General features: G+C 44.6%; 2 protein-coding genes across 2 annotated transcripts in view; both read left to right on the forward strand.

The window, feature by feature from the left end:
• The window catches only part of EIF4E1B (eukaryotic translation initiation factor 4E family member 1B), a 20,668-nt gene extending 8,564 nt beyond the window's left edge, over nt 1-12,104 (forward strand). Inside the window, exons 3-7 of the mRNA XM_040344397.1 lie at nt 811-906; nt 6,535-6,598; nt 8,845-8,958; nt 10,110-10,249; nt 11,877-12,104. Coding sequence (XP_040200331.1) covers nt 811-906; nt 6,535-6,598; nt 8,845-8,958; nt 10,110-10,249; nt 11,877-11,991 — 529 coding nt within the window. The 3' untranslated portion in view covers nt 11,992-12,104. The remainder of the gene's footprint in view (nt 1-810; nt 907-6,534; nt 6,599-8,844; nt 8,959-10,109; nt 10,250-11,876) is intronic.
• A 7,955-nt stretch (nt 12,105-20,059) lies between these two features.
• Nucleotides 20,060-88,036, forward strand: TSPAN17 (tetraspanin 17). Its single transcript, XM_040344398.1, has 8 exons — nt 20,060-20,390; nt 54,892-54,942; nt 59,688-59,834; nt 69,603-69,773; nt 70,220-70,345; nt 81,643-81,690; nt 83,978-84,094; nt 86,919-88,036. Exons 1-8 carry the CDS (start codon nt 20,304-20,306, stop codon nt 86,982-86,984), a joined length of 813 nt encoding a protein of 270 aa, XP_040200332.1. The 5' UTR covers nt 20,060-20,303; the 3' UTR covers nt 86,985-88,036.
• Nucleotides 88,037-117,425: the final 29,389 nt, after the last annotated feature.

Here is a 117,425-nt window from a genome sequence, read left to right on the forward strand (position 1 = left end):
CATAACTGGAGCTTCTGTTGCTGCAGATCTTTACATTGCTCACTATCTCCATTATGTAGTATTAAATTGCATCCCTGCAGGTAACAATGAACACTGTAAGGTTCTGAACAGAGAAGTGGTGATGTGGAGGAACTGCCATCGCATTCTGTGCCTTGTTTTTTCCATCAGTTTCTTACGGAGGACAATTGTACTCTTAACGATCAGGTCCTCTAAACCTCAAACAGGGATGGTCTAATGAGCAAATAGGGATTTCCTCTTGTGCTTAGCAACTCTGCCCACTGATTTATAGCCAACCCTGTGGATTTGTATTCATGCAGGGAAATGTTTGTTCACTGTGTAGAAAGTGATCTGAAATAAAAGAATACGTCTGCTGGCATGCCCGTGCAACCTTATTTTAGGGAAGGTAAAGGGTTATGACAAATGGCTCTCCCCCAAACAGGATATTGTGCAAAACCTGTAGGTAAATAAGAGAACCAGAGCCTTTGCCAAGTAGAAGCGTGGGATTGATAACAAAGTTGACAGTGCCTCCACCCAGGAACTCCCTTCCTGGGAAAGTTTGGCAGTAATACAAACCAGCCTTTCTCAACCAGTTTGCCGCCAGAGGTCTTCAGGTGTGCCGCAGGATCATGGGAGAGGAGGGCTGTCAGATGAGCCCAATTAACTATGGAGGCAAAGTCTTGCCTTTAACAAAATGGCCCCCTTCACCTAGAGGAACCGTGTAGAACAAGGTATGGTTAGACAGGAAAAACTGCAGGGATCCACAAGTAATACTGGTGAATAGTCCAATTAACTATATTTCTCTTTTGTTAGGTGGGCTCTTTGGTTCTTTAAAAATGTCAGAAGCCAGCCATGGCAGTGTAATTTACGTCTCGTGACAACATTCAACACGGTGGAAGACTTCTGGGCGTATGTATTAAAGCTCTGTAATCCATTTATAGGTTAAAGCATCCACTATTTAATTCTTTCGGAATCCATGTCCTCGTCCTCTTTTGAAACCATAATCATTTACAAAATGTATTTAAAAAATCAATTCGTATGCATTCCTATGTAGGGGCAAGGTGGCAAAACATGAGAGAAAAAAATCTGGTGGTCTTTGTGGCTAGTATGTGGTGCCAGTCTACAAATTTAAAGTGGTAGTAAATGTTGTTTTACCACTTGGGCTTCATGTACACAGGACATTTTTGCAACCTCTCCTGAACAATTTTACAGAAAGTAACCCACATTTTAAAATGTCCGTTTAGAAGCGTTTAAAAAAACGCCTATAAACGAAAAGTGGCTAAACAAGCATTTGGCGCTTGAAATGCCTCTAAACTCAGCGTCTGAACAATTTATTTTTTATTTTTTGCTTTCCAAAAAAAGCCTCAACTCAGCTGCCTATACACGACCCTGTGTACATGTACACATAAGATAACATTGAATGAGTTCGGAGGCAGTTGAAAAAAAAAAACGTCCAACTGCCCCTGAATGTTCGTGCAGCAGTGTACATGGGGCCTTGTACAGTACCTACAGCTTGCATGTATGTACTGTGACACTCTCTCTCCTAAACTTGCACTGTTAGGAGATATTGGAGTGCATGCAGCTGGTAAGGTCACGAGCACATGATCTCCGAAGGTCCGCTCCCACGCTTGCCTTGCAGGGAAATCTTGGTTCTGTCTGGGATGTCTCCAGCCGGTGGTCGCAGGACGGGTAAGTAGCAATCCCCTTGCCTTGGCTTGGCATGGTGGTGCAGCTGGTGCATTCCTGGGGAGGTCTATCGAGGGTCCGCCCTGCTTTCCTCTCTACCTTCCTCTCCCTCCTTTTCCGCATTCAGGGTGGTCGGCTGTGAGGTCCGCCTGGGGGGCTCCGTCCTGTGGCTGTTGTCGGGTGTGCTGTGTGGGCTTAGAGAGAGAGAGAGAGACTTGTAAAGCGCAACACATGCAAACTGAATCGCCTCTGGGCTTATTGTTGCCATGTGTGCGGGGGGGCCTGCCCGGGGGTCCTGGGTGTTTTACTGTTTTTCTGCACAGTTTCACGGCCGCCATTTTGCGGGCGTCTTTATTGCCATTCGGTGGCCATTTTCTTGTAGCCTGCATGCTGTTTTTTGCATGTCTGCGGCCATTTTGGAAGGGGTTTTTGCCTCTAGTGGCCAGAATAACGGCGCAAACGGCTCCAGCACACTTCCTAAGGGACGGGACGGCACAGCACGGACAGCGCTCTGGGCAGTTGGCAGCATCAGTACAGCCTGGTCGGGTGGTGAGTCCTCTGGGGGGGGTCCCCTGTTCTCTGCTGCGGCCGGGAGGGTGACCTGTGGGTCTTGCCTTGCAGTCCGAGGGCGGCAATTGGGTGGGTCAGCATGGCATCCGAACCGGAGGCTTCCCCCCCCCCCCCCCTAGACATGGCGGAGTTAACCCTTAGTGCCCCTATTCCTGCGGCCTCTATGGATGCTATGACGGCATTCCTTGAGGCGTTTGTTGCCAGGAATCGAAGCGGCGAGTGGCCAGGGGGGGGGGGTAAAGCGCCCCCTCCCCCGCCTTCTTCTGGGGATGTCTCTGACACGGAATCGGGCCCTCCTTTTGCGTCTGGCCCTGGTTCCATAATGTCAGAGGATGCAGGCGCTTGTTGGAGCTCTTATCGGTGCGGGATACTCAAAAACTTGAGGATTCGGCGGAGTCATCAGTGATGCCAGTCCCTTTTGGGTTCCGCAAGCCGGCCCGCACCGCAAAGGTGTTTCCTTGTGTTCCTTATCTGGCCAAATTTTTGTACAAGGAATGTGATCGGCCGCAGAAAGTTTTTTTTTTTTTTTTTTTTTTTTTCTCTGTTCCAAAATGCTTTGTGGTCCGTTACCCTTTTGTGGAGGACTTCCTAAAAAAAAGTGGACCTTTCCTCCGTCAGTGGACCCCCCTGTGTCCAGGCTGAACAAGGCGACCACGTTGCCTGTGGAAGGGGCTCCTGCTTTTATGGACCCCGCAGATAGAGCTGAGGCTGTGGCCCGCTCCATGTTCACAGTGGTGGGGTCGGCGGTGAGACCGGTCTTGGCCGGGGCTCTAGTGTCAGACACTTACTGAACGTGCAAAGTTGTTGCTTCAGGAGTTGGAGGTGCATAATGCCTCTGAGGACTGTGTGGCGCTGGCCGACCAGTTGGTCCAGGGCCTAAAATTTGTCTGAGTCGGCCCTGGATACGCTTCCCTTGCTCTCCAGGGCCTTCGCGGTAGTGTTACGCTGCCTTGTGTGGCTGAAGTGTTGGTCTGCGGACCAGTCTTCTAAAAAGGCCTTGGTGGACTTACCCTTTAAGGGTGAATGGCTTTTTGGGGGCGTCTCTGGATGACATCATAAAAGATGCCACGGGAGGCAAGAGTACTCTGCTCCCGCAATCGGGTAAAGGTAAGGAGCCTCGCCGTAAGCAGGGGCCCTCCTTTACCGCCCCCAATCGTTCTTTTCGTTCCGCCCGGTGCGGCAGATAAACATTTCCAGGGCGCTAAGGCACCCGCTGAAGGGCAGAAGCGCCCCTGGTTCCGCAAGCCCAACAAGCCTGCGGATAAGCCTGCTTCCGCATGAAGGTCTGCCCCCGCCAATCACAAATTCGCGGCTCGGTGGAGGTCTCTTCTTTCCGACCGGTGGGTTTGCGAAGTAGTTTCCTTGGGGTACAAGATAGCGTTTCTCTCTTGTCCGCCAAACAGATTTTTTTCCTTCCAATCTCCAGCTTCCTCTGGATACGTCGGGAGGCCCTGTCTGGGGCTGTTTTAGGATCTGCTGGTCAGGGGAGTGATTGTGCCGGTTCCTTTACTCGAACGGTTTCAGGGGTTTTACTCCACTCTGTTTGTAGTCCCCAAGAAGGAAGGGGTCTATCCAATCCTGCATCTCAAGGTGCAAAAGTTCAGGATGGAGTCGGTTCGCTCTGTAGTGGCGGCACTCCATCAGGGGTATTTTCTAGCGTCCTTGGATATCAAGGACGTGTACCTGCATATCCCCATATGTGCAAAGCACCAGAGATTTCTGCGCTTTGCGGTCGGAGAGGACCACTTTCAGTTTGTGGCCCTCCCTTTCGGCCTGGCCTCGGCACCACGGGTTTTCAATAAGGTGCTGGCTCCGATTCTGGCCCTGCTGTGGCAGCGCGGGATCGCTATTGTGGGATACCTGGGTGACCTTCTCCTGAGAGCTTCTTTAAGCTCAGAGTTAGAGGTGGATGTGTATCACCTGTCAGACCCTCCGGGAATTCGGTTGGCTGCTGAATGACCAAAAGTCGGTGTTGGTACCGTCTCAGCGTCTGGAATACCTGGGGTTGGTCCTGGATTCCTCGGAGGCGAGAGTTTTCCTTCCAACTCTCTGGTGCGTACGTTTTGTGCAGGGGGTTCGACATGTGGCCCCTCCTGTTCGTCCTCCACTGCCTCCATGGGACTTGAATTTAGTTCTCTCGGTGCTTCAAGAGTCTCTGAGGACATTCGGAAAATCCCTTTGACTCTTTCCCAGAAGGTGGTTTTTCTGGTGGCAATTACTTCGGTCAGACGGGTTTCTGAACTAGCGGCCTTGTCTTGCAAGGCTCCTTACTTGGTCATCCGCAGGGAGAAGGTGGTGGTGCTGCAGCCGTCATTCCTTCCTAAGGTTGTTTCAGCCTTTCACATTAATGAGGACATTGTTCTTCCATCCTTATGTCCTCGGCCGACGAACCTGAAGGAGGCCATGTTGCATTCCTTGGACGTGGTTCGAGCCCTTCAGGTGTACCTGTCTGCTACGGCTGTTCGTGTCGGTGACTGGTCCTAAGAAGAATCTGGCGGTCTCGTCGGCCACCATTTCTAGGTGGATCAGACAAGTCGTGCTTCAGGCCGATGCCCTAAAGGGGCGGGCACCCCCCTTCCTGGTTACGGCGCATTCGACCAGGGCGATTGGTGCCTCTTGGGCTTTCTGCCATCAAGCGTCTGTTTTACAGGTGTATAAGGCAGCGACCTGGTCGTCAGTCCACACCTTCTCAAAGTTTTACATGGTGGATGTGAGTGCATCTTCCGATGCCTCCTTTGGCCGCAAGGTTTTGCAGGCGGCTGTTTAAGGTTGAAGTTCCTCTGCTGAGGAACTCTGGTTTGTTTTGGGGTGAAGTTGGTTTACTGTGTTTTCCCACCCCTCGATGTTTTGACACTGCTTGGGGACGTCCCTAAGGTCCATGAATGGAAGAGAAAATAGGATTTTTGTACTCACCGTAAAATCCATTTCTCGGAGTTTGTGGATGGACACAGCACCCACCCCTCCTTTGTACTGCTTGTTTACGAACTGAGGCTGCATGATGCAGAGAGGGATGTACCCGGGGGATCCGCCCCCTGGGAGGTACTGTACTGTGTGGAGTGTTTTAACACTTAACATGCTGTTTTTCTGCCTAGTCAATCTCCTAAAAGGGAGGATAATACCCTAAGGTCAATTGCTGCTGTGTCCTTCCATGAACTCAGAGAAATGGATTTTACGGTGAGTACAAAAAAAAAAAAAAAAAATATATATATATTTTTTTTTTATATACTCGAGCATAAGCCGAGGCACCTAATTTTACCACAAAAAAAATGGGAAAACGTATTGACTCACGTATAAGCCTAGGGTGTCCATCTGCATGCCTCACTGTGCCCATGCTTTAAAAAATTAGGCCCCCCAGACAACAAACTTTGCACACTTGTAGAGAAGAGGGGCTACACGTGTGCCAAGTTTTGGGTACAGGGGACCTACGACCAGCCGGTACTGGGTCCCCAAATTCATCGGAGAAATTACTGTTTAACATTAGAGTCTATGGAAGGGGTGCCCGGCTTTGAAAAATCCGTGCTTCCCGGCCATAGGTTACCCGGACACTTGTAGAGGTAGAATGGGGCAGAGTGTGCCAAGTTTGGGATCCAGAGGACCTATGGCCGGCCGGTACCAGGTTTCCAAAGTCTGGGAGATCGGGAGCAAAAAGGTGACTCGAGTTTTAGCCGAGGGGGGGCATTTTGAGCACAAAAAAATTTGCTGAAAAACTCAGCTTGTACCCGAGTGTATATACGGTATTTTGGAATTAAATGGCATTTCTAATAAGTTAATCACAATAGTCCCCCTTTACATCAGAGTCCAGAGTTTCCCTTTTACTTCTGAACTTGCAGAGTTCCCTTACACTGTAAGGGGGGGACTCTGCAGACTCTATAAGGGATGCTCTGAGAACCCTGATTTACCTTTTGTGTACTCGGAGGCAGGGGAGAGAGAAGGGGGTAGACTTCCATCACAAACCTGGATGGATGGTGAGCTTACTCACCCCTTGGCAGTTGGCACCTCTCATCCAGATGTAGCTGAGGCTGCTGGAGTGTGTGGGCAGACAGAGCGGTAGGGGTGGGATGAAGAGGAGCAGTTCAAGCCATTTATCCTCCCCAATCTGTGTGGGGAGGGTTAATTGTTGGTGCTGGCTTTGGGTAGGGGGGGGGGTTCTAGAGGTTCTGCGCTGCAAGAAAATGTGCTTCCAAAAGAACAAAATGTTTCTACGAATCTTAGTAATTTTTTATTTCTTTTTTTTATCTTATTTTTTTTTAATATATATAATATACTGATTATTTCCCTTAGACTCTACACACATGTCCAGCTAGCGAGCAAGCTGTCCTCTGGATGCGACTACTCAATATTTAAGGTGAGAGCGTAAAGCCAAGCATGCAGTGTATGAACATTTCATGAGAGAACTGGGCTCGGGGTTGACATTATTATATTTTTGACTGCAGTATTGCAGGGAGAATGATGGAATGACCGAGGGACATCTTCCGTTTCCAGTCTCACTGTCCATTCTTTTTCTCTCATGACATGTTGCATTAAAGTGGTTGTAAACCCTTGCATATACCCAGTGAAGTCACTGGTCTGGTGACTTTAGATGTTTCGAATTTTCTTGAGTTCCACATTTAGATGAAGCCGAGAACCAGGCTTCAAGGAGTAAGCCGTGAAATTATCAGCCATTACCTGTACACTGGATGCCAACAGACAAGCTGGACTTCAATGCACTGCTGACTTCCATCAGCAGAAGGGGGATTATTGTGGGCCTCCTGTTATTTAATGAACTACCGCTCCCAGAGGAGGCTGAGGCAGGGGAGGAAAGAGAAGCAGTATCTTCCTGGGCTGTTTGAAATGTGTGTGGTGGGTGGGAGGCTTGATAAAACACCCCAGAAATGTGACTGTGAGACCACAGGGGGGAGAGAGCATCAGAGAGCATGGGGATATGACCCTGTGCTGCTCCCATGCTAAAGAGTAATGTCAGGTGAACCAAGGTCTAGAGCCAAACTGAAGTGATGCATAGGATTCCCCTAAACAGTGAAACTTCTGAGCGGAGTCACCACTGGCTCTGGTGAGAGGGCCTTGTGGCCAGGACCTATTGCCTAGAGAGACTGAATTCCCCCCCCCCCCCCCAGGAACTGACTACACGGCTGCCCTGTAGCCCATTACTACCTGCAAGCCTTATCGTGACTGTTCTCATGTGCACTAACAGTACAACTGGGCCCCAGCATTAGCCGACTGATGGCTCAGGACTAAAGCCTGCCCATTTACAGTTGTGACACTGACCTTTTGCTAGTGCTTAGCTCGGGGGTACCCCCCAAGGGATGCCACATGGGACCTGGCTATTCTCTTTGCCACCCAAGCAGTTGCAAAATCCTTGTTCGTAACTACTGATCTTACTAATTTATGTGTTCATTTCAGTCTAGTGATACAGACCTCCCCTGGGCACAATGATTCTACTATATAGCGGTCTGTCAAAACCCAGTTTTGTTTATGCTCAAACCACTATTTACTCTAACCTATACTAATACATTGGGATCCTTTTAGGCTGGGTTCCCACCGCTGCATGGAGCGGCTCACAGCAGGGGTCCGGTGCATCTTTGTTCACTGCTTCAGGTTCGATTTCAGGCTGCATTTTTGGCTGAATTCGTACCTGAAATGGACCAGAAGACACACCGGACTCTTGTGCAATTCATAACAGAGCCACTCTGGAGATGTGTGAACTGGCTCCATAGAGAGCCAGTCACAATCTCCTGACATGGGAATTGGATGCAGAGAAACTCTCTTCCAATTTGCAATAGTGTGAACCCTGTCTGACTGCTAAAGGGCCTCCCTTTTTAATTTCCATTTCCTAGTATTGGTTTACCACAAGTTGAAAGTATCTATGCTTGTGACTGCAGTGATTTTCCATTCAACCAGGTGTCCAGACGGTGTTTGGAGTGCAGAACAAATAATTCAAGTTACCAAGCAGCTCCATTAGGTAGACTTTTATTAGATATAACTAAAAAAGGTGTGCAGGGGAGACTGTTGTGATTTGACTGGCATTAGGCTATGGAATTTTATGTGGCAACAGGCAGACTAAATTTCACACAACTTGAGTGGCTCGATGTCGCACTTGCAGTCAATTAGAATTCCTGTCTTGTTAACATCTCCCAGTAAGTATGTCGGCGACAACTGGAAAATGTGGGATTTGCCCGTACTTTGGAGAAATATCTTGTATTATCAGACAGGAAGTGGGTACAATTTAATGTAAACAAGGACACAAAAGACAAAAGAAAATGGATCTAAATGCCTACCTAAAAAATGTTGGGCGTTGGCTTACCAGCCCTCAGGAAAATGCCTGTTTGGGCAAGCCAAATAGATGTTCTGCGGGGATGTGCTTGCCCGGAGCAAGTATTGGGATTTGGGATCCATTCACATTTTGTGTGCTCCTTTTCGCATGTTTAGTGTGCCCTTCATTTTAATGGGGACCCCCAACTTGTGTCGCAAAACCACAAAATTTACAGAGTATGTGTGAAGTGGGAGTGTTAACTTTTATGTGCTAAACTAAAAACAGAATGTTAATAATTTGACTATTGTGACAGCCATTGCTGTTAAGTGTAATTTCATGTGCAGGATGGCATTGAACCCATGTGGGAAGACAGTAGGAACAAAAGAGGGGGGAGATGGCTCATCACTCTGTCCAAGCAGCAAAGACACAGTGACTTGGACACCCTTTGGCTGGAGACGGTAAGTGTGTGAATGTACTGTAAAGTTTCATGTCTTGTTTGTAGAGTCCAGTAGCCATTGAACGCAAATGAATGGATCCAATGTTGGCGCTTTTATAGTCTTCAGTATTAGAGGGGTGTGGTAACTGGATTTTTTTTGTGTAAGTCTTTTTTTGGGAAAGTCTAATGGGAGTGGTTTCATAATTGTCAACCAGCTGCAGCACCTGCATCCCTTTAGACCAGATTTTTCTATTGGATTATATATATATATATATATATATATATATATATATATTATTTTTTTTTGGGGATGCCTGAAATTTGACTTGGGCAGATTTCTGGGAAAATCAGTGAGCCAATCACACAAGCAGGACATGTTTCTGGGGGGCGTTCTGTCTACATCCGGTGTACAGAACACCTCCAGGTAGCCATATTGCATTGCACTTTTTTAGAAAATTTCAGAGCTGCAGATTGAAGGTTATTAAAAATTACCTTTTCAATTACAATATGACTTGTGCAATAATTGTATACGCTATTTTTTTTTTCTATGTTTGCCATCGCCCCCCCACAACAGTGGAGTTGCCCTTTAAGCCTAGTACACATCGTGTGTGTGTGTGTGTGTGTCAGCAGGGCTGAAAGAAAAAAAACCTGACCGCTATCTGATGTTGGTACAGCGATCTCACCTGCTGTGCCATTATGTTCGAATGAGGACAATGCCCCCCTGCTGCCTGAGCACTCCCGTCAGCGCTTTTAGCCATTAGTGGAGAACGCTGATCGGAAGCCGGTTGGCAGACCTTTTTCGTTCATGCCCCTTCAACAGTTGGTCATGTGCGTGTTCTTGCTATCTATATGTTTAGATGTTTTGGCATCCCCATAGTGCTAATAAAATGACTGTATTCTGGAAATCAAATCTGCTTTGTGCGTTGATATGATTTTTTTGCACTAAATGGAAGGCAAGACCAACTCTGTTGTGATTGTTCATAAACTGTTCAGTGCTTTTCTATAGGATTCAATGAACTTCATATGCATTTGAACTCTGATTTCTGTAAGAAGTTCTATACAAAACCTGCACAGCAGCTTTCCCATGTACACCAAATGTTCTTTATAGAAAGCTTTTCAGATTTATTGCTTGCTTGCTATCTAAAAAAAAAATTACCGTTTTTTTTTTCTCAGCTGCTGTGTCTAATTGGTGAAGCTTTTGATGAACACAGTGAGGAGGTCTGTGGAGCTGTAATTAACATTCGTGCAAAAGGTGACAAAATAGCGCTCTGGACCAGAGAGACTGAAAACAGAGAGGCTGTCACTCACATTGGGTAAGTCCTAGCTCCGTAATCATTATTTTAGATCAAATATTTAGAATTAAGCCTGGTTCACACTGATGCAGTGCAGAATCCTGTGTGGTTTCCACACTGCATCAAAATCGAACCTAGTTTTATATGAACCCGCTGCAGGTGTGTATTAGCAGTTCACAAAACACAGTGGTGTAGATTCACGAACGGGCGCGCAATGTTACGGCGGCACAGCGTATCGTATTTACGCTACGCCGCCGTAACTTACAGGAGCAAGTGCTGTATTCACAAAGCACTTGCTCCGTAAGTCGCGGTGGCGTAGGGTAAAAGGGGCCGGCGTAAGCGCGCGTAATTCAAATGTGGCAGGGGGGCGTGTTTTATTTAAATTAAGGATGACCTGACGGCATGCGCCATCCGTGTACATATCCCAGTGTGCATTGCTTCCAAGTACGGCGTAACAACGTATTGGTTTCGACGTGAACGTAAGTTACGTCCAGCCCTATTCGCGAACGACTTACGCAAACAAAGTAAATAATTCAAATTTCGAAGCGGGAACGACGTCCATACTTAACATTGGCTGCGCCTCCTAATAGCAGGAGCAGCCTTGCGCAGAAAAAACCTTTACGCAAACGACGTAAAAAACTACCACCGGGCGCACGTACGTTTGTGAATCGGCGTATCTAGGAAATTAGCATATTCTACGCCGACAACGGAAGCGCCCCTAGCGGCCAAAGTTATATTGCACACAATTCTACGCCGCCGCAATCAAGTTACGTCGGTGGAGGAAGCCTATTTTTTCAGCGTAACTGCCTTTGAGAATCGGCGTAACGATACGCGGGCGCGGATTTCAAATTACGGCGGCGTATGTGAATCTACCCCAGTGCAACTTGCAGATTTGGATGGCATGGTCGTGAATAGCTGTGGTGAAACTACAAATCCCTGGAGGAGACCCCCACACTTTTTTAGGCTTAAGGCCTCACAAAGGTGTGTGTGTGTGTGTGTGTGTGTGTGTGTGTGTGTGTGTGTGTGTGTGTGTGTTTCACATCTAACTTGACTGCAATATTCCAAAGCCTAAAACGTATTTTCTTTTCTTTTATGTATTACTTGCATTTAGGTAAAAATATATATTTGGGTAGGAGCATGGGGGGGCGCTCTAGTCACTAGATCCAGTGTTGCAGTCGTCTGTAGCGGCTATCGCCACACTTTCAGGCTTTGAGGTTTTCTGACTTTGCTACTCTCCTTGGGGCACTCAAAGGTGTCCCTGGTCGTTTTTTTTTTTTTTTTTTTTTTATAATCCTATAGTGTATACTATGAAAATAATTAAAATTGTCGCTAAAGTTTTCGGGTTTGAATTGAAGAAAAGGTGACCCTTGTCGGTCCCATTAACTACTAAATTGTAGCTGGTTGGTTACACCACTGTGAGAGGGTAGGGAGGCAAATAAAACTTCACTTCTGGATAAGGATACATGGGGCTCACCAGAGGGATCCTGCCGATGGCCAGTCTCCCACTGCTTCTTCTTTATCCTCTGGTCTAATTAAACAAATGTGCAGATTATGTATGACTGAGTTCATAGTGGGAAATGAGATCTGATCAAATGACCTAAAATGCTACAGTTTTTAATTACAGTAATGTGTGTTTTTTTTCCTTCAGCCGTGTTTATAAGGAGAGACTAGGCCTGTCTTCCAAGGCAGTCATTGGTTATCAAGCACATGCAGATACAGCCACAAAGAGCAGTTCCCTTACCAAGAACAAGTTTGTGGTGTGAAGACTCATCGTACAAATCTCAATTGTATGTTGTGCACAGATTTTCATTTTTGTTGTTGACAAAAAGAGCTTTAATTTATGTTCCTTGAGCAAATAAAAATGCAAAAAACAAAACCTCTGGGTACTTTTTTTTTTTTTTGTCTAGTTTTTGCAGTATGGTTAAAAAAAAGAAAACTTTGATAACCTAATTCTTGAGATCCTGCTTGCGCTTTGGACTACTAGTGACATGGAGCAGGTTGGCGTGCTCGGACTGCACCACTGCCTGCCCCCCACATGCAGAGGCTCCCTACAAAGCCATGAGTTTAGTTGTTCATTGTCAGCAGCAGCACCTGCATACTGTAGGTGTAATGTGCCTAGCAGCCTGGTCCAATCTCAGATACAATGGTCACCTGAAGCCCTCCTAAGCTCCACCTTGGCTCTGTTTCCCAACTATTGTCACAATAGCGGTGTTCTACCCACATATCGTCAATATTGCTAATGTTCTGCCACACTTTAGAACAGGGGTGTCAAACTCGATTTCATCATGGGCCGCATCAGCATTATGATTGTCCTTAAAAGGGTCGGTTGTATCTGTAAGATTAGATGTCGAGAGCCACCCCACCATCACAAGTTCAGTCCCCCACTCTCCCTTACATCAGTGTACCCCCTTTCCTTATGCTGCTGCTGGGGGGGGAAAAAGCTGTATGCATTGCCTGAAAGCAGAAAATCGGGGTCTGGAGTAGTACCAGAGGGCTCAAGCTCTCCTGCAGGGCCACATGAAATGGCCTGGAGAGCCAGATTTGGCCCGCGGGCCTTGTGTTTGACACCTGTGCTTTAGAACATTTGGACTGTCTGTTGCCTGTAAATTGTGTAGCGCCCTGCTCCTGTTGACCAGGCGCTATTATTCAAATTTAGTGGGATATCTGAAATGTAGATAATTCAGTTTTTTTTTTTTTTATGGCTAAATTGGACTTTGCTCCAGCTTTGACTGACTGTGTTGGGTGTATTTCCCATGGGTACCAGCAGGTGTCGTTGTCTCATCTGGTTCCATGTTGGAAGTAACAGCCAGTCAATGTATTGGGTGCTCTTTCCCAGAACTAACCTAGTGGGAGATTCTTTACCGCTGGGAGAGGGTACTTAAGGGGTGGACGGTCCACTATCTAGATTGGGGGGGGAATGGCTTTAATCGCAACATTTTAACAACTATGGTTCTAAATTTTACTCTTATTAGAGAACACAATTGGGAGAATGTCTGCAATATGGGAATAACCAGTTGGAAAACACTTCCACCCAAATGTGCTCTTCTTTAGGTCCATGTATTTTTCTATTCTTTCATGTGGATCGGAGTGTCCTGAAAGACACAACTGCTTTTTTATAAGACTGGTGGAAACTTGTCTGTGTGTGTGTGTATATATGTGTGTGTTTGTATGTGTGTGTGTGTGTGTGTGTGTGTGTGTGTATATATATATATATATATATATATATATATATATATATATATTATTCCACAGATTTGCCTTATTAATGACACCATGGGCCCCACCCCCCCTCAGGGCTCATGTGCACCGCACACATGGACACCACTGTGCATTCGCAAAGTGCACAGTCTCTTGGTCTTTAGTAAATCAACATCTATGTTTCCAAGTCTGTTGATCTGAGGGTTGAAATAGGGGTTATACACCATAATATAATAATAATTTTATGACCACTAACAGGTTAGGTAAATAACTGTTTTGTTACAATGGCATCTGAAAGCCAGTAAGTATATATTAGGCAGCAAGTAAACATGTTGTCCCTGAAGTTGAGGTGTTGAAAGCAGAAAAGATTGGCATTGCAGTTTGTGTATAAGCCTATATTGCTTCAGACTGGTCAGGGTGCCTGTGCTGTCCCATGTTCACTGCCATAAGCTCCTACAATGGGCATGTAAGCATCGGATCTGGACCACAGATCAATGGAAGAAATTTGCCTGGTCTGACGAATCGCTGTTTCTTTTAAATCTTGTGGATGACCATGTGAGTGTGCGTCACTTACCTGGGGAAGAGATGGCACCAGGATGCAATACAGGAAGAAGGCAAGCCAACCAGTATAGTGTGGTGCTTTGGGCAATGTTCTGCTAGGAAACCTTAAGTCCTGCTATTCATATAGATGTTACTTGACCTGTACCACTTACCTAAACATTGGTGGTGACCAAATGCACCCCTTCTTGGAAATAGTTTTCCCTTTTAGCAATTGCCTCCTTCAGCAGGATAATGCACCTGCCACACTGAGGAACACAACAATGAGTTTGAAGTCTAGTCGATGGAGGCCCTCCCCTCACAACGTACAGGACTAAACCGACTGGCTACTGATGGCCCGGTGCCAGATACCACAGCATACCTTCAGAGGTTTAGTGGTGTCCATGCCTAACAACAAGTCAGGTTTGTTTTGGTGACAAAAGTGGGACCTATTCAATATTGGGTGGATGGTCATGCATTTATGGTTGACTGGTGTAGACAGGGCTGCCATCAAGGGGGGGGGGGGGGTACAGGCAGTTTTTTTTCTTTTTTATTAAAAGGCCTAGAGGTCCCCATGGTACCGGATGTCAACCCCTTTTTTGTAATAATTTTTTTTAATAAAGGGCCCAGGGCCCCGGATGGCTACCCCCTCTCTTTTTTTTTTTTTTTTTTTTTGTAAAGGGGGGGGGGGGCGGCCCCCCCACTTCTCAGTTTTCTCAATTAGTGGCGGCACCACCCCGCTTCTCAATTTCAGGCGTCAGCACCCCCCCCCCCGGTTCTCTGCTCCAGGGGGCCTATGCCTGAAGCTGTGTAAGGGGCCCCATAATTCCTGATGGCGGCCCTGGGTGTAGATGACATGGGTAGAGAAGAGTGAGTGCAGCATTTTACGTTAAGGGTCAGTTCACACCAGACGCAGTTCCGTGTGCATTTTTTTTTTCTGCACTAAAAATGCATGCACAGTGTTTTCCATGTATTCCAATGACTCTAGTTCACACCATCTGGTCAGTTTCTGAACCGGAAACTGACTGCATGGTGTGAACTAGAGCCATTGGAATACATGGAAAACACTGCATGCATTTTAAGTGCAGAAAAAATTCACACGGAACTGCATCTGGTGTGAACTGGCCCTAAAACTGACTATACAGCCATGGTGCCCCATCAGGAGAAAAAAAAAAATCTGTGCAGCTTTTAAAAATATTGCTTAAAGTGTAGCTTAACCTGTTATGCTGAGTTTCCTTCTAAAAAAAAAAAAAAAAACATACTTGCTTGCCTAGCGGATCCGGCAATCTCTCTTGTGGTGATCTGCTGTTCGAGTGTTAGAGCCTCAATCTTGGTCCTATTTAGCTGGCAGCCTCTTCCAGGCAGCTCGGCTCCCTGACATTCTGTGAATGGGCTTCTGCGGCTTCCAGGGATATGTGACAAGGTTATCTGGGGAAGGGGGGGGGCTGCTGGAGCATGGCATGTCATTCGGGCCTGAGCAAAACACAGGAACTAGCCCCCCCCCCCAAAAAAAAACAAGCAGTGCAAATCACTTTGTGGAACATGGTAGTTACACTTCAGTGTAGTTTCTGAACCTGTGGCACCCTAAAGCCTTGCCAAAAAAACTCCCAAACTGTTTGTGACAGTTGGATATTCACACAGGATCATGGTTCAAAAGACACACACACTGTCTTTTCCCCTCTGTTGCAGCAATGCTGAGGATCCCAAGTCTCACGAGAAGGTGCTTTGGCACGATACCCTTTTACAGTGCAAAAGCCAGGAATAAGGGAAGTTTTTTTTTTTTTTTTTTTTGGGGGGGTAGGGGTGTCGGCATGTAATAAGCAAACTTTGAATTTTAGTCCAAGTTCTGCTTCAAGGCCCTGTTTATAATGGCATTGAAGTGATTCACCTTTTCACAGTCAATTCGGTTTAAAATTGAAACAAAGAGCAATACATTTGTGCATTGATATACTGTATAAAAAAAAAATCCCACCCTCTTCTGTTTAAAAAATAAATAGTGTGTGTGATCACATTCCCTCTGTTCTCAGGTGCATAAGAGCTGGGGGGAGGAGAAGCAGCAGTAGCAGCAGAATACTGAGCTTTATAGTCAAAGGTTGTGCATGGGGAGCGTGTTAGGACAAATCTGATCATTGGAGGAGAGCAGGTTGAGTTCAGCACAGCTAGAGAACTGACCACGTTGTGTTCTCATGCCTAGTGTGGTCTGTTTTTAATAGGGAAGCTGAGGGATTTCACACAAAGGAAGCAATACAAAGAGAACAGGATACTTTTCATACAAGTACATGGTACAGCAAACACATATCGGGAATATAAAATGTTGGGGTAACAAATCCTTTAAAAGTAGTAGTTTGGGGCATGTTTTAACTCTCCTCATACTCCTAGTAAAACAGTCTGCAATTGATAATATGGACAGCACATTAGGGTTGATCTACGAAAGGCAAATCCACTTTGCACTAAAAGTGCACTTGGAAGTGCAGTCGCTGTAGATCTGAGGGGAAGATCGTAAATGAGGGGAAGCTCTGCTGATTTTATTATACAATCATGTGCAAGCTAAAATAATGTTTTTTATTTTTTTGCATGTCCCCCTCAGATCTACAGCAAAGGCACTTCCAATTGTAAAGTGGATTTGCCTTTAGTAAATAACCCCATAGTGCTGTTCAAAATATCAAAAGCGTTTGCATCGTGTTGCTTTGCTGCGCTTCAAAAATGAAGCTTCATATGGAGTTTGGAAGGAGTTAAAGCATCTCAACTGTTGAAGTCAATGGTATGTGTTTGCAGGGAGTTTTCAATGTTTGTGGTGTGATTTCAGAGTTTGGCTTTGTTCACAGCAGCCAAAAAAACAACAACTAGGCATCTGGGGTGCATTTTGAATGCGTGTAAAACACACATAGGGCTTTGGGAGAGCTTTTTTAACTTTCCTTTTAACATTAAAATTGGCTCTATAGGTGTTTAGTATCAGAATTTTGAGCAGGTGTTAACAAGGCCTAAAAGAGAGAAAAATGCAAACATGGGGCCTTCAGCCTCTGGGCAAGTACAACTAACAAGCCCTTTCATGATTGCTTTGGATTCTGTGAGCTAAAGTAACCCTCATTGACTGGTGGGCATAGTGAAAGGTGGGTATTTCTCTCTGCCATACACAGCAACCACCAAACACACATAAGTAAGACCAAAAAGCTTTGGTCTTACTTCTCTTAGGGCTCTTTCACACGGAGCGGACCGTTTCTGGGTCCGCTCCGTGTGTCTCCGTCGGCTCAGCGGGGATCCCCACTCAGCTGTCGGCGGATAGGGCGGTCCCCGCACACAGTGCAGGGACCGCCCTGTCTCAGCTGCGCTCTGCCCTATGGGGAACCGGATGCAGACGGACCGTGTGTCCGTCTGCATCAGTTCCGTTCCGCCGGACGGAAGAAAAATAGGGTTTTCTTCCGTCCGAAAACCGGATCCCGACGGACGTGGACGCTAGCGGATGCTCCATCCGCTAACGGACACGTTCCCATAGGGATTCATTACAAGTCCGTTAACGGACTTGTAATGAACGGACAGGCGGAACGGACATGTGAAAGGGGCCTTAAAGTATAACTAAAGGCACAACCTTTTTGGGATAAAGTGGAGAGGGGTTCGAACTAGGGTTGCTACCTTTTCTTCAAGTCAAACCTGAACACTTTAGCGGCAATTTTTTTCCTCTTTTTTTTTATAGTATAAATATATTTTGCAATTTTAAATAAAATTTCTAAGCAGAGTAAATCACAAGACTCCCCCTTTACATCAGAGTTCTCCTTTTACATCTGAATGTGCAGAGTTCCCCTTTCACAGCTGAACTCGCAGAGTTTCCTTACACTGTAAGGGGGACTCTGCAGACTCTGATGTAAGGGAGAACGCTGGGTACTGTGACATAAATCAGGGTTCCCAGAGCATACCTTAAGGGGGAAAACTGAGAACTCTGATGTACAGGGAGGACTCTGATGTAAGGGGTGCTTTCAGGACCCTGATTTATCTTAGTGTACTCACTCAGAGGCAGGAGAGAGAAGGGTGAGACTTTAGTCACAGACTGGGATGGATGGCTCCCCTTGGCAGTCAGCACTTCTCATCCAGATGTATCAGAGGCTGCTGGACTTCCAATTTTCATTGCCCACTTTCCTTTTCTGACGCACGTCGCTGGGGATTGGCGTATGGGCAGACACAGAGCGGTAGGGGTAGGAGGAAGAGGAGTAGATCGAGCCTTCTCACCGCTCCCTTCTGTCGGGGGGATTGTTAGTGCTGACTTTAGGCAGTGTGAAAGCGAGTGTAACAGACATTCTTGGATTACACAACTGCAGGCAGTAAATCCTGCTGGAAAGCCATAGTCCAGTCGGAATAATGTGTCCCGGTTTCAGGTGGTGTGAAACCCGGACACGTGATTCCAAACCCGAACTGTCCGGGTGAATCCCAGACAGGTGGCAACCCTAGTTAGAACCCTTGTCAGGTCTTTATTGCTGTCTGTGATCCACAAAATAGAATCCCTATCTTCATCTGTCCTGTTTACAATTATCACTAAACGTGAATGAAAATCCCAGAATGTGGGTTGCCATCAAAGCAGGAGTAGAGCAGAAATCTTCCAATGGGGACAACCCTAAATTCCCTCACTTTTGAGGGATTTCCTGTTTTGCCTATAGAACAGAAAGTGAAGGAAGATCTCCTCCAATGGGATACAGATGGCAAACACATTTTTTTTGTGGCTCTGGCATATGTACAGCCCTGAGCAGCTGCATACCCCCTTTTAGCAGGGTGGCTAAACTACTGCTCAACTGCCTGCTTTTTAAATCAACTGGCTGTCCCTGTCCTCTTTTCAAAATGTTTTAGAAAAAAAAATTGCGTTTAGTTCTGCTATAACCACTTCAATACCCGCAATAAGTATATACACATTGCGGCTTGAAGTGGTTTACCCGGATTATGGCTGAAGGTATAAACCGCTGGAATGCTTTCTAAAGTGGTGGGGGGGATGCCCCCCCGCTGCTATCTTTGGCTTACCGTTTCCTCGAGAAATGATCCGGTGGTGCGACCGGCTGCTCTTATAGCCAATAAAAGAGTAGATCCTCTTTGATTGCCTCTATAGCCTTGGAGGAGTGGAATGAAGTCACTTCTAGTCCAGGCTGGAGTAAAAAAAAAAAAAATATATATATATATATATATATATATATATATATAATATTTTAAAGCAGAAAAATCTAAGATTTTTTTATGATCTTTTTCTTTTAAAGGTAAAGAAGTGATTTGGGGTCTTGATATCTCTCAATAAAGAGGACCTGTCATCCTTATTTATATTACAAGGGATGTTTCCATTCTTTGTAATAGGAATAAAAGTAATACAAAAAAATATGATACTATAAAAAAATTAAAGGGACAGTGTAAAAAAAAAAAGTAAAAATAAATAAATAAAGTGCCCCCATCGTGCGCAGAAGTGAACACATACGTAAGTCGTGCACGCATATGTAAACGGTATTCGCACCACACATGTGAGGTATCACCGCGAATGTTACAGTGAGAGCAATAATTCTAGCACTAGAACTCCTCTGTAACTCTAAACAGATAACATTTAAATGCATTTAAAGCATCACCTGTGGAGATTTTTAAGTACTGTAATTTGTCACCATTCCACGAGCATTCACAATTCTAAAGCGTGACATGTTAAGTACCTGTTTACTCGCTGAAACATCATCTTTCACATTTTACAAAAAAAAATTAGGGTATATATTGTGTTTTTTTTTTTAAATCATTATAATTATTTTTTTTCCCAAAAAATTGCATTTTCAGTGATATAAAAAATTGCAATGCTCACCGTTTTATTCCCTATGGTCTCTGTTTAAAAAAAAAAAAGGATAATGTTTGGGGGTTCTAGTAAGAAATACTGATTTAAACTTGTAAACAAAAAGTGCCAGAAAAGGCGTGGTCTTAACAGAGCTTGACTCTACAGAAATCTGGCCATGATTTTGAACAGAGCTGGAAACTCAGAGCACACTGACTTGGAAAACCTGATGTCATGTTAAGCGGGTGTTCTACTCATTTACGGCCACAAGATGTCGCTGGAGCGGCCAAGACGGGCCCACCCCCGGCAGGGAGGAGTTATACTGAGCACTGCATAAAGCAGGATAAGACTACACAACAGTCATGGATCTCCCGAGCCTGGGACCCCAGGAAGCGCTGCAACAATAACCCGGCCTGCGCACCCCTTCAGCGTCCCAATGCCAGGGTTAGCAGGTTGGCGGGTGTCGTCTTACCGTCCCCCCAGTCGTGCACGGTGCCCCCTGGCTGTCGGTGGTGCTCGTTGCTGTGTGTGATTACTGCCTTAGCTGGTGTGTGGAGCCAAGCCATGTCTGGCAAACACCAGCATTTCAATGGGCCTGAAGTCAGCTGCTGTGTCAAGTATTTCTTGTTTGCCTTCAACATCGTGTTCTGGGTGAGTGTGAAAGGGGGGGCAGGCTTTGTCTGTGTCTGGGGGGGAAATGGATGACAGAGGGGGGAGCTGGCCTTTCTCCTGGACACTTCCCATTGTTTCTTCCTGCTTGGGGTAATGATGTGAGAGGAAAGCCATTATCCCATTCTTCTAGGAGACCGTCATTGCTCATTGGTTCAACCAATTTCCACTTCCTATTCTAACCAATGATAGGAGGGCGCTGTAATTGGAAGTGGTTGAGATTGCTTTTTAATTGGCCAGTGTGTGCCCAGCACTGCACAGAATGTACATAGTATATTGTAGTGTAATAATGTGCCCATAGGACAGGCTTCCAATGGACGAGGCGTGTAAGCTCTGCGGACTGGGCAGGATGTGGTTAATTTGTACAGGATGTGTGTATATATATGTGTGTGGGTAGCAGTGTTTTCATCCCCCTCATAAATCCATACTATCTGTATACTGGGGATTTCTATCTGTGGCTCAGGATTGAGGAGCCAGGCGCACATCCTATTCTGACAGCCGCCAGGCTTCTGTGTTTGGATATTGGATACATTGTAAATGGTGGGAGGAGACTGGGGTCAGAGGTCACTATGGCATGGCACCTGGAAAGGAGGGGGATCCAGGATCATTATGGGGGCTGGGGGAGTTCCAAGATAGTTATGGGAGGTGGGATCTAGACTTGTTATAAAGGCTCGGGGGAGGCATCCAGGATTGATATGGGGGGATCCAGGATTGTTTTAGGGGATTGGTGGGATCTAGGTTCATTATGGAGTTGGGGTGATCAAGGATTGTTGTAGGTGCTTGGTGGGGATCTAGGATTATTTGGAGGATCCAGGCTAATTATGTGGGTTGGGGCGATCCAGGATTGTTATAGGAGTGGGATGGAGGATTATTTTGGTGGGGATCCAAGATCATTATGGGGGTTGGGAGGATCCAGGATCGTTATAGGGGCTTGGTGGGATCGAGGACTATTTTGGTGGGGATCCAGGATCATTATGGGGGTTGGGTGGGATCCAGGATCATTATGGGGGTTGGGCAATCCAGGATCGTTATAGGGGCTTGGTATGATCAAGGATTATTTTGGTGGGGATCCAGGATCATTATGGGGGTTTGGTGTGATCAAGGATTATTTTGGTGGGGATCCAGGATCATTATGGGGGTTGGGCAATCCAGGATCGTTATGGGGGCTTGGTGTGATCGAGGATTATTTTGGTGGGGATCCAGGATCATTATGGGGGTTTGGTGTGATCAAGGATTATTTTGGTGGGGATCCAGGATCATTATGGGGGTTGGGCAATCCAGGATCGTTATGGGGGCTTGGTGTGATCGAGGATTATTTTGGTGGGGATCCAGGATCATTATGGGGGTTTGGTGTGATCAAGGATTATTTTGGTGGGGATCCAGGATCATTATGGGGGTTGGGCAATCCAGGATCGTTATGGGGGCTTGGTGTGATCGAGGATTATTTTGGTGGGGATCCAGGATCATTATGGGGGTTTGGTGTGATCAAGGATTATTTTGGTGGGGATCCAGGATCATTATGGGGGTTGGGCAATCCAGGATCGTTATGGGGGCTTGGTGTGATCGAGGATTATTTTGGTGGGGATCCAGGATCGTTATGGGGGCTTTGTGTGATCGAGGATTATTTTGGTGGTGATCCAGGATCATTATGAGGCTTGGGGGGGATCGAGGATTATTTTGGTGGGAATCCAGGCTCATTACGTGGGTTGGGGCGATCCAGGGTTGTTATAGGGGCTTGGTGGGATTGAGGATTATTTTGGTGGGGATCCAGGATCATTATGGGGGTTGGGGGGGGCAATCCAGGATCATTATGGGGGCTTGGTGGGATCGAGGATTATTTTGGTGGGGATCCAGGATCATTATGGGGTTGGGGCAATCCAGGATCATTGTAGGTGTGGGGGATCCAAGATTTTTTTTTTTTTTTTTTGGGGGGGGGGGGGGGCATCCATGATTGGTGTGCCGATCAGAATAGTTGGGGTGATCCAGGATTGTTGGGGGCGCTCAGAGGGATCCAGTATTATGGAAGCTTTTGTGGCATCCAGGATTATGGGGATCCAGAATCATTATGGGGACTGGGGGATCCAGCATTAATATGGGGGCTGGTGGGCAACCTGGATTGTTGTGGGGGCTTTTGAGGAGGTTGATCAGATTAAGTACTGTGCATTGTTTAGAAGTACTAAACACATGTGCATTGTTTTCACATCCATAATTGGTTCTATTATGGGAACTCACCATAATCCTGTCCTGGGTTATTGTTTTCTGGCTCAGTAATGCTTTGAAGCTGGACCAATGAATGTGTGTTTGTATACATTACTGTGCAACAAAAATCCATTTGTGTCAGATCATTTGGATCAGAGGTGTAACCCATTGATGTGCAATTGGTTATGAGACCGCATCGTATCTTGGTTTCACAGCTTGTATTCACACAGGCGATCAGGGCAGATGGTTTTCTGCGCTGAGGTGGCTAAAAGCCTTCCCTGGATGCAGGAAGACTTCATTTTTTTTTTTATTTGGCTGCAGACTGGCCAGTTGGCTGTGGTCAAACACAGAAATGCTGACCCTGGCTGCATACTGTCTGCATTCAGGATCAGTCGGAGGACCTGTTCAGTCACTCAACCAATCGGATGCTAACAGCACCAGCCGCTGATTGGTACAGAGTAAAAATTTGACAGCTGCCACTGGTAAAAGTGTGAGCCTGTACAGCCAATTGTATCCTTTCACAAAACGGGCTGTCTGCATGCAGCTCAGCACTATTTATTGGTTCTAAAGTGTGTGTGTGTGTGTGTTTTTTTTCTTGCACTCTCTGTATAAAGGTAAAAAAAAACTCCCAAAACTAGCCCCCCCCCCCCCCCCCCCCCCCCCCCCCCCCCATAACACTTACCAGGGTCCTCTATCCAGTGCTGTGCCCAGCTGCAGAATTTCTTTCCCCTGCCACTGCTCACAGGCTTTGCTAAAAGCATCAGAAACCATTGGTTTCTCCTGCTATCAAATCCCGGGTAGAGAAGATGGGGCCGTGCTGTGTGTCTATGGATGCACACAGCCTGGCTTAGGAGTGAGCCTGCATGTGTGCCCCATAGCAGATGGCTTACTATGGGGTGCAGACACACAGAAGGGAAGTGGAGAGTTGTAACGAGGGACCCCAGAAGAGGAGGTAAGCGGCCACTATGTGCCATACCATAGCAGATAAGTATAAAGTCTTTATTGTGGGGGGGCAGAAAAATAAATAGAAAAATGGGCTTGGGTTTCTATCACACTGACGGCCCTGTCCGTTTTTTAGGCAGACCCAATCGGACCATCCATTAAGCGCTCTAAAGTGCTGGATGTAAACAGACATGTGTCTGTTTACACCCGCCGACATCTGCCCTATCCACTAAAAACAATGGGTGATCCATTCCCCATCCGTCTGGCAATTGGGTGTATACAGACACATGTTCATTTCCATCTGACTGCCCATAGAGAAGAGCAGGCTGAGTCTTTGTCCCCTCTGCATAACTGGTGTGGTCCTGTCATCCATCTGATCAGCGAAGAGATGAGCAGGTGAATCTGCTGGAGAGCCCTTATCATCCCTTTAAAAAAAAAACAATAATAATCTGTAAACAAACTGCTCTGCGTGGGGCTGATTTGCATGCTTCCTGGTTAGTGACTTGGAAAATATTAGTGTTAAAATCCGCTAGTATTTTCTGTCTTGCTTTAAGTTTGTCATGATCTACTGATTAAAAAGCCATTTTGAGTCTGTTTATTTGTGAGAAGGCAATTGTTTGGTTTTTATTACCTCTATGCTGCCAGTGTGATTTGGGCTTGTTTGTGCTAGAAAACGCATGCACCAAAGCCAGAAAACAAATGTTATGTATTACAGCTTACCAGTCTTTAGATGATGGAAGGAGCCATGGTTGTCACTCAGGTTGGACTAAGCAGACGTGTCTGTTTACCCCCCTTACATGGTACATGATGGGATTAGTAGTTTACACAAATAAGAGAGCATTGTCCTTTTTCAGTTTACAGGAAGTGGCAAGATCAACAGGTGTTTTCAGTATTTACTGAAATGAAAAACTGTTACAGCCACCACATCTAAGGACTGGTTAGCTGCTATATTTTTGGTTTTAGGGAGCCTTTTACCCACGTGCCGAAACGAAACCGAAATAAAAAAAATGGCAGACCGAAAATGACTTTTTTTTTTCTCCCTATTTCAATTTTTTTTTTTTAAATAATTGTATGTATTACATGAGACATTTCAATTAACTTCATTGATTTAAAATAACCAGAATTGAAAAGCTCCAAGTCAATATAATAAAATAACCAAACATTTATTTAAAAATTGGACACAAATACATAGTATATAAAACTTTTATTGTTGCAAAACAGGAACAACAAATCCAGTAATAAACTCAAACAGCAGCTCTAGACTAAAATTTGTTTCAGTGTAAATGGGCAAAATACCATTGTGTTTATTAGCAAACCTGCTATTGGCTACCGGTATTTCAAAATGCAATAGCCAATCGCAGGTTGGCTATTGTACCCGCCCACTGCCTGCTGTCGGTCTCCGATATATATGTGTGTGTGTGTGTGTGTGTGTGTGTGTATATATATATATATATATATATATATATATATATATATATATATATATATATATATATATATATATATTATTCCAAAGAAGGGGTTAAAAGCTTCCCTACCAACGCGCTTTGCAGGCGCTTCAGCAGTGTTGCTTATTGATTTCAGTGGCGGGGGGTGGTTTAGGAGCAGTAGTGCATACTCCGCTCCTGCACCAACCCACAGACTTTTATTTTATTTTTTTTTAATTTTTTTTTCTGCAAGTGCACCGCCCCACGGGCTTTCGCACTGGGGAGGCTTGAGAGGTGCTTTACAGGCGCTATTTTTAGTGCTAAAACGCCTGAAAAGCTCCTTTTTAATGTGAAAGGAGTCTAATAATAAGTGATTCCAACCATATTAAAGGAATTTACAATGTTTGGTTTGCATTTTTAACCATTTTTTATTTTTGCTGACCACCTCACATACATGTACTGCTGGTAACGTGCTGTGATTTGACACAGTGAGAGCTAATCGGAAGGCCAGGCGGACCTGCTGGTCATTCCCAGCAGAGGCAGAATGGCTGTCTGCCTATGTAAACAAGGCAGATTGTTAAGAGGGAAGACCAAGATCCTGTGTTTCTGCTAAGCAGGAACACAGATCTGTCTTCCCACAGTAAAGGCATGCCCTCCCAGGGAACAAACTTAACCCTGTGATTGCCCCTGATATTAACCCCCCTGCCAGTGTCATGATCTACTGATTAAAAAGCCATTTTGAGTCTGTTTATTTGTGAGAAGGCAATTGTTTGGTTTTTATTACCTCTATGCTGCCAGTGTGATTTGGGCTTGTTTGTGCTAGAAAACGCATGCACCAAAGCCAGAAAACAAATGTTATGTATTACAGCTTACCAGTCTTTAGATGATGGAAGGAGCCATGGTTGTCACTCAGGTTGGACTAAGCAGACGTGTCTGTTTACCTCCCTTACATGGTACATGATGGGATTAGTAGTTTACACAAATAAGAGAGCATTGTCCTTTTTCAGTTTACAGGAAGTGGCAAGATCAACAGGTGTTTTCAGTATTTACTGAAATGAAAAACTGTTACAGCCACCACATCTAAGGACTGGTTAGCTGCTATATTTTTGGTTTTAGGGAGCCTTTTACCCACGTGCCGAAACGAAACCGAAATAAAAAAAATGGCAGACCGAAAATGACTTTTTTTTTTTTTTTTTTTTTCCCTTCCCTATTTCAATATTTTTTTTTTAAATAATTGTATGTATTACATGAGACATTTTAATTAGCTTCATTGATTTAAAATAACCAGAATTGAAAAACTCTAAGTCAATATAATAAAATAACCAAACTTTTTTTATTTAAAAATTGGACACAAATACATAGTATATTAATATATAAAACTTATTATTGCAAAACGGGAAAAACAAATCCAGTAATAAACTCAAACAGCAGCTCTAGACTTACATTTGTTTCAGTGTAAATGGGCAAAATACCATTTGTGTTTATTAGCAAACCTGCTATTGGCTATTTCAAAATGCAATAGCCAATCTCAGGAGCGGAGATACCTCCGCAGTGCCTCAGACGTCCAGGCTGGAATCAAGTAAAAGACCGCTGCCGGCCGCAAGATAATGCAGCCGGGAGCCGATTGTAAGCACATCAAATAACTGCGGCTTAGAGGTGCGGGCCTGAAGGAATTTAGCTGTGCCGATTTGACTCCCACTCCCTCCCTCATTTTCAATGTGGCCACTGTACCGGAGAATTTTCGCCACTCGCACAGACGGTCAGTCTGAGTGGGGTCTGGGCAGAGTCACAGCAGGTGGCGGGGACTTCAGATTGGTGGGCAATGTTTAGGGTTTGTACTGTGGCAAATTTTTAGTTGTTTCGGCATCGGTCTCCGATATATCGTTGTGTGTGTGTGTGTGTGTGTGTGTGTGTATATATAATATATATTCTCTATGCTTTCACACTCAGACCACCCTAGTTTTAGCAGCGGTGTGCGGGCGGGAGCAGGGCACTTTTAACTCCAAAGAAGGGGTTAAAAGCTTCCCTACCAACGCGCTTTGCAGGCGCTTAAGCAGTGTTGCTTATTGATTTCAGTGGCAGGGGTGGTTTAGGAGCAGTAGTGTATACTCCGCTCCTGCACCCCCCCCCCCCAAAGACTTTTTTGTTTTTGTTTTTTTGTCCTGCAAGTGCACCGCCCCACTCGGGCTTTCACACTGGGGAGGCTTGAGAGTTGCTTTACAGGCGCTATTTTTAGTGCTAAAACGCCTGAAAAGCTCCTTCAATGTGAAAGGAGTCTAATAATTTGAAGTGATTCCAACCATATTAAGGAATTTACAATATTTGGTTTACATTTTTAACCACTTGCTGACCGCCTCACATACATGTACTGCTGGTAACGTGCTGTGATTTGACACAGTGAGAGCTAATCGGAAGGCCAAGCGGACCTGCCGGTCATTCCCAGCAGAGGCAGAATGTAAACAAGGCAGATTGTTAAGAGGGAAGACCAAGATCCTGTGTTTCTGCTAAGCAGGAACACAGATCTGTCTTCCCACAGTAAAGGCATGCCCTCCCAGGGAACAAACTTAACCCTGTGATTGCCCCTGATGTTAACCCCCTTCCCAGCCAGGGTCATTAGTACAGTGACCGTGCATGTTATTTTTATCACTATTGGTGTCACTGGTCCCTAAAAAAAGTATCAAGTGTCGCTTGGTGTCTGATGTGCCCGCTGCAGTGTCAGTCCTACTAAGTCGCTTATCACAGCCATTACTAGGTGTGTGTGTGTGTGTGTGTGTGTGTGTGTGTGTGTGTGTGTGTTTTTGTGTTTTTTTTTTTTATCTCTCTATCTTGTGCAAACCACTCAATGTACACTTATTGGGATTTTTTTTATTTTATTTCTCAAAGTATATGTAGCAGAATACATATTGGTCTATGTTGATGACATTTCGATATTTTTTGTGCTACACAAAAAGAAAAACAAATAACCGCAGAGGTGATCAAATGCCACCAAAAGAAAGCTCTATTTGTGGGGGAAAAGGGACTTGCATTTTATTTGGGTACACCACTGCACGCCTGCGCAATTCTCAGTTAAAATAATGCAGTGAAGTATCATTAAAAATGGCCTGGTCATGAAGGGGGTAAATCTTACGGAGGTTAAACGCACGCTGTGGGTTTTCTGATTTGCTTGACGGTTTTCCAGAACTCCATCCAACTGATGTGAATGGGGGGCGGCTATGCAGGACAGCATACCAAAAAGACAGTTTGCAGTACTTTAGCACAGCTTATTGCAATGCATTGGTGTGAGTTGGATGTGTCCAAATAAAAAAAAAAAAAAAAATGTGTATGTATTACACATACATAATTTGTATATTTTTTTTTTTTCTGATGCTGGGAAAGCATTTCTGCATTGATGTATGGAAGACTTAGTTCTGGTCATGCTTGTGGTGTCCACTTAAATAAAACATTTTTTTTTTTAGAACACTCACTTTTTTCCATTTTGAAGCAATAATTGTTGGTTGCATACTTGCAATGATTTTTGTGTATGCAATTGAAAACTCATGAAGACCACTACTTTTCTTCCACTATGCACCTTACTCGTCTTGCTGCCGTTTCAACATTGGTACATTACCATGGGCACAGGAAGAAAAGCAAATGCAAATATTTGCAATTGTGCAAGACCTTAGTTAATGTACATGCACTTGAAATTGCTACATGTTTAACTTGGCTGTTTATCTCTTGAAGAGATTATTAATTAACTTGAGAGAACAGAGTACATATGCAGAAAACTGTAGCAAACTGGAAGCTATTTAGTACTTGCTAAACTGATGTTATCGGTTAAAGTTGATCTCTTGGCATGGCATCTTGGTATACTAATCTAAAAGCCTTTTTCTTGACACAATGATGTACCCGGTCCTGAGTCTTCCCTATTCCTTGTGGGAGGGTCCTGCTTTGGGTGTGCCACTTTGCGGCTGGGTTACCTGGAAATGTTTATTGGCTGTACAGTAGCACGGTCCTTTTGACTCCTATAGAATGCAACCTCATATTGAGGGGATCCGCTGGCATATAATCTGCAGCATTGGATCACCAATTTCCACTACTAGAATGGATGCCACCACTGGCATCCAATCACGAGTCAAAGTTTTTATTATAAAATTGAGGGGATGTCTTTTCCCAGAGATGTATGTTTGTGCCTTTTGCACATGATTCATCTTGGCACTTCCTCTGTTGGGCAGGTCATACAATATTACATTTTATTGTCTTCAACCATTAGTTGAAGGAAAAAAATTAAAAAAACTAACCACATGGGATAGATGTACTCTACTTTTTATGGTATGGTCATTTTGAAATGGGAAATCGGGGGGACTGGCAGGATCGCACAGTATTTTTTTTCTTTAAAAATGGCATGCAGATGGCGAGTTTCACACTCCTGACTTTTTTCTGATGAGCCTACTTTTTGTGGATCAGTGACTGTCTATATCTACCCTTGGGTGGGATGGGGTAGAACAGAAAGCGGCAGTACCAGTTTTCTCATGTTCTAAAGAATTGTCGCATTTTAACGATAAATCAGCTGTGGGTACCGGCACAGCGTCTCGTATGCTGTCTCTTTGATTTATGTCTTGGTTGCTTGGAACTGCTAAATGCATACAACTCCTAATTGTTTCCAAATGCAGAATGTTACTTATGTTTTTGACAGTGGTAGTTTTATGGTTGGGATATGCAACTTGCAATATGCCATGTTTATTTATAGGGGGGGAGACGACACAACTGATTGTCCTACTTTTTGCTACAGTGAGTCTATTGAAAGATACAGTAGTTAGTCTGGTTTAAGCATATGTAAATCCCAAAATGTGTGTGTGTGTGTGTGTGTGTGTGTGTGTGTGTGTGTGTGTGTTTTTTTTTTTTTTTTTTTTTTTTTTTTTTTTTTTTTTTTTTTTTTTTTCTTCACTCGTTTTCCGTGTCACTACTGGTAGCACGAGGCAATACTTGGACCCTATAAAGGTTGCACAGGCAGTCCAACTACTCCAGGATGGCACATCAATATGTGCCATTGCCAGAAGGTTTGCTGTGTTTCCAAACAGTCTCAAGAGCATGGAGGAGATGGACAGTTATTCGAGGAGAGCTGCACAGGGCTGTGGAATGTCCTTAACCCATCAGCAGGACCGGTCACCCCCTTCGGATCGGAACACACTGTGATCCGCGTATTGCCGCAGCTCCGGAGCTAGGCTGAAGCCGCGGCCTTTCCTAATGTTATTCTTGTGGCTCCGGAGCTAGGCTGAAGCCGCGGCCTTTCCTAACGTTCTGGCCGCGGCTTCGGCCTACCTCAGGAGCCGCGGCCATAACGCTAGGAAAGGCCGCGGCTTCGGCCTAGCTCCGGAGCCACAAGAATAACATTAGGAAAGGCCGCGGCCATCTTGGTACACCCGGACGGCGGCCGCCCTCTGTTTGCACCCACAGAGGAGGAGCCCGCACTCGTGGTACACACGCTGGGAGTGTCTGTACTGCCGGGGGGGGGGGGTCTCTTGCCCTGAGAGGAGGGGGGGGTCTCTCTTGCCCTGAGAGGAGGGGGGGGGGGTCTCTGTACTGAGAGGAGGGGGGGTGTCTGCACCGAGGGGGTACTATAGTTGGTGGGGTGGGGTGGGGGGGGAGATTTGTATATTACGGAGGGGGGGGGGGGTTTATGTTTTTTTTTTTTTTTTTTTTTTTTTTTTTTTTTTTTTTTTTTTTTTTTTTTTTTTTTTTTTTTTTTTTTTTTTTGCCGATCCGAAAAATGATCCGATCCACGACTCCTGATCCGAGGAACGATCCGAACCGTGAGTTTTTTTTGATCCGATGCACCCCTACTAGTGAGTGCTGTGCGCACTGCCCAGCACCATAGAGCTTGATTGCCATTGAACATCAGAATTGGCAGGTCTACCACTGGTGCCCTGTGCTTTTCACAGATGAGAGCAGGTTCACCCTGAGCACATGTGAAAGAGTCTGGAGAAGCCGCAGAGATTATGTTGCCTGTAACATCGTTTAACGTGACCAGTTTGGTGTTGGGTCAGTGATGGTCTGGAGAGGCATATCCATGGAGGGGAAGCGCAGACCTCTACAAACTAGACAATGGTATATAGAAAAAATGGAAAGCGAATGAGGCTAATGGTGTACCATGTAGATCTATAAAGGTCAATTGTTGTTCAGCCCCAAACTGCTTACACAAAATATTTCAATCCAAAGCGATTGAAAAGAGGAAGGGGCTTGGAGAACCCCAAGACAGCGTATAATGTATCAAAAAAGTAAAAAATTTTTATTTAGATGTAAATGGTTGGTGGCTAAATGTTGGGAGACTAAAAAGGTATCAAATGAACTGAATAAAATACCAAACAGAACATGATTATTCACACAGAACAAGGACACACATGACAGACATGTAACAAATAACGCAGTCTGGACGCCAGGTGATTTGAGGGGGGGGTCCACTCTCGATGGAAAAATTCCATGGAGCACAGATGTGCTGTATAGAGTGCGAGACCCACACACACATCCCCCCTGGAGGAGGAAGAAATGGACCTGGGAAGCCTAATTATGAATGGCTATATTGGTGGGCAATAAGAGATCGGGGAGTTGCAGGGACCACAGTCCATCAATGAATCTCATTCAGCGATCCACTATGTCCGCTATATATTGAAATCGCCATCATAGGTATGCCCCTAGTAGCAGGTTATCTCAGTATTGATTAAGTTCATCAGACAGACATGCTGTCATCATTGGATTTCATCATTTAATACATTACCACTCTTGTGGGTGTCATAGGGCTCCAAAAGGGGGCTAGCTGTTTGTCTACTCATCAATAGTAAACAGAGAAATGTACACCGCAACTGTGTTGGTGTTGCACGAGGGCTTCAAACATTTGGTGTCTGTTTTAATAAACCGAGAAACGGTTCAGTTCTCGGCAGTTCTCAGAGGAAAATGATCTCCTCTGCAGCCGCTTTAATAAACTGAGAACTTAAGTTCTCAGAGGGAGAACAGAGGAGAAGTGTTTCCTCTGATAACGGCTGAGATCTGTGTAAAAGTGGGTGGGCTGCCTGTAATCTCGTGAGATATTGTGAGATTATAGAGCAGCCGAGTTCAAAAAGTGAAACTAAAGTTTTTAAAAGAACATGTAATTGCATGTTTTCAGACGTGTGATAACATATGTGTGTGTGTGTATATATGTGTATGTGTATGTGTATGTGTATATATATATATATATATATATATATATATATATATATATATATATATATAAATTGATAGACAGATCACCCATCCAATCACGAGTGACGTGTATCAAAGTTCCCCGGCCAGGGGGCGGGGCTGCATGTGGTGGCGGGAACACACGGCAGTTGAAATGAAAGCTGTGATGTTCCATCATCCACCCGGTAATTAACTTCCTCTCCTCTGTTCCCTGCATTAACCCTTTCATGCCTATGTATGACATTTGGTGTTTACAAGTTAAAATCCATATTTTTGGCTAGAAAATTACTTAGAACCCCCAAACATTATATATATATTTTTAGCAGAGAATCTAGAGAATAAAATGGCGATTGTTGCAATATTTTATGTCATACGGTATTTGTGCGGCGGTGTTTTAAACACAACTTTTTGGGAAAAATTTACTTTCATGAATTTTAAAAAAATGAAAAAGTAAAATTAGCCCAATTTTTTTGCATAATGTGAAAGATGATGTTATGCCGAGTAAATAGATACCAAGCATGACACGCTTTATAATTGCACGCACTCGTGGAATGGCGACAAACTACGGTAACTAAAAATCTCCATAGGCGACGCTTTAAACTTTTTTTACGGTTACAAGGTTAGAGTTACAGAGTAGGCCTAGTGCTATAATTATTGCTCTCGCTCTTACGATCGCGGCGATACCTCACATGTGTTATTTGAACACCGTTTTCATATGCGGGCGCGACTTCCGTATGCGCTTTCTTTGCTGCACAAGCTCGCGGGGAGGGGGGGCGCTTTAAAAATTTTTTTTTTTTGTTTTCTTATTTATTTATTTATTTTTTCTAATATTACATTTTTTTTTTTTTTTTTTTTTTTTACATTTTGATCACTTTTATTGCTGTCACAAGGAATGTAAACATCCCTTGTGACAGCAATAGGTCGTGACAGGTACTCTTTATGGAGGGATCGGGGTCTAAAAGACCTCCGAGCCCTCCTTTGCACTTCAAAGTATTCAGATCGCCGAAAACGGCGATTCTGAATACTGTGTACTTTTTTAAATCCGGCGCCATTGGCAGCCGAGAAACCCGGAAGTGACGTCATGACGCCGCTTCCGTGGTTTCAATGCGCACACTGAATCAAAGCCGTTTACGGCTTTGTTTCAGAGCGCGCCGAGACGCTGGAGGCGCCGGATCGTGGATCGGGTCTCCCGGTGGGACGGGAGGCCCGGTCAGAGCGGCGAGAGGCGGCGGGAGGGGGGGGGATGTCCCCTCCCGCTCCTCCGGCATAACAACCGAGCGGCTTTTAGCCGCATCGGTTGTTATGTTTGGAAAGCCGATCGCCCGCTCTAAACAACGGTACCGGGATGATGCCTGCGGCTGCAGGCATCATCCCGGTACAACCCCTGAAAGCCGAGGACGCATATATGCGTACGCTCGGCGTGAAAGGGTTAAGGACAAAGCACAGATTGGCAGCATTGGCGGGCATGGTCAGGATATATAGATATCCAGCATGAGATTTTTTCCCTATTGAGATCTGATGTGTTTTTAAAGTGTTCCTTTAGTTTAGTGTGTGTGTGATATATTCTTGTAATGGTGGTGATCAGCAACATATAGTGGGACTGATTCTGCGGTTGGCAATCCTGACACGGGCATCACCAGTGACCCATATAAAGTAATTGGTGAGAATTCTATTCTCTGACTTTATTTAAAACATTTTTTCCCCTTTCTGTTTAGTGTACAGAGCTGGTTAACACAGGGCTCTGTACTGTGATTTGGTAAGCTGATCAGCAGGCCCTGGTCATAAATGTCTGGGACCTGGTATTTGACTTGCGCTGTACCGAATGACAGCGGAGATGGGGTGGCGTGCGTACCTACATGTACGTGATCTGGTGCAAAGCGGCTGCACTGCAGTTTTTTGTTTTTTTTAACATAGGGGCGGTCTGAAAACGGTTCAAGTCTTAAGAGATAACTTCTATTTCCAGCAAAGATTATTTTAGTCCTCATTGCGCAAAAAAATGCTTGTTCTAGTTTGGTGAATGGAGGCAATTCTGCCGGATACCAAAGCGCGCTTCTTTCCGTTGTCCCTGCTGAATATGTAGATTTGTCATCTTTTTCCATTGCACCTCTTCTTCCTCTCCATTTCCTGCTATTGTTAGGAACGCACCCGATTTTCTGTGTGGGGCTTCCTGTATAAACCATCAAAGGTATGCAGTCTAACTCCTACGTATTGATACAAAACATTGACTTGGACATTTGGAATTTTTATCATCCTGGTTCCTTTTTGTTGTATAATAATATCAATCTTATTTGAAATAACAAGTGAGGGGAGACAAATAAGAGCTACACTGGCAATCTTAGTAGCTCAATCACACTGCCAAAATTGGTTTAAATTAAATAGATTTTTTTCATATCACAAACAAAAACAAAAAATGGTAGTATTTACCACTCTAGCATCGAATCGGACCTTTGCTTTGTTTATGCAGTACAGCTTTGCACAAAGTCTTCATGCATTCAACTCCAGTCAGATGCAGGCTCTAGTCTTATATTGACAGCTGGTAGGGCCGGCTGTCAAAATCCAAAGGCTGCAGTGGAAATTTGTCCATCCATGCTGTGTAGTGTGTATGAGAGTATCTGTTGGTTTAGAAAAAAAGCTAGCTAAGCAATCATTGCCATTCAACTAATTGCTTGACTGCTCCCCCCCCCCCCTTTAAAAAAAATAAAACGGATTTGTCAGTATGTTTAAAACGTACTCCTCCCTCATCCAAGCTTCATTCCTAGCATAGACCTCTGCTCTTCTGCTCTTTGCCCTGTTAACATATTGGATAGCACACTGTTGTTTTAAAATACCACCTACACATGGTTTTGATAATGAATTAATGATTTCTTGAACTACATATGACACATTTCCGCTCTACCTCTTTTATTATGGCCGATAAGCATCATATTGCCTTGTAAACAATATGGTTTCAAACTAGACCATGTACAGTAAATGGAAGGTTTAAGGCTCCATTCACACTAATGCATTTTTATTTTATTTTTTTGCATTTTGCAGAAATACAAGGACATTTTTTAACATGGTTTCCTTTGGAACATGTTCACATCAACGCTTTTTTTGTGCCTCTGCGTTTTTGGAAAGGGTCAGGGACTTTTTTTCCAGCAAAAAGCAGCGTTTTGCATGCAATAGAATTCAATGGTCCTGCATCCAAAACGCATTTTGCCACGTTTCGTGTTTTTTTTATTTTTTTTCAACCTGTTTATAGCTGGTTGTTAAAGGAAATGTAAAAAAATAAAAATTACTGGCTAAAAAAAAAAATTGCAAATGGCAGTAAAAACGCACGTCAAACGCAGCAAGCACTGCAAAAAGCATTGCAAAAATGCTCAAAAGCAACATGCATAGCTGTGAATCGAGCCTAAAGGTGTGTGTGTGTGTGTGTGTGTGTGTGTTTGTTATATATATATTTTTTTTTTTTTTTGTCACATGATATTGCTGCAAAGGTAAAATTCAAACACACTAATGTGAATTTTAGGGCAAACAAACGCAATAAATTGCCCACATTTTTGGAAACGTACAAGTAAATATACCTTAAATTTGTGTGCCTGTGAAATGGCGTCAAACTTCAATAACCTATGTTTTCTATGGGCCACGCTTCAAAAGCCCCTATAGATATGAGTTTAGTGTTCTGGAGGAGGTCTTGTGTTGGCATTATTGCTCTGACTCAGGCATGCATCGCAATCAACGTTTTCACGTGTAGGCACCCCGACACGTGTGTGTATTGGGGGGGGGGGGGGGTGTAATTAATGGGTTAAAGCCCAACTCCAGACATACCTTTTTTTTTTTTTGAGTGGGGCGGCGGGTGTAGAATTGGCTTTTTTATTTTAACCACTTCAGCCCTGGACCATTTGGCCGGGCCACTTTTTGCGATTCGGCACTGCGTCGCTTTAACTGACAATAGTGTGAAGTGGGTCACAACAAAAATTCCTTTTTTCTGCAGTTTTTATTTTTTGCGCTATAAACAAAAATGGTGACCATTTTGAAAAAAAGCTATATCTATATCTATTTTTTTTTTTTTTTTTGTTATATCCCCCAAAAATATATATTGGGGGGGGGGTATTTTCCTCAGTTTAGGCCGCTACGTATTCTTCGTAATACTTTTTTTTTTTTTTTTTCGTTATTGCGACATTATGACGAACATATCGGACACTTTTGATGCTATTTTGGGACCATTCACATTTCTACAACGATCAATGCTATAAAAATGCACTGATTACTGTATAAATGTGACTGGCAGTCAATGTGTTAACCACTAGGGGGCTAGAAGGGGTTAAAGCGGAGTTCCACCCAAAAATTAAACTTCTGCTTTTCAGAACCCTCCCCCCTCCGGTGTAACATTTAGCACCTTTCAGGGGGGTGGGGGTGCCATTTGCCCAGCTGTACCATTCTGCCGACGTATATAGTGGTGAGTTGGTCGTTAACCAGTTAAATGCAGTCTGTGCTTCTAATGGAGGAAGATCACATTGAAAGGGCTGGAGCATCGTGTGTGTGTGTGTATAAGGAATGTAAAATTCATGGTCTACAGGATTCAAAATTGCAAGTTTAGTGGTCCGTGAGGCTGGAATGGTTGGTGACCACTGATCTAGGGTCAGCATCTACTTCCTGGCCAGAGGTGATGATCATAAATCTGGTGCTTGTGCAGTTCTTGATACAAAGTAGAACTCTCTATCTATCCTATCTATCTATCTATCTATCTATCTATCTATCTCGCATACACCCTCAGCTATGACTACGCATTAGTTAATAGTGCGAAATGCGTTGGCTGTTCATCCCTGAATTTTTGCTGTGATTTGTAGTGCATTTATCCTTTTTAAATAAACAACATCAAAAGTTTTTTTGGAGTGCGGCTGTCCATACATTTTCTGTTCCACACACACGCGCCCTCCTTTAACCTCCCATTTACTGTACATGGTCTAGTTTTAAACCGTATTGTTTGATCCTTATCGGCCATAATAAAAAGTTAGAGCGGAAATGTGTCATATGTAGTTCAAGAAATCATTATCAAAACCATGTGCAGGTGGTATTTAAAAAAAACTGTGTGCTATCCAATATGCTAACAGGGCAAAGAGCAGAGGTCTCTGCTAGGAATGAAGCTCGGATGAGGGAGAGGTTTTAATCAAACATACTGACAAATCTGTTTTAAAAAAAAGGAGGAGAGGAGTCAAGTAATTAGCTGAATGTCTAGGTTTTTTTTCCCCCCTTCTAAACCAACAGATTCTTTCATACACACTACACAGCATGGACGGACAAATTTCCACTGCAGCCTTTGTGTTTTGACAGCCGGTGATCTGCCAAGCTTGTTCCAGCTATGGTATTTGTTCCACTTAACAGCTGATGATCAGCTGTTGCGTTCGGCTATTTCCGTAGCCTGCTACTGCGCATGCCCGGAGTCGGCGCAGTCGGTTGTGGAACTTCTCAGATGGTCGTCTTCTCCCCCCTCCCTCCCTGAGGCTGACTGGTGCCCTGGATGGGCTGCTCTTTAGTCAGTCAGCTCCTCCTGCTCTGTCAGCCCCATAGAGCCGCACACAGCCCCCCCCCCCCCTCTCCGGTGCTCTGGGATCTTGCATGCCGCGGACACAACAGACCCCTCTCCGGTGCTCCGGGATCCCGCATGCAAAATGAATGCAAACTAAATGAATGCAAAAAACGAATGAATGCAAACTAAAAAAAAAAAAAGTAAATAAAAGCGCCGTGTGCAAGCCTCTCAGCAGCTAGCTGACGATTCCGCCAGTGATCTGCCGCCCCCCCCCCCCTCTCCGATGCCCAGGGATCCCGCATGCCGCGGACACAAAAAGTGATCTGCCGAGCTGTGTTCCTCTTAACAGCTGATGATCAGCCGTTTCGTTCAGCTATTTCCGTAGCCTGCCCATAGCCTATTACTGCGCATGCCCGGAGTCTGCGCAGTTGGGTGTGGAACTTCCCATATGGTGGAACAAGGATGTTAAGTCACCGGCCCTACTGGCTGTCAATATAAGACTAGAGCCTGCACCTGACTGGATGCAAGTTTTCTTCAGCTTTTCAACTGAGTAATGCCAGGCAGGAGGGCGCTGACCAGGTTATCCCACAGGTTTCAGCTGGTGTCATCAGGAATTGGCTATGAGCATGGCCAGCCTTATCCTATGGCAAGCACTGTGGAAAGAGAACTTGCACGATTCCCCCCCATCAACACAAACCGTGTTGACAGGGAAATCTGCGATGGTTTTTTTTTTTTTTTTTTCTTTTCTCAGCTGGGGTTGGAGGGGGGAGCCATCCAAGCTGAGAGAATACAGTGATTGTTGGCAACTAAAGCAATAAATGCCAAGAGAAGGCAACATGCTGGCTGTACCGAAGTTGATCAACTTGGTACATTCAGAATGCCCATTAACGGTTCGAATCTTGGCCGATTCCTACTGAACCGGCCAAGATTCAAACAGTGTATGGCCGGCCTAACGCCACTGCATGAAAGTGATGAAGCTTCTGGTAAAGTCTTCAACATTTGATGCTTCTGAGTATATGGAATGTCTACAGCCCCCCCGTCATTCACTGCGGTAAGTAACATGGGTGCCAACATGAGAAACCACCTCCAACACTCGGGTGTGTTGAATGCATGACGACTTTGTGCAAAGCTGTACTGCATAAACAAATCGGAGGTCTGACTCGATGCTAGAGTGGTAAATACTCTTCACATCTGCTTGTTGCTTTTGAGTGTTTTTGCTGTAAAGCCACATGGTATTTTCCAATAAAAAAAATTGTTAGGCAGATTTAAAAATGCAAATCGCAGCAAAAACACACTACATGCTTTCCTGCGGTTTCTCCATTTGAAGTGTATTGAACCAAAAAAGCAGCGTTCATGTTGCATTAATGTTGTTTTTTTTTTTTTTTTTGGCACAGTAATGCTCAGACTCCTGGGACATGAGTGTCATTTCCCAGGAGGCAATGGGGTCTTAGGACAGGAAGTTGAACCACCTATGACCAGGAACTAGGCAGATTATGAAATTTGCTTAGTAACAGCATGATGGAAGTGAGTGTAAAAAAAAATAATTTATATATATATATATATTTATATTATTTTTTTTTTTTTTTTTTTTTTTCACTGAAGGCAAGCTGTTAATAGAAAGTTCATTTTTAGGGTGGAACACCACTTTAGGTAGCAAAGCAGCCTGATCAGCAATTTTAATTTTGTAAAATGGGCGGTGTGTTTTTTATTATATTGCGTTTCCAGAAACATATGTTTCTGCCTGTGGCCCCCCGAAACACTTGGGTGTGAATGTAGTCTTAGGGAGTACAAGTACATGATTCAAAGTGCAAGCTTGGCAATGGTGAAGAAGGGAGGTAACTCGTACACTAGCCCCTAATGAGCCTCCCTCTGATGGAAGCAAAGAGTGGATGGTCTGGAGCAGTGGTTCTCAACCTTCTAGTGCCGGCACCCCTTGATACAATTTCCCAAGTTGTGGGGACCCCTAACAGTAAAATTATTTTTGTAGCATGAGTTGTCAACACCCAAGCCATGACACGTAATTTTCGCCTAAACCACAGACATTTAGCGCTCCCTGAGTCCTTTTAATGGCAACTATAATCACACTCACTGTGTCTCCGGCTTCACTGTGTCTCTGACTTTGTGGTTTCTCGCAGCAGTGACACCTATGCCGAAATCAGGAGATGGGGTCTCCTCTAGCCCATCCCACTTCACATTCCTCACCAGTCAGCTGACCTCAAGTCTCTGCCCCAGCCATGAACTGAATGGGCACCTGTGAAGAGGCTGAGTGGGTGGCCGTGGGCTCCAGGTATAACCCAGCTGGGCAGCCACAGGCTCCAGGGACAGCCCTGCTGGGTGGCTGCAAAAAGTCTGGGAGAGTGGTGCGGGCTTCAGGAATAGCGCAGGATTCAGTGACCCCTGGCAAATTATCATTTGACCCCCGAGGGGGTCCCGACCCCCAGGTTGAGAACCACTGGTCTGGAGGAAAGAAAATGGATGGGACAATGCAGGAACATTCTTTGTGAATGCTAAGGACAGTGCTGTGTGGGTGGGGATGTAATCAATAGGGAGTTTACACTGCTTGTAAATGTTGGCGGGATCATGTGGAGGAGGGTGGCCACATTCACACATACATAGGAATATGCACTGAACTTGGTCAACCTCCGTACAGAAGTTTGAGCATTGCTGTGTGAATAGATATGTTGATGTGCTGGCTGATGCTGATATTACCAGGTAAAATTATCAGGTCACAGTAAAGCATGAGATGGGGATTTATTTATTTTAATTTGGTTTAGCGCCACTTTAAATCGCATTATTCATGTTTTATACTGCATCTGGATATGGTTATTTCTCGTGTTTGCATTTCTAGTTATTTGTTTCTTTTAAACTTCTGCCTTGAAGGATCCTTAGCAGAATGACACTTTTATACAAGAGACTGTATAATGTGCAGATGTTTGACGACGCACATCCCTTCAGGCTACGCAGTTACCCATCCAATAAAACCACCAACCAAGTAATAACTGCATTTAGCCCAAAGCCTTTGATTTTTCTCTAAACATTCCTTCAGATGAAGTTATGTATGTAGTTTCTATGGAAACCCCTTTCTCTAGTTCCATTGGTCAGAGAATTATCTTGCATTCCCACAGGAGTTGCATTTTATTTTGCTGCATCGGATATGGATGGCCTGACTTCAAGGGCCATTAATAAACTTAAAATGAAAGCTGCTGTAGACAAATTCTGTTTTAATGTACTTCAAAAATATTTAATATTTCTTATAAATTCAATCAATCCCCCCCCAAGTACAGAAATACCTGTGTACTGATCTGAAATCTCAAACATTTATCAAATTTCCAAGCTATCAACGCACCACCACCTCCTTATGTAAGGGAGGTGTTTATAGTCCAAATCGGTACAACAGCCTAGCGTGACTGTGGAACAGTGACGGTAATATTTACAATGGCAATTATTTGCTCTTTTTGTACTATAAATGGCTTTTTTTTTCTTTTTTTTTTTTTTTTTACCCCATTGTGTTACTGGGCAATTAATCGATTAGGAAAATGGTAATCGATTTTTGGTTTCAGCGTGTTAAAAGCGCCCATGTTTCGGCGCTTCTGAGGCACGGGCCTTTCATTTCAATGGGCAGGGCATTTTGGGATCGCTGTATACATCGCTCCCAAACCGCCCCGAAGATGCTGCTTGCAGGACTTTCAGAACGTACCCCAAGCGCACCGCCACAGTGTGAAGTCACACTGAAATGAATGGGAGGGGTTTTACAGGCGCTATTTCTATCGCTAAAACGCCTGAAAACTGCCTTGGTGTGCAAGGGGTCGTTTTGTTAAAAGCCAAGCATATGTTTTAAAAAAGTTCCACCCTAAAAATGAACTTTCTAATGAAAAGATTCCCTTTAATGTAAAAAAAATTAATGAATACATTTTACTCGCTTCTATCTGGCTGTTACTAGGCAGATTTCGTAATCTGCCTAGTTCCTAGTCCTCATGGTTCAACTTCCTGGCTTAAGACTCCATTGCCCACTGGGAAATTACACTCTTTGCCCAGCATGCACCTCTCCACGAAAACAGGGAACAGGAACTGGGATTTAGATGCCCACACATATGATGTAAACGGCCACAACATGAGCTGAAGCATATAAGGCAAGTGTTTGCAATGATTTCCTGATCGATTGGGGAGCTATTAATATGTTTAATGTAATTTTTAACTTGCAAAAATAAATTATACCCAGAACCCCCGCTTTAAGGAAATTTAGTTTTCCCTACCTGCCCTTGTAATGTGTTCACTATATGGTTGGTTGGACAGAGGCATGCAAGTTGTCTGCCAGGCAGTTGACATCCCTTACATCAGGTCCAGCTGTCTGGATTCAGGGCCGTTGATCCATCCCTGTAAACGTGAAACTGCTGATGTGCGCTTGCGTTGGTAAATCTATGGCGTCTCTCAACCTGTTTTGTACACGCTGCTGGCCATTGCTTTGTATGAACACTTGTGACTTCAGGTGCAGGAATGCATACAATGCTCAATTCTGGCACTGTAAAGTCCGCTGTGTCTGTGAACCTCAAGACACAATCTTGAAGCTTACACCAGGGTTTGACAAATTTGCTTGGAATCTAGGAGCCAGCTAAAAAAGTTAGGAGCCAGAAAACGGGCCCCATTTGAGGTATCGCCGCGATTGGTAGAGCGAGAGCAATAATTCTAGCCCTAGACCTCCTTTGTAATTCAAAACATGCAACTTGTAGAATTTTTTTTAAATGTCGCTCATGGAGATTTTAAAGGGAAAAAGTTTGTCGCCATTTCACAAGCGGACGCAATTTTGAAGCGTGACATGTTTGGTATCAATTTACTTGGCGTAACATTATCTTTCACAATATAAAAAAAAATTGTGCTAACTCTACTGTTGTCTAATTTTTTTATTAAAAAATGTAGATCCCACCCCCCCCCCACCCCCCAAAAAGTGCGCTTGTAAGACCGCTGCGCAAATACAGTGTGACAAAGTATTGCAACAACTGCCATTTTATTCTCTATTTTTGGCACCCAATTTGCTGCTAGTCACAAGTTTTCTTTAACAAGACACCTTAATATAGCTGCTACCTGAGAAACAACTGAGCCGTTTTCCTCTTATACCATGTTCTCTGACAGACTAATGGCATACTTATATTTATATACAAATTAAATAATTTTCCTCTAAAGCAGCTGACATTCTAATTCCATCAATCCTGCCCTTCTGTGGCCAAGAGTGAGGTTTTGAAATTAAAGGGTCACTAAAGGAATTTTTTTTTTTAGCTAAATAGCTTCCTTTACCTTGCTGCAGTCCTGGTTTCATGTCCTCATTGTTCGTTTTTGCTTTCATGTTGCTGTAAATCCTCTCTGTTCTGGACACTTCCTGGTTGCCTTTTTCCCGATAACCACAGTACTGGGAGATTTCTCACGGTGGTCACTAATCAAGGAGCTGTGTGTAAAACGAAACTGGATTGGTGCTGAGGAGTTTTAGACAAAGTATCACTGCTCTCTATTGGCTGACTGCCCTCTAGTGGCTCTCTGTACATCAGAGAACCAGCAAACAACAGCAAAAACGAAACTACACTGCAGGCACATTATATGATTGTTTTTTTATCTATTTTTAATCATTTTTAAAATGAATCAGTTAACTATTATGTCTCTATGCCCTGTAAACAGTCATTTCAGCTAAAAAAATTTTTTCCTTTAGTGACCCTTTAAGGATCTTGAAAACAATTTGTAGTTGTCATTGGCCCCCCCAAAAAATCTGATTTAAAAAAAAAAAAAAATAATAAAGATTTCACGGTTCGAATCAAGGTGTGTGTGTGTGTGTGTGTGTGTGTGTTTTTTTCTGATGTACACCGCGCCGGTTCCATAGGACCAGCACTCGACTAGGCCAAAGCCGCGGCCTCGCCTAAAACATCCTGCTCGTGGCCGGATGCCGCTCACGGCCTTTTCCCAGGACCGCGGCAAGCTGCAGGCAGGATGTTTTAGTCGAGGCCACGGCTTCAGCCTAGTCCACCGCGATCCTGGGAAAAGGCCGCTGACTAGGCCGAAGCCACGGCCTCGCCCAAAAAAATGGCCCTCTGCGAACTAGGACAAAGCCGCGGCCTCTCCTAAAACATCCCACTCGCCACAAACCTGGGAAAAGGCCGCAAAAGGCATCCGGCCGGATGCCGCTCGCAGCCTTTTCCCAGGATCGCGGCGAGCTGCAGTCAGGATGTTTTTAGGCGAGGCTTCGGCCTAGTTCGCAGAGCGCCGGTCCTAATGAAACAAATATTAAAGTGCTCTCTTACTGCTCCATTCCTGCTGACGCCGCTAATCGCATTCCAAAATGACAGTGACGGGCAGTACTGTGTCTGGAAGGCCTACGAGGCCCGGGCCATGTCCACCTTCCCAGCCAAGACCCCACTCGCCAGGATGCTATTTCTAGTCGCCATGGCGACCGGGATTTGTCGAGCCCTGGCTTACACGTGGTTGCTTTGCTTTTGCTGCTGGCAGGAGAGCGAAAGGAAGGAAAGTGTGTTGCTGCAGTGACTAGCTTTTAAAGGATACTATGTGCTGTACCTAGAATGGGCAAAGCACAGGTTCTCTTTAATGTGGTGATTGATGCCAGATTTGCAATGGATAGGTGCATGACTCATTGCTTGACGATTCCCCCACCAAGTCTCAGGTTGCATGCCAAAAGAAGCTGACAAAATAAGTACCGGTAGATCAGTTTAGAAGACCCGTCACAAAGGTAATATTCTACCTTATTTTTTTATTAAAAGCTTCAGGTGAATAATGCAAACCAATCCTTCTCATGGCAAGTACAGGTGTCTGAAGCGTAAAGACTGATCGTCTGAGTGATGATTGCTGTGAAAAATTGCCTGGAGCTGATGGTTTACTTTACAGTTATTTGAGGAAGCTATGTGGAGCAGTGTTCTTGGATCTTCAAGGTATTTTCTAGTTCTGTTGATAAAAGGCAATTGATCTCCTGTTAACCACTTCAGCCCCCAACGATTTGGCAGCCGGGCCACTTTTTGCAATTCGGCACTGCGTCGCTTAAATGACAATTACGCGGTCGTGTGACGTGGCTCCCAAACAAAATTGACATTGACACATGAGAGGAATCGGTGTCATTTCACTAGGCAGAACAGGGAGATGCCTTGTTTACAAAGGCACCCCCCCCCCCCCATTCCGTTACGTTATACGCTCGCAGGACACCAGTGGACATAGAGTCCACGAGCATGGAGCCCCGGGCGCGCGCCCGCTAGGCAGCAGATTCAAAGCAACGTGTGTGTACATACAAGCATACATGCTAGCTTTGCCTGCCCATGCCATTCTGCTGACTTAAAAGTGCGTGAGGCAAGCAGCTAAAATGTGCTTCCAGATTTTCAGCACCATCCTAATGGCTTTCCCAATCCATGACTAAAGTCTGTACAAGTCAAATGCGTTGTATAAGGAAGCCCACTTCTTTTTGTGTTCACTGCCAATACTCTAAATACACAGCTGAGTATTGCGGACTGATGCATCTATTTTATTTTTTATTTTTTCCCCGTTGGATCCAGCAACATGCACAAGAGCAGAGGCTCTCTCCCTACTTGGAGAGGAAATAAGGGTGCTCTGGTGGAGGTGGATAACTGGTGAGAGGGATGATGGTGATGCAATGGCACATCTGGCAGCACTTTGGTTAGCGGAGAAGCAACTATGAAGATAAAAAGAAAAGGGGCGCCTCTAAGTGCAGTATGCAAAATTTAATAAAGTGCAAAAAGGGTTAAAAGCACGTAGAATCGCGTTTCGGAACATGTGCAGCTCCTTGGTCAGACCACTGACGAAGGAGCCGTACAAGCTCCAAAACGCATTACCGCCCCCTTCTCCCCACTGACACATCATCCTCGTGTGTCCCGCAGTGAACCTGGAATACAGGCCTCCCTGCTGCATCCGCTCTCCAGCACGTACAAGAACTCTTTACAGCTGCTCTCTACCACCGTGCCGAGGTTGGGACACATGCCGCAGATGAGGACTCCTGATTTTAACACTCAACGATATTGTAAGTGCTTTGAGCCCTGGTTCACACTGGGTACGATTTGGAACGATTTGAGATGCGATTTGACATGTCAAATCGCATCTCAAATCGGCGGCAATTGTCGGCAATGGCACTGTCCTAATCAGTGCGACGCCGCATCTGCGATTTCAAAAAGTAGTTCCTGTACTACTTTTTGCGATTTCGGGCCGCGATTTACATTAAATTGCGGCCAAAATCGCGGTAAAATCGCGCATTTTACCGCGATTTTGAATTCGCAGCAGTGTGAACCTAGGCTTAACCCTTTGTGCACTTTATTAAATTTTGCATACTGCACTTGGAGGCTCTCGCCCTACTTATTGGCTCTTGCTGCTAATCCGTTAGTGGAGAGGGGACCGTGCCAAGCCACATTGTGTCAAAGGATACACAGAGCAGGGTGCGTGAGTGAGCATGCACAAGTGCACCCATAGCAAGTGGTGTGGGGAGACCAGAGAAGAGGAGGATCGGGGCTGCAGCTTTACCAGTCTAGATGTGGTAGATTTAGGCCCCATGCACACGAGACGCTATTACAAACGCCTCTAATCTCAGCTTTTCAAAGGCAAAAACCGGCATTTAAAACACCCGTTTTTGCCGCGAATTGCGCGGCGTTTTGCGGCGTTTTACCGCGTTTATCTCCAAAACACTGTAGACCCTCCCCAAGCTCAGAATCAAACTATTTGTGCCGCGTTTTGCTGCGTTTAGCGGCGTTTTGCCTCTGAACTCGAGTTTAGCAGCGTCTCGTGTGCATGGGGCCTAATACGTTTTTAGTCTCTCTCCTTTTTTAGCTCCATGCACACAACTGCCTGGGGCTATATGATATAAAATGTGTTTCACCAACCAGGAGCCTCGGGAGGGCTGCACACAACTACCCATAGATATGTGTGCGGTTATGTAAATACAGCAGTATACTCACGACTCTGGATGCAGATTATCTTTAAGTGGAAAATGGATTCTTGCAAAGCGATCATTGAAAATCTGGTGCATATCGGTGCTGCCTTATCAGTGCCCCTCTGTGCTGCCTCATCAGCACACATCAAAGAAAAATTGCCTGTTTTTCAAAATTTTATGACAAACTTTTTTTTTTTTTTAATGCCAGTGGACGAGAGATGGCACAGGAAAGGAACCCATGCCCAAAACGCATTGCCATCAGATGGGATAAGTTGAAGTTGTTTTTAGCCAGTCTGGAATTTTGAAACCATTTGGCCAGTATAGTGTTCGTGTGTGTGTGTGTGTGTGTGTGTGTGTGTGTGTGTGTGTGTGTGTGTTTTTTTTTTTTTTTACATCGGTGTGACATGTGCCACGTCGTGTGTGTGTGTGTGTGTGTGTGTGTGTGTGTGAGGGGGTGGTTGCGAATTTATTTGAAGCAAAAAAAAAAAAAAAACACATTTGAGAATGACCAGCATAACATTTTGTTATGAGGCTGTGTACAGTTCCTGCAGATCTTGTATCGGGGGACAGTGACCTTTCTAGACAGCATGGAGCTGGCCATCCATAGGTGCAACAGTAGATCTGTAGGCTACACCCACCTTATGTAAAGAGATTGTAGGGGATGTGGATACAGGCTAAACAGAATGAGGCTGGGTTCACACTACGGTTTTCCCATCCGTCAGCCGCATACGATTTCAGTATTGAAAACGTACGGGCACGGACGGGAAAACGTATAGATAGACAATGCATTGCAAATCGTATGCACTCAGATGCATCCGGGTGCGTACGATTTGCTGGCAAAACGTTTTTTAAACGTACGCAAAACCGTGTTCAACCACGGTTTTGCGGTCGTTTTTAAAACAGTATGGCAACCGCATACGTTTTCCTTTAACATTAATGTCAATGGAAAACGCACATATGTGCGGTTCCATACGTTCCCGTCCGTTTCAGCCGCATACGGTTTTCCATATAAATCGTATGCGGCTGACGGACGGGAAAACCGTAGTGTGAACCCAGCCTGAGCAGTTTGTTTCTATGGTTACTGACCGGAATCGCTGTGGGAAATCTCTCCCTTCAACCCCCAGCTCTGGCTTTCCCTGGTGTGAAGCAATCTTCATGCATAGCTCCTCAGTGTTCACCCCTCCTCCTACCAACACAGGCTAAGCATCACATGCTGCAAGTCTTCCTCCCTCACCATGCATCGCTGCTCTGCAAAAGCTGCTTTTAATAAGTCCTCCTCAGAGCTCAATGTTTTATGAGAAAAGAGGACTTTATTTTATAAAATGGGGGGGGGGGGGGCACACATATATTTCAAAGTCCTTTAAAAGCTCAGTGAACCTTGCAATAACCACACAAGGATTGCTAAATTCTAGCTACAAAACTATGCAGAAGAATGGAAGACCTTGGGTTTAAAGTCCAATGTAAAATATGTTTTTGTACGTTCCACCTATTCAGATAGGAAGCACATTTGTTGAATGCTTTGTAAAGTTGTACAAAGTATGAACAGCCCAAATTTGTGTTTTTTTTTTTTTTTTTTAGTCCTTGGACACGTTTCTGTATTGGCTGCGAAGTGCGTGTCGCTTCATATGAAAGGTATCGATACGTCAGTGCTTGAGGTTATACACCGCTGTCACATGACCTTCTGGCATGCTGAGTAATGTGGGTGTCTGCTGTAAGGAAGTTCACATTTGGCCTGGGTGTGGTACAAATACAATACTTGGTATCCTCCCCCAGGCAGAGAGTGCTTGTTGAGACACAATCCGTTGTGTAGTCTAAAGCCTAGTACACACGATCAGAAAGTCGTACAAAAAAATACCACTTTCAAAGCTATCATACGATAATCGTGATTGTTGGTACACAGCTATTCATCCAAAGTTATCCTAAGGGACAAACGCATAATTTCTCATGATTTTTTTAATCCAAAAATGCAATACCAATACGTTGCTTTCAAATTTTGTATTGTCATACAAATTTGTGTTTTTTTTTTTTTTTTTTGTAGTTTTAGTAACCTTTTTCGATATGGAGACTAGCATGCAAAAAAATGATCATTTTATCTGATAAACTCATTGTGTGTACGTGTAATTTATAACCTAGTGGCTTAGGCACCATCTTATGTGTATACCCGTGCAAGTATTTGGCTGAAAATGTACAACTAGATGGGTCAGCTTTACGCGGGTGAAGCTGGGAGCCCTGTCCCTTTTTGACTGTATTTGTATACTGTGCACTTGAAATTGTCTGTATCTAGCGAACATCTCTAGTGGAACATGGATACCTTCAGAGCAGGGGAGCCATTTAAAGGTGTGTGTGTGTGTGTGTGTGTGTGTGTTTTTTTTTTTGCAGTTGTATACCCCCCCCCCCCAAAAAAAAAAACTTGCAAGACAAAGGCATAATGAGCTAGTATGACTAGCATACTAGGTCATTATGAATTATTTACCTTAGATCAAAGCCGTCCTCGTCTCCCCCTCCGGCCGCAGACATCTCTCCGGGAAGGTTACATCTGGGTACCGCCGCTTTGAATGGCGAAGACGTCATTGCCGGTTTTGTGAATGGTTATTCTCGGTGCACCGGTGCATTCTTTGTGGCAAATATCTCCTAAACCATGTAGGTTTATTAGATATTGCAAACACCTACAGGTAAGCCTTAATCTAGGCTTACCTGTAGGTAAAACAGGTGAGAGAGGGTTTACTACCGCTTTAAGGGCAGGGGGTCTGGGCAGAGATCTTATAGTTTTGGCCCTTTTTAGGCCTCTATCTTGTGTCACCTTGGGGAGATCTCCCCTGGCACAGGAAGGAAGAAGTTGGAAATCTACCCAATAAGGGCACAACATTAAAAAGTTGGCATTGGCCTTAACACTTTCAAAACCATTTCCTTGGTTAGGGCTGAGGGTCTTGGAGCTTATCTGCTTACAGCTTCTAAACTTGAGTTTAGGGGTTGTAAAGGAATATATTTTTTTTTTTTTTCCCCCCTAAATAGCTTCCTTTACCTTTAGTGCAGTCCTCCTTCACTTACCTCATCCTTCGATTTTGCTTTTAAAAGGTCCTTATTTCTTCTGAGAACTCCTCACTTCCTGTTCTTCTTCTGTCACTACACACAGTAATGTGAGGCTTTCTCCCTGGTGTGGAGAAAGCCTCTTGAGGGGGCGAGCAGGAGTGTCAGGACGCCCACTATCACACAGCTCCTTTATCTGCAAAGTAGAGAGTGTCCTGACACTCCTGCTCGCCCCTTCCCCCCTCAAGAGGCTTTCTCCACACCAGGGAGAAAGTGTCGCATTACGGTGTGTAGTTAGAGACCGAAGAACAGGAAGTGAGGATTTCTCAGAAGAAATGAGGACATTTAAAAGGAAGGATGAGGTAAGTGAAGGAGGACTGCACCAAGGTAAAGGAAGCTATTTAGGAAAATGGTGGTTATTTATGAAAGGAAAATCCACTTTGCACTACAAGTGCAAAATGCACTTGAAATTGCACTGCAAGTGCACTTGGAAGTGCAGTCGCTGTAGATCCGAGGGGGACATGCAGGGAAAATAACAGCATTTTAGCTTGCATATGATTGGATAATAAAATCAGCAGAGCTTCCCCTCATTTCAGATCTTCCCCCTCAGATTTACGACTGTATTTCTAAGTGCACTTTGATGTCAAAAGAAAATATCCAGGCAGTCTGCCAAGTTCTTAACCGGAAAAATTGTAACTAATGCTTCCTACTTAGATCAAAAGGATAAACTTCTTTTGTGTAAAGAAATCTGGGCAGTCGGCCAAGTTTGTAATAACATGAAACATTGTAACTAACTTCCGTCTTAGAGCAAATCTGTGTGTAAATGCAGGAAGTTTAACCACTTAAAGTCCAAATCTTTTTCTGACACTTGGTTCTTAAAGCGGGAGTTAACCCGAAAATGTTTTTAACATTAGATTGGGCCTAATTACGGGAAGCAGAATCGGGTGTTTTGTTTAAAATCAATGCAGTGCTTACCGTTTTACAGATGTTCTCCGCCGCTTCCGGGTATGGTCTTCGGGACTGGGCGTTCCTATTTGATTGACAGCCTTCCGACGGTTGCATACAGCGCGTCAGCCTGCACACCGACGTTCGGCTACTTTCAAAAACTGATGATGCGCTGTATGCGACGGTCGGAAGGCTGTCAATCAAATAGGAACGCCCAGTCCCGAAGACCATACCCGGAAGCGGCGGAGAACATCTATCTGTAAAACGGTAAGTACTGCATTGATTTTAAACAAAACACCCGATTCTGCTTCCCGTAATTAGGCCCAATCTAATGTTAAAAATTTATTTTTTGGGGTGAACCTCCACTTTAAGTTAAAGGGGTTGTATAGGTACAAATTTTTTTTTTTTTTCCTAAATGGCTTACTTTACCTTTTGTGCAGTCCTCCTTCACTTGCCTCATCCCATTTTGCTTTTAAATGTCCTTTGTCTTTTGAGAAATCCTCATCTAAGGTAAAGAAATCCTCACCTAAGGTAAAGTAAGCGATTTAGGAAAAAAATTGTACCTTTACAACCCCTTTAAAGAGGGGTTTTAAATGTATTTTTATTTTTTTAGTCAGCAGCTACGAAGTACACTTGCCTGTCCAGGGTACCCGCGATGACTGCAGCCAAAGCTGAGCAATCGCTCAGGTCTCGTCTGCTCCACCGCCATCCTCGGAGAGGGGATCGGGAAGTGAAGCGTTGCGGCTTCACCGCCCGATTCCCTACTGCGCATGTGCGAGCCGCGCTACATGAATATGCCATGTCTTCTGGGACCTTGTGTGTCCCAGAAGACACCTCTCCCCCCCCCCCCCGCCCATTCCTCAGGAGGCAGCGTGAGGAGGAGAAAGAAGACGGACTGTGAATCAGAAAGTAGCAGATTGGGACGATCTGCCTAGCAACAGGCACTTCAGGTATGTATATTAAAAAAATTAAATAAAAAAATCTTTATTTTTTTGCAGCATTTTTGAATAAATTTTTTTCAGGGTGGAGCTCGGCTTTAAAATCAATATTTTTTTTTTTTTGCTAGAAAATTACTTGGAACCCCCAAACATATTTTTATTAAAATATATATATTTTATACAGGGACCCTAGGGAATAAAATGGAAATTGCTGCAATATTTTATGCCGCACTGTATTTGCTCAGTGGTCTTTCAATGCAATTTTTTTTTGGGGGGGGGGGGGGTACACGTCAATGAATATAAAAAAATAAATAAAAATAAACAGTAAAGTTGGCCCAATTTTTATTACTTATGTGAAAAATGTTATGCTGCGAGAATCGTGATCTATCTTCTAAGCCAAAAAAATTGATTCTCATTTTGGCCAGAATGGTGCAGCTCTACCTTTTTTATATGTCCATGTACACATAGGCTTTTACAAGACTTTAGAAGTTGCTGCGTTTTCAACCTCCCTCTCCTGAACACGGAAGAATCACCTTCAGGATAGTACCATTTTGACTGCCAGGCCGCAATGTCTTGTTTTTCCGTGGCCGGTGGTCAACCTAGTCTATGTACATGAAGCCTAAAATGTTTCACTGCTAGACCACACTCATTGCAGCTGATTGTTGGCCTGCCAAAAGGCACTGGCAGCATGCGAAATAATGGTGCACATGCAAGGTTTTTTTCACGTTTTTCAGCCTCTTATTATTATTATTATTATTATTATTATTATTATTATTATTATTATTATTATTATTATTATATATATATTTTTTTTTATCTTGCCTTCCAAGTACCTCTCCAACTATGGTCCCTTAAACTGAGCATGCACAATAGTTTCAAATGTTTGTAATGACAGTCTCCTTTTTTTTTGGAGTAAATTTTCTATCCTGCTCCTCTGAATTTGCTTGTCACTATGGCTGAATCTGAATGTCATTCTGAAGCTTCTCTCCAACCACTTTGCATATTTTATTCTGTACTTGCCTAATTTGCTGCAGAAATCTCCCTCCACTAAGACCATTTTAACTGTGGGCAGCTTATGCTGCTGCCATTTCTCTTCCTGGCTTTACAGAGGCACACCTGCAGCTCTGCAGCTTTCATTGGCCCTCTTATTACTCATCCCCCCCTCTCTGGCAAACTCTCACAAGATTGAGAGAGCTATGCATGATGTCCTAAGCCTAGGCTAATGACCAGACAAATAAAAAGTGGACTGTATAAGGTATTTACTGGCAAAAAGTTTTACTATCCAAAGTTAAAACAACAAGGACAGAAGATTTAGTAGATGGAAAGTTGTGGGGGGGGGGGGGGGACGAGGTGTGCTTTAAGTATATGTATGTATGTATGTATATATATATATATATATATATATATATATATATATATATATATATATATATATATATATATATAAACCCAGCAGGCTGAAGGGAAAAGACTGAAGCGCGAGGAGATTCTGTACTAAAGCCCCATACACATCGGGCAGGCCAAAAGAAACCAGCCGACGTTTGGCCCATGTGTACAGAACGCGCTCTGACTTTTGTCGCAGGGACGTGACTGAAAAAGGGCTGCCGATGGCTGAGAGCACCAACTGTGTGTGTGTGTGTGTGTGTGTGTGTGTGTGCGTGCGCGCGCGACGCCCGCCTCCCTGTCAGACCACAATAACTCGGTGGGGGAGATCACTGCACTAATATTGGATTGTTAGTACATGATCCCCTCCCAAGCTCTGTGTGTGTGTGTTTTGCTTTTTTTTTCTTTTTTTCCCCAAGCCATTGGGTTGAATGTAAAAAGCGATCTCTTCCCCCGAGCTATTGTGTTCTGACAGGACATTGGCTGAGAGTGCTGTTTGGATGCCGATCGGCAGACCTTTTTAGGCCATATGCCCTTTGACCGAAGCCAGACTGGCTGCTGCTGCACGCACAGGTTAAATGTCTGTTGGTTTCTATTGAACTGGCCGATACTGCCCCGTATTTGGCCTATGTACAGGGCTTTGGTCTGTGATAATGATGTGCAGAGTTCTAGCAGACTGCATGACTAATGGTATACTACTAAAAAAAAAAATCTTGTTTACCTTTTTTGGATTAACCGTTTCTGTACGGAACTGATAAAATGTCTACAATGTGTTCATTGTTTGGTTTTTTCTTTTTTTTTTTTTTCTTTGGGCAATTGTGTAGGACAAAAAGGGAAAGCAAGATCTTTAGAATGTGATAGTGTTGTGGGAGTAAATTCTTTGTGCTGTGCTGAATATTGCACTGTGAGAGAACTATGGCCTTTTGTTCTGTAAAGGTCGGGTTGTAACATGCTGTTCTTTATCATTTTATTCTTTATTCATTTAAAAAATGTTTTTGGTGTTGTGTTTTTTTAATTATATATATATATATATATATATATATATATATATATATATATATATATATATTTTGTGAGAGGGTTGACTACCTCCTGACAGTCTGGCCTCAATGCTTGTTGGCTAGAAATATGTAATGCAGCTTGTAAAGTTGAGAGGTTAAGTTTCAACTTTTTGATTCACAAACCATCCTGGAATAAGTATATAAAATCCAAGAACGTGTGTGTGTGTGTGTGTGTGTGTGTGTGTGTGTGTGTGTGTGTGTTTTTGTTTTTTTGTTTTTTTTTAATATATACAAAGGTATAACAAGGATAACATTTTTAAACCTTTTTGTTTTGAACTGCATTTTAGAAGTGTGCTTGGCTCGGTTTTAAGGCTGCATTCACACCTAGGCATTTTGTCGCCTGAAGCGCGACGCTCAAAGACGCTAGAGGGGAAAAATAACATTATTCTCTATGGAGATGGTTCACATATCCAAGCCGAACGCCTGTAGCTCAAACAAGTTCCGGACCCTTTTTTGTCGCGCGTATCGGGCGGTTTGGGCGTATTTGAGCGTTTCTGTTTCCCATAGAAAGTAATGGAAACGCTTGATTCAAGCGACTTGCGCGACAACGGGCGTTTTGTCGCTTTAATCAATAGAACTTTTCACCCAGGCAGAAGATTAAACAAATCTACCAACATAGCAACAAGTGATGAAAAGATGATCATTTTTTCCTATTGGCTAAAATAAAAAACGTCGAAGTACAAAAACGTCGGACAATGCTGTATGCAAACGCGCAAATAAGCATGAATACGAGTGACAAAACACCGGAAAAAAACGCAGAAAAAAACGACCGACGCTCAGGTGTGAATGCAGCCTAAGATCTTGTAATTTTTAAAATGTCTATTTTAGGTGTGTTGCAAGTATGTGTTTTTGTAACAAAGAATTGCATTTCACAGTAATTTTGTAGTTTCACAATGTTGTATATTCTAACCTGTTTATGCTTTTTTTTTCTTTTTCCTTAGTTACTAGGAGCTTCTTTCCTGGCTATTGGATTGTGGGCATGGGCAGAAAAGGCAAGTACCAGTCTATTATTTCATAAAGCTATAGAAAACATTTTCTGCGCAAGGTGAGCTTGTATACCGGGAACATCCCACAAAAGCTGCAGTTTGGAAGTTCCTCTGACCCAGTCTAGACATTACAATTTTGGCCCTTGTCAAAGTCACTCAAATCCTTAAGCTTGGCTACCTTCTATTGTAGTATTGGTGTCTTGTGAATGCCCATTCTAGTGTATGTATGGAAGATTTGCAGCCAATTAAGATTGTGTGTGTGTGTGTGTGTGTGTTTGTGTTTTTTTTTTTTTTTCTCCTTATTCACTACTGCGAGTGCAGTTGGCGATTTACTAAAACTGGAGTGTGCAAAATCTGGTGCAGCTGTGCATGATGGCCAATTGGTTTCTAACTTCAGCTTGTTCCAGTAAGCATTGACAAAGAAACCTGGAAGCTGATTGGTTTCTTTGTAGAGCTGCACCAGATTTTGTACTCTCAAGCTTTAGTAAATCCATCCTACTGTTTACATTGTAATGTACTTTATTTGTAGAAGTATTTTTGGACACTTGTATTTGCACAGATTTTGATCACCTGTGTTATATTTATGATTTTATATGTACTGCTTAGTTCACTAAAGGTCATTTTGGGTTTACTGTGGCATCCCAAGTGCTTACCTAGACAGGATCTGCATATCAGCCTATTGGTTTGTAAGCACCCTTCCTAGCACATCCTCTACAAATCACCCCCCAGAACAAATCCTCTCCCTTCCCCCAAATTTCTTATCCTAGAGCAAATCCCTCCCCCTCCTAGTACAAAGACTCATCCCCAGCACATATATATGCTGACAGTAGTAGTAATGCTGCCATCAATACTTCTGTCAGATTACAGAGACAGGAAGACTTCACATGGTGCCCCCCACCTCATATACCACTGTGCCCAGGGCAGCTACCCCTAGTCCCGTCACTGTTTGCAGATGAGGGTCTGCGATGCAATATTATACATGTTTCTGTGTTTGTTTGTTTTTTTTGTTTTGGTACTTTCAGTAGTTGGTCCAAACCTTGGCTACAATAGAAAGAGAGGGACCACTCAGAGGGCCCGCTAACATTTGGACATAGATGTCCATAATTACCTGGTACCGTTAAAGTATTAAATTAGTGTATCAAAATTTTGGGGGCCCCTCTGAAGCCCAATTGTGACCTCCCAGCTGTCATTCTTCAATGTAGCATGGTTTAAAAGGCACAGTGGGTGTAGTGCAACATGAACAAGTGGGCGCCAGACACCATTTGAATGCAAAGTGATTTATTGGGGGTTATTTACGAAAGGCAAATGCACGTTGCACTACAAGTGCAAAGTGCACTTGGAGGTGCAGTCGCTGTAAAGCCGAGGGGTAGATCTGAAATGAGGGGAAGCTGTGTTGATTTATTATCCAATCATGTGCAAGCTAAAATGCTGTTTTACTTTCCTTGCCTGTCCCCCTTTGATCTACAGCGACTGCACTTCCAAGTGCACTTTGCACTTGTAGTGCAAAGTGGATTTGCTTTTCGTAAATAACCCCCATTGTGTCTTAACCAGAACGGTGGGAGAGAAGGTTAGGGCCAGGACTCCCTTGGCTAGATGCAATGTTAGTTGGCAGACTCAGGCCTCTAGAGGTAGACAGCTATACAGGGGAAGGCCTCCAGACGGACACCAATTCTGTATAGGTAGGACCGCTGTCTCCTATGGCAACAATCTTGCAGCTGTTACAAACGGTAATGGTATTTAACTTTCTGCCACTCGAACAGTTCTCTTTACCCCACACTCACTCACTGTGGGTCTTCACTCAACAAGCTCCCAGTGTCTCTCTCACTAGACTTCAGATCCACTAGCCCCTGGATCCCCTGAGCTCTTTCACTGTAGCTCTCCGTATCTTCCTCAAGCGTCGCCCCCGCTTCCCTGCTGGGTCCCTGGCTTGGCACTCGGATACTCCTCAAGCATTACCCTTGCTGACACATTAGGTCCCTGGCTTGGCACTCTACAAGCGTCACCTCTGCTGTCCCATTGGGTCCCTGACTTGGCACTTGCTGATGCTTTTCCGCTGCACTTTTTTTTTTTTTTTTCCCCATACCTTGTCACAAATTTTCAGTTTGTTGGTGCTGGCAGATTTTTCGTTTATTTCACTATTTTGGGCAGCGCAGTACTATACCCCCTTTTTTCCATTTCCCACTTCACTATCCTCCAGTTAGCAAGAAGTCTGCTTTGATACTGGCCTCCAGCTTGCTCACAATGGTCTCCAGTAGCAAGGTGGATGGTCCCTTTGTAGGGACAGCTTCCCTTCTACCTCCGACCACGTTGGGGTCCCCCGGCCAGTGGAACCGTTACTTCTGGTTGGACTACAAGCCCGCAGTTCCAACCCTGCACTACTTTTGGATAGGCTCTGATAGACTAGCAGCCAGATGTCCCTGGGATAGGCCTTCGGTTTCTGGCCTAGCAGCTCAGGGCAATATGACACATGTCCACCCAGACAGCCTTCCAGGTGGCACAGAACCCTGATCACATGACTCCACCTAAATACGCTCTCCTAGCAGGCCAAGGGACCCTAGAAAACCCCTGCCCATTGGCTGAGACACCCCATTCATTCCTAATCTGTCTTTGCAATGCCCCTGTTGTATCTAATGTCACCAGATACCAGGCCATCTAGTGAGAGAAGTGCAGCAATTCCAGAATTGGTTGCCTTGGCCGATTGGGTCAACTTTCACCATATCACTTGGCAAATACATTTTAATAGCAACCGTGCCTAAACATCTGGGTGCTTCATGGGTCTACAGGGTCTTTTTTTTTTTGTGTAATCTTGGATACAATAAAGCTGCACGGTTCAAAGGCCTCCCCCCTCCAGTGCGCACATTTTTGCCACAAACTGCCCAGTACACCATTTGGATTACAGCTTCTTTTTGGTTTCAGGCAGCATGTTTTATTGAAGCAGATTCTCCTAATTGTTGACAGTCTTGGCTTCAGTGAGAAAGTTGTAGTTGCCCTATCTATTGTAGATCATCACACTACCGCATACTGTGTGCATGGCTCTGCTTTTGTAAATCTTTGGTGGAAACGAAGAAGAGGCTGGCAGTTGTATATGGAGAGGTTCCAAAAAAGGTGGAGATTTGGGAAGAGGGGGATGCGCAAGTTAAACCACTAATGTATAGGTCATTGGTAATGCTGCCTATAATTGATCATGTACCCGGTTGGGTTTTGTTGCTGTAACATATCTCTCTATCTCTATCTAGAATAGCCTAAGAGAAGGCTAATTGAAGGCGGTTACCTATAGCAACAAGTAATGATCTAATCGGAATTAATACAAAATAATTTTATTCCAAAGATGACATGAAAAAAGAGCAGTTTATACAAAACATCTTAAAAAATGGAATCGTATGAAAATGGATTGCCATGAACTTGAATGACTGACAGGACTCGCAAATAACAGACACGGCACTAGTCCGGACGTTTATAAATCCAGCCGCAAATTATGTGCTCTTCATCCAATTGGATAAAATATTTATGGGTCAGGGCCCTTTCACACGGGGCGGATCAGTAATGATGCGCCTCCGTGTGTCCGTACAGCTCAGCAGGGATCCTCCGTAAAATCCCAGCTGAGCTGGCAGCTGACAGGGCGGTCCCCGCACACTGTGCAGGGACCGCCCTGTCTTTCCTCCGCTCTCCCCTATGGGGGATCGGACGAACATGGACCGTATGTCCGTGTTCATCCGATCCGGCAGACGGAATAAAAATAGGGTTTTCTTCCGTCCGAAAATGCGGATGTTTGCGGAGGCGGACAAATTACGGGTGTCAGAGGATGGTCATCCGCTGACACCCGTAATCGCATAGGGACCCATGTATGTCCCGTTTTCATCCGCAACGGATGGATGAAAATGCGGACATACGGTCCGTACGTGTGAAAGGGCCCTAACAATTGTCAGGAAGGAACATTTCCATATGTGAATACTTAATAGTATCTGCCCTGACACAGCCAATAAGAGCTTTAACGAGGGGCTGGATCTAGTGTGTGGAAAGAGTGAAAGGAGAGAAGGAGCAGAGTTATATTAATGTTTGGTTAGTCGACAGTCCCAATATCTAGATTAATACATAAGGATGTATTGAGAAGTGCTCATTTATAAACGTCCATTTTTTTTTTTTTTTTGTGTGTGTGTGTGTGTGTGTGTGTGTGTGTGTCAGCCAATGCCTAAAGTTGGAGATTTATTTTTATTTTTTATTTTATTTTTCTCCTTGATTGCGCCTAAATTCTTCATATTGTCTGGTTTCTGTTCCCATGATTGGCACACTACTAGCCCATAGACTAAACTGTAAGAAAAGCTCACTTTGTGTACACTTTAATCCATAGTTTGATGCCTTGTTTATTTGACCAGTTCTGACTAAATAATAAAGATTTAAAGGTCAGACACTATCTCAAAGCATTTTCCAGAAAGGGGATTGGTTGTAATCAAAAGAATGGCTTTTCACAGATCCCGTTCCAAAACTAACAGTATAGAGACAGATCTGATGTCCTGAATGGAACAAGCGTTGCTGTTTTCCATAGATAATGAAAATGTTTCCCTGGCCTCTAGTAGTATCCCGGGGACAGGAAATAAAGGGCAATCTCTTATTCAAAACATAAAAAAAAGTCTAGAGCTCGTATGCATTTATTATTTCTATAAAATTTTACATGTACACTTTTTTTTTTTTTTTTTTTTAGTTTTTGGTTTTCTAAGAATCATTAATATATTATGGCTGTTTTTTGTTCACAGGGAGTCCTCTCCAACATCTCATCCATCACAGACCTGGGTGGATTTGACCCGGTGTGGCTCTTTATGGTCACGGGGGCTATTATGTTTGTGCTGGGATTTGCAGGCTGCATTGGAGCTCTACGGGAGAACACCACACTTCTGAAGTTTGTATGTTATCTCCTATATACCTCTTCTGTCTTTTTTTTTTTTATTTTTTTAATTTTTTTTCATGCTTTTCCTCCTTTTTAAGAAAGTGCTTGACTAAAGAATTGTCTTAAGCTGTCCATATGTAGAGGGCATTTCCCCTGGTTTCTGATTAGCTAGGATGTCATTTGAGCCATGGATGGCCTTGTCATCTTAACAGCATCAGGTGTCGGGGGACCGATGCTGCATGGGTAAGTATAGTTGGGGGGGGGGGGGGGGGGGGTAGTAAAACCTACTACTTTTAGGCTGCATTCACACATATGAGCATTTCAAAGGCATGTAATTTTGCAGCGGTTTTACCATGATTTTGTTCAGGTCATCAATGTAAAAGGCAGAAAAAAAATGTCTAATCTGCCCCAAAGAAGCTTGTGTGTGTTTGTTGTTTTTTTTTTCTCTTTCTCCTGTGCACGGTAGCCAATCGGCTTCTAACTTCAGATTGTTCACTTAAGTTTGAAAATAAGGCTGGGTTCACACTGGTACGACACGAGAGTCTTACTACTTTGGATCTGACTTTGCCCTGCGACTTGAAGTCTGACATGCGACCAACTTCAATGAACAGGGATCCGACTTTGATTTCCGACAATACCAGGCACTGTCTGGTATGAATCTTGAGGGGGAACTCCATGCCAAATCATAAATAAATAAAAAAACGGCATGTGTTCTTCCCCCCCCCCCCCCCCCCCCTAAGAGCATTCCAGGCCCTTCGGTCTGGTATGGATGTTAAGGGGAACACCCTACATCGAAAAAAAACAGCATGGTGGTCCCCCCAAAATCCATACCAGACCCATATCCGAGCATGCAGCCTGGCCGGTCAGGAGAGGGGGTGGGTACGAGCGAGCGCCCCTACCCTATGTGAATGAGTATAGGGTACATCATACCCCTACCCATTCACCTGGAATAAAGTGTCAAAAATAAAACGCAGTACATTGGTTTTTTAACCCCTTGCCAACCGCTGTACGACTATATACGTCAGAATGGCACGGCTGGGATGATCTGTGTATGTATGTGGATATATATAAATAAAATAAGATCGCCTCTGGCGATCGTTTCATGGAGAGGAAGAATGGGGAAATGCTAATGTAAACAAGCATTTTCCCATTCTGCCTAGTGACAGGGCACTCTTGACCCCTTCCCCACTCCCTGCTGGTTAACCCCTTCACATCCAGTCACATTTACACAGTAATCGGTTCATTTTTATAGCACTGATGTATAAATGTAAATGGTCCTAATAGTGCCAAAAGTGTCCGCCATAATGTTGCAGTCACAATAAAAATCGCTAAAGGCCACCATTGCTAGTAAAAAAATAAAACCTTTTTATTTTTTGTTAAAATACCCGAAAATTATGCCCTATTTTGTAGTGGCTATAACTTTTGTGCAAACCAATAAACGGTTATTGCGATCTTGTGTTTTTTTTTTTTTTGTTTGTTTTTGGGGGGATATTTATTATAGCGCTATATATATATATATATATATATATATATATATATATATATATATATATATATATATATATATTCTCAATATTGTCATTCTATATATTTTTTTTTTTATAGCGCCGGGGCTGAAGTGGTTAAAGTCATTTTATTAGGAAGTCCGGGGCACTCTTCAGACTTCCATGCTCTTTTTGGCCTCTTCTCTTCCCACTGCCTAGTCGTCTTCTGATGGGTACTTTTGCTAGCTCTTGCCCAGTCTTCTCCATTGTCTTCTTCCCTCTTCTCTTCCGATGTTGACACAACGTGCTCTCCCGCTGTAATGCCGTGTGTGCGGTGCGCAACCACTTATCTAGGCATGGGGTGTGGTCACAGGGTGATGTCATCTGATGACCCCGCCTCCTTATGACATCGCCACCCGGGACATGATGCAACGGTGATGTCATAAGGGGGACGGGGTCACCGGATGACATCATCCGATGACCCCCATGCCTAAATGTCATTGCGCACACGGCATTACAGCGGGGAAGAGTGTTTCAACATCAGAAAGCTGGGCAAGAGCTAGCAAAAGGACAGAAGAGAACTGTAGAGCTGCCTAATTACTTTAAAAACCTGTGTAGTGTTTATTGTGTGTGTAAAAAAAAAAAAAAAAATATATATATATATAATATAGGGTGGGGGGGCTGGGATCTTATTTAAGGGGTCTCCCAGATTCCAAAAAGCCCCTGCCTGCAGACCCCGGCCAGAGTTGTCGGGAAAAGGCCCTTTTCCTGATCAACATGGGGGCAAGGTGCTCTGTGGTGGGAGGGGCAAAGCACCCACCCTCCCATATTGAGGGAAATGCGGCCTGGTATGGTTCAGGAGGGGGGCACTCGTTTGCTCATCCCCACCCCCTTTCCTGACCGGCCAGGCATCGTGCTCGCATAAGGGTCTGGATTTGGGGGGGGGGGGGGGGACCACCACAGTGCCGTTTTTAAAATTTGGCGTGGAGTTCTCCCTCAAGATCATCAGAGCACAAGTAGCATGCCAAAGTCGGATCATGCAAGACAACATTCCGACTGATCAGACTTTAGTGATATTCAATGGGCTGAAGTAGAATCAAAGTAGTTTTGTATTTTATTTTGTATGTCAAAAACAAAACGGCAGTACAGATGTAGTAAAGCGACAAATATTAATATTTATACAAGCATATCCAAAGCATGCACAGTGCAGGCGAGGGACAGGACATCCACCTCCGATCTCCAGCACTACACATTCCAGTAGTAGTGGAATTATTTCAGAAAGACTACGTAGCATGCAGCACTAAGATATTGTTATCTCCATTAACTGTACACACAACAACCAAAAATAAACGAGAAATGGAGAAAAGAAGTGGGAAAAGAGAGAGGGTAAGCTAGATGGGGTAGAATACTAAGGTACCTCGATGACTTCACTGCCGGCTCACGGCGGGTCCTCCCGATAATGCCACTGCTCCCAGACATCGTTGTGTTCGTCTAGTTTGTCTTGTATCCTGGCCGTCATTTTTTCCATTAGCTCTATTAGCTCTACGTCTTTTTCCAGTAGAGGGCTATTGGGCACCTCGCTGCTGTAAGGACATGTCATAGGCGTGTTTTTTTTTTTTTTTTTTTATAGGGGTTTGGCTATTTTTGGTTGAGAGAGGCCCAGGAGGAAGAGTTTCGGGGTCATGGGTGTCTCAGAGGCGAGACAATAGTCTCTGCGTTGATGTCCAGAACGGAACTATCAAAGGGCAGGTCCAATAAGTATGGAAAAGTTTCCCCCGGGCTTGTTGGCAACGCCAGCATCGGTCGGTAGTGGAGGGGGATAAACTCTGTGGAGTACGTCCGGAGTCAGGTACCAAAAGAAGAGCATCTTGTAGGCTTTTTCTTTGTAGAGGGTACACAGGGAGCTCTTGGCCGCCTGACTCCAGACCGCCCTCCACGCCTCCTCTGGGATAAGCTCCTTCTCCCAGCGGAGCATATATGCATGCTTGCCCCGATCTTGTATGGGATACTCGTTTAGGATTTGGTATATGCCTGAGATTAGGCCTTTGCGTGCGCTGCCCTCGAGTATAATACGTTCGAACAGGGAGGGTGTCGAATTGCAAGCGTGGGGCTACCGTACGGGAATAGTGACTCAGCAAATGATAGCAGTTTACAAGATCTGGGGTCCACCCGGTGCCCAAAATGGAAAAGGTTCCGAGAGGCCCAAGGCCACGACATCTGGTGGGTGAGACTCGTTGCCACTTTAGGATTACAGAGGAAGGAGGTCATCAGTGAGCTTTCGAATTTGAGTTTGTAGTCGTGGGACAGCTTCCGCCATAAACGGAGCTGTGACATAGAACCCAGCAGACGCCCAGGTTCAACCTCCACATTCGTGTTCCAGAGAAGACTATTGGGATGTACCGGCGCCAGCCAGATTTTTTTTTTTCCCCATCACCGTCCATTTATTGTACGACCCTTGGGGGAACCAAGAAACTATCGCTCGCAGCTGAGCTGCTTGGTAGTATTTGACCAGATCGGGAAACGCCAGGCCCCACTCAGTGCGCGACGCCACCATGACTGAACGTGGGACTCAGTGTCGCTTGTGGTTCCACACGTAACGCAAGAGGTCGGCTTGCAGTGTGGGCATAGGGAATGAGGAAAGTCTAGAATAGGTGCAATAATTTAGGGAGGATAACCATTTTGATAGATGCTATACGGCCTAGAAGGGATATTTGGTAGGTCTTCCATTTTTGGACCAGCTCCCTGATTGACTTATACAGGGGTGGAAAGTTGGCCTGGTATAGGGAAGCAAAGGACGGTGTGAGGTTAATTCCTAGGTATTTTAGGGAGGTACGTTCCAAGTTGTAGGGGAATTCGGACTGCAAGTGGAGCAGTTCCGACTCAGAGATGTAAGAGCCAGGGCCATGGACTTGGACGTATTCGTTTTGTATCCTGAAAGTACACCGTATCTGTCGAGTTCAGCGTGTAGGTTGGGTAGGGAAATACGGGGTAGGGTCAGGGTGAGGATAATGTCATCGGCGAACAGGGAGATTTTAAACTCCCTTCCTCTCACTGGTATGCCCCGAATGTTCGGGTTACCTCGAATAGGCGCCGCCAGGGGTTCGACGCATAGGGCAAAGAGCAGGGGGGGGAGTGGACACCCTTAACGGGTACCGTTGGTGACTGGAAAGGCGGACGAGGTGGCGAATGGGGTTTTTACCTATGAGACTGGGTCAATATAGAGGTGTTGGACTGCCTGCAGAAAGGGTCCCCTGAACCCCATATGTTGTAAGGTGGCGAGCATGAAGGGCCAGCCAAGGTGGTCAAACGCCTTTTCTACATCCAGGCTCGAGAGCAAGGATTCAGAACCATCCCTGTTGGCCACGTCGATGAGATATATGACCTTTTTCGTGTTGTCTCCTGCTTGGCGAAGGGGGAACGAAATTTACCTGATCCTTATGGATCAGGAAGGATAGTATCGTATTCAGGCGGAGTGAGGATTTTTGTAAAGATTTTGAGGTCGGAGTTTAACAGGGCTATGGGCCTATAGCTGGCACATGAGGGGTCCTTGTCGGGATTAGGGTGATGAAGGATCGCTGCATGTCAGTCGGAATGGGGGTTTGCTGTAGGAAGGCATTATAAAGCTTGGTCATATACGGGAGCAGTAGATGGAGAAAGGTTTTGTAGTATTCGTACGGCGGTCCGGGGGACTTATGGGCAGGTAGAGCTTTTATAGTCGGTGTGAGTTCCTCACCAGTAATGGGATCGTTCAATGTGAGGTCTGCAGGTTAAAGCTGGGAAATTCCTGCCTGCTCGAGATATTGCGCCATTCTGTCCAGTAGGTCAGGTGTGGGGGGGGGTTTATCTCCGGCCTGTTGTACAGATCTGTGTAGAATTCTGCAAACGTATCTGCTATGTCTTAGGAATGGGGTAAAGTGTTACCTGATCTATTCTGAACTTTGTGGGGTGGAGGCAAGCGTGCGGTCCGCCAGCTTTTTGGCCAGTAGTGCATGCGCCTTATTGTATTTTGGGCGGCCTTGGCATCTTCCTTAAGAGCCGAGGAGAGGGCCAGGCAGCGCCCCCTGATAACAGCCTTGTGAGTGGCCCATAGTGTGTTAAGGGAGACGTCCAGTGTGTCATTCTTGGCAAAATAAAACTGTAGGGTGGTGGACTCTAGCTCAGTCTTAGAGGGTACGTGCTTCAAAAGAAAGTCGTTCAGTCGCCAGTTGCAGGGCCTACGCAAAGGGGCGCTCAGATTAAGTGTCAGTGTAATGGGGGAATGGTCGGACCAGGAGATGGGTAGTATTTTTGTGGAGTCAGTGGAGCGTAGTGTGTTATTGTTAACCAAGTCTATACGTGAATGGGTATGATGAGGGGCCGAGTAGGTGTACTGGCGATCGCCCGGGTGGAGAGCCCTCCAAGCATCAAAGAGCGTGTTTTCTTGTAAGTTGGCAAGAGCCTGGAGTCCCTCAGGGCTTGAGATTGTGAGGCTCGTGGGCTCACCACAAGGCGGTCGCAGGCCACAGACTGGGAAAGGTTGAAGTCGCCCCCAATTACGAGGAAATCGTGAGGAGAGCGGGATGGACACGTGAGGACCCACCCTAGGAAGCAGGGTTGATGGGCATTTGGGGCGTAAAGGGTGCAGAAGGTAATTTCCTGTGCCCTCCAAAGACTGTGGGGGATAATGTAGTGGCCCTGGGGGTCAAGGTAAGAGGCAGTACAGGTGAACGGGGTTCCCCGCTTAGAGTATTGCGACGCCCGCTCTTTTGCGTGGGCTGAAAGCTTGGTAAATTTGGGGGTGTTGTCGAAGCAAATGTAAAGGAGCCCCCCCCCCCCCCCCCCCCCCCCCCCCCCCCCCCTGCAAAAGTGAGTTTCTTGTATCATGACGACATCAGCCCCCGACTGCTTAAATTCCCTAAGCGCCAAGTGTCTTTTCCTTTTAGAATTAAGGCCATGGACATGTAACGACCATATCTTGTATCATAGGGGTGTTAGAAAATATCTCAACAATGGGGGCGGAGGGAAAGGAACTTTCAGGTGATGAACCGGGGGGGGGGGGGGGGCCTCGGTAACCAGAGAGTCGACCTCTTCGGAGTCTCGTCCAAGACGTGCCCGTTGTGTGGATTAAGGGTAGATAGAGCAAGGGCAACCAGGGAGAAGTGCAAGAGGAGAGCGTGGGGCGGCTCAAAAGGCAGGATCAAGTCCTCCAGCAGGGGGAGCATTTTCAAAGTCGGATCGAATTGTGTCGGACCAGTTTAAGACGGCTCACATAGGGAAACATTTATTTTTCACACGTCATGCGACATGAGCTCTCAGATTATTATTTTTTTTTTTTCTGCCTGATAACGACACTCGGTTGTGAATGCAGCCTAACTGCTGCTTTCTATTCCTCTCCTTTAACAAACCTTAGAGTATGTTGGTGTTGGCCCCAAAAATAAATGTTTTCCAACTGTAAAATGGTTTTACAACCTGTAAAGTATATTCAGTGAAAGCGGTTTGTTTAGAAGCTGTAAGAAAAGGAATACCATGGTAAAAATACCAACGGCTGACAATAAATTGAAAAAGGAACCCAATAAAGGCAGAAAACACATGCAATTAAATCTACAGTTGTTTGAGGCCTACACAAGCCTAACCTAAGAAAAAATGAACAGAGGAAATGACAGCCTTGTATGCATTGTACATCCGGTGCACAAACGATTGGTGTTATCACAAGGGGCCTTCAACAGGGTCACAACATGGCATATCTTGGCCTGGAACTAGAGGATAGCCAATTGTGAACCATAATGTTGATCAGCTAGAAATCCAAGTGTGCTTCTAATTTCCTATAATTCGCTGACAACAGTCTCTGCTGTACAGAAATTGCAAGCGGTGTTATCGGCCCTGCCCAAGTCTCCTGGCTCGACCACAGCCTCAAACACCTCTTCCCTTCCTCTTCATAATAAAGGGGAAGATATTCTATAGTCCAGAGGATAACTGGGCAAGGTCCACAGCACAAGATTACAATACAGGAGAGACCTTGTCAGCCAAGTCAAGGCTTGTTTACATTTGTGTTTGGCCTGTAAAAAGCAATCTGCAGTGGATTATATTTATTATTTTTAATGATAATTGCGGTGCAGTTCTTGCGCTACAGTGGGTTTAGGTCCTTCAGGCACTGACACCTATATCCATATTTGGCGGCCTCTAGAGGCCTGATGGTGACCTCCATAGTCAGGGAGAGCTGACCAGGCATGGTGTGTGTGTAATGCAAGATGAAGAAATTATGGGCGCCAGTCACTTTTTTTTTATTTTTTTTATTTTTTTTATGCAAATAGATTTATTGTCTCTAAACAAGAACTGTGGGAGGGGGGGGGGGTTAGGGCCAGGACACCCCTGGGTGGATGCAATGACAATTAGCAGACTCCAAGACACAATGGGCAGACAGCTATACAGTTCAAAGCCTCCAACTGGATGCAACTTCTGTATTGGCAGGACCACTGTCTCCAATGGCAACTAAGCTTTAAACCGTTACCAAAGATCTTCACACATAGAACTTGGCAACAGATTGCAGTTCTTCTCTTATCGGTTTCCCACTGTAGGTCTTCACTCACTGAGCTCCCAGTCTCTCACTTCCAGATCCCAGCTGCCCGCTGGATCCCTTTGAGCTCTTCCACCGCTAACCCATTGTATACTCAAGCTCCACCCCCGCTAACCTGCTGGGTCCTTGGCACTTGCTGAAGCTTTCCCACTTCTTCACCGTCCCCGGGTGGTAAGAAGACTGCTCTGGTACTACTTCAGGCTTGCTTGCAGTAGTCTCTGGTAATAAGGTGGATGGTCCCTTAGTGGCGACTGCTTCCCTATTTACCTCCAACCACACAACTGGTTCCCCGTCCGGCAGAACCTCTGTAACTCTGTTGGACTACAATCCTGCAGTCCCAACCCTACGCTGCTTCTCCTGGATAGGCCAGATGTCCCCACGATAGGCCCCACTTATGGACTAGCAACCTGGGAAGCCATAACATGCATCCACCCAGACAGCTGTCTAGGTGGCACAGAACCCTGATCACATGACTCTGCCCAAATAGGCTCTCCCATCAGGCCAAGGGACTAAAACACCTGGCAATTGACTGAGACACACCATCTATTCATAATCTGACCTTGCTATGCACTTGTTGATCCAATGTCGCCAGCAAAAGTGCCACATAGTGACAAAAGAGAGGATGCAGCAACGCCAGAACTGGGGATCAGTGGATCTTCTAGCAATTAACCAGAACATTTATTTACCTGGCAAACTACATTTTTGAGCAACCCTGCCTAAACACCAGGGTGCTACACATATGAATGATTAAATACCCCAAATATCTATGTAAAAGGACAAAATAAAGGGAACTGGAGCTGTAGGTAAAAAGACATAATACAGTTGCGGCACAGCCCCAGACACTTGAAGGGGAGTGAAATTATTTTTATAAAAAAAAAAAATCGCCACTACTTGGCAAATCCTTTGCATAGGTACATCCCGGTCTGGCTCCCTTTGCAGCTTAAAGAGGTTTTAAAGGCTAAAGGCAAGTCCTTCAGTGTTCAGCTCCCCTCCCCCCCTATACTGACCTGAGCTTTGAGCTCCCGATCCAGCAATGTGCACAAGAGCAGAAGCTCTCACAAGTCTCTGCCTCCTCACTGACCTCGACACAGCAATGTTGCCCTATTGGCTCCCGATTGCTGTCGGTCACAGCTAGTGAGGAGGGAGTGGGGGTGATGGGGCCATGCTCAGGAAGTGGCTCAGGAGCAAGCATGCATGCTTGCCCTCAGAGAAAGCTGCTTGCTCTGGGGGCTCTCAGCAGGGGGGAGGGGCCAGTAGCACTAACAGGGGACACAAGAGAATCGGGGCTGCTCTGCAAAAACCATTGCACAGAGCAGATAGGTATACAAAAAAATGTAATCTGGAACCTTTAACAATCTAAGTGGGCTGTTGGACAGTAGAAACACACCTCAAAAGCCTGTTTTTACTGGCACTCATCCCCCAAATGTTAAACTAAGCTCAAGGAGCACACTGGATTTCTAAAAAAATAAATACTGGGATGTTTGTACTTGCAGTTTCTTAAAATGAAAATGTGTGTGTGTGTGTGTGTGTGTGTGTGTGTGTGAATTTTTATAAACATACATACATTTGTGTTTGTTTTTTGTTTTGTTTTTTATTCTTATTTTAAGCAACACCTTTTTACATGTCCTGATTGTGAAATCAAGCAGTGTCCACTGATTGGCTATTAGGAGTACAGTATAAAACTTTGAATGCAGACTAACCTTTTTTTTTGATCATTTATTGTTTTTTTTCCCCCCCTTTTTTGCAGTTTTCTGTCTTCCTGGGGCTGATCTTTTTCCTTGAGCTGACTGCAGGGATCCTGGCCTTTGTGTTTAAGGACTGGATTAAAGATCAACTCAACTTCTTTATTAACAACAATGTGAAGGCATATCGTGATGATATAGACCTGCAAAACCTCATTGATTTTGCTCAGGAATATGTAAGTGTGTATTTGTACTTTGTCAGTGACAGTCCCAGCTTCTTGTTGCGTAGTTTTTTTCCCTCGCTTATTTTAATTTTGAATGCTGTAATGTCTATATTCATGTAGTTCAGTGCCACACCTTTGCTGCCCTCTAGTGGAAACTGTAGAGAACATGCACTGTTGTAGCAGCTGGGTACAACCTTTTTTGTTTTATATGTTGATGTAAACCAGTGTTTCTCAATTCCAGTCCTCAGGCCCCCCCAACAGGTCAGGTTTTCAGGATTTCCATTATTTTGCACAGGTGATTTGATCAGTTTCCCTGCCTTAGTAATCACCACAGCCTTTTCATCTGAGGGAAAACCTGACCTGTTGGGGGGGCCTGAGGACTGGAATTGAGAAACACTGGTGTAAACTGACGTGCATTTTATATTTGTAGAACTAATTCAATTTTTTTTTTTTTTCAGTGGTCTTGCTGTGGTGCTCATGGACCCAATGACTGGAACCTCAATATTTACTTCAATTGCACAGACTCTAATCCAAGCAGAGAGCGCTGTGGCGTCCCATTTTCCTGCTGTGTGAAGGACCCTGCAGTAAGAAGTTCCACATTCTTTATTTTCCTTATCTGAGCATTTCAGATGGCTGGGATTTTGTATAATCCTCAGTCCACAGATTCACATTGGCATAAATTATAGCGGTGCACTTTTGGTGAACATTGTTGCTTTTGTATTCAGTGGTATGTGTTTTCACACTTGTGAGTTGAGACAACGTACGAGGTAATGTTCATTGCCATAGGTACCTGCTCTAAATGCCATTCATTGTGAATGGCATCCCAACACATTGTACAGTGCATTACAAAATGCATCTGCTGTGTCATGTGGTGCGCTGCATACTTAAAAGGTTCTTGCACGGTTTTCATTCATTGTTATGGGCTGCCAACACAAATGTAATGAATGAGCTGCCCAACGCAACTCTTTAACCCGTATGTAGCTTGGCAAGGAGCAGCATATATCAGTTTTAAAATGGAAGTAAAAAAAAAAATTTTTTAACATGAGCATTTTAACCCTTGTGGTCTGGAGAGGACTCTGAGGACTCTGACATGTCACTCGACCAGGCTCCCCCCCCCCCCCCCCAAGCCATTTTTGTGAAGGGGGGAAAAAATAAAACCTTTTTTTTTTTTTCCGTTCCATTGCTCCCTGCCAGCGTTATGCTCCTTTAAAACCATTGACGTAAAAACTGCAAATTTCTAAAGTTATACAGCACAGCAGTGTTTTGGTGTGGATTTTTAGAAGTCCAAATCCTGCCAAAAATCGTTGAACAAATTGTAACCAAGTAACATTAAGCAGGCTGAAGTATTGAACTCCTAATACCGGGGAAAGGAAAATTTGCACTGCTGTGCAAATTGCATGCGATCTCGCATATCGCACTAGGGTGAACCCAACCTGTAAATGGATGCTTCCCCCAAGGACTTGAATTTCAAACTATTCATATTCAGTTGGCAGTGCGAGTGAGTGATTGCCTACATTTATACTCTCCTACTATTCATGGCTTGCCTGGTAGAACTTTTTTTATTGATATTTGATCTTAATGAAACGGTTACTTAAGCCTGGTACACACATCAGATTGTTGGCCAACCGAGCGTCTGATTTTTGCCTTCAGAGCGTGTGCCTGGATCTTGTCTTGCATACTAATGGTACAGAATTGTCGGCCAACAAACACAAACGTAGTGACGTACTACGAGGAATTTCAGCTCTTGAGCGCCACCCTTTGGGCCCCTTCTGCTAATTTTGTGTTTGATGAACATTGATTCTGAGCATGCGTGTTTGTACTTTCAACTTTTGTGTAACGCACTTGTGTACTGACCATCATAAAATCTGTCAACAGACCGTTGTCCGTGGAAAATTTACTAGCATGTCGTCCAACATTTGTTGGCAGAAAGTTGGACAACAATTGTCGTCTGAAGGAGCGCACCAACGGTCAGATTTTAGGCCAACAGTCTGTCATCGGACAATCCCCTGCCAACAATCTGATCGTGTATGAGGCTTTTAGGCCTGATTCACAGCTGTGGCTTTGTTGCATTGAACTGCACTCGCGGCCGTTCAATGTAACAAAGCCACACCACCTCGTTTGTGATAGACTGAACACTGATTCAGTTTCCCAGCATGTTATCAGTGTTCTGTCTATCATGGACGAGGAGGCGGCGGGGCTTTGTTACAGTGGACGGCTACCGACTGCAGTTAAGGCTGCATGTCACAGCGGGAGACTCGAGTATAAGCCGAGGGGGGGGGGGGGGGGGGCATTTTCAGCATAAAAAAAGTGCTGATAAAGTCGGCATATACTCGAGAGAGAGTGTGTGTGTGTGTGTGTGTGTGTGTGTGTATATATGGTATAATAAAACATATTTTTTTTTTTTTTTTTTTACAATATAAATATATCATTTTGTTATGCATACAGTATTAGGATTAAGAAAACAATACCTTGTGCATACCAAAGCTGGCCATAGATGAATCGAGGTTCGGCAGGGACAAGTCAAAACTTTAGATCAGTGTATGGCTGACCATGTTCAACAGAATTTGAACGTTTTGATCATCTTCTGTTGGAGGGACATGCTGGAAGATTTTTTTATTAAATTTTTTTCTGTCTTTGATCAACAGTTGCACCCAATTGACTCCAGCCACTGATCAGTGTATTCTGAGGGCAGTTGGGCACAATAGCTTTTAATTAAGGCAGTGCTTACCTTTTCTAATCCATGTTTTTACAGCCTATAGTTTTCTGCAGAGCTCCAGGTGCAATATAAAGTCTGCGTTTGCAGGATATTGTGTGGACAAATGGATAGATGCAAGTAGCAAAAGAGGCAATGCTTTGTTCAAGCATTATACACTGGAGTTCAAAACTGGCAAAAAATTTATGAACACTCAATAACAAAAAATGTAAGCTTCGCTGCTCAACATTTTTATGGAATTTTTGTTGGGGCTATACCATGCTAACAGAACAGTTTATTTTGAGAGACCAAGGCACTTCAACTTTTGTAGAAAACTCGATGATCAAAATTAGAACAGCAATGACTGTAGCACAGAGAAAGCTATAACTAAAAATTCTGAAGGTTACAACAATCTACAATTATTGGGAAGAGTACAGGCCACTGCTTTGAATGACATCACTAGTCTCTCGCACTGTTCTGGTGTGTTTATGAAATCCGACAAACTTCTCTTGCTATGGCTGAAAAGGTCATCCCTTTGTCCTTCATCTGGATAACCTGCTTCCAGGGGGTTTCAGTCACTTTTAGAACAGTTCACCATCTTGCAAAGTCAGTAGAAAGTTAGGCTGGCCGTTAAATAGGGTCTGTCATATAATTAAAGAAATTTGCACCAGGTGCCAAATTAACACCAATAATTGGGAGAGGTGTGTGTGTGTGTGTGTGTGTGTGTGTGTGTGTTTTGTTTTAGATAATTTTTAAAATAGGACTAAGCAGTGATTTTGAAAATTGTAGGTGGGTCTGTAATTTTTAAAACAAGTGTATATAATTTAATAACTTGTGATAACCGTTGGTATATAATATCCCTGAGCCGGTTTGCATGCGTGTGAATACCCATGCGATTTGGTTCCAGTGCGAACAAAAAAGCTGCCCTCACCCTTTTCATGCAGATATGTTACAATTTAAACCATTCAAATTGTACTGGAATGCAGTGTGAATCACATGCAGTGTGAACTGGGGCTCAAAGTCGAAACTAAATGTTCCAATCTATATCCAAAATGTTCCACGCTACACACAAATATAAACCCAAGTTGCTGAATATTCAGCAGAAAATGTAATACAAAGTGCCACAAGTGTTTAATGTTCCAAAATGCATGTAAATTAAAACCAGAAAAGTCCCTCTTGATGAAGTCATTGTTGCTGTAACTCATAGGGAAAGACATTCAGTCATCAGAGTGGAAAATTTGCTTCTTGGTAGCAGCCCAATGCACACGGTTTACTGGAACGGTCAGTTGGACCATGCTGGAAAGCAGTGAGCTGTGGCGACCTCACTACAACTTTTTAGCCACTTGTTTTTGCATTCCTTGTAAGTGCGGTTTTAACATAAATAAAGTTTAAATGGTATTATAGAGAGCACCTTTTTGTGGCCCTTTTTTATGATGGGATGCGTTGCTCTGAGCTGATTTGACAAGCCCAGAACCTGCATTATAGCCAATTCCCATCTTACAAAAGGGAGGGAGTGCCGTCTCACCTTTTTATATAGACCTTTGGTTATGAGGCTGTCCATAGGTCTGTGGTGGATGTTCAGACACATTGGGATTTACAGTATTTCTGGAAAGATACTTTCAAAATGTTTCCACTGATTTGACTTGATTTTATTTTCTCTATATTATTTTTTTTTTTTTTTTTTGAACGTATACATTTTGGAACATTAACTTGTGGCACTTTGTATTCATTAACTTGGAGAATAAGAATACCACTTTTCTCTTCCGTTCGTGGACGGACACAGCAGCAATTGACCTTCGGGGTATTATCCTCCCTTTTAGGAAATTGACTAGGCAGAAATAACAGCATGTTAAGTGTTAAACACTCCACACAGTACAGTACCTCCCAGGGGGAGGTTCTCCCAGGTAGATCCCCCACACTCTGCTCTGCAGCCCCAGTTTTTTCTGCCTAGCAAGGAGAATGACATGGCTCCTCTGGGCCCATGTGCTCTCTGAGGCTTTTTTGCAATTTTCTTGCTTTTTTTCTTTTTTTCCTGCATTTTTGGATCCTGAGATCTACAATCAACTGCCAACTGGGTGACAGGCTGGATCCTCGATCCTTGTAGTCCCCCCCAAGTTTGGCCATCGAGCGTGTGCCAGCCTTTAGCTACGTGCTGGGCCGGCCACGACATGCCCTGTTGCTCCAGGGGTGGCCGGTGAGCTATACGCTCCAGGGCACACATATGACCGGGCTCTATGTCCGTGTCAATGTGTGCGGGCTGACAGCCATGCCGTAACTGCGCGGACGTTGGTTCTGTCCGGGATGCCTCCAGCCGGTGGTCGCAGGACGGGTAAGTAGCAGTCCCCTTGCTTTGGCAGGGTGGTGCGGCTGGTGCATTCCTGGGGAGGTCGATCGGGGGTCTGCCCTGCTTTCCTCTCTCCCTTCCTCTCCCTCCCGGCCGTGAGGTGGGGGGTCCGCCTGGGGGGGGGGGGGGGCTCCATCCTGTGGCTGGGGGCTGTGTCTGCTATCGGGGGTGCTGTTTCTTGCTGCCATGTTTTTTGGGGGGGGGGGTCCCGGGTGTTTGCTAGTGTTTTTACTGTACTATCGCGGCCGCCATTTTGGCGGCACCTTTATTGGAGTTCGGCGGCCATTTTCTTGTAGCCCGCATGCTCTTTTTGCATGTCGGCGGCCATTTTGGAAGGGGTTTTTGCCTCTAGTGGCTAAAAAATCATCGTGAACGGCTCCAGCACACTTCCTGAGGGACGGCACAGCACGGACAGCGCTCTGGGGCAGACAGCAGCAGTACAGCATGGTTCGGGTGGCGAGTCCTCTGGGGGGTCCCCTGTTCTCTGCTGCAGCCGGGAGGGTGGCCTGTGGGTCTTGCCTTCTGGGGATGCCTCTGACACGGAATCGGGCCCTGCTACTGCTCCCGGCCCTGGTTCCGAGTTGTCAGAGGATGCAGGCCTAGTCCACACGGACAGTGTGGATGACTCCGCATCAGGGTCATCGCATGATGGGGCGCTAGTGGGAGCTCTTATCACTGCGGTGTGGGATACTCAAAAAATGGAGGATTCGGCAGAGACATCAGATGTCGGTCCATTTTTGGGTTCTGCAAGCCGACCCGCACTGCAAAAGTGTTTCCTTGTGTTCCTTATCTGGGAAAAAAATTTGTACAAGGAATGGGATCGCCGGAAAAGATTTTTTTTTTTCTGTTCCAAAATGCTTTGCGGTCCGTTATCCTTTTGAGGACTTCCTGAAAAAGTGGACCTCTCCTCCGTCAGTGGACCCCCCTTGTGTCCAGACTGAACAAGGCGACCATGTTGCCTGTAGAAAGGGCCCCCCCGCTTTTAAGGACCCCGCAGATAGAGCTGAGGCTGTGGCCCGCTCAATGTTCACAGTGGTGGGGTCTTGGCCGGAGCTCAAGTGTCAGACACTTACTGAACGGGCAAAGTTGTTGTTTCAGGAGTTGGAGGTGCATCCGGACTGTGTGACGCTGGCCGACCAGTTGGTGCAGGGCCTAAAATTCGTCTGTGTCGGCCCTGGATACACTTCCCTTGCGCTCCAGGGCCTTGGCCTATGCAGTGGTGTCTGGCTGAAGTGTTGGTCTGCGGACCAGTCTTCTAAGAAGGCCTTGGTGGATTTTCCCTTTTAAGGGTGAACAGCTTTTTGGGACTTCTCTGGATGACATCATAAAGGATGCCAAGGGTGGTAAGAGCACTCTGCTCCCACAATCTGGTAAAGGGAAGGAGCCTCGCCGTAGGCAGGGGCCCTCCTTTGCCGCCCTTAAGAGGTTTTTTCGTCCGCCCGGTGCGGCAGGTAAACGTTCCCAGGGCGCTAAGGCGCCCGCTGAAGGGCAGAAGCGCCCCTGGTTTCGCAAGCCCAACAAGCCTGCGGAAAAACCTGCTTCCGCATGAAGGTCTGCCCCCGCCCATCTCTCGGGTGGGGGGCCGGCTTCGCGGCTCAGTGGAGGTCTCTTTCCGACCAGTGGGTTTGCAAAGTAGTTTCCTCGGGGTACAATATAGTTTCTCTCTTGTCCGCCAAACAGATTTTTTTTTTCTTCCAACCTCCAGCTTCCTCCGGGAGGCCCTGTTTGGGACTGTTCAGGATCTGCTGGTCAGGGGGGTGATCGTGCCGGTTCCTTTACTGGAATGGTTTCAGGGGTTATACTCCACTCTGTTTGTAGTCCCCAAGAAGGAAGGGGTCCGTCCAATCCTGGATCTCAAGGCCCTCAACTGTTTGTCAAAGTGCAAGAATTCAGGATGGAGTCGGTTCTGCTCTGTACTGGCGGCACTCCAAAGGGATTTCCTGGCGTCCTTGGATATTAAGGACGCTTACTTGCATATACCCATATGCGCAAAGCACCAGAGATTTCTGCGCTTTGCGGTCGGGGAGGACCACTTTCAATTTGTGGCCCTCTCTTTCGGCCTGGCTTCGACGCCAAGGGTTTTCACCAAGGTGCTCACTCTGCTGAGGCAGCGCGGGATCGCTATTGTAGGATACCTGGATGACCTTCTTCTGAGAGCTTCTTCAAGCTCCGTTAGTGGTAGATGTGTCTATCACCTGCCTGACCCTCCGTGAATTGGGTTGGCTGCTAAATGCTCAGAAGTCAGTGTTGGTACCGTCTCAGTGCCTGGAATACCTGGGGTTGGTCCTGGATTCCTCGGAGGCGAGAGTTTTTCTTCCCACAGAGAAACTACAGACACTGCAGTGAGGCGGTTGGTGACCCAGAAGTGGTCGTTGCTTCGCTTTTGCATGCGAGTTCTGGGTCTGATGGTGGGCTCCTTCGAGGCGGTTCCGTATGCTTAATTTCACACTTGAGTGTTGGAGAGAAATTCTGTGGCGTTGGGACAAGCTCCCTTCGTCTCTGGATTACCAAGTCCGGGTGAGTCGTCTGGTCAGGTCCTCCCTAGTGTAGTGGCTGACATCTCCGGTACTTCGGGCCGGGAAGTCGTTCCTGCCCTACGGTGGTCACAACAGGGGCACTGGACTCGGGAAGAGTCCTGCCTGCCAATCAATGTCCTGGAACTCGTGCCTCTCCAAGTGGTCTCTGAGACTATACACCAACAACAGTTGAATATACCCTTGTAAAAAATGCTGCTCAATAGACCTAGGGTCCCTGTTGGTAGTCTCTCCTCCTATAGAAGGTTACTGCTGTAGCCAGAACAATATGCAGAAAAAGGGTTAATATCACATGGGGAGACTCAAAGAAACAGAGGGACCCCAGAGATATAAGGGGCTACTATAGGTAGTAACAGACAATAATCAGGGTATAAATAGAAAATATATTAAATGTATTGTATAGAAAATCCCTAGGTAGATAAAATTACAGCATAATGCTTTAAATGGCCAATCGCAAAAACTAGCTTCTCGATGCCGGCCAGTGTTGCACCAATAAACAATGTTTATTGTGTACGTGCAGACAAACATATAAAAACATGAACTAACATAAAACAAAGTGTACAAAAGCAGTCCGGACGCCTGGATGTCTGCACTTGTGGGGGTCCCAAACGGAGAAATCTCTGTATAACTTGATTAATTAATAACAATGATGTTAATATAAGGAACAGCCAACAAGTGCGTCCCTGCGGGGGATAATGGGGAAATAACGACTATGTAATAACAATGTGGCTTGGACACTGATGACCAATTGCTGGTGGTGGTAACACTCTAAAGATAAATTAGGGGCTATAGACCTAGCGGCAGTCCTAGTTGATAATTGTTGCAGGTGGTCTCAGTGATTGGACAATTGTGTATAGAGAAGCTTCTTCAAGAATCAAGTGTCCTTCTATATATGGAAAATTCCAGATGTTGCAAAGCCTGGTATCTATTGAACAATATGTCCCTGAATAACCAACAGTTCTCCTGTGAAGGAGTGAGTGATGTAACTCAGTGGCATAGACCCTCCGGGGTCCGCTTTCCCAGTAGATTTAGATATGTCTATAAACACTCCTTGTAGCAGTACTCAGTACAGTGAATAGACACGCAGACAGCTGTCCAACAGCTTTAAATTGCATTCCGTCTTACCACTTCCGTGTGTCATGGGAATATGCTGTGCTGTCTCGCTCTCTGCTTCCGAGGAGGGATGTACCTCGTGCGCCATGGTACGTACTTCACTTGCACTCCTATTGGGCGGTTGGTGAATAGATGTTGTCCTCTCTCCTGTCTGTCGGGCACGTGTTGCCATGCGGTGTCCCCTTAAATCCAGGCCACTGTATATCTCCCCTAAGTCCGGGGATTATCTGGCGGTGTCCTGGAGCTGCGTGACGGCAACGCGTTTCGCAAGCGTGATCGCGTAGCTGCGTCTGGACGAAGGCGTCCGGACTGCTTTTGTGCACTTTGTTTTATATTAGTTCATGTCTTTATATGTTCATCTGCACGTACACAATAAACATTGTTTATTGGTGCAACACTGGCTGGCATCGAGGCTAGTTTTTCTTTAAATAGAAAATATATTAAAATTTATTGTATAGTTAGTCAGGTTGAAAAAAGACACAAGTCCATCCAGTTCAACCACAAAAAATAAAAAAACAAAATAAAAAACACAGTACAATCCTATACACCCAACTCCATACCCACAGTTGATCCAGAGGAAGGCAAAAAACCCCAGCAGAGCATGATCCAATTTGCTACAGCAGGGGAAAAAATTCCTTCCTGATCCCCCGAGAGGCAATCGGATTTACCCTGGATCAACTTTACCTACAAATCTTAGTACTCGGTTATATTCTGTACATTTAGGAAAGAATCCAGGCCTTTCTTAAAGCAATCTACTGAGCTGGCCAGAACCACCTCTGGAGGGAGTCTGTTCCACATTTTCACAGCTCTTACTGTGAATACCCTGATTATTGTCCGTTACTACCTATAGTAGCCCCTTATATCTCTGTGGTCTCTGAGACTGCAGGGTCGCCCGGTCCGGATTCAATCGGACAACGCCACGGGTGTGGTGTATGTCAATCAAGGGGGCACACGGAGCTCGGCTGCAGCAGCGGAAGTCGCTCACATCCTCCGGTGGGCCGAAAAGAACGTTCCGGCTCTTTCGGCCATTTACATTCCGGTCGTACAGAACTGGCAGGCGGACTACCTAAGTCGCCAAGCGCTAGACCAAGGAGAATGGTTGCTACACCCAGATGTGTTTCAGAGTCTGTGTCTGAAATGGGGCACTCCAGACATGGATCTTCTGGTGTCCCGACTCAATCACAAGGTGTCACGGTTCGTGGCCAGGTCAAGAGACCCGTGGGCAGACGTGTCAGACGCTTTGGTGGCTCCGTGGGGGTCACTATCGCCTAATCTACGCCTTTCCTCCTCTGAAGCTTCTTCCTAGTCTGCTGCACAGAGGGGATACCAACAATCTTAATTGTTCCAGATTAGCCTCGCCGTCCCTGGTACACGGATCTGGTGCGTCTGGTGGCAGATGTTCCGTGGCGCATGCCACTGCGAGAGGATCTTCTGTCGCAGGGTCCTATCTTGCATCCTGCTTTACAGTCGTTGGCTTTAATGGCATGGCTATTGAGAGCCAGGTGCTGAGGGGCCGTGGTCTGTCAGATTTGGTAATCTCGACCATGCTGCGAGCGCGGAAGTCTACTTCCCGGAAGATTTACCATCGTACGTGGAAGGCTTGCATCTCTGTGTGAGGAGATGAATTGGCACCCCCGTACATACGCGATATCCCGGATTCTGCTGTTCTTACAGCATGGAGTGGATCAGGCTCTTGCCTTAAGTACGGTTAAGGGTCAGATTTCGGCCTTCGCTGTTTTTTTCAGCGACCCTTGGCGGCGCACTCGCTGGTGCGTATGTTTGTGCAGGGGGTTTGGCATGTGGCCCCTCCTGTGCGTCCTCCACTGCCTCCGTGGGACTTGAATTTAGTCCTCTCGGTGCTTCAAATACCTCAGTTTGAGGGCATTAGGGAAATCCCTTTATTGACTCTTTCCCAGAAGGTGGTTTTTCTGGTGGCAATCGCATCGGTCAGACGGGTGTCTAAATTGGCGGCCTTGTCTTGCAAGGCTTTTTACTTGGTCATCCACAGGGATAAGGTGGTGCTGCTTCCGCAGCCGTCGTTCCTTCCGAAGGTTGTTTCGGCCTTTCACATTAATGAGGACATTGTCCTTCCATCCTTGTGTCCTCGGGCGGCGAACCCAAAAGAGGCTGCGTTGCATTCCTTGGACGTGGTTCGAGCCTTAAGGGTGTACCTGTCTGCTACGGCTCAGTTTCGGAGGTCGGATTCACTGTTGTGTCGGTGACTGGTCCTAAGAAGGGTCTGGCGGTCTCGTCGGCCCCCATTTCTAGGTGGATCAGGCAGGTCGTGCTTCAGGCCTATGCCTTAAAGGGGCGGGCGTCTCCCTTCCCGATTACGGTTCATTTGACTAGGGCGATTGGGCCTCTTGGGCTTTCTGCCATCAAGCGTCTGTTTTACAGGTGTGTATGGCAGCGACCTGGTCGTCAGTCCACACCTTCTCTCAAAGTTTTACAAGGTGGATGTGAGTGCATCTTCGCATGCCTCCTTCGGCCGCAAGGTTTTGCAGGCGGCTGTTTAAGGTTGAAGTTCCTCTGTTGAGGAGCTTTGGTTTGTTTGGGGTAATGTTGGTTTGCTGTGTTTTCCCACCCCTCTTCCTTTTTTTTTTTTTACACTGCTTGGGGACGTCCCTAAGGTCAATTGCTGCTGTGTCCGTCCATGAACAGAAGAGAAAATAGGATTTTTGTTCTCACCGTAAAATCCATTTCTCTGAGTTCATGGACGGACACAGCACCCACCCCTCTGGTTTGTACTGCTTGTTACGAACTGGGGCTGCAGAGCAGAGTGTGGAGTGTGGGGGATGTACCCGGGGGAACCGCCCCCCTGGGAGGTACTGTACTGTGTGGAGTGTTTAACACTTAACATGCTGTTTTTTTTTTTTCTGCATAGGGTATTATCCTACCTTTTAGGAGATTGACTAAGGTCAATTTCTGCTGTGTCCGTCCATGAACTCAGAGAAATGGATTTTACGGTGAGTAGAATTTTTTTATTTTTTTTTATTTTTTTTCTGCTTTTAACTTTGTTGTATAGCATGGCACATTTTGGTTATAGCTTTGTTTTAAGAATTTATTTTGTGAGAAGCTTCCTTTGCTAAGTGGAATGTTATCAATATCCCAGAGGTGCCACATATTCAGTGCTTATTCCTGTGGGCAAGCAGTTAAAGCAAGCGGTTTCTAAACAAATGTACATCTTTCTCTCCACAGGAGGATGTTCCCAACACTCAGTGTGGATACGATGTTAGGCTGAAGCTGGTAAGGCTGGTTCTTGGTAACATTTGTCACTGCCGTCATGAATTGAAAGTATGTTAGGAATTATTTCAACCCTTTTAGTTATTGGCTTGAATGCCCATGTATTTTTGCATTTCCTGAAGCTTTTTCACTTTGTAATGAATTGCATCAAGATTTTGGAATTGCAAGTATCTTGGATGTATGCTGGTAAGGTTTTTGCCAATAATATAATTAATTTGGCAAAAAATGGCTGCCGATTTTATGTAAAGATCTGCATGCATTTTTAGGTCAAATAGCTTATTAGCCTTCCTTGCCAGGGTAAAACTGGAAACCAGATTACACAACGCTGTTATCGTTTGTAAAGCATCTTGCTAAATTAATTACACCATTATCTGCTCATCTGCTCATTTGTCAGTAGCATTGGGCTGCAGAAAAGATGTAACATTTTCCTCCTCTGAGGCTAGGGTTCAGTGCATATACATTGATCAGCCATTTATGACCACCCAGTCGAATATTGAGTAGGTCCCCTTTTTGCCACCAAAACAGGCTTGACCCCTTGAGACCACCTGAAGGTATACTATGGTATCTGACACCAAGTCACCAGTAGCCGATCTTTTTTTTTTTTTTTTTTTTTTAAATGTCCTTTTGAGGTGAAGCCTCTGTGGTTTGGACTTGTGTTTTTAGCACATCCAAGGGATGCTTGATTTGCATTGAGAACTTAAGGAACCAGGTCAACACCTTAAACTTGCATTCCTCAAACTATTTCATGAACCATGTTTATGATGTGGTATGTGTCAAAGTAACATCCAGATGAATAGTAGGACCCAAGATTTCCAGCAGGAAAATGCCCAAAGCATCACACTGCCCTGCCAGCTTGCCTTCTTCCTATACTGCATCTTGGTGCCTTCTCTGCCCCAGGTAAGCAACTCAATTGCACCCAGCCATCCACATGATGCATAAGAAAATACGATCCACCGCGCCATGATTCCATTGCTCAATGGTGTAGATCTCATGCTCGTAGGCACTTTTGGCTGTGGAAAGGGGTCAGCATGGGTACCCTAAAGGGTTTGTAAAGGAATTATTTTCATGTGAATAAAGACCGCATAAGTGAAATAAATGAATCGAACCTAAATTACAAATCACTCGTGTGATAGAATATATATGAGCCAAAGATATGGCAAAGAATACTGAAAAAATATTGTCGCATTGAAAGTCTCTGTAAGGTGATCCCAAAGCCAAACACATGTGTTGAGGGAAACGATACTTCAGTGAAAAACGCCTCTTGTGCTCTCTAGCAGCTCACCTCCCAGCTGTAGCACGGACAGCCTAAAAATAATCCTCAGATATGTACTGACTGGATGGTGGAACAGGCTACTGTGTAACTGACGGACTCCTAGCCAGATGTTACATAGGGAAAGACAATGAGACAAATAATAGCGTAAGTCTGTGAGAAACCGTACTGTGATAAGAGTCACACAGCAATGCACTCACTCAGAGCCAGATGATAGTGGGCGTATTTCCAACGAACACCGAGTTCGTAACAGCTGCCTGTATGCCTCTGCTTGTTCCTCTCTGTCCTCCAGCAGCATCAGGTTACAGCTCAGAAGGTGGTGGTAAATAAAAAATACAAAGGAGGGCACATCGCATAATCCCCCAAGGTTGAACATATTTAATGAAGAATATAAAGTATAAAACTCACATAAACAGATTTGCAGTTTGATTCAGCGACGAGCTCGTCTCCTGCCGTCAGGTACTGCTTAATCTAGTGCTCCAATCCCAATGCGTATCGTCATCATGTGACTTCTTCAGGTGGAGGAAAAAAAATAGCTTATTTTTTTCTTTTGTAAACTCAGTCAATTATTGCAAGCTGAGATGGCATGCACTGCATTGATGCATTCACACTAACTGCCAGCAAGAATGAGTCCTTACATTTAAAGGGCACCTGTCATTTCAGATCCATCATGGCAGCGCCTGTTAGCGGGCATCCACCCACCTGCTGCCGCCATGTCCCTCACCTTGTTGTCGCTGCCACACCACCAGCCGTTCCATGAAAGTGAATGGGACTGTCGGTGAGTCAACAGCGGGTCAGGAGGAGAGATGACAGCTGCTCTTTAAAAATTATGATTTAAATCGAGTTGTTTTAACTCAAGCTTTTTTATTAGCGATTTTTAAATCAAATCCACCTTGCCTCTGGAGGTACAGATTTGTCTGCATGTGGTATTCATTGGTAGTATAGTTTTTGTGTTTTGGCACTTTGTTTTTCTGTTTTGTAATAAACAAGTTTTTTTTTTTTTTTATCCCTTGTGAACAGGAGTTGGAGCAGCAGAGTTATATTTACACCAAGGGATGTGTGGGCCAGTTTGAGAAGTGGTTACAAGACAATTTAATAATAGTAGCTGCAGTTTTTGTGGCAGTTGCATTATTGCAGGTTTGTATTTCCATAATACTCCATTCTAGTCAAATATGTTTGCCTTTTTGTTTTTTTTATCTGTATAGAGAATGTAATTTTATACATGATGGAGACTGTTTGCATACTAACCAATTAAAATGTATGCTTTGGCAGTGTTACTTTATCAGTTAGAATTTTAGATATGTGCTGCTATCTGTGTATTTTTTTAAAGGACTAAATTCCAAAACGGCAAGTTTCCTAGCTACTTTTCACTCTCCCTTTGCAGGGCAAATTGGTGTATGTGTGTGTGTGTGTGTGTGTGTGTGTGTAATATATATATATATATATATATATATATATATATATATATATATATATATATATATATATATATATATATATATATATATATATATATATATATATATATAAATATATAAATTATACACACAACTGGATTCAGGTAGATCTGCATATTTTTGCGGCGGCGCATCGTATCGTATTTACGCTACGCCGCCGTAAGTCAGAGAGGCAAGTGCTGTATTCACAAAGCACTTGCCTCCTAAGTTGCGGCGTAGCGTAAATGGGGCCGGCGTAAGCGCGCCTAATTCAAATGAGGATGAGGGGGCGTGTTTTATGTTAATTATTGGTGACCCGACGTGATTGACGTTTTTCCCGAACTGCACATGCGGCGTGTGTGGAATTTCCCAGTGTGCATTGCTCCAAAGTACGCCGCAAGGACGTCATTTGTTTCAACGTGAACGTAAATTACGTCCAGCCCCATTCACGGACGAGTTGCGCAAACAATGTAAATTTTTCAAATTTCGACGCAGGAACGACGACCATACTTAACATTGGCTACGCTACCTAGGGGGCAGCTTTATGTTTACGTGGCGTATCTCTTGTGCAAACTGCGTATCTTTACTGCGACGGGCAAGCGTAGGTTCGTGAATCGGCGTATCTAGTCAGTTACATATTCTACGCCGAAATCAAAGGAAACACGGCCAGCGGAAAAATTGCACCCTAAGATACGATGGCGCAGGCCGTCGTATCTTAGCTAGGTTTAAGTGTATCTCGGTTTGAGCATACACTTAAACTTACGACGAGCGTAACTCTTTGTGAATCCAGCCCAAAAGCTATCTATCTATCTATCTATCTATCTATCTATCTATCTATCTATCTATCTATCTATCTATCTATCTATCTATCTATCTATCTATCTATCTATCTATCTATCTATAAAAATGATATGTGTGTGTGTGTGTGTGTGTTTACACACACGCATTTTATGTAGCATTACTACAGGTGTTTGTGGGTTTCCAGTGCTCCATGCCTTCTATAAAAACACCAGTGCTGGATGGAGACTTCTTGGTGACATGGGTTGCGGACAAAGGCTGCTCCGATATTGAAATGTCAATTACGGTACATCCAAAGTGCCTATATCTTCACCCAGAATACCACCCGATTTGTCAGATTACAGTTATGAAAATGGACCTTGCGGCACTGCTTCAGAATGTTTTCCCTGCGCAAATAAATATTGCTAAATTTTCGTCTGGTCTGATGTACAATCGCTATTAAAACTATAAAACAAGGACTAAATACACATAAACTCACTTGTCTTTTTTTTTTTTTTTTTAGTCATTTTTAAGTGGACTTTAGAACCGATGGCTTGTTTCTCGCTCCTTCCCGAGCAGAGCGAGGCTGACTGTCTCGCTTCTGCTCTACTTCTCAGTGCTCATTGGAGCGCTGAGACTACCATCAATTAAGGCAGCTTGTGGATCCCATCTTGGAAGTCGTGATGACGCACTGCCCCGGCTGATGGCAGTAACGTCAGCTGAGAGCGGACTTCAGACTGCTCTCTGCTGTATACAGGTCACAAGAGTGCAAAACGAATTGCACTCCTGTGACCCAGAGAAGAAACTAAGCCTAAAAAGCTCAGGCTGGACCTCTCCTTTTTATAACACCCGTATTATGAAGCAGAGATGCAAATTCCAGTTGGGAGTTTTTTTTTTATTTTGCAAAAGATCTAAGAGTTTGATATTGCCAATTGATGGCTATCTTTAAGCATCACAGAACAATCTTGGGTGGGGTTCTCATTAAACTGACACTAAATTCAGATTAAAAAAAAAAAAAAATGCAGAAAATCTATTCAAGTATCAAGTTTTACCTTACAAATCTACCTTCTATTGCTCTCGGGTTCCCCCAAATCCCCAAACTCCTTTGTGTTACTGTGACCTGACTTCTGTTGGTGGGCAGCTACTTTTTTTTTATTCTCATGGTCCCACTGTATGTAGAAATATAGCCACCTTCTCTTTACTCCCTAGATCGGTGATGGTGAACCTTGGCACCCCAGATGTTTTGGAACTACATTTGCCATAATGCTCATGCTCTCTGCCGTGTAGTAGAACATCATAGGAAACGTAGTTCCAAAACATCTGGAGTGCCAAGGTTCGCCATCACAGCCCTAGATGGACTGGGTACTATGGGCCGTGGGATTTGTAGTGTGCGTAGGGCAATGCACATGACCCCAACTAATATGCACTGGCTGTTTAAAACAAATGGGAAGTGAGGGAGCTCAGGGAAGATATTACAAGATGCAGAAAAAAGGGAAGAAAGTATTTCCTGAAAATTGACTCGCAAGCCCATTATGTAGTGGATGTTTATATGGTTATTTTTGTAGAATATGGATATAATTTGTGTGTGTGTGTGTGTGTGTGTGTGTGTGTGTGTGTGTTTTTTTTTTTTTTTTTTTTTTTTTTTTTTTTATATTGTATTTTAGAGAGAAGGGGAAAAAAACTTGCATGAAATAAAGATGTTTTTACTTTTAACAATTTATTTTTTTTCCTTTTGTCATGTTTTTCAGATTTTTGGGATCTGCTTGGCTCAGAATTTAATTAGTGACATTAGAGCTGTGAAGGCAAACTGGTGACACATTGCCCTGAATACCCCTGAGCCTCCTGGACACTGTAGCCTGCCTTACAGGACTGCGCCGTAACAGCAGAGACTACTCAGCATGAACTGATACTGAAATACCTCCCTGTACTTCATAGTATTACTTGGAATGTTCTTGACTGTGGATGAGGTGACAAATGCAGCGTGTTCTGTCCTGCTGATTGGGGAACAATGACGTCAGTCCGTCTATCTGTGCAACAAAACCCACATCAATCCATGCTTCCTCCCCTCCTTGGAGGGGCCGGCATTGGAAGCAAAGTTGTAATATATGTGCATGTATGATACAGAAAGGGCAGTGTGACGGTGATTTTATATTTATAAATATATTATATATCTATATAACAAACAGGAGAGACTACACCCCATCCGGACCTGACATGTCTTCTAAGCCATGAATCTGGAAGGGACTACTCTTGTATAAAAACTGCTTCCAGGGTGGTGTGGAGTGTCCACCTCCGAACCCTGGATTGTCAAACACTGGAGCTGTTGCAGCTTTTATCGTTTTTGGTATTCAATAGAGCTGCTGATGTGCGCCTTTTTTTTTTTTTTTTTTAAAGGGGGAGGGGTGATTGTCATTTGTGTGCGGATTTCTTTGTACTAGAACAGCGATGTAGGCCTTGGTTGGCGACATTGGAATAATTTTACTTGACCGTAAGCAAAGTGCTTAAGGTATTCATCATAGTTTGGATATCCCCATAGCACTGGAGGGATTGCTGTACCGTAGTACCTCCAAGCCAGATACGCAGTAGTTTTGGATCTTCACCCCACCCCCTTTTCTTTCCATATGTGCTCACTTGATAGCCTTGGTTTACCCTTAACATAATTGCTATGGTATGCTTTGTAAATGAACATTTACTGCCATCTTAATGATAAAATTGTTTACAATTATTTTTTTTTTTTCTAACTTTAATAACTGCTAGCAGCCAGCTGTTTGTTCATCATCCTATTTTATGAAAAGCCTGGATGCCTGACAATAAAATGGGCTAGTTGATTGTATTGGACAAATCTTTGTTCCCTTTTATACCTTTAGAGATGTGTAGTGTTTGTTTTTTTTTTGTTTGTTTTTTATTAAGCATCCATTGTATGCTCTTGTATAGTATAACTTTTATATCCTACATGATTCTTTCCTGCTAACAATAAATCTTGATTTTCAAGATACTGACTTCAAGAAATTGGCCTGGTGCAGTGAGAGTAGATACAAAACAGCAGACGTGCGTTTTTTTTTTACTTGTTTCATGTTTTTGATTGTGTGATGTGTGCGTCTCATCAACATAGCTCCCCGGAGAGTCGTATAGACCAAATTTAATCATTCCATACCTTGAGGCTACATTCCATGTACACTAAAAGTACAATATGACCAAGGTCATGTTTTTTTTTCTTTTTTTTTTTTTCCTTTATACATGCTGCGTTTTTAAATCTACCCAGCCATTCTGCACAAAACATTATGTCTTTTTTTATAATCATCCCTTTATCCTTTATTTCAGATGTGTGCCCATGTCAAGGGTTTTCAAATGGTTTTTCTAAAGTAATCAACTATTCAGATTTGCGAGGCCACGGGAGCCTTCATATTTACAGCAGGTCTTGAACTGAAGCTCAGTAGCCTTTTGGTGGAATGTAGACTTTGAATCCTTTAAGAACAATGCCATAGGACCTCTGATGTCAGAGTCCTAGATAGATGAGCTGCATTTCCTGTCAAAACTGCCATTTTTGTAATCTGTAACCATGTTATTCACTCTGTGTGAATGATGTGAAGGTGTTTAGATTGGGCTCAGCTATTTGCACAGTTGAAATGACGAGGGGTTGTTTTTTCATGATTTCTTCACTTGCAATCCATTTAGAATGTCTTGCAAATAAAACGTAAGCAAGAACTCCGTTAAATATTGCCCTCTTGTGGCTATTAATCAAACTAGGAAAATCTCACCCTTTTTTAAAGCGGTAGTTCACCCTGACCCACATGATGTTACCATCGAGACAGGCATTGTAGCGCGAGCTACAGTATGCCTGTCCCGATTTTTTTAACCCCGTACTCACCTCGTAGTCGTCCATCGTAGATTTCGGCTCCCGCGGGGAATGGGCGTGCCTATGGAGAGGGAGGATGATTGACGGCCGGCCCTGGCACGTCACTCTCCCCGAAGACAGCCGGAGTAGGTCTCGGCTCTTCACGGCGCGTGCGCACAGGCTATGCGCACGCGTCGTGAAGACCAAGCCTATTTCGGCTATTTCCGGAGAAGCGTGACGCGCCAGAGCCGGCCGTCAATCATCCTCCGTCTCCAGAGGCACGCCCATTCCCCGGTATCTTCGATGGACGACTACAAGGTGAGTATGGGGGGAAAAAATTCGGGACAGGCATACTGTAGCTCGCGCTACAGTGCCTGATTTAAAGGTAAAAGAATTTTTTTTTTTTTTCCTGTCGATAGGGTGAACCCCCGCTTTAAACCCATTTTCTCATGGGAAATCTTTTTTTTTTTTTTTTTTTTTGTTCTACAGCCTTAAAGCTGGTCCGTTTTCCTGAACCCTTCAGGTTAGCCTAATACCTTCAAGCATAAACTAGATCAGGCTACTTGGGTGGTCAGTGTGGGTGGCTGTGGCTGACCATCAGGCGAGGTTTCTCGGCTCGCACCTTTGCTTAAGTGTGATCTCTTTCTTATGCGTGGGAAAAATTCTTCTCCCTTCAACTTTTCAGGGCTTGTAGCGTGCCAAAGGAATACCCTCCTAATGTGTTTGTTTTTTTTTTTTTGTTTTTTTTTCTGATTCTCAGTCCTTTTCAGCCTTATGGTTTTTTTGGGGCCTTGGTTCAAGGTGAGATGTTAAGCTGGTCCTTTTGGACCAAAACCTTGATGGTGCTCTGTGTCGGTCTCATGGTGTGGTTTCCCCACTCTGTACATCACCGGACATCACTTGTGGGTGCATCCCTATACTTGGGGCTTCAATCTGGTTCCGCTTCTGAGATCTGGTATTTTGACCTGGTTTCTGTTGGACATCACTTGTGTTTCAGGGCCTTCACTGCAGAAAGTTTGGTGGGTTAGGTAGTCCCTCACTGGATGATGCAAAGTGTGCTACGCATTACCGCACGGCCTTGCTTTTAAAGGCCAGACCTCATTTAGCCCTCCTTCGTTTGGGTGGTCTCCAAGGAGCGTGTTCATCTCCTGTGTGACAGGAAGTATTCATCACTAGATGGCCCAGTGCTCCCTTGGGTTGTTTTCAGGTAGAAGACCTAGAGATGCTGCGGTCAGTGGCCCCTGATGGGATTGGTGTATATCTGGAGACCTTTTTATAGGATATTTTTTTAAATTAAAGTTGGGTTCTCCCTTTAGTGGCCTAGTTGGAAGTCCCTCCAGATTCCTTTATTGTTACTGCCCCTAAGCAGGTACATTTTTCTCAGCAGCAAGGCTAAGCATCGTGCCCCTTGGCTAAAGGATGTTTTGGTGGGTAATTGTGGACCAAATGCTTCCTAGCACATGGTAGGCAAGTTTGAATAGGTGCCTCTGTCAGACCTAGAGATGGATGGATCTCTGCTCCTCCCTTTGTTCTTCTAGTATCTTGTGCACCAGTCTGGGTTGCAATATTCGTATAATTGCCTACCCTAGTGCCAATGTCAAAGTTAATTGGCCATCTATAGAGATTATCCTGCTGTGAGGGCTGTCGTGTCTTGTAGATATCTTTCTGCAAGATTAGTTGGCTGTCCTGGAAATATCTCCCCTCATTGGTTTCTAAGGGTTAGCATTATTATAAGGCTTCAGCCTTCTCGTTTAGACCAGCTGGAATATTACTTTCTGAACCTGTTGTTTTAGTTTTTTACCAAACTCCTTTCTTGGGATCTGTTATTCTAATACTTGTCTTTCTGTCCACATGGTGGTGTTTGTCTAATTCTGCATTGACCCACCTGTTTTGGTGGTTTGGGTTTCCACAGTGTTATGCTGACTTAAGCTCTGTGTTCCTCAGGTAGGGCCATTCCCAGTGGCGGGGGCATCTCTGTTCTGGAGCACCAGGTTGATCTCCTCCTGAAGTATACTTTTTTTTTTTTTTTTTTTTTTTTTTGATAATTTGGGCATTGGACCTTTTAGGTACCTCCTATATTGCAGATGGTTCCCAGTATCTTGGATTTGTTGGTGGCTGCTGCAGTTGAGGCTGCCTTTTACACACCCTGACTGTTTCTAAATTCTTGTCCCTCAATGGATAAGCAATTTTTATACTTGCCATTTAAAATGTATTCTTGGTTATCACTGAGTGATACTGGTCCCATTCTGTATATGTTGGTTGGTTGTGTTTTTTTTTTTTTTTTTTTGCTAGAGAAGGGGGTCTTATAGGGCTGCTTAAAATATTTCCATTTACCAGTGTCCCAACCTTCTACAGGCAGTGGTTTAACATGGGGTTTTTTTTCTTCAGAAAAGATAGTTCAGTATCTTATCGGTTAGAACTTTTTTGCTTTGCAGCACTGGGGTCCTCGGTTCAAATACTGGTTGGGGGACACCATCTGTAAAGCGTCTGAAAGTTCTACCAGTGCTTGCATGGGTTTCCTTTGGGTACTCTGTTTTTTTTTTGTTTGTTTTTTTCCCTTTTGTGTTGGACATGCTGGAAGGTTAAATGGCTCTTTCCAAATTTTGGCTCCAGAATGTGAGGGGATGACCTTAGCTTGTAAGCTCCTTGAGGGCAGGACCGATGTGACTGTACAATATGTAAAGCACTGTGTAAATCGTTCTATATACCTGAAATGAATTCCTGTGTTGGCCAATGGACACATTTTTCTGCTTTCCTGTAGAAGCAGATGTCTGCAAAAATGCTGATTTTAATTTTTTTACACTTTTTTTTTTTTTTTTTTTTGTCCCTAAAAATTGTGAATGTGTTATTTTTTTTCAAATGTGCACGAGTTCCAAGACTTGCTAGTCCTAACTGACAAGTTAAACGATCACCTCTCAACCGTCCACACTTCATACTGTTGCACAGAGTTCAGTCGATAATCAGGAAATCGCAGTGCAATGTTACTGTACAAATTGTTTGACAAATAAAGTCCTAAGACTTTAATATGGAGTTTTTTTTTTTTTCTTTGTCTATTTCTCATACAATTGCAATATGCTAGTAAAACACATTTACCACTGGGGGGAGCTGCTTACCAGCGTACTACTCTGCTTGGCCAAGGTGTAAATCGGACATTGGATACATCTATACTAAGTAACCAAATTGTAACTACGTTAATTATCCATGGCGGATAATTAATGTATTTTGGTAATAAGTTCTAGCCCTTTCTATCGCAAGGTTTTTTTTCTTTTTTAGACTGGTCTTTTTAGAACCATGAACTATAAGTGTGAGTGAGGTCATTTTGGAGTCAAGTTTACTGAAAGATCCAAATGCCTATAAAGTAATCTGAATGAGCAAAAAATGTTTTGTATTTCTAAACTGTTTAGGATTGACCATATGCAAAACTAACTTCAATAATATGGTGCAATTGGCCTGTTTAGTATGAAAATACTAAGCAATAATGCATGTGTTATGTGCCATGACTGCTGTTTTCAGACATGTGGCCATTTTCACTTCTCACTCAGATTTTGCTGAAATCCATCCTGATAGAAAATACTAATCATTATAGCCTAGTGCATTTGAATTATTAAAAACCAATCTTTCACTTTGCTCATACTAGCCAGTATACACACTGCTTATGGTGATTTCAGTACAGCTGACACTTTGCCTATGTTCAGGTTCCCTAGTTCAGCTGAAGGTGCAGTGTGCCATATATAGCCGACTATATACAGATCTGTGCAAGAGATTTCCAAAGTGTGGGTTGTTTGTCTTTCTCTCTCCCCCCCCCCCAACCTAAAGCAATTGGCATTGGGGAGTTTTGCGACTTGTCATTCTCTAATGAAAACATTTTGTAGAGTTTTTTTTTGTTCATCCTGTGAAACTGAATGCATTTGTTCTATGCAAATAGGGGGGTGAAAACCTGGCTTTTTTTTTTTTCAGAGCAAATGTTTTTTTTAATACAGAATATAGACAACCAAAGAGTGATGCAGCATGGCCACTAGGTGGATCTGAACGTTTATTTATGATTGTCGGCATCAACTAGTGGCCGTAGTGCAGTATTTGCCTGATTCACTCTATTCTGTATGAATGGAAAACCTTTACCCCGAAGAGAAAATGGCCTGATAACTTTTTTTTTTTTTTTTCTTTTCCTCTATTTCCACAGAACAAATGTGCTTGCAATTTTACAGGGCAACTAGTTCTGTGAATATTTTAGAAATACACCCCATATTTTCTGCGATCTAAAGTATAATTTTGGCATTACAGCTAACCAGTCCCTGGATGCAGTGGCCAAACTGGTCCCCCCCCCCCCTTTATTTTTAGCCAGTGATCCTGCTAGGGTGACAACATTCACAAACTGCTTTTTTTTTTTTTTTTGTGGATCAGCAGTGTCTAGTTGTAAGACAGTAAGTTTTTAAGGCTGCAAAACACGTCCCCTTCTCTTGTTTACCATAACCTAGGAGGTAGAGTATTTGTTCACAGAAGATTTTAATGGATAAGTTCACCTTTGGGAACATGTTGCATGTTCCCGATTTTTAGAGAGGCACACCGCTCCCAGAAGATAGCAGGGCCATTCATAAAGCGCAGTGCTACTTGCCGCCAGGCTTAATTTCCTGTTTCCCTTAGTGAAGGTGTCGGAACCCCAAGCAAATACATCTATTGGCTCCAGGTGCAAACATTGCGGGCTCCCTGGACAGGTAAGTGTCCGTAATATTAAATGTCAGCAGCTACAATAATGAATTGTTTATTTCCCCGGAAGTTGCAAGAGCATTGCATTTAAAGATTAACTGAAATTTTCATTACCTGCTAATTTTCCCAACTTGAAAAATAAAATGCAGAGGGATTAGAGCACCTGTCGGTTCTTGTCTGCGCCTCTGTTAAGGAGCTTCACCTGCACCATTTGTACTATTTACCAATATCATTGAAGGTAAAAAAAAATCTAATTTTGAGTTGTCTCCAAAAAAGAAATAGAAGAAAATCTTTCAATGGGATGCTTACCCCGACTTGTTCATTCCCCCACTTAGTTGGGGTAGGCGGTACACTCTGGGGGGGCTGTCAGCCATGTCCTGTGACCTCTGGGGACCCGCCTTTGATCTCTGGGGGAGGTCCCTGTTCCATTCCTGAGTCCTAGCCATATTCTTCAATGAGAAACCCTAACCCCCCTACCATAGTTCTGGTAAACTAAACAAAAAATGTGCCACACTTCTTTTGCCTAGTGCAAATTAATAAAATACTTTGAAGTGTGTGTGTGTGTGTGTATGTATGTGTGTGTATGTATGTATACACACACACACACACACACACACACACACACTATAAGTGATAAAAAAAAAAATTGCGTTGAGATGATGAATAAATAATGCACATCTCTGAAGTGACATCCAGTGAAGACAATCCTATTTAAATTGCTATCCACCAGTGACCCCTTGCGATTTTTGCTCTGTTGTCTCTGCTTTTTCCTGAGGAAGCCACATGTCAGTGGTGTAACGCTTAAGAGAGGGACAGCATGGTGCTTGTACGCTACAGAAGAATCTGTGCTGTGCTTTAAGCAGTTTGGTGAGCTTCAAGTGCCTGAAAAATTTGAGTGGATACTTGTGTGAATTCTTTTTTTTTTTTTTTTATATAAATTGTACGATATTCACACTATTGGCGATCCCTTTTTCCACATATATGTACATGGTGAGCCCATCGTGATGTGAGGAGACACAGCGTTGGCATTAAGGAGGGGGAATGAGGAGTTAAGTCAATCTTAGACCTGGTAGAACTAGCAAGCGTTCTTTGACCCCACTTAAAGCGGTGGTTCACCCTCATTACCAACATTTTAGCATTAAATTGGGCATAGTAGCGCGAGCTACAGTATGCCTGTATTTATTTTTTTAGCCCCGTACTCACTGTGCAATCGTATAGATAAGATTCCGATTCCCTGCGGGGAATGGGCGTTCCTATCCAGAGGGAGGATGATTGACGGCCGGCTATGGCACGTCACGCTCCCCGAAGATAGCCGGAGTAGGTCTCGGCTCTTCACGGCGCCTGCGCACGGACTATGCGCAGGCGCCGTGAAGCGCCAAGTCCTATTTCGGCTATTTCCGGAGAAGCGTGACGCGCCATAGCCGGCCGTCAATCATGCTCCCTCTGGATAGGAACGCCCATTCCCCGCGGGGAGTCGGAATCTTATCTATACGATTGCACAGTGAGTACGGGGCTAAAAAAATAAATACAGGCATACTGTAGCTCGCGCTACTATGCCTAATTTAATGCTAGAAAAAAAAAAATTGTTTTATTAGGGTGAACCCCCCTCTTTAAATGTGGGGTCACATTTGTGCAGGTGAGAGCATGCCCAAAGGATAAGCATGCATGAGGTGGTGCACTGGCAGTTTGAGTACATAAAATGGCTGAAAGAGAATAAAGTGAAAACCACAAGGGGTCACTGGTGGATAGCCATATGGCAATTTTAAATACATTGGCCCAGATTCAGGTAGAATGGAGCAATATTTGCGTGGGCAAAGAGCAAAGATTTTTCTCTGCGCCCACGCAAATATTTCCATTTGCCCAGCGATTCACGGAGCAGTAGCTCCGTAAATTGCGCGGGCGCTATGCTAATTAGCCCTGCGTAAGGGCGCCTAATGTAAATGATCCCGCCGGGGGCGGGAATCATTTAAATTAGGCGCGCTCCCGCGCCGAGCTAACAGCGCATGCTCCGTCGGGAAACTTTCCCGACGTGCATTGCGGCAAATGACGTCGCAAGGACGTCATTTGCTTCTAAGTGAACGTGAATGGCGTCCAGCGCCATTCACGAATCACTTACGTAACCGACGTGAAATTTAAATTTCACGAGCGGGAAGCGCAGCTATACTTTAGCATAGGTTGCCCCTGCTATAGCAGGAGCAACCTTGCGCTAAAGTTGCCGTACGGAAACTCCGTACCTTGCGTGCCCAGGGCCCGCGCAACTTTTGTGAATCGGTGGTAGTATGCAATTTGCATACTATACGCCGATCACAATGGCCGCGCCCCCTAGCGGCCAACGCAAGAATGCAGCCTGGGATGTGAAGGCATAAGGAGGCTTATGTCTGTCACATCCTAGGCTGCATTTGGTGTAACGAGGTTCCTGAATCGGGAGCACTCGTTACACCGGAGCAAGTAAGCACTTGCGCCGCGCAACCTATGGTTGCGCGGGCGCAAGTGCTTCTTGAATCTGGGCCACTGTCTTCACTGGATGTCACACCAGACTGCATTATTTATTAATTATCAACACACTTCACTTATACTCTATGTATATTTGTATTATTACTCTCATACAGGGAGTGCAGAATTATTAGGCAAATGAGTATTTTGACCACATCATCCTCTTTATGCATGTGGTCTTACTCCAAGCTGTATAGGCTCGAAAGCCTACTACCAATTAAGCATATTAGGTGATGTGCATCTCTGTAATGAGAAGGTGTGTGGTCTAATGACATCAACACCCTATATCAGGTGTGCAGAATTATTAGTCAACTTCCTTTCCTTTGGCAAAATGGGTCAAAAGAAGGACTTGACAGGCTCAGAAAAGTCAAAAATAGTGAGATATCTTGCAGAGGGATGCAGCACTCTTAAAATTGCAAAGCTTCTGAAGCGTGATCATCGAACAATCAAGCGTTTCATTCAAAATAGTCAACAGGGTCGCAAGAAGCGTGTGGAAAAACCAAGGCGCAAAATAACTGCCCATGAACTGAGAAAAGTCAAGCGTGCAGCTGCCAAGATGCCACTTGCCACCAGTTTGGCCATATTTCAGAGCTGCAACATCACTGGAGTGCCCAAAAGCACAAGGTGTGCAATACTCAGAGACATGGCCAAGGTAAGAAAGGCTGAAAGACGACCACCACTGAACAAGACACACAAGCTGAAACGTCAAGACTGGGCCAAGAAATATCTCAAGAATGATTTTTCTAAGGTTTTATGGACTGATGAAATGAGAGCGAGTCTTGATGGGCCAGATGGATGGACCCGTGGCTGGATTGGTAAAGGGCAGAGAGCTCCAGTCCTACTCAGACGCCAGCAAGGTGGAGGTGGAGTACTGGTTTGGGCTGGTATCATCAAAGATGAGCTTGTGGGGCCTTTTCGGGTTGAGGATGGAGTCAAGCTCAACTCCCAGTCCTACAGCCAGTTTCTGGAAGACACCTTCTTCAAGCAATGGTACAGGAAGAAGTCTGCATCCTTCAAGAAAAACATGATTTTCATGCAGGACAATGCTCCATCACACGCGTCCAAGTACTCCACAGCGTGGCTGGCAAGAAAGGGTATAAAAGAAGAAAAACGAATGACATGGCCTCCTTGTTCATCTGATCTGAACCCCATTGAGAACCTGTGGTCCATCATCAAATGTGAGATTTACAAGGAGGGAAAACAGTACACCTCTCTGAACAGTGTCTGGGAGGCTGTGGTTGCTGCTGCACGCAATGTTGATGGTGAACAGATCAAAACACTGACAGAATCCATGGATGGCAGGCTTTTGAGTGTCCTTGGAAAGAAAGGTGGCTATATTGGTCACTGATTTGTTTTTGTTTTGTTTTTGAATGTCAGAAATGTATATTTGTGAATGTTGAGATGTTATATTGGTTTCACTGGTAAAAATAAATAATTGAAATGGGTATATATTTTTTTTTTGTTAAGTTGCCTAATAATTATGCACAGTAATAGTCACCTCCACACACAGATATCCCCCTAAAATAGCTAAAACTAAAAACAAACTAAAAACGACTTCCAAAAATATTCAGCTTTGATATTAATGAGTTTTTTGGGTTCATTGCGAACATGTTTGTTGTTCAATAATAAAATTAATCCTCAAAAATACAACTTGCCTAATAATTCTGCACTCCCTGTATGTTTGTTTTTTGTATTTTTTTATTTATATGGTTTATTGGGAACATTGTTGTAACAGGGTTGTATAGTTGCACTGATGTGTGTAATCATGGAGATAAGGATTTGGATACATTTGATTACCTGTTTGCAGAGATTATACTTTATAGTATTGTGTTAATTTGCACTGGGCAAAAGAAGCGCAGCACATTTTTATGGTTTATTTATGATGCGCACTAACCAATATGGGCATGTGAGAAGTGCTAGCAGCTGCTGCTTGATCATCATATTGGATGCAGTTGCTTGGAAGATCGTAGCTGGTTTATGACTAGTTCTGGTGACCTGGAGGTCCCCAAGGACTTCCCTTTCAATTTGTAGGGATTTGCTCTCACTTCCTATTGGGCTATGAGAGAGGAAGTGTATGAAAAAAGGGGTGGCACTGATGGCATTGCTGGGCATCACTTTTTTTTATCCCATATTAGTCAGTGCCCATGTTGCCAGTCAGTGCCCATTTGTGGGCACTGATTGGCATCTATTCTATTTTTTTTTTATATTGTTGCCCTCCTTCCCTGGTGGTCCAGTGTGGGCATTCGAGGTGGGGGCCTGCGCTGATAAACAAACGGTGCAAACTCCCCCCTCGTCAGGAGAGCCGCCTATTGTCTCTCCTCGCTTCTGTCAGACGCGAGTGAGGAAGAGCCGATCAATGGCTCTTCCTGTTTACATTGTGATCAGTCGTGATTGGACACGGCTGATCACGTGGTAAAGAGCCTCCGGCGAAGCCTCTTTACCGAGATTGGATATACATGGGGGTGTTAGACTGACACTCTGCATCACCGATCGCTGCGATGCGTGCCCCCATGTTATCCTGTAGGATGTCAATAGACGTCCAGTCAGGATTTCACAACCACTTACCGGACGTCAATTGACTATTGACCGGGCGGGAAGTGGTTAAACGAAAATTATTTAACAAAATTACGAATTTTGAATCGGCGAAAATAAATTAGACAGAATTACGAATCATTCAGTATAAACGAAAATAAAACATATGAAAATACGAACAGGTCCGAATAGGAAAACTTGCGTCTTACGAAATTAAAGATCTTTACGAATCTACGAAACAAAAAAAAATTGTATATATACATTTTTTGTTGTGCACATGGCTACCAAAAAGCATGTGTTCTGCAGATGGCCGGAATCTCAAACTGCCGCTTGTAGTGATTTGCTCCAGAATAAGAAAACTGCTATATCCTATTATGACATCACTTTCCTTATTTGACTCTGATAAAAGTAGATTTCTCTGCCACTGTCTAAATTCTTTGGAAAATACTTTAGACTCGTAGCCAGAAATTCTATGCGTCTATTCTCTCTATCCTATTTGGGATTCAAAAGCAGAACCTCCTTTCCTTATTGAGGAAAGTAGTGAGGAGACAGCAGATGATTTTCTTTCCCCTGCGTTTTGGAGGTACAAGCTACAGCCTTGCACCCAATTACATTCTATTGTAGTCACACTGAGGGCTCCTTCACAAAGCTTTGCCATTTGATAGGCGTAAGGCCCCTTTCAGACTGGGGCGGGAGCTGCGGTGGCGGTATAACGCCGCTAAAAATAGCGGCGCTATACCGCCGGAATTGCCGCGGGTATCAGCCGCTAGCGGTGCGGTATTAACCCCCGCTAGCGGCCGATAAAGAGTTAATACCGCCCGCAATGCGCCTCTATAGAGGCGCATTGCGGGCGGTATTGCCGCGGTTTCCCATTGTTTTCAATGGGAAGGAGCGGTATACATGCCGCTCCTCTCACCGCTCCAAAGATGCTGCTGACAGGAGATTTTTTTTTGTCTCCCGCCAGCGCATCGCCTCAGTGTGAAAGCCCTCGAGCTTTCACATTGAGTCTGCAGTGAAGGAGTTTTTCAGGCGCGATAGCAGCGCTATTTTTAGCGCTGTACCGCCTGAAAAACTCCTCAATGTGAAAGGGGCCTTAAGGTGTTATTGCTACCACCACCTGCTTTAACCCCTTGAACCCTGCACTAGGGTTGTCACCTCACCGCTTTAAACTCGAACACATATGAATTGCACAGGTTCTGTGTCTTAAGGTGGTAATTAAACTCACTTGGTGCCTTATCTGCATTAATTGGCCACAGAACCTGTGGAATTCATATGTGTTTGTGTAAAGGGATGATGTGGCGATCCTAACTAGCACACCACAACTGGAGTGAATGCAGCGTGGCCTTATTCACCCAAAAGCAGAAGGGGCATAATTCCTGCCTGTGCCGCTAAGCAAAGCGTACTGCCAGGTTTACACTCCCCAGCCTCTGCCTTTTTTTTGTTTGTTTGGTATAATTCTGCATGATAAACAAGTTATGGATAGACATATTAATAATTACCTGTGAAACGCCTAATGAGCTCTGTCCTATCAATATTAAAAATTTTGTTCCATATACAGTAAAACCTTGCTTTGAGAGCGTTTTGCAAGACAAGCTAAATTTTTAAATAAATTTTGACTTGCATCAATTAGGGATGTCCCGATACCGAGCATTTCCTGAGTACTTGTACTCAGGGAAAATGCTCCGATGCTTCACCCGATACCGGGGCAGTCAGGTATTGGGTGGTGGGGGGAGTTACAAGTCTTCTCCTCCCCCCCCCCCCCTGTGCCGTCTTGTCCCCCTCTGTGCACCCCCCCATGCTGTCTTGTTCCCCCCTCCCCCGTGCTGTCTTGTTCCCCCCTCCCCCGTGCTGTCTTGTTCCCCCCTCCCCCGTGCTGTCTTGTTCCCCCCTCCCCCGTGCTGTCTTGTTCCCCCCTCCCCCGTGCTGTCTTGTTCCCCCCCCCCCCGTGCTGTCTTGTTCCCCCCTCCCCCGTGCTGTCTTGTTCCCCCCTCCCCCGTGCTGTCTTGTTCCCCCCTCCCCCGTGCTGTCTTGTTCCCCCCCCCCCCCCGTGCCGTCTTGTTCCCCCCCCCGTGCCGTCTTGTTCCCCCCCCCCGTGCCGTCTTGTTCCCCCCCCCGTGCCGTCTTGTTCCCCCCCCCGTGCCGTCTTGTTCCCCCCCCGTGCCGTCTTGTTCCCCTCCCCCCCCCCCGTGCCGTCTTGTTCCCCTCCCCCCCCCCCCCCCGTGCCGTCTTGCTCCCCCCGTGCCGTCTTGTTCCCCCCCCTCCTCCCCCCGTGCCGTCTTGTTCCCCCCCCCCCTCCACCCGTGCCGTCTTGTTTTCCCGCCGTGCCGTCTTGTTCAAACCTCCCCCCCGTGCCGTCTTGTTCCCCCCCCCCTCCTCCTCCCGTGCCGTCTTGTCCCCCCCTCCTCCCGTGCCGTCTTGTTCCCCCCCCCCCGTGCCGTCTTGTTCCCCTCCCCCCGTGCCGTCTTGTTCCCCCCCCCTCCCCCCGTGCCGTCTTGTTCCCCCCCCCTCCCCCCGTGCCGTCTTCTTCAAACCCCCCCCCCCGTGCCGTCTTGTTCCCCCCTCCCCCCGTGCCGTCTTGTCCCCCCCCTCCCCCCGTGCCGTCTTGTTCAAACCTCCCCCCGTGCCGTCTTGTTCCCCCCCCCCTCTCCCCCCGTGCCGTCTTGTTCCCCCCCCCCCCCCCTCCCCCCGTGCCGTCTTGTTCCCCCCCCCCCCCCTCCCCCCGTGCCGTCTTGTTCCCCCCTCCCCCCGTGCCGTCTTGTTCCCCCCCCCCCCTCCCCCCGTGCCGTCTTGTTCCCCCCCCCCCCTCCCCCCATGCCGTCTTGTTCCCCCCCCCCCCTCCCCCCGTGCCGTCTTGTTCCCCCCCCCCTCCCCCCGTGCCGTCTTGTTCCCCCCCCCTCCCCCGTGCCGTCTTGTTCCCCCCCCCTCCCCCCGTGTCGTCTTGTTCCCCCCCCTCCCCCCGTGTCGTCTTGTTCCCCCCCCTCCCCCCGTGTCGTCTTGTTCCCCCCCCTCCCCCCGTGTCGTCTTGTTCCCCCCCCGTGTCGTCTTGTTCCCCCCCCGTGTCGTCTTGTTCCCCCCCCGTGTCGTCTTGTTCCCCCCCCGTGTCGTCTTGTTCCCCCCCCGTGTCGTCTTGTTCCCCCCCCCGTGTCGTCTTGTTCCCCCCCCGTGTCGTCTTGTTCCCCCCCCCGTGTCGTCTTGTTCCCCCCCCCCCCCGTGTCGTCTTGTTCCCCCCCCGTGCCGTCTTGTTCAAACCTCCCCCCCGTGCCGTCTTGTTCCCCCCCCCCTCCCCCCGTGCCGTCTTGTTCCCCCCCCTCCCCCCGTGCCGTCTTGTTCCCCCCCCTCCCCCCGTGTCGTCTTGTTCCCCCCCCTCCCCCCGTGTCGTCTTGTTCCCCCCCCGTGTCGTCTTGTTCCCCCCCCCGTGTCGTCTTGTTCCCCCCCCGTGCCGTCTTGTTCAACCCCCCCCCCCGTGCCGTCTTGTTCCCCCCCCCCCCCCCTCCTCCCGTGCCGTCTTGTCCCCCCCTCCTCCCGTGCCGTCTTGTTCCCCCCCCCTCCCCCCGTGCCGTCTTGTTCCCCCCCCCCCTCCCCCCGTGCCGTCTTGTTCCCCCCCCCTCCCCCCGTGCCGTCTTGTCCCCCCCGTGCCGTCTTGTTCCCCCCCCCCCGTGCCGTCTTCCCCCCCCCCCCCGTCTTGTCCCCCCTCCGTGCACCTCTCCCCCCATTCATTTGTCAGGATGGAGAGCGGAGGTAGGAGCCGCTAAACCCGGCTCATACCTTTTCCGAATGAACAGAGTCAGTGATCACTGACTGTCCATTCACATAACTGAGCATCATAACCTGTGTTTACGATGCTTCAGTTTATGAATGGAGAGGAGCTTCTCTCCATTCATTTCAGCTGAGGCTGCAGAGAAAGGGACTGGGGAATCTGTGTCTCTAGTCCCTTTCGCTGTCTTAAAGGGGAGATGGCAGAGGTCTGTTAAGACCCCTGATATCTCACCAAAGCCCCCCCCCCCCCCCCCAACAGGGCTAATTAAAAAAAGTTTTACCAGGTGGATGTTCATAGCTCCTCTGATGCTATTTTAGGTGTAAGGTGCTACAAGCTTCTCTGAGTCTGTCAAGGCCCTTCTGTACCTGTGGGCCAGTTGGCATTTACTGTAGCCCACCCTTGGCTGCACTGCTTTTGGCCATTTTATGGTTAGACTAAAATCCTGTGTCCTGTACTGTTTGATTGGTATTGAAGAGGCACTGGAGGATTTCAGTTACCAGTAAACAATTTCTTAAAGTAGTATGGAGACAGGATCTTTAGTCTTCAACCATGGGTTTCAATGCATCTTTTTTTAACAAGCAATATAAGAAGAAAGGAATTATTCACTTCAATTACCCAATTCCTTTTTACCTAGTTTGTCTGCACATGATTAGATAATTGAAGTGGATATTTGCACAATTTGTATGAAGAATCTCCGCTACAGTACTTTATGAATTCAGCCCAATTACCTTGGGCTTGGCAATGAGTGTTACAAATTGTAAGCACTCAGCTTCCTGTTCTGTATGTCAAGTAGATTTAAAGGATAAGTTCACCTTTTGGGACAAAATGATAAATGCACATATTTTTGTATGAAAAAACAAAACATGGAGCATAGAAAGCATTGCACCCATGATCAGTGAAACAAGTCGTCCAGAACACGGTGGCACAACTGGTAACAGGAAAAAAGCCCTGGGAATCAATCACTCCGTCCCTGAGGTCCCTCCACTGGCTGCCCGTAAAGGACCGGATTATATTTAAGGCCCTTTGACTGACGCACAAATGTGTACAAGGAATCTCCCCCCAATATTTATGTGAGAAAATAAAATACCACAACCCCAATCGCGTTCTTTGATCAACTAACCAAAATCTACTACAAATCCCCAAGGCCCGCTACAAGACCAAAGGAGAACGAAGATTTGCAGTCCAAGGACCTCGACTGTGGAACGCGTTACCAACTAATATCCGAACGGAAGTGAATCACCTGGCCTTCAGGAAAAAACTGAAGACCCATCTATTCTGAAGGCTAAATAGAAGGAAATGGATACCAAGCGCCTTGAGGCGATTCAGTTCGCATTTGTAGCGCTATACAAGTTTTTCACTTACTCATGTGATCTAAAAATGTACAACTTACCCATGTTTGGATTGTGAAAAAAAAAAAAAATCGTGCATAAACCACAATAAATATAATCCTCTACAAAAAAGGCTGCTACTGAAATAGGGGATAGCCCTTTATTGTCCAAAGAAACAAAAAATTATACAGTTGTGCTCATAAGTTTATGTAAAAAATGGGGTTGGGACTTTATATGAGGCATGTGGTTTGGGTCACCACAGGCCTCCATCCCTGTAAGGATAAAATATGGACGGTTGGGACTTTAAATGAGATGCGATTAGCAATATGCGATTAAGTATAAATATATATATATATAATGGCAAATGTAAAAATTCTTACCATAAAGACCAGGCTCAAAAATACCAAACCAAAGAAGCACAAAACCAAATTAGTCTGTCTAACTGTATGTAATTAAAACAGAGGTTCAGTTGCAGTCATTTGCAAATGTCTGGGAAGCTGCAGGCCACGTCACGGCACTCTGTGTAACTGCAGTCCTAACTGTGATTTTTAAGGCCTCCAAAGGAGGAACCCAGGTGTGCTAATTAATAGACAGGGAGCAGAAAGCAACATAGAACCGCCCCTATCTATGGTTGGTCTGGCAAATGAGAGCACTGAAAAAACAAAATACAAAAAACAGGGGTGAAACCAAAAACATGCCTACCAAACCAAAATACCACCAAACTGGGTGCGGACCACATCAAACTGGGTCGGCTAGTCAAAAAACGACAATGCATGAATTAACTTGTTGGTGGTAGATCTGTGGAGGCAATGTGTGACACTCCTGGAATCGCATCTCCATCCCTGGTTAATGTAAAAAATGGGGTTGGGACTTTATATGAGGCATGTGGTTTGGGTCACCACAGGCCTCCATCCCTGTAAGGATAAAATATGGACGGTTGGGACTTTAAATGAGATGCGATTAGCAATATGCGATTAAGTATAAATATATATATATATAATGGCAAATGTAAAAATTCTTACCATAAAGACCAGGCTCAAAAATACCAAACCAAAGAAGCACAAAACCAAATTAGTCTGTCTAACTGTATGTAATTAAAACAGAGGTTCAGTTGCAGTCATTTGCAAATGTCTGGGAAGCTGCAGGCCACGTCACGGCACTCTGTGTAACTGCAGTCCTAACTGTGATTTTTAAGGCCTCCAAAGGAGGAACCCAGGTGTGCTAATTAATAGACAGGGAGCAGAAAGCAACATAGAACCGCCCCTATCTATGGTTGGTCTGGCAAATGAGAGCACTGAAAAAACAAAATACAAAAAACAGGGGTGAAACCAAAAACATGCCTACCAAACCAAAATACCACCAAACTGGGTGCGGACCACATCAAACTGGGTCGGCTAGTCAAAAAACGACAATGCATGAATTAACTTGTTGGTGGTAGATCTGTGGAGGCAATGTGTGACACTCCTGGAATCGCATCTCCATCCCTGGTTAATGTAAAAAATGGGGTTGGGACTTTATATGAGGCATGTGGTTTGGGTCACCACAGGCCTCCATCCCTGTAAGGATAAAATATGGACGGTTGGGACTTTAAATGAGATGCGATTAGCAATATGCGATTAAGTATAAATATATATATATATAATGGCAAATGTAAAAATTCTTACCATAAAGACCAGGCTCAAAAATACCAAACCAAAGAAGCACAAAACCAAATTAGTCTGTCTAACTGTATGTAATTAAAACAGAGGTTCAGTTGCAGTCATTTGCAAATGTCTGGGAAGCTGCAGGCCACGTCACGGCACTCTGTGTAACTGCAGTCCTAACTGTGATTTTTAAGGCCTCCAAAGGAGGAACCCAGGTGTGCTAATTAATAGACAGGGAGCAGAAAGCAACATAGAACCGCCCCTATCTATGGTTGGTCTGGCAAATGAGAGCACTGAAAAAACAAAATACAAAAAACAGGGGTGAAACCAAAAACATGCCTACCAAACCAAAATACCACCAAACTGGGTGCGGACCACATCAAACTGGGTCGGCTAGTCAAAAAACGACAATGCATGAATTAACTTGTTGGTGGTAGATCTGTGGAGGCAATGTGTGACACTCCTGGAATCGCATCTCCATCCCTGGTTAATGTAAAAAATGGGGTTGGGACTTTATATGAGGCATGTGGTTTGGGTCACCACAGGCCTCCATCCCTGTAAGGATAAAATATGGACGGTTGGGACTTTAAATGAGATGCGATTAGCAATATGCGATTAAGTATAAATATATATATATATAATGGCAAATGTAAAAATTCTTACCATAAAGACCAGGCTCAAAAATACCAAACCAAAGAAGCACAAAACCAAATTAGTCTGTCTAACTGTATGTAATTAAAACAGAGGTTCAGTTGCAGTCATTTGCAAATGTCTGGGAAGCTGCAGGCCACGTCACGGCACTCTGTGTAACTGCAGTCCTAACTGTGATTTTTAAGGCCTCCAAAGGAGGAACCCAGGTGTGCTAATTAATAGACAGGGAGCAGAAAGCAACATAGAACCGCCCCTATCTATGGTTGGTCTGGCAAATGAGAGCACTGAAAAAACAAAATACAAAAAACAGGGGTGAAACCAAAAACATGCCTACCAAACCAAAATACCACCAAACTGGGTGCGGACCACATCAAACTGGGTCGGCTAGTCAAAAAACGACAATGCATGAATTAACTTGTTGGTGGTAGATCTGTGGAGGCAATGTGTGACACTCCTGGAATCGCATCTCCATCCCTGGTTAATGTAAAAAATGGGGTTGGGACTTTATATGAGGCATGTGGTTTGGGTCACCACAGGCCTCCATCCCTGTAAGGATAAAATATGGACGGTTGGGACTTTAAATGAGATGCGATTAGCAATATGCGATTAAGTATAAATATATATATATATAATGGCAAATGTAAAAATTCTTACCATAAAGACCAGGCTCAAAAATACCAAACCAAAGAAGCACAAAACCAAATTAGTCTGTCTAACTGTATGTAATTAAAACAGAGGTTCAGTTGCAGTCATTTGCAAATGTCTGGGAAGCTGCAGGCCACGTCACGGCACTCTGTGTAACTGCAGTCCTAACTGTGATTTTTAAGGCCTCCAAAGGAGGAACCCAGGTGTGCTAATTAATAGACAGGGAGCAGAAAGCAACATAGAACCGCCCCTATCTATGGTTGGTCTGGCAAATGAGAGCACTGAAAAAACAAAATACAAAAAACAGGGGTGAAACCAAAAACATGCCTACCAAACCAAAATACCACCAAACTGGGTGCGGACCACATCAAACTGGGTCGGCTAGTCAAAAAACGACAATGCATGAATTAACTTGTTGGTGGTAGATCTGTGGAGGCAATGTGTGACACTCCTGGAATCGCATCTCCATCCCTGGTTAATGTAAAAAATGGGGTTGGGACTTTATATGAGGCATGTGGTTTGGGTCACCACAGGCCTCCATCCCTGTAAGGATAAAATATGGACGGTTGGGACTTTAAATGAGATGCGATTAGCAATATGCGATTAAGTATAAATATATATATATATAATGGCAAATGTAAAAATTCTTACCATAAAGACCAGGCTCAAAAATACCAAACCAAAGAAGCACAAAACCAAATTAGTCTGTCTAACTGTATGTAATTAAAACAGAGGTTCAGTTGCAGTCATTTGCAAATGTCTGGGAAGCTGCAGGCCACGTCACGGCACTCTGTGTAACTGCAGTCCTAACTGTGATTTTTAAGGCCTCCAAAGGAGGAACCCAGGTGTGCTAATTAATAGACAGGGAGCAGAAAGCAACATAGAACCGCCCCTATCTATGGTTGGTCTGGCAAATGAGAGCACTGAAAAAACAAAATACAAAAAACAGGGGTGAAACCAAAAACATGCCTACCAAACCAAAATACCACCAAACTGGGTGCGGACCACATCAAACTGGGTCGGCTAGTCAAAAAACGACAATGCATGAATTAACTTGTTGGTGGTAGATCTGTGGAGGCAATGTGTGACACTCCTGGAATCGCATCTCCATCCCTGGTTAATGTAAAAAATGGGGTTGGGACTTTATATGAGGCATGTGGTTTGGGTCACCACAGGCCTCCATCCCTGTAAGGATAAAATATGGACGGTTGGGACTTTAAATGAGATGCGATTAGCAATATGCGATTAAGTATAAATATATATATATATAATGGCAAATGTAAAAATTCTTACCATAAAGACCAGGCTCAAAAATACCAAACCAAAGAAGCACAAAACCAAATTAGTCTGTCTAACTGTATGTAATTAAAACAGAGGTTCAGTTGCAGTCATTTGCAAATGTCTGGGAAGCTGCAGGCCACGTCACGGCACTCTGTGTAACTGCAGTCCTAACTGTGATTTTTAAGGCCTCCAAAGGAGGAACCCAGGTGTGCTAATTAATAGACAGGGAGCAGAAAGCAACATAGAACCGCCCCTATCTATGGTTGGTCTGGCAAATGAGAGCACTGAAAAAACAAAATACAAAAAACAGGGGTGAAACCAAAAACATGCCTACCAAACCAAAATACCACCAAACTGGGTGCGGACCACATCAAACTGGGTCGGCTAGTCAAAAAACGACAATGCATGAATTAACTTGTTGGTGGTAGATCTGTGGAGGCAATGTGTGACACTCCTGGAATCGCATCTCCATCCCTGGTTAATGTAAAAAATGGGGTTGGGACTTTATATGAGGCATGTGGTTTGGGTCACCACAGGCCTCCATCCCTGTAAGGATAAAATATGGACGGTTGGGACTTTAAATGAGATGCGATTAGCAATATGCGATTAAGTAAAATTATATATATATAATGGCAAATGTAAAAATTCTTACCATAAAGACCAGGCTCAAAAATACCAAACCAAAGAAGCACAAAACCAAATTAGTCTGTCTAACTGTATGTAATTAAAACAGAGGTTCAGTTGCAGTCATTTGCAAATGTCTGGGAAGCTGCAGGCCACGTCACGGCACTCTGTGTAACTGCAGTCCTAACTGTGATTTTTAAGGCCTCCAAAGGAGGAACCCAGGTGTGCTAATTAATAGACAGGGAGCAGAAAGCAACATAGAACCGCCCCTATCTATGGTTGGTCTGGCAAATGAGAGCACTGAAAAAACAAAATACAAAAAACAGGGGTGAAACCAAAAACATGCCTACCAAACCAAAATACCACCAAACTGGGTGCGGACCACATCAAACTGGGTCGGCTAGTCAAAAAACGACAATGCATGAATTAACTTGTTGGTGGTAGATCTGTGGAGGCAATGTGTGACACTCCTGGAATCGCATCTCCATCCCTGGTTAATGTAAAAAATGGGGTTGGGACTTTATATGAGGCATGTGGTTTGGGTCACCACAGGCCTCCATCCCTGTAAGGATAAAATATGGACGGTTGGGACTTTAAATGAGATGCGATTAGCAATATGCGATTAAGTATAAATATATATATATATAATGGCAAATGTAAAAATTCTTACCATAAAGACCAGGCTCAAAAATACCAAACCAAAGAAGCACAAAACCAAATTAGTCTGTCTAACTGTATGTAATTAAAACAGAGGTTCAGTTGCAGTCATTTGCAAATGTCTGGGAAGCTGCAGGCCACGTCACGGCACTCTGTGTAACTGCAGTCCTAACTGTGATTTTTAAGGCCTCCAAAGGAGGAACCCAGGTGTGCTAATTAATAGACAGGGAGCAGAAAGCAACATAGAACCGCCCCTATCTATGGTTGGTCTGGCAAATGAGAGCACTGAAAAAACAAAATACAAAAAACAGGGGTGAAACCAAAAACATGCCTACCAAACCAAAATACCACCAAACTGGGTGCGGACCACATCAAACTGGGTCGGCTAGTCAAAAAACGACAATGCATGAATTAACTTGTTGGTGGTAGATCTGTGGAGGCAATGTGTGACACTCCTGGAATCGCATCTCCATCCCTGGTTAATGTAAAAAATGGGGTTGGGACTTTATATGAGGCATGTGGTTTGGGTCACCACAGGCCTCCATCCCTGTAAGGATAAAATATGGACGGTTGGGACTTTAAATGAGATGCGATTAGCAATATGCGATTAAGTATAAATATATATATATATAATGGCAAATGTAAAAATTCTTACCATAAAGACCAGGCTCAAAAATACCAAACCAAAGAAGCACAAAACCAAATTAGTCTGTCTAACTGTATGTAATTAAAACAGAGGTTCAGTTGCAGTCATTTGCAAATGTCTGGGAAGCTGCAGGCCACGTCACGGCACTCTGTGTAACTGCAGTCCTAACTGTGATTTTTAAGACCTCCAAAGGAGGAACCCAGGTGTGCTAATTAATAGACAGGGAGCAGAAAGCAACATAGAACCGCCCCTATCTATGGTTGGTCTGGCAAATGAGAGCACTGAAAAAACAAAATACAAAAAACAGGGGTGAAACCAAAAACATGCCTACCAAACCAAAGTTTATAAACCCTGGCAGAATTTATGATTTCTTGGCCATTTTTCAGAGAATATGAATAACACAAAAACATTTCTTTCACTCATAATTAGTGTTTGGCTGAAGCCAATTGTTATCAATCAACTGTGTTTTTACTCTTTTTAAATCATAATGGCAACAGAAACTACCCAAATGACCCTGACCAAAAGTTTACATACCCCAACCCCCTTTAACATCAATGACAGCTTGAAGTCTTTTGTGGTATTTGTGGACGACTCTTTTTATCTTCTCAGAGGGTAAAGCTTCCCATTCTTCTTGGCAAATAGCCTCCAGTTCCTGTAGCTCAAAGCGCTGTCCTATATAATTCATTCAGTGTTAAACAATAAAGTTTAAACGATTGTGCCGTCTATAGTGAAGTTGTGCAAAGTTTTTCCAAATAAATAAGGCTGGGTTTACACTGTTGCAAATTGAATGAAGGTGTCCCCTCATCCAATTCGCATAGCAGGAGATTGTGATCGGCTCCCTATAAAGCCGGTTCACACATCTCCCCAGCTGCTCTGGTTCGAATTGCACAGGAGTCATGTACGTCTTTTGATCCGTTTCAGGTCCGAGTTCAGCCAAAAATTCAGCCTGAAATCAGATCTGAAACCGTGAATGGAGATGCATCGGACCCCTGCTATGTGCTGGAGCATGCTGCAGTGTAAACCCATTGGCCTTGGTGCCAAAGTCACTGTGCGGTGCTCCCCTTCTGTGGGCCAGATTCACAGAAAATATACGCCGGAGTATCTGCTGATACTCCTGCGTACTTTCAAATTTGCCGCGTCGTATCTTTATTTTGAATTCTCAAACAAAGATACAACGGCATTTGGCTAAGATCCGACAGGTGTACGGCTTCGTACGCCTTCGGATCTTAGGATGCAATACTTCGGCGCCCGCTGGGTGGAGTTCGCGTCATTTTCCGCGTCAGGTATGCTAATTAGCTGTTTACGGCGATCCACGAAAGTACGCGCGTTCGTCGCATTCTCTTACGTCGTCGCTAGTCGGCTTTTCCCGTCGCAAAGTTACGGCTGCTATTTAGGTGGTGTAAAAATAGACAGGCCATGTTAAAGGCCGTCGTTCCCGCGTCGAATTTCAAAACATTTTTTCCGTAAGTCGTCCGGGAATACGAAAGGACGTAACGCACGTCGCCGTTCAAAAAATTACGTCAGGGCGACGTCATTTCGCGCAAAGCACGGCGGGAAATTTCAAAACGGAGCATGTGCAGTACGTTCGGCGCGGGAACGCGCCTAATTTAAATGATACACGCCCCATTTGAATTAGACGGGCTTGCGCCGGACGGATTTACGCTACGCCGCCGCAAGTTTACAGGCAAGTGCTTTGTGAATCAAGCACTTGCCCGTAAAACTTGTGGCGGTGTAACGTAAATGAGATACGTTACGCCGCCGCGCAGCTACGTGAATCTGGCCCTGTGTTCCCACACTCACCGACAGCTGTGGACTCTTTTATGCTGTAAAGAGTCAAAGGCGCCTTTGTGAGGAATCTCTTGGGATCGCTGGGACTTGTATTCCCTTTGATCAGTCGCTCCTCCACTGCATCACCAGGAATTGGAGGGTTGCTGGATTGTCATATAAAAGAAGGAATGGCAAGAAGGGCGCACACAGCGTAATTCCGTTTTTATTGTGAAAATTTTAAAATTGGTTATACTTCCATTTAAAATACCCAGTAAAAGCATTAAGAATGCCAGACCGTAAGTTGCGCACCAGCGTGCATTCCACCAGCCGGATATGAAGTCACAGCTTGTTTCTGTCTAACACGTTTCACCTCTAAAGATGACCTGTGGGAGGGGCAAAAATGCATTTAGGCTAGTGGAATGAGGCTGCTCATTAGCGACCTTTCAGTCCATTCAGAACTACAAGCCATCAGCCACAATGGTAGTTGTAGTTTGTGCATTCACAGGAAACTGAATGGGCATAGCCATGTTATTTTCAAATAGTGACAGCGGGTGGGGGGGAGAAGATCCCTCTACTCCCTGTCATGGAATGTGTGGGGGAGGGGGCTGCTGGAACATGTTGCGTGTTTCAAAAGGGGAACTTATCCTTTAAAAATGACAGGGAGATGATTGACTGCTATAAGGAATTAAATTGGTTCCATTCACACTTGTGCAACTCCAAAGTTGCACAATTTCCAGTGCAACGTTACACTCTCTGGCACTCAAGTCACATCAAAGTAGTGCAGGAACCTTTTCAAAGCCCCTGCAACTTTAAGTTGCATAGATCCGAACAGGTACCATTGAAAACGATGAGCTGCAACTTTTCATGTATCCAAAGTCGAATGAAAAGTCACAAGTGTGAACAGAGCCTTATGCACATAGTCATGATCGTTCGGGCCGATTCATTACATCTCTGTGTGCATTGAAAAAACAATTTTTTTTTTCACATTATTACAATTTAAAAAAAAAAAATGCATTCTGCGTGTGTTGTCATTCGTTGATTTGTGCTATAACATACCACAATGCAGAGAGGCGAATGCTCTGTGTTGCGGTGCACCGCATTGACAAAAATGGCAGATATTTTTTTTACCCGTCATGCATTGTAGCGCATTTATTGCTTATTAAAAAAAAAGAAGAGGATGCCTTAACACAATGTGCCTTGATACACAAAAAAGTAAACCAGAACCTTGTAATTAAAATGCTTGGGAGGTCAATATCTGGCTGACAATTGAATCAAACTATAGTTAATTTAGCTGAATATTGTATAAGGAAGTAATTTCACCTTTGCTGATATAGGCGCTGGCAGGGGACCTATTGAAAATGCTGTGTTTAGGGCACAAAAAACAGTTGTTGCATTTATAATTACCTACATTGTCCTATACATAGAAAATATGAAAAATCACATTACAGTTGTAGTAACTAGTAAGATAAGCTTAAAAACAGTTAACTTGTCTGAATACGCCAACATTGGCACAAGGAATGTACCCTTGATTGGGAAACGTTACCACTTACTGTTGGGCTGAAAGAGCTCACAAAGTTTATTGATTTCACAGAAATGTTTTGTGGTAGGTAGCTTTAACATTTTTTTTCCTTCATCTGAATTCAATTTTCATTTTATTACTTACAATTATGCTAATTGTATACCCTGCTGAGAGCACTGTGACTGACTTCAGCAACAAATGCATATTTCAAACCTCTCTTGGTTGGTGGGCATTTGCCTTGGAGTTCATACATTTCAAGAAAGACAAATTACCAGTCAGAGTCAGGCATCTTGTTTTGTTTTATTTAACACAGTTTTTTAAATTACAATTTTTTTAGACCTTCTAGTGTTCCTGAAATGGCTTGTTTGCTCTTTCTTTGCTGAAAGAAGACATGTTTCCTGGTGTGTGGAATGTTTAATTAGCCATGGTCCATCAGTTAATTTATCATGGGCTGTTGAAACTGACATTTTGGAACAGAGGAAATGGTGTTTAGTACAATTTTGTTTCTGTGCTTATTCCTCATTTCTTGTATTTAAGAACCTTCCGACTGCCTCACATATACGTCGGCAGAATGTCACGGGCAGGAAAAGCAACGTAGAGGTACGTTGCTTTGAATCTGCTGCCTAGTGGGCACACGCCCAGCTCCGTGACTGTGCCTGCGGGTCCCACGGACGATATGTCCGCCGGTGTCCCGCGCCAGATTAGGGAGATGTAAACAAGGCATTTCCCTGTTCTGCCTTGTTACAGGACACTGATCTACTGCTCCCTGTGACCGGGAGAAGTGATCAATGTCGTGTCACTGGTAGCCCAGCCCCCACACAGTTAGAATCACTCCCTAGGACACACTTAACCCCTTCCTCGCCCCTAGTGGTTTACCCCCTTCCCTGCCTGTGTCATTTACACAGTAATCGGTGCATTTTTATGGCACTGATCCCTGTATAAATGACAATGGTAGCATCAAAAGTGTCTGATGTGTCTGCCGCAATATCGCAGTCACGATAAAAATCGCTGATCGCTGCCATTACTAATAATAAAAATGCCATACAATTATGCCCTATTTTGTAGACGCTATAACTTTTGTGTAAACCAAGCAATATACGCTTATTGAGATTTTTTTTTAACAAAAATATATAGAAGAATACATATTGGCCTAAACTAAAAAAATATATATATTTTTGGGGGATATTTATTATAGCAAAAAGTTAAAAATATTGCCTTTTTTTCAAAATTGTCGCTCTTTTTTTTTTGTTTATAGCGCAAAAAATAAAAACCACAGAGGTGATCAAATATCACCAAAAAAAGGACGTAAATTTTGTTTGGATGCAATGTCGCACGACCGCACAATTGTCAGTTAAAGCGACGCAGTGCCGAATCGCAAAAAATGGCCCGGTCATTGTGCCCAATTCCAGGGCTGAAGTGTTTTTTTTTAAAATACACTCCTGTCATCATAGAGTACATTTTCCCCATTTACATCAGTGCTACTTAGAAATATTTAAAGTGTATGTAAATCCTAACAATAACTTTCTTTCTCCTTTTTAGCCCGTGTTGCTATATCTGTTTGATAAACTCACACAAATACCTATTCTGCCAGAACTCCATGGAATTTGTAACTTTTCTTCTGATGCTGTTCTATAATTTAGTGTTATCGGTCCTGCCCGGTTCTCCATGTGGGCGGGGCCACCCACACCAGAAGTGGCCACTACTCATTCCATGTGACCCGCTATGCACACACATCAGCCATGAGTAGCAATCAGTGCCTTTGCAGATTCATGCCACATGCATGGTGTGCTAGTTACGTGGAGCTAAGCTGTAAAGCCCACTGACCACGCTCCTGGTCTCTTGACAAGAGCATGTCTTTTGGCCCGGGGATACCAGGTACTTAACACCTAAGGCCGGGTTCACACCTATGCGAATTGGTTGCGGCTTAAACCGCATCCAATTCGCATAACATAAAATACATTGATTTCGATGAGGCTGGTTCACATATGTGCGATGCATTCGCACTGCGCATTGCCAAAAAAATGGCTCAGGTGCAAATTCAGGCCCATTATCTTCTATGGGCACGCATCTAATTCGCAGATGTCAAAAAGAAAGGAAGGAGGTAGGAAGGGATGGGGAGTGGGAAGGGGTTTGCCACCAGAGGGCCTGAAAGGGGTTACTACTGGCAACAGTGTAATGATCAAAAAAGGATAAGAATACAGTTCAGATTAGATTTATTGGTATCAAAAGGTAAGCACAAAAAAATTGGAACTACTTGAAAAATTGGTAGCCGTAATTGAAGGTATGGCTACCTGATGGAAGACAACACATAAACACAACTAAGACAGGACACAGACAAACATAGACATTTAGCATGGTCCGGACACGGTAGTGTTCAGCCTACACATGTATCAAGCACTCATACTGAAAGGCAGTAAAAGGGAGTGCGGGAGTTGATTAACTGAAAAAATAGGGACTAGTGTTGTCCCTTCAATTCCTATAACAAATCAATTGAGTGTTGACTGAATGTGAGGGCTGAGCACTGGCTAGGTAAGTATCTGGTGGCCAACCCCTCCCCATCCCTTCCCCCTTACCTTTCCCCCTCCTTCCTTTCTTTTTGACAGTATTTTTGGTTACGGCAACATTACCCAATTGGGCTCTTGATCTATTATAGGCGGTTATACTTACCACCTATATAATAGTGGACACTTGCGCATTCCCTTCTCCCCCCTTTCCCCTTTTATTTTAAATAATTTGCAGATGTGTTCATTTCTCTTCAGGATTTCTCTCATTCACCTCAATACACTTTCCCCCTCCCCCTCCCCTCTCCCAGGTCTCCAAATTCGCAGCTAAAACGGAGCTGATCTGCTGAACAGTTCTCTTATCTCTCTGCAGAGATAAGAGAGCTGGAACTTGCTCCGCACAAGTGTGAATCCGGCCTAAAGGTTACCTGTGGTTCTAGCATAGCACCTCTCTCTTCCTATCCACCACTGGCCCCTAGCTAGGCCAGGTTTGCAATATTGTTTGATACTCTTGGATTCTTCTTCATCAAGTGTATTTTTTTTTTCAAGGGATGCAGGTAAACAGGGTGCTTCCTGGGACTGTCGAGGAAGGATTCGGAGAAGACCTGGCAGATATAATTGCCAGCATCCAGTGGCCTTTATAAGGACTGCAGTCTTCCTTGTCAATTACTGGATTATTGTCAGCCTTTTTATCCTGTGCCTTACTTCTGCTTGAATCCCCTTTACCAACCCGGCTTATCCCTGACTTGTTCTGGCTTCTTTTCTGGCTCTGACACTGGCTTGCTCCATAGTCCTGCGCCTGCCTTTGTTCCTGATTGACATCCTGTTTTTGACCCTGGCTTGATCCTGACCATGCTTATGCATCTGCTTCTTATTGGCTTCCTTTGTTTGACCCCTGGGTCTGGCTTCTGACTTTGCTTCCTACTCTACCTATCTGTCAAGATCCAACAGTTCTTCCAGAGAATCATCTGCTCTGTCTACTTCTCTGCTCTTGAGTGTCTTCTCATCTGGAACCATCAGGCAGCTCAACCAATGCTTCTTTGGAGGGGTACTCTGCATTTAGCCACAAGGGGAGCCTCTTGTCACCTCAGCCTCCAATCAGGTACGTGACAGGTACTCAGCACCAAGGTTACTGGAATCCACTTCAGAGACACAAAGCAGCTAGAGGCTTGGTCCGCCACAATTTTATAATAACAGTCACAGTTACAATAAAGTGGTTAAAATCACCTCAGCCCACCATGGTTTGCACATTTCTTCAAGTTAATAAGTCTCTTTAAAGTGATTGTAAAGGCTCTTTTAAAAAGAAAATGTTCTCTTCCTGTTTAACACAGAGTGTGATTTCTGGGCATTCAGCCAAGATAGCTAACATTGCTGATTGGAGGAAAGGCAAACACCCCCTCTCTACATAGGCAGAGACTCTCAGAGGTGTTTACTAACAGGGCCAGCTCCCTGCTAATCTATTTTAGCAACCTCCCCTGACAAATTTCAGGCTGCTTTTATCTAAAGTGTTAGAGAATTTGTCAGGAGTTATAAGGCTGATAACAGAGGAATGGTTCAGGAGAGAGCTAAGGGACTTGGCTCTTTGAAGAGCGATAACAAAATACTGCTGATATATGTGCCCATCTCAAATTTCATGAATTGGGTTTACAGCATTCAGGGAGTCACTCACTCG

The sequence above is a fragment of the Rana temporaria genome, chromosome 3 (genome assembly GCF_905171775.1).
Source record: "Rana temporaria chromosome 3, aRanTem1.1, whole genome shotgun sequence".
NCBI classification, from domain to species: domain Eukaryota; kingdom Metazoa; phylum Chordata; class Amphibia; order Anura; family Ranidae; genus Rana; species Rana temporaria.

Excerpts from the sequence above, each read along its gene's own strand:
- TSPAN17 (XM_040344398.1), top strand. The coding sequence starts at position 20,304 with ATGTCTGGCAAACACCAGCATTTCAATGGGCCTGAAGTCAGCTGCTGT. Across the intron at positions 59,835-69,602 it reads ACACCACACTTCTGAAGTTT|TTTTCTGTCTTCCTGGGGCT; the intron begins GTATGTTATCTC and ends CCTTTTTTGCAG. Across the intron at positions 84,095-86,918 it reads TGGCAGTTGCATTATTGCAG|ATTTTTGGGATCTGCTTGGC; the intron begins GTTTGTATTTCC and ends CATGTTTTTCAG.